Here is a 122,649-nt window from a genome sequence, read left to right as displayed (position 1 = left end):
CCCGTGGCTACAGTGACACCTCCAGGGGCTCCTCCAGGGCTGGGGGCTCCAGTAGCTCCTCCAGGGCCGCGGCTACAGTAACTCCTCCAGGGCCGTGTCTCCAGTGACTCCTCCAGGGCCGTGTCTACAGTAGCTCCTCCAGGGCCGTGGCTCCAGTAGCTCCTGCAGGGCCGTGGTTCCAATAGCTCCTCCAGGGACGTGGCTCCAGTAGCTCCTGCAGGGCCGTGGTTCCAGTAGTTCCTCCAGGGACGTGGCTCCAGTAGCTCCTGCAGGGCCGTGGTTCCAGTAGTTCCTCCAGGGCCGTGGCTCCAGTAGCTCCTGCAGGGCCGTGGTTCCAGTAGTTCCTCCAGGGCCGTGGCTCCAGTAGCTCCTCCATGGCCGTAGTTCCAGTAGCTCCTCTAAAGCCGTGGCTCCAGTAGCTCCTGCAGGGCCATGGCTCCAGTAGCTCCTGCAGGGCCGTGGTTACAGTAGCTCCTCCAGGGCCGTGTCTCCAGTAGCTCATCCAGGGCTGACGGCTCCAGTAGCTCCTCCAGGGACGTGGCTCCAGTAGCTCCTGCAGGGCCGTGGTTCCAGTAGTTCCTCCAGGGCCGTGGCTCCAGTAGCTCCTCCATGGCCGTAGTTCCAGTAGCTCCTCCAAAGCCGTGGCTCCAGTAGCTCCTGCAGGGCCATGGCTCCAGTAGCTCCTGCAGGGCCGTGGTTACAGTAGCTCCTCCAGGGCCGTGGCTCCCGTAGCTCCTTCATGGCCGTAGTTCCAGTAGATCCTCCAGGGCCGTGGCTCCAGTAGCTCCTGCAGGGCCGTGGTTCCAGTAGCTCCTCCAGGGCCATGACTCCAGTTGCTCCTGCAGGGCCGTGGCTCCAGTAGCTCCTCAAGGGCCGTGGCTCCAGTAGCTCCTGCAGGGCCGTGGCTCCAGTAGCTCCTGCAGGGCCGTGTCTCCAGTAGCTCCTCCAGGGCCGTGGCTCCAGTAGCTCCTGCAGGGCCGTGGTTCCAGTAGCTCCTCCAGGGCCATGACTCCAGTTGCTCCTGCAGGGCCGTGGCTCCAGTAGCTCCTCCAGGGCCGTGGCTCCAGTAGCTCCTGCAGGGCCGTGGTTCCAGTAGCTCCTCCAGGGCCATGACTCCAGTTGCTCCTGCAGGGCCGTGGCTCCAGTAGCTCCTCAAGGGCCGTGGCTCCAGTAGCTCCTCCAGGGCCGTGGCTCCAGTAGCTCCTGCAGGGCCGTAGTTCCAGTAGCTCCTGCAGGGCCGTGGCTCTAGTAGCTCCTGCAGGGCCGTGGCTCTAGTAGCTCCTGCAGGGCCGTGTCTCCAGTGACTCCTCCAGGGCCGTGTCTACAGTAGCTCCTCCAGGGCCGTGGCTCCAGTAGCTCCTGCAGGGCCGTGGTTCCAGTAGCTCCTCCAGGGCCGTGTCTCCAGTAGCTCATCCAGGGCTGACGGCTCCAGTAGCTCCTCCAGGGCCGTGGCTCCAGTAGCTCCTGCAGGGCCGTGGCTCTAGTAGCTCCTGCAGGGCCGTGGCTCTAGTAGCTCCTGCAGGGCCGTGTCTCCAGTGACTCCTCCAGGGCCGTGTCTACAGTAGCTCCTCCAGGGCCGTGGCTCCAGTAGCTCCTGCAGGGCCGTGGTTCCAATAGCTCCTCCAGGGCCATGACTCCAGTTGCTCCTGCAGGACCGTGGCTCCAGTAGCTCCTCCAGGGCCGTGGCTCCAGTAGCTCCTGCAGGGCCGTGGTTCCAGTAGCTCCTCCAGGGCCATGACTCCAGTTGCTCCTGCAGGGCCGTGGCTCCAGTAGCTCCTCAAGGGCCGTGGCTCCAGTAGCTCCTCCAGGGCCGTGGCTCCAGTAGCTCCTGCAGGGCCGTAGTTCCAGTAGCTCCTCCAGGGCCGTGGCTCCAGTAGCTCCTGCAGGGCCGTGGCTCCAGTAGCTCCTCCAGGGCCGTGTCTCTAGTAGCTCCTGCAGGGCCGTGTCTCCAGTGACTCCTCCAGGGCCGTGTCTACAGTAGCTCCTCCAGGGCCGTGGCTCCAGTAGCTCCTGCAGGGCCGTGGTTCCAGTAGCTCCTCCAGGGCCGTGTCTCCAGTAGCTCATCCAGGGCTGACGGTTCCAGTAGCTCCTCCAGGGACGTGGCTCCAGTAGCTCCTGCAGGGCCGTGGTTCCAGTAGTTCCTCCAGGGCCGTGGCTCCAGTAGCTCCTCCATGGCCGTAGTTCCAGTAGCTCCTGCAGGGCCGTGGCTCCAGTAGCTCCTGCAGGGCCGTGTCTCCAGTAGCTCCTGCAGGGCCGTGGTTCCAGTAGTTCCTCCAGGGCCGTGGCTCCAGTAGCTCCTCCATGGCCGTAGTTCCAGTAGCTCCTGCAGGGACGTGGTTCCAGTAGCTCCTGCAGGGCCGTGGTTCCAGTAGCTCCTCCATGGCCGTGGCTCCAGTAGCTCCTGCAGGGCCGTGGCTCCAGTAGCTCCTGCAGGGCCGTGGCTCTAGTAGCTCCTCCAGGGCCGTGGCTCCAGTAGCTCCTGCAGGGCCGTGGCTCCAGTAGCTCCTGCAGGGCCGTGGCTCCAGTAGCTCCTCCAGGGCCGTGGCTCCAGTAGCTCCTGCAGGGCCGTGGCTCCAGTAGCTCCTCCAGGGCCGTGGTTCCAGTAGCTCCTCCATGGCCGTGGCTCCAGTAGCTCCTGCAGGGCCGTGGTTCCAGTAGTTCCTCCAGGGCCGTAGCTCCAGTAGCTCCTCCAGGGCCGTGGCTCCAGTAGCTCCTGCAGGGCCGTGGCTCCAGTAGCTCCTCCAGGGCCGTGGCTCCAGTAGCTCCTGCAGGGCCGTGTCTCCAGTAGCTCCTCCAGGGCCGTGTCTCCAGTAGCTCCTCCAGTAGCTCCTGCAGGGCTGTGGCTCCAGTAGCTCCTCCAGGGCCGTGGCTCCAGTAGCTCCTGCAGGGCCGTGGCTCCAGTAGCTCCTGCAGGGCCGTGTCTCCAGTAGCTCCTTTAGGACCGTGTCTCCAGTAGCTCCTCCAGTAGCTCCTCCAGGACCGCGGCTCCAGTAGCTCCTCCAGGGCCGTGGCTCCAGTAGCTCCTCAAGGGCCGTGGCTCCAGTAGCTCCTCCAGGGCCGTGGCTCCAGTAGCTCCTCCAGGGCCGTGGCTCCAGTAGCTCCTCAAGGGCCGTGGCTCCAGTAGCTCCTGCAGGGCCGTGTCTCCAGTAGCTCCACCAGTAGCTCCTCCAGGACCGCGGCTCCAGTAGCTCCTCCAGGGCCGTGGCTCCAGTAGCTCCTCCAGGGCCGTGGCTCCAGTAGCTCCTCCAGGGCCGTGGTTCCAGTAGCTCCTCCAGGGCCGTGGCTCCAGTAGCTCCTCCAGGGCCGTGGCTCCAGTAGCTCCTCAAGGGCCGTGGCTCCAGTAGCTCCTCAAGGGCCGTGGCTCCAGTAGCTCCTCCAGGGCCGTGTCTCCAGTAGCTCCTCCAGGGCCGTGGCTCCAGTAGCTCCTCCAGGGCCGTGGCTCCAGTAGCTCCTCCAGGGCCGTGGCTCCAGTAGCTCCTCAAGGGCCGTGGCTCCAGTAGCTCCTCCAGGGCCGTGGCTCCAGTAGCTCCTCCAGGGCCGTGGCTCCAGTAGCTCCTCCAGGACCGCGGCTCCAGTAGCTCCTCCAGGGCCGTGGCTCCAGTAGCTCCTGCAGGGCCGTGGCTCCAGTAGCTCCTCCAGGGCCGTGGCTCCAGTAGCTCCTCCAGGGCCGTGGTTTCAGTAGCTCCTCCAGGGCCGTGGCTCCAGTAGCTCCTCAAGGGCCGTGGCTCCAGTAGCTCCTCCAGGGCCGTGGTTCCAGTAGCTCCTCCAGGGCCGTGGCTCCAGTAGCTCCTCCAGGGCCGTGGCTCCAGTAGCTCCTCAAGGGCCGTGGCTCCAGTAGCTCCTCCAGGGCCGTGGCTCCAGTAGCTCCTCAAGGGCCGTGGCTCCAGTAGCTCCTCCAGGGCCGTGGCTCCAGTAGCTCCTCCAGGGCCGTGGCTCCAGTAGCTCCTCCAGGGCCGTGGCTCCAGTAGCTCCTCCAGGGCCGTGGCTCCAGTATCTCCTCCCGGGCCGTGTCTCCAGTAGCTCCTCCAGGGCCGTGGCTCCAGTAGCTCCTCCAGGGCCGTGGCTCCAGTAGCTCCTCAAGGGCCGTGGCTCCAGTAGCTCCTCCAGGGCCGTGGTTCCAGTAGCTCCTCCAGGGCCGTGGCTCCAGTAGTTCCTCCAGGGCCGTGGCTCCAGTAGCTCCTCCAGGGCCGTGGCTCCAGTAGCTCCTCCAGGGCCGTGGTTCCAGTAGCTCCTCCAGGGCCGTGGCTCCAGTAGCTCCTCCAGGGCCGTGGCTCCAGTAGCTCCTCCAGGGCCGTGGCTCCAGTAGCTCCTCCAGGACCGCGGCTCCAGTAGCTCCTCCAAGGCCGTGGCTCCAGTAGCTCCTGCAGGGCCGTGGTTCCAGTAGCTCCTGCAGGGCCGTGGTTCCAGTAGCTCCTGCAGGGCCGTGGTTCCAGTAGCTCCTCCAGGGCCGTGGCTCCAGTAGCTCCTCAAGGGCCGTGGCTCCAGTAGCTCCTCAAGGGCCGTGGCTCCAGTAGCTCCTGCAGGGCCGTGGTTCCAGTAGCTCCTCAAGGGCCGTGGCTATAGTAGCTCCTGCAGGGCCGTGGCTCCAGTAGCTCGTGCAGGGCCGTGGCTCCAGAAGCTCCTCCAGGGCCGTGGATGCAGAAGCACCTCCAGGGCCGCGGCTCCAGAGACTACTCCAGGGCCGCGGCTCCAGTGGCTCCAGTGAATCCTCCAGTGCCAACGGCTCCAGTGGCTCCTCCATATGCGGCTCCAGTAGCTCCTGCAGGGCCGCGGCTCCAGTAGCTCCTCCAGGGCCATGGATCCAGTAGCTCCTCCAGTAGCTCCTCCATGGCCGTGGCTCCAGTAGCTCCTGCAGAGCCGTGGCTCCAGTAGCTCCTGCAGGGCCGTGGCTCTAGTAGCTCCTCCAGGGCCGTGGCTCCAGTAGCTCCTGCAGGGCCGTGGCTCCAGTAGCTCCTGCAGGGCCGTGGCTCCAGTAGCTCCTCCAGGGCCGTGGCTCCAGTAGCTCCTGCAGGGCCGTGGCTCCAGTAGCTCCTCCAGGGCCGTGGTTCCAGTAGCTCCTCCATGGCCGTGGCTTCAGTAGCTCCTGCAGGGCCGTGATTCCAGTAGTTCCTCCAGGGCCGTGGCTCCAGTAGCTCCTCCAGGGCCGTGGCTCTAGTAGCTCCTGCAGGGCCGTGGCTCCAGTAGCTCCTCCAGGGCCGTGGCTCCAGTAGCTCCTGCAGGGCCGTGGCTCCAGTAGCTCCTGCAGGGCCGTGTCTCCAGTAGCTCCTCCAGGGCCGTGGTTCCAGTAGCTCCTCCAGGGCCATGACTCCAGTTGCTCCTGCAGGGCCGTGGCTCCAGTAGCTCCTCAAGGGCCGTGGCTCCAGTAGCTCCTGCAGGGCCGTGTCTCCAGTAGCTCCTCCAGTAGCTCCTCCAGGACCGCGGCTCCAGTAGCTCCTCCAGGGCCGTGGATGCAGAAGCACCTCCAGGGCCGCGGCTCCAGAGACTACTCCAGGGCCGCGGCTCCAGTGGCTCCAGTGAATCCTCCAGTGCCAACGGCTCCAGTGGCTCCTCTATATGCGGCTCCAGTAGCTCCTGCAGGGCCGCGGCTCCAGTAGCTCCTCCAGGGCCATGACTCCAGTTGCTCCTGCAGGGCCGTGGCTCCAGTAGCTCCTCAAGGGCCGTGGCTCCAGTAGCTCCTGCAGGGCCGTGGTTCCAGTAGCTCCTCCAGGGCCGTGTCTCCAGTAGCTCATCCAGGGCTGACGGCTCCAGTAGCTCCTCCAGGGCCGTGGCTACAGTAGCTCCTGCAGGGCCGTGGCTCTAGTAGCTCCTGCAGGGCCGTGGCTCTAATAGCTCCTGCAGGGCCGTGTCTCCAGTGACTCCTCCAGGGCCGTGTCTACAGTAGCTCCTCCAGGGCCGTGGCTCCAGTAGCTCCTGCAGGGCCGTGGTTCCAATAGCTCCTCCAGGGCCATGACTCCAGTTGCTCCTGCAGGGCCGTGGCTCCAGTAGCTCCTCCAGGGCCGTGGCTCCAGTAGCTCCTGCAGGGCCATGGTTCCAGTAGCTCCTCCAGGGCCATGACTCCAGTTGCTCCTGCAGGGCCGTGGCTCCAGTAGCTCCTGCAGGGCCGTGGCTCCAGTAGCTCCTCCAGGGCCGTGGCTCTAGTAGCTCCTGCAGGGCCGTGTCTCCAGTGACTCCTCCAGGGCCGTGTCTACAGTAGCTCCTCCAGGGCCGTGGCTCCAGTAGCTCCTGCAGGGCCGTGGTTCCAGTAGCTCCTCCAGGGCCGTGTCTCCAGTAGCTCATCCAGGGCTGACGGTTCCAGTAGCTCCTCCAGGGACGTGGCTCCAGTAGCTCCTGCAGGGCCGTGGTTCCAGTAGTTCCTCCAGGGCCGTGGCTCCAGTAGCTCCTCCATGGCCGTAGTTCCAGTAGCTCCTGCAGGGCCGTGGCTCCAGTAGCTCCTGCAGGGCCGTGTCTCCAGTAGCTCCTCCAGGGCCGTGGTTCCAGTAGCTCCTCCAGGGCCATGACTCCAGTTGCTCCTGCAGGGCCGTGGCTCCAGTAGCTCCTCAAGGGCCGTGGCTCCAGTAGCTCCTCCAGGGCCGTGGCTCCAGTAGCTCCTCCAGGACCGTGTCTCCAGTAGCTCCTCCAGGGCCGTGGTTCCAGTAGCTCCTCCAGGGCCATGACTCCAGTTGCTCCTGCAGGGCCGTGGCTCCAGTAGCTCCTCCAGGGCCGTGACTCCAGTAGCTCCTCCAGGGCCGTGGTTCCAGTAGCTCCTCCAGGGCCATGACTCCAGTTGCTCCTGCAGGGCCGTGGCTCCAGTAGCTCCTCAAGGGCCGTGGCTCCAGTAGCTCCTCCAGGGCCGTGGCTCCAGTAGCTCCTCCAGGACCGTGTCTCCAGTAGCTCCTCCAGGGCCGTGGTTCCAGTAGCTCCTCCAGGGCCATGACTCCAGTTGCTCCTGCAGGGCCGTGGCTCCAGTAGCTCCTGCAGGGCCGTGGCTCCAGTAGCTCCTCAAGGGCCGTGGCTCCAGTAGCTCCTCCAGGACCGCGGCTCCAGTAGCTCCTCCAGGGCCGTGGCTCCAGTAGCTCCTCCAGGGCCGTGGCTCCAGTAGCTCCTCCAGGGCCGTGTCTCCAGTAGCTCCTCCAGGGCCGTGGCTCCAGTAGCTCCTCCAGGGCCGTGGCTCCAGTAGCTCCTCCAGGGCCGTGGCTCCAGTAGCTCCTCCAGGGCCGTGGCTCCAGTAGCTCCTCAAGGGCCGTGGCTCCAGTAGCTCCTCCAGGGCCGTGGCTCCAGTAGCTCCTCCAGGGCCGTGGCTCCAGTAGCTCCTCCAAGACCGCGGCTCCAGTAGCTCCTCCAGGGCCGTGGCTATAGTAGCTCCTGCAGGGCCGTGGCTCCAGTAGCTCGTGCAGGGCCGTGGCTCCAGAAGCTCCTCCAGGGCCGTGGATGCAGAAGCACCTCCAGGGCCGCGGCTCCAGAGACTACTCCAGGGCCGCGGCTCCAGTGGCTCCAGTGAATCCTCCAGTGCCAACGGCTCCAGTGGCTCCTCCATATGCGGCTCCAGTAGCTCCTGCAGGGCCGCGGCTCCAGTAGCTCCTGCAGGGCCGCGGCTCCAGTAGCTCCTCCAGGGCCATGGCTCCAGTAGCTCCTCCAGTAGCTCCTCCAGGACCGCGGCTCCAGTAGCTCCTCCAGGGCCGTGGCTCCAGTAGCTCCTGCAGGGCCGTGGTTCCAGTAGCTTTTCCAGGGCCACGGCTACAGTAGCTCCTCCAGGGCCGTGGCTCCAGTAGCTCCTCAAGGGCCGTGGCTCCAGTAGCTCCTTCAGGGCCGTGGTTCCAGTAGCTCCTCCATGGCCACGGCTACAGTAGCTCCTCCAGGGCCGTGGCTCCAGTGGCTCCTCCATATGCGGCTCCAGTAGCTCCTGCAGGGCCGTGTCTCCAGTAGCTCCTCCAGGGCCGTGGCTCCATTAGCTCCTGGAGGGCCGTGGTTACAGTAGCTCTTCCAGGGCCACGGCTACAGTAGCTCCTCCAGGGCCGTGGCTCCAGTAGCTCCTCAAGGGCCGTGGCTCCAGTAGCTCCAGCAGGGCCGTGGTTCCAGTAGCTCCTCCATGGCCACGGCTACAGTAGCTCCTCCAGGGCCGTGGCTCCAGTGGCTCCTCCATATGCGGCTCCAGTAGCTCCTACAGGGCCGTGTCTCCAGTAGCTCCTCCAGGGCCGTGTCTCCAGTAGCTCCTCCTGGACCGTGTCTCCAGTAGCTCCTCCAGGGCCGCGGCTCCAGTGACTCCTCCAGGGCCGTGTCTCCAGTAACTCCTCCAGGGCCGTGGCTCCATTAGCTCCTGCAGGGCCGTGGTTCCAGTAGCTCTTCCAGGGCCACGGCTACAGTAGCTCCTCCAGGGCCGTGGCTCCAGTAGCTCCTCAAGGGCCGTGGCTCCAGTAGCTCCTGCAGGGCCGTGGTTCCAGTAGCTCCTCCATGGCCACGGCTACAGTAGCTCCTCCAGGGCCGTGGCTCCAGTGGCTCCTCCATATGCGGCTCCAGTAGCTCCTGCAGGGCCGTGTCTCCAGTAGCTCCTCCAGGGCCGTGTCTCCAGTAGCTCCTCCTGGACCGTGTCTCCAGTAGCTTCTCCAGGGTCGGTGGCTCTAGTGACTCCTCCAGGGCCACAGCTCCAGTGGCTCCTCCAGGGCCACAGCTCCAGTGGCTTCTCCAGGACCGTGCCTCCAGTAGCTCCTCCAGGGCACGTGGCTCCAGTAGCTCCTCCAGGGCCGTGGCTCCAGTAGCTTCTCCAGGGCCGGTGGCTCTAGTGACTCCTCCAAGGCCACAGCTCCAGTGGCTCCTCCAGGGCCACAGCTCCAGTGGCTCCTCCAGGGCCGTGGCTCCAGTAGCTCCTGCAGGGCCGTGGCTCCAGTAGCTCCTCCAGGGCACGTGGCTCCAGTAGCTCCTCCAGGACCGTGTCTCCAGTAGCTTCTCCAGGGTCTGTGGCTCTAGTGACTCCTCCAGGGCCACAGCTCCAGTGGCTCCTCCAGGGCCACAGCTCCAGTGGCTCCTCCAGGGCCACCGCTCCAGTGGCTCCTTCAGGGCCACCGCTCCAGTGGCTCCTCCAGGGCCGTGGCTCTAGTAGCTCATGCAGGGCCGTGGCTCCAGTAGCTCCTCCAGGGCACGTGGCTCCAGTAGCTCCTCCAGGACCGTGTCTCCAGTAGCTTCTCCAGGGTCGGTGGCTCTAGTGACTCCTCCAGGGCCACAGCTCTAGTGGCTCCTCCAGGGCCGTGGCTAAAGTAGCTCCTCCAAAGCACGTGGCTCCAGTACCTCCTCCAGGACCGTGTCTCCAGTAGCTTCTCCAGGGTTGGTGGCTCTAGTGACTCCTCCAGGGCACAGCTCCAGTGGCTCCTCCAGGGCCACAGCTCCAGTGGCTTCTCCAGGGCCGTGGCTCCAGTAGCTCCTCCAGGGCACGTGGCTCCAGTAGCTCCTCCAGGGCCGTGGCTCCAGTAGCTTCTCCAGGGCCGGTGGCTCTAGTGACTCCTCCAGGGCCACAGCTCCAGTGGCTCCTCCAGGGCCACAGCTCCAGTGGCTCCTCCAAGGCCATGGCTCCAGCGGCTCCTCCAGGGCCGTGGCTCCAGTAGCTCATGCAGGGCCGTGGCTCTAGTAGCTCCTGCAGGGCCGTGTCTCCAGTAGCTTTTCCAGGGCCGGTGGCTCTAGTGACTCCTCCAGGGCCACAGCTCCAGTGGCCTTTTCAGGGCCACAGCTCCAGTGGCTAGTCCAGGGCCATGGCTCCAGTGGCTCCTCCAGGGCCGTGTCTCCAGTAGCTCCTGCAGGGCCGTGGCTCCAGTAGCTCCTCCAGGGCACGTGGCTCCAGTAGCTCATCAAGGGCCGTGGCTCCAGTAGCTCCTGCAGGGCCGTAGTTCCAGTAGCTCCTGCAGGGCCGTGGTTCCAGTAGCTCCTGCAGGGCCGTGTCTCCAGTAGCTCGTGCAGGGCCGTGGCTCCAGAAGCTTCTCCAGGGCCGTGGATGCAGAAGCACCTCCAGGGCCGCGGCTCCAGAGACTACTCCAGGGCCGCGGCTCCAGTGGCTCCAGTGAATCCTCCAGTGCCAACGGTTCCAGTGGCTCCTCCATATGCGGCTCCAGTAGCTCCTGCAGGGCCGCGGCTCCAGTAGCTCCTCCAGGGCCGTGGCTCCAGTAGCTCCTCCAGGACCGCGGCTCCAGTGACTCCTCCAGGGCCATGGCTCCATTAGCTCCTGCAGGGCCGTGGTTCCAGTAGCTCCTGCAGGGCCGTGGCTCCAGTAGCTCCTCCAGGGCACGTGGCTCCAGTAGCTCCTCCAGGACCGTGTCTCCAGTAGCTTCTCCAGGGTCGGTGGCTCTAGTGACTCCTCCAGGGCCACAGCTCCAGTGGCTCCTCCAGGGCCACAGCTCCAGTGTCTCCCCCAGGGCCGTGGCTCCAACAGCTCCTGCAGGGCCGTGGCTCCAGTAGCTCCTCCCGGGCACGTGGCTCCAGTAGCTCCTCCAGGACCGTGTCTCCAGTAGCTTCTCCAGGGTCGGTGGCTCTAGTGACTCCTCCAGGGCCACAGCTCCAGTGGCTCCTCCAGGGCCGTGGCTCCAGTAGCTCCTCCAAAGCACGTGGCTCCAGTACCTCCTCCAGGACCGTGTCTCCAGTAGCTTCTCCAGGGTCGGTGGCTCTAGTGACTCCTCCAGGGCCACAGCTCCAGTGGCTCCTCCAGGGCCACAGATCCAGTGGCTTCTCCAGGGCCGTGGCTCCAGTAGCTCCTCCAGGGCACGTGGCTCCAGTAGCTCCTCCAGGGCCGTGGCTCCAGTAGCTTCTCCAGGGCCGGTGCCTCTAGTGACTCCTCCAGGGCCACAGCTCCAGTGGCTCCTCCAGGGCCACAGCTCCAGTGCCTCCTCCAGGGCCATGGCTCCAGCGGCTCCTACAGGGCCGTGGCTCCAGTAGCCCATGCAGGGCCGTGTCTCTAGTAGCTCCTTCAGGGCCGTGTCTCCAGTAGCTCCTGCAGGGCCGTGGCTCTAGTAGCTCCTGCAGGGCCGTGACTCCAGTAGCTCCTCAGGGCCGTGTCTCCAGTAGCTCCTCCAGGACCGTGTCTCCAGTAGGTTCTCCAGCTTCGGTGGCTCTAGTGACTCCTCCAGGGCCACAGCTCCAGTGGCTCCTCCAGGGCCACAGCTCCAGTGGCTTCTCCAGGGCCGTGGCTCCAGTAGCTCCTCCAGGGTACGTGGCTACAGTAGCTCCTCGAGGGCCGTGGCTCCAGTAGCATTTCCAGGGCCGGTGGCTCTAGTGACTCCTCCAGGGCCACAGCTCCAGTGGCTCCTCCAGGGCCACAGCTCCAGTTGCTCCTCCAGGGCCATGGCTCCAGTGGCTCCTCCAGGGCCGTGGCTCCAGTAGCTCCTGCAGGGCCGTGGCTCCAGTAGCTCCTCCAGGGCACGTGGCTCCAGTAGCTCCTCCAGGACCGTGTCTCCAGTAGCTTCTCCAGGGTCGGTGGCTCTAGTGACTCCTCCAGGGCCACAGCTCCAGTAGCTCCACCAGGGCCATGGCTCCAGTGGCTCCTCCAGGGCCGTGGCCCCAGTAGCTCCTGCAGGGCCGTGGCTCCAGTAGCTCCTCCAGGGCACTCGGCTCAATAGCTCCTCCAGGACCGTGTCTCCAGTAGCTTCTCCAGGGTCGGGTGCTCTAGTGACTCCTCCAGGGCCACAGCTCCAGTGGCTCCTCCAGGGCTACAGCTCCTGTTGCTCCTCCAGGGCCGTGGCTCCAGTAGCTCCTGCAGGGCCGTGGCTCCAGTAGCTACTCCATGGCACGTGGCTCCAGTAGCTCCTCCAGGACCGTGTCTCCAGTAGCTTCTCCAGGGCCGGTGGCTCTAGTGACTCCTCCAGGGCCACAGCTCCAGTGGCTCCTCCAGGGCCGTGGCTCCAGTAGCTCCTGCAGGGCCGTGGCTCCAGTAGCTCCTGCAGGGCCGTGGCTCCAGTAGCTCCTGCAGGGCCGTGTCTCCAGTAGCTTCTCCAGGGCCGTGGCTCCATAAGCTCCTGCAGAGCCGTGGCTCCAATAGCCCCTGCAGGGCACGTGGCTCCAGTAGCTCCTCCAGGACCGTGTCTCCAGTAGCTTCTCCAGGGCCGGTGGCTTAAGTGACTCCTCCACCCACAGCTCCAGTGGCTCCTCCAGGGCCACAGCTCCAGTGGCTTCTCCAGGGCCGTGGCTCCAGTAGCTCCTCCAGGGCACGTGGCTCCAGTAGCTCCTCTAGGGCCGTGGCTCTAGTAGCTTCTCCAGGGCCGGTGGCTCTAGTGACTCCTCCAGGGCCACAGCTCCAGTGGCTCCTCCAGGGCCACAGCTCCAGTGGCTCCTCAAGGGCCGTGGCTCCAGTAGCTCCTGCAGGGCCGTGGCTCCAGTAGCTCCTCCAGGGCACGTGGCTCCGGTAGCTCCTCCAGGACCGTGTCTCTAGTAGCTTCTCCAGGGTCGGGCGCTGTAGTGACTCCTCCAGGGCCACAGCTCCAGTGGCTCCTCCAGGGCCACAGCTCCAGTGGCTCCTCCAGGTCCGTGGCTCCAGTAGCTCCTGCAGGGCCGTGGCTCCAGTAGCTCCTCCAGGGCACGTGGCTCCAGTAGCTCCTCCAGGACCGTGTCTCCAGTAGCTTCTCCAGGGTCGGTGGCTCTAGTGACTCCTCCAGGGCCACAGCTCCAGTGGCTCCTCCAGGGCCGTGGCTCCAGTAGCTCCTGCAGGGCCGTGGCTCCAGTAGCTCCTCCAGGGCACGTGGCTCCAGTAGCTCTTCCAGGACCGTGTCTCCAGTAGCTTCTCCAGGGTCGGTGGCTCTAGTGACTCCTCCAGATCCACAGCTCCAGTGGCTCCTCCAGGGCCACAGCTCCAGTGGCTTCTTCAGGGCAGTGTCTCCAGTAGCTCCTCCAGGGCACGTGGCTCCAGTAGCTCCTCCAAGGGCCGTGGCTCCAGTAGCTTCTCCAGGGCCGGTGGCTCTAGTGACTCCTCCAGGGCCACAGCTCCAGTGGCTCCTCCAGGGCCACAGCTCCAGTGGCTTCTTCAGGGCCGTGTCTCCAGTAGCTCCTCCAGGGCACGTGGCTCCAGTGGCTCCTCCAGGGCCGTAGCTCCAGTAGCTCCTGCAGGGCCGTGGCTCTAGTAGCTCCTGCAGGGCCGTGGCTCCAGTAGCTCCTCCAGGGCCGTGTCTCCAGTAGCTCCTGCAGGGCCGTGGTTCCAGTAGCTCCTCCAGGGCACGTGGCTCCAGTAGCTCCTCCAGGACCGTGTCTCCAGTAGCTTCTCCAGGGCCGGTGGCTCTAGTGACTCCTCCAGGGCCACAGCACCAGTGGCTCCTCCAGGGCCACAGCTCCAGTGGTTCCTCAAGGCCATGGCTCCAGTGGCTCCTCCAGGGCCGTGGCTCCAGTAGCTCCTGCAGGGCCGTGGCTCCAGTAGCTCCTCCAGGGCACGTGGCTCCAGTAGCTCCTCCAGGACCGTGTCTCCCGTAGCTTCTCCAGGGTCGGTGGCTCTAGTGACTCCTCCAGAGCCACAGCTCCAGTGGCTGTTCCAGGGCAATGGCTCCAGTGGCTCCTCCAGGGCCATGGCCCCAGTATCTCCTGCAGGGCCGTGGCTCCAGTAGCTCCTCCAGGGCACGTGGCACAATAGCTCCTCCAGGACCGTGTCTCCAGTAGCTTCTCCAGGGTCGGTGGCTCAAGTGACTCCTCCAGGGCTACAGCTCCAGTGGCTCCTTTAGGGCCACAGCTCCAGTGGCTCCTCCAGGGCCGTGGCTCCAGTAGCCCCAGCAGAGCCGTGGCTCCAGTAGCTCCCCAAGGGCACGTGGCTCCAGTAGCTCCTCCAGGACCGTGTCTCCAGTAGCTTCTCCAGGGCCGGTGGCTCTAGTGACTCCTCCAGGGCCACAGCTCCAGTGGCTCCTTCAGGTCCGGTGATCCAGTAGCTCCAGCAGGGCCGTGGCTCCAGTAGCTCCTCCAGGGCACGTGGCTCCAGTAGCTCCTCCAGGACCGTGTCTCCAGTAGCTTCTCCAGGGCCGTGGCTCCAGTAGCTCCTCCAGGGCCGTGTCTCCAGTAGCTCCTGCAGGGCCGTGGTTCCAGTAGCTCCTCCAGGGCACGTGGCTCCAGTAGCTCCTCCAGGACCGTGTCTCCAGTAGCTTCTCCAGGGCCGGTGGCTCTAGTGACTCCTCCAGGGCCACAGCACCAGTGGCTCCTCCAGGGCCACAGCTCCAGTGGTTCCTCAAGGCCATGGCTCCAGTGGCTCCTCCAGGGCCGTGGCTCCAGTAGCTCCTGCAGGGCCGTGGCTCCAGTAGCTCCTCCAGGGCACGTGGCTCCAGTAGCTCCTCCAGGACCGTGTCTCCCGTAGCTTCTCCAGGGTCGGTGGCTCTAGTGACTCCTCCAGAGCCACAGCTCCAGTGGCTGTTCCAGGGCAATGGCTCCAGTGGCTCCTCCAGGGCCATGGCCCCAGTATCTCCTGCAGGGCCGTGGCTCCAGTAGCTCCTCCAGGGCACGTGGCTCAATAGCTCCTCCAGGACCGTGTCTCCAGTAGCTTCTCCAGGGTCGGTGGCTCAAGTGACTCCTCCAGGGCTACAGCTCCAGTGGCTCCTTTAGGGCCACAGCTCCAGTGGCTCCTCCAGGGCCGTGGCTCCAGTAGCCCCAGCAGGGCCGTGGCTCCAGTAGCTCCCCAAGGGCACGTGGCTCCAGTAGCTCCTCCAGGACCGTGTCTCCAGTAGCTTCTCCAGGGCCGGTGGCTCTAGTGACTCCTCCAGGGCCACAGCTCCAGTGGCTCCTTCAGGTCCGGTGATCCAGTAGCTCCAGCAGGGCCGTGGCTCCAGTAGCTCCTCCAGGGCACGTGGCTCCAGTAGCTCCTCCAGGACCGTGTCTCCAGTAGCTTCTCCAGGGCCGTGGCTCCAGTAGCTCCTCCAGGGCCGTGGCTCCAGTAGCTCCTGCAGGGCCGTGGCTCCAGTAGCTCCTCCAGGGCCGTGTCTCCAGTAGCTCCTGCAGGGCCGTGGCTCCAGTAGCTCCTCCAGGGCACGTGGTTCCCGTAGCTCCTCCAGGACCGTGTCTCCAGTAGCTTCTCCAGGGTCGGTGGCTCTAGTGACTCCTCCAGGGCCACAGCTCCAGTGGCTCCTTCAGGTCCGGTGATCCAGTAGTTCCTGCAGGGCCGTGGCTCCAGTAGCTCCTCCAGGGCACGTGGCTCCAGTAGCTCCTCCAGGACCGTGTCTCCAGTAGCTTCTCCAGGGCCGGTGGCTCTAGTGACTCCTCCAGGGCCACAGCACCAGTGGCTCCTCCAGGGCCACAGCTCCAGTGGTTCCTCAAGGCCATGGCTCCAGTGGCTCCTCCAGGGCCGTGGCTCCAGTAGCTCCTGCAGGGCCGTGGCTCCAGTAGCTCCTCCAGGGCCGTGTCTCCAGTAGCTCCTGCAGGGCCGTGGCTCCAGTAGCTCCTCCAGGGCACGTGGCTCCAGTAGCTCCTCCAGGACCGTGTCTCCAGTAGCTTCTCCAGGGCCGGTGGCTCTAGTGACTCCTCCAGGGCCACAGCACCAGTGGCTCCTCCAGGGCCACAGCTCCAGTGGTTCCTCAAGGCCATGGCTCCAGTGGCTCCTCCAGGGCCGTGGCTCCAGTAGCTCCTGCAGGGCCGTGGCTCCAGTAGCTCCTCCAGGGCACGTGGCTCCAGTAGCTCCTCCAGGACCGTGTCTCCCGTAGCTTCTCCAGGGTCGGTGGCTCTAGTGACTCCTCCAGAGCCACAGCTCCAGTGGCTGTTCCAGGGCAATGGCTCCAGTGGCTCCTCCAGGGCCATGGCCCCAGTATCTCCTGCAGGGCCGTGGCTCCAGTAGCTCCTCCAGGGCACGTGGCTCAATAGCTCCTCCAGGACCGTGTCTCCAGTAGCTTCTCCAGGGTCGGTGGCTCAAGTGACTCCTCCAGGGCTACAGCTCCAGTGGCTCCTTTAGGGCCACAGCTCCAGTGGCTCCTCCAGGGCCGTGGCTCCAGTAGCCCCAGCAGGGCCGTGGCTCCAGTAGCTCCCCAAGGACACGTGGCTCCAGTAGCTCCTCCAGGACCGTGTCTCCAGTAGCTTCTCCAGGGCCGGTGGCTCTAGTGACTCCTCCAGAGCCACAGCTCCAGTGGCTCCTTCAGGTCCGGTGATCCAGTAGCTCCAGCAGGGCCGTGGCTCCAGTAGCTCCTCCAGGGCACGTGGCTCCAGTAGCTCCTCCAGGACCGTGTCTCCAGTAGCTTCTCCAGGGCCGTGGCTCCAGTAGCTCCTCCAGGGCCGTGGCTCCAGTAGCTCCTGCAGGGCCGTGGCTCCAGTAGCTCCTCCAGGGCCGTGTCTCCAGTAGCTCCTGCAGGGCCGTGGCTCCAGTAGCTCCTCCAGGGCACGTGGTTCCCGTAGCTCCTCCAGGACCGTGTCTCTAGTAGCTTCTCCAGGGTCGGTGGCTCTAGTGACTCCTCCAGGGCCACAGCTCCAGTGGCTCCTTCAGGTCCGGTGATCCAGTAGCTCCTGCAGGGCCGTGGCTCCAGTAGCTCCTCCAGGGCACGTGGCTCCAGTAGCTCCTCCAGGACCGTGTCTCCAGTAGCTTCTCCAGGGTCGGTGGCTCTAGTGACTTCTCCAGGGCCACAGCTCCAGTGGCTCCTCCAGGGCCGTGGCTCCAGTAGCTCCTGCAGGGCCGTGGCTCTAGTAGCTCCTGCAGGGCCGTGTCTCCAGTAGCTCCTCCAGGGCACGTGGCTCCAGTAGCTCCTCCAGGACCGTGTCTTCAGTAGCTTCTCCAGGGTCGGTGGCTCTAGTGACTTCTCCAGGGCCACAGCTCCAGTGACTCCACCAGGGCCGTGGCTCCAGTAGCTCCTGCAGGGCCGTGGCTCCAGTATCTCCTGCAGGGCCGTGTCTTCAGTTGCTCCTCCAGGGCACGTGGCTCCGGTAGCTCCTCCAGGACCGTGTCTCCAGTAGCTTCTCCAGGGTCGGTGGCTCTAGTGACTTCTCCAGGGCCACAGCTCCAGTGGCTCCTCCAGGGCCGTGGCTCCAGTAGCTCCTGCAGGGCCGTGGCTCCAGTAGCTCCTGCAGGGCCGTGTCTCCAGTAGCTCCTCCAGGGCACGTGGCTCCAGTAGCTCCTCCAGGACCGTGTCTCCAGTAGCTTCTCCAGGGTCGGTGGCTCTAGTGACTTCTCCAGGGCCACAGCTCCAGTGGCTCCTCCAGGGCCGTGGCTCCAGTAGCTCCTCCAGGGCCGTGGCTCCAGTAGCTCCTCCAGGGCCGTGGCTCCAGTAGCTCCTGCAGGACCGTGTCTTCAGTAGCTTCTCCAGGGTCGGTGGCTCTAGTGACTTCTCCAGGGCCACAGCTCCAGTGACTCCACCAGGGCCGTGGCTCCAGTAGCTCCTGCAGGGCCGTGGCTCCAGTATCTCCTGCAGGGCCGTGTCTTCAGTTGCTCCTCCAGGGCACGTGGCTCCGGTAGCTCCTCCAGGACCGTGTCTCCAGTAGCTTCTCCAGGGTCGGTGGCTCTAGTGACTTCTCCAGGGCCACAGCTCCAGTGGCTCCTCCAGGGCCGTGGCTCCAGTAGCTCCTGCAGGGCCGTGGCTCCAGTAGCTCCTGCAGGGCCGTGTCTCCAGTAGCTCCTCCAGGGCACGTGGCTCCAGTAGCTCCTCCAGGACCGTGTCTCCAGTAGCTTCTCCAGGGCCGGTGGCTCTAGTGACTCCTCCAGGGCCACAGCACCAGTGGCTCCTCCAGGGCCACAGCTCCAGTGGTTCCTCAAGGCCATGGCTCCAGTGGCTCCTCCAGGGCCGTGGCTCCAGTAGCTCCTGCAGGGCCGTGGCTCCAGTAGCTCCTCCAGGGCACGTGGCTCCAGTAGCTCCTCCAGGACCGTGTCTCCCGTAGCTTCTCCAGGGTCGGTGGCTCTAGTGACTCCTCCAGAGCCACAGCTCCAGTGGCTGTTCCAGGGCAATGGCTCCAGTGGCTCCTCCAGGGCCATTGCCCCAGTATCTCCTGCAGGGCCGTGGCTCCAGTAGCTCCTCCAGGGCACGTGGCTCAATAGCTCCTCCAGGACCGTGTCTCCAGTAGCTTCTCCAGGGTCGGTGGCTCAAGTGACTCCTCCAGGGCTACAGCTCCAGTGGCTCCTTTAGGGCCACAGCTCCAGTGGCTCCTCCAGGGCCGTGGCTCCAGTAGCCCCAGCAGAGCCGTGGCTCCAGTAGCTCCCCAAGGGCACGTGGCTCCAGTAGCTCCTCCAGGACCGTGTCTCCAGTAGCTTCTCCAGGGCCGGTGGCTCTAGTGACTCCTCCAGGGCCACAGCTCCAGTGGCTCCTTCAGGTCCGGTGATCCAGTAGCTCCAGCAGGGCCGTGGCTCCAGTAGCTCCTCCAGGGCACGTGGCTCCAGTAGCTCCTCCAGGACCGTGTCTCCAGTAGCTTCTCCAGGGCCGTGGCTCCAGTAGCTCCTCCAGGGCCGTGGCTCCAGTAGCTCCTGCAGGGCCGTGGCTCCAGTAGCTCCTCCAGGGCCGTGTCTCCAGTAGCTCCTGCAGGGCCGTGGCTCCAGTAGCTCCTCCAGGGCACGTGGTTCCCGTAGCTCCTCCAGGACCGTGTCTCCAGTAGCTTCTCCAGGGTCGGTGGCTCTAGTGACTCCTCCAGGGCCACAGCTCCAGTGGCTCCTTCAGGTCCGGTGATCCAGTAGCTCCTGCAGGGCCGTGGCTCCAGTAGCTCCTCCAGGGCACGTGGCTTCAGTAGCTCCTCCAGGACCGTGTCTCCAGTAGCTTCTCCAGGGTCGGTGGCTCTAGTGACTTCTCCAGGGCCACAGCTCCAGTGGCTCCTCCAGGGCCGTGGCTCCAGTAGCTCCTGCAGGGCCGTGGCTCTAGTAGCTCCTGCAGGGCCGTGTCTCCAGTAGCTCCTCCAGGGCACGTGGCTCCAGTAGCTCCTCCAGGACCGTGTCTTCAGTAGCTTCTCCAGGGTCGGTGGCTCTAGTGACTTCTCCAGGGCCACAGCTCCAGTGACTCCACCAGGGCCGTGGCTCCAGTAGCTCCTGCAGGGCCGTGGCTCCAGTATCTCCTGCAGGGCCGTGTCTTCAGTTGCTCCTCCAGGGCACGTGGCTCCGGTAGCTCCTCCAGGACCGTGTCTCCAGTAGCTTCTCCAGGGTCGGTGGCTCTAGTGACTTCTCCAGGGCCACAGCTCCAGTGGCTCCTCCAGGGCCGTGGCTCCAGTAGCTCCTGCAGGGCCGTGGCTCCAGTAGCTCCTGCAGGGCCGTGTCTCCAGTAGCTCCTCCAGGGCACGTGGCTCCAGTAGCTCCTCCAGGACCGTGTCTCCAGTAGCTTCTCCAGGGTCGGTGGCTCTAGTGACTTCTCCAGGGCCACAGCTCCAGTGGCTCCTCCTGGGCCGTGGCTCCAGTAGCTCCTCCAGGGCCGTGGCTCCAGTAGCTCCTCCAGGGCCGTGGCTCCAGTAGCTCCTGCAGGGCCGTGTCTCCAGTAGCTCCTCCAGGGCACGTGGCTCCAGTAGCTCCTCCAGGACCGTGTCTCCAGTAGCTTCTCCAGGGTCGGTGGCTCTAGTGACTCCTCCAGGGCCACAGCTCCAGTGGCTCCTCCAGGGCCACAGCTCCAGTGGCTTCTCCAGGGCCGTGGCTCCAGTAGCTCCTCCAGGGCACGTGGCTCCATAAGCTCCTCCAGGGCCGTGGCTCCAGTAGCTTCTCCAGGGCCGGTGGCTCTAGTGACTCCTCCAGGGCCACAGCTCCAGTGGGTTTTCCAGGGCCACAGCTCCAGTGGCTCCTCCAGGGCCATGGCTCCAGTGACTTCTCCAGGGCCGTGGCTCCATTAGCTCCTGCAGGGCCGTGGCTCTAGTAGCTCCTGCAGGGCCGTGTCTCCAGTAGCTCCTGCAGGGCCGTGGCTCTAGTAGCTCCTGCAGGGCCGTGGCTCCAGTAGCTCCTCCAGGGCCGTGTCTCCAGTAGCTCCTGCAGGGCCGTGGCTCTAGTAGCTCCTGCAGGGCCGTGTCTCCAGTAGCTCCTGCAGGGCCGTGGCTCTAGTAGCTCCTGCAGGGCCGTGGCTCTAGTAGCTCCTGCAGGGCCTTGGCTCTAGTAGCTCCTGCAGGGCCGTGTCTCCAGTAGCTCCTGCAGGGCCGTGGCTCTAGTAGCTCCTGCAGGGCCGTGGCTCCAGTAGCTCCTCCAGGGCCGTGTCTCCAGTAGCTCCTGCAGGGCCGTGGCTCTAGTAGCTCCTGCAGGGCCGTGGCTCTAGTAGCTCCTGCAGGGCCGTGGCTCTAGTAGCTCCTCCAGGGCCGTGGCTCCAGTAGCTCCTGCAGGGCCGTGGCTCTAGTAGCTCCTCCAGGGCACGTGGCTCCAGTAGCTCCTGCAGGGCCGTGTCTCCAGTAGCTCCTCCAGGGCCGTGGCTCTAGTAGCTCCTGCAGGGCCGTGGCTCTAGTAGCTCCTGCAGGGCCGTGGCTCCAGTAGCTCCTGCAGGGCCGTGGCTCTAGTAGCTCCTCCAGGGCACGTGGCTCCAGTAGCTCCTGCAGGGCCGTGGCTCCAGTAGCTCCTCCAGGGCCGTGGCTCCAGTAGCTCCTGCAGGGCCGTGGCTCTAGTAGCTCCTCCAGGGCACGTGGCTCCAGTAGCTCCTGCAGGGCCGTGGCTCCAGTAGCTCCTCCAGGGCCGTGGCTCCAGTAGCTCCTCCAGGGCCGTGGCTCTAGTAGCTCCTCCAGGGCCGTGGCTCTAGTAGCTCCTGCAGGGCCGTGGCTCTAGTAGCTCCTCCAGGGCACGTGGCTCCAGTAGCTCCTCCAGGGCCGTGGCTCCAGTAGCTCCTGCAGGGCCGTGGCTCCAGTAGCTCCTGCAGGGCCGTGTCTCCAGTAGCTCCTCCAGGGCCGTGTCTCCAGTAGCTTCTCCAGGGCCGGTGGCTCTAGTGACTCCTCCAGGGCCACAGATCCAGTGCCTCCTCCAGGGCCGTGTCTCCAGTAGCTCCTCCAGGGCCGTGTCTCCAGTAGCTCCTCCAGGGCCGTGTCTCCAGTAGCTCCTGCAGGGCCGTTGCTCTAGTAGCTCCTGCAGGGCCTAGGCTCTAGTAGCTCCTGCAGGGCCGTGGCTCAAGTAGCTCCTGCAGGGCCGTGTCTCCAGTAGCTCCACGAGGTCCGTGTCTCCAGTAGCTTCTCCAGGGCCGGTGGCTCTAGTGACTCCTCCAGGGCCACAGATCCAGTGCCTCCTCCAGGGCCGTGTCTCCAGTAGCTCCTTTAGGGCCGTGTCTCCAGTGGCTCCTCCAGGGCCGTGGCTCCAGTAGCTCCTGCAGGGCCGTGGCTCTAGTAGCTCCTGCAGGGCCGTGTCTCCAGTAGCTCCTCCAGGGCCGTGTCTCCAGTAGCTCCTGCAGGGCCGTGTCTCCAGTGGCTCCTCCAGGGCCGTGGCTCCAGTAGCTCCTGCAGGGCCGTGGCTCTAGTAGCTCCTGCAGGGCCGTGTCTCCAGTAGCTCCTCCAGGGCCGTGTCTCCAGTAGCTTCTCCAGGGCCGGTGGCTCTAGTGACTCCTCCAGGGCCACAGATCCAGGTCCTCCTAAAGGGCCGTGTCTCCAGTAGCTCCTCCAGGGCCGTGTCTCCAGTAGCTCCTCCAGGGCCGTGTCTCCAGTAGCTCCTGCAGGGCCGTGTCTCCAGTAGCTCCTCCAGGGCCGTGTCACCAGTAGCTTCTCCAGGGCCGGTGGGTCTAGTGACTCCTCCAGGGCCACAGCTCCAGTGGCTCATCCAGGGCCGTGTCTCCAGTAGCTCCTCCAGGGCCGTGTCTCCAGTAGCTCCTCCAGGGCCGTGTCTCCAGTAGCTCCTGCAGGGCCGTGTCTCCAGTAGCTCCTCCAGGGCCGTGTCTCCAGTAGCTCCTCCAGGGCCGTGTCACCAGTAGCTCCTCCAGGGCCGTGTCAACAGTAGCTTCTCCAGGGCCGGTGGTTCTAGTGACTCCTCCAGGGCCACAGCTCCAGTGGCTCCTCCAGGGCCGTGTCACCAGTAGCTTCTCCAGGGCCGGTGGTTCTAGTGACTCCTCCAGGGCGACAGCTCCAGTGGCTCATCCAGGGCCGTGTCTCCAGTAGCTCCTCCAGGGCCGTGTCTCCAGTAGCTCCTCCAGGGCCGTGTCTCCAGTAGCTCCTCCAGGGCCATGTCTCCAGTAGCTCCTCCAGGGCCGTGTCTCCAGTAGCTCCTGCAGGGCCGTGTCTCCAGTAGCTCCTCCAGGGCCGTGTCTCCAGTAGCTCCTCCAGGGCCGTGTCTCCAGTAGCTCCTCCAGGGCCGTGTCTCCAGTAGCTCCTCCAGGGCCGTGTCTCCAGTAGCTCCTCCAGGGCCGTGTCTCCAGTAGCTCCTCCAGGGCCGTGTCTCCAGTAGCTCCTCCAGGGCCGTGTCTCCAGTAGCTCCTGCAGGGCCGTGTCTCCAGTAGCTCCTCCAGGGCCGTGTCTCCAGTAGCTCCTCCAGTCCGTGTCACCAGTAGCTCCTCCAGGGCCGTGTCACCAGTAGCTTCTCCAGGGCCGTTGGTTCTAGTGACTCCTCCAGGGCCACAGCTCCAGTGGCTCATCCAGGGCCGTGTCTCCAGTAGCTCCTCCAGGGCCGTGTCTCCAGTAGCTCCTCCAGTGCCGTGTCTCCAGTAGCTCCTGCAGGGCCGTGTCTCTAGTAGCTCCTCCAGGGCCATGTCTCCAGTAGCTCCTGCAGGGCCGTGTCTCCAGTAGCTCCTGCAGGGCCGTGTCTCCAGTAGCTCCTCCAGGGCCATGTCTCCAGTAGCTCCTCCAGGGCCGTGTCTCCAGTAGCTCCTGCAGGGCCGTGTCACCAGTAGCTCCTCCAGGGCTATGTCTCCAGAAGCTCCTCCAGGGCCGTGTCTCCAGTAGCTCCTGCAGGGCCGTGTCTCCAGTAGCTCCTCCAGGGCCATGTCTCCAGTAGCTCCTCCAGGGCAGTGTCTCCAGTAGCTCCCGTAGGGCTGTGTCTCCAGTAGCTCCTCCAGGGCCGTGTCTCCAGTAGCTCCTCCAGGGCCATGTCTCCAGTAGCTCCTCCAGGGCCGTGTCTCCAGTAGCTCCTGCAGGGCCGTGTCTCCAGTAGCTCCTTAAGGGCCGTGTCTCCAGTAGCTCCTGCAGGGCCGTGTCTCCAGTAGCTCCTCCAGGGCCGTGTCTCCAGTAGCTCCTCCAGGGCCATGTCTCCAGTAGCTCATCCAGGGCCGTGTCTCCAGTAGCTCCTGCAGGGCCGTGTCTCCAGTAGCTCCTCCAGGGCCGTGTCTCCAGTGGCTTCTCCAGGGCCGTGGCTCCAGTAGCTCCTCCAGGGCACGTGGCTCCAGTAGCTCCTCTAGGGCCGTGGCTCCAGTAGCTTCTCCAGGGCCGGTGGCTCTAGTGACTCCTCCAGGGCCACAGCTCCAGTGGCTCCTTCAGGGCCACAGCTCCAGTGGCTCCTCAAGGGCCGTGGCTCTAGTAGCTCCTGCAGGGCCGTGGCTCCAGTAGCTCCTCCAGGGCACGTGGCTCCAGTAGCTCCTCCAGGACCGTGTCTCTAGTAGCTTCTCCAGGGTCGGTCGCTCTAGTGACTCCTCCAGGGCCACAGCTCCAGTGGCTCCTCCAGGGCCACAGCTCCAGTGGCTCCTCCAGGTCCGTGGCTCCAGTAGCTCCTGCAGGGCCGTGGCTCCAGTAGCTCCTCCAGGGCACGTGGCTCCAGTAGCTCCTCCAGGACCGTGTCTCCAGTAGCTTCTCCAGGGTCGGTGGCTCTAGTGACTTCTCCAGGGCCACAGCTCCAGTGGCTCCTCCAGGGCCGTGGCTCCAGTAGCTCCTGCAGGGCCGTGGCTCCAGTAGCTCCTCCAGGGCACGTGGCTCCAGTAGCTCTTCCAGGACCGTGTCTCCAGTAGCTTCTCCAGGGTCGGTGGCTCTAGTGACTCCTCCAGATCCACAGCTCCAGTGGCTCCTCCAGGGCCACAGCTCCAGTGGCTTCTTCAGGGCCGTGTCTCCAGTAGCTCCTCCAGGGCACGTGGCTCCAGTAGCTCCTCCAGGGCCGTGGCTCCAGTAGCTTCTCCAGGGCCGGTAGCTCTAGTGACTCCTCCAGGGCCACAGCTCCAGTGGCTCCTCCAGGGCCACAGCTCTAGTGGCTTCTTCAGGGCCGTGTCTCCAGTAGCTCCTCCAGGGCACGTGGCTCCAGTGGCTCCTCCAGGGCCGTAGCTCCAGTAGCTCCTGCAGGGCCGTGGCTCTAGTAGCTCCTGCAGGGCCGTGGCTCCAGTAGCTCCTCCAGGGCCGTGTCTCCAGTAGCTCCTGCAGGGCCGTGGCTCCAGTAGCTCCTCCAGGGCACGTGGCTCCAGTAGCTCCTCCAGGACCGTGTCTTCAGTAGCTTCTCCAGGGCCGGTGGCTCTAGTGACTCCTCCAGGGCCACAGCACCAGTGGCTCCTCCAGGGCCACAGCTCCAGTGGCTCCTCCAGGGCCATGGCTCCAGTGGCTCCGCAAGGGCCGTGGCTCTAGTAGCTCCTGCAGGGCCGTGGCTCCAGTAGCTCCTCCAGGGCACGTGGCTCCAGTAGCTCCTCCAGGACCGTGTCTCCCGTAGCTTCTCCAGGGTCGGTGGCTCTAGTGACTCCTCCAGAGCCACAGCTCCAGTGGCTCCTCCAGGGCAATGGCTCCAGTGGCTCCTCCAGGGCCATGGCCCCAGTATCTCCTGCAGGGCCGTGGCTCCAGTAGCTCCTCCAGGGCACGTGGCTCAATAGCTCCTCCAGGACCGTGTCTCCAGTAGCTTCTCCAGGGTCGGTGGCTCAAGTGACTCCTCCAGGGCTACAGCTCCAGTGGCTCCTTTACGGCCACAGCTCCAGTGGCTCCTCCAGGGCCGTGGCTCCAGTAGCCCCAGCAGGGCCGTGGCTCCAGTAGCTCCCCAAGGGCACGTGGCTCCAGTTGCTCCTCCAGGACCGTGTCTCCAGTAGCTTCTCCAGGGCCGGTGGCTCTAGTGACTCCTCCAGGGCCACAGCTCCAGTGGCTCCTCCAGGGCCGTGGCTCCAGTAGCTCCTGCAGGGCCGTGGCTCCAGTAGCTCCTTCAGGGCCGTGTATCCAGTAGCTCCTGCAGGGCCGTGGCTCCAGTAGCTCCTCCAGGGCACGTGGCTCCAGTAGCTCCTCCAGGACCGTGTCTCCAGTAGCTTCTCCAGGGTCGGTGGCTCTAGGGACACCTCCAGGGCCACAGCTCCAGTGGCTCCTTCAGGTCCGGTGATCCGGTAGCTCCTGCAGGGCCGTGGCTCCAGTAGCTCCTCCAGGGAACGTGGCTCCAGTAGCTCCTCCAGGACCGTGTCTCCAGTAGCTTCTCCAGGGTCGGTGGCTCTAGTGACTTCTCCAGGGCCACAGCTCCAGTGGCTCCTCCAGGGCCGTGGCTCCAGTAGCTCCTGCAGGGCCGTGGCTCTAGTAGCTCCTGCAGGGCCGTGTCTCCAGTAGCTCCTCCAGGGCACGTGGCTCCAGTAGCTCCTCCAGGACCGTGTCTTCAGTAGCTTCTCCAGGGTCGGTGGCTCTAGTGACTTCTCCAGGGCCACAGCTCCAGTGACTCCACCAGGGCCGTGGCTCCAGTAGCTCCTGCAGGGCCGTGGCTCCAGTAGCTCCTGCAGGGCCGTGTCTCCAGTTGCTCCTCCAGGGCACGTGGCTCCAGTAGCTCCTCCAGGACCGTGTCTCCAGTAGCTTCTCCAGGGTCGGTGGCTCTAGTGACTTCTCCAGGGCCACAGCTCCAGTGGCTCCTCCAGGGCCGTGGCTCCAGTAGCTCCTGCAGGGCCGTGGCTCCAGTAGCTCCTGCAGGGCCGTGTCTCCAGTAGCTTCTCCAGGGCACGTGGCTCCAGTAGCTCCTCCAGGACCGTGTCTCCAGTATCTTCTCCAGGGTCGGTGGCTCTAGTGACTTCTCCAGGGCCACAGCTCCAGTGGCTCCTCCAGGGCCGTGGTTCCAGTAGCTCCTCCAGGGCCGTGGCTCCAGTAGCTCCTCCAGGGCCGTGGCTCCAGTAGCTCCTGCAGGGCCGTGTCTCCAGTAGCTCCTCCAGGGCACGTGGCTCCAGTAGCTCCTCCAGGACCGTGTCTCCAGTAGCTTCTCCAGGGTCGGTGGCTCTAGTGACTCCTCCAGGGCCACAGCTCCAGTGGCTCCTCCAGGGCCACAGCTCCAGTGGCTTCTCCAGGGCCGTGGCTCCAGTAGCTCCTCCAGGGCACGTGGCTCCATAAGCTCCTCCAGGGCCGTGGCTCCAGTAGCTTCTCCAGGGCCGGTGGCTCTATTGACTCCTCCAGGGCCACAGCTCCAGTGGGTTTTCCAGGGCCACAGCTCCAGCGGCTCCTCCAGGGCCATGGCTCCATTGACTTCTCCAGGGCCGTGGCTCCATTAGCTCCTGCAGGGCCGTGGCTCTAGTAGCTCCTGCAGGGCCGTGTCTCCAGTAGCTCCTGCAGGGCCGTGGCTCTAGTAGCTCCTGCAGGGCCGTGGCTCCAGTAGCTCCTCCAGGGCCGTGTCTCCATTAGCTCCTGCAGGGCCGTGGCTCTAGTAGCTCCTGCAGGGCCGTGTCTCCAGTAGCTCCTGCAGGGCCGTGGCTCTAGTAGCTCCTGCAGGGCCGTGGCTCTAGTAGCTCCTGCAGGGCCTTGGCTCTAGTAGCTCCTGCAGGGCCGTGTCTCCAGTAGCTCCTGCAGGGCCGTGGCTCTAGTAGCTCCTGCAGGGCCGTGTCTCCAGTAGCTCCTGCAGGGCCGTGGCTCTAGTAGCTCCTGCAGGGCCGTGGCTCCAGTAGCTCGTCCAGGGCCGTGTCTCCAGTAGCTCCTGCAAAGCCGTGGCTCTAGTAGCTCCTGCAGGGCCGTGTCTCCAGTAGCTCCTGCAGGGCCGTGGCTCCAGTAGCTCCTGCAGGGCCGTGTCTCCAGTAGCTCTTGCAGGTCCGTGGCTCTAGTAGCTCCTGCAGGGCCGTGGCTCTAGTAGCTCCTCCAGGGCCGTGGCTCCAGTAGCTCCTGCAGGGCCGTGGCTCTAGTAGCTCCTCCAGGGCACGTGGCTCCAGTAGCTCCTGCAGAGCCGTAGCTCCAGTAGCTCCTCCAGGGCCGTGGCTCTAGTAGCTCCTGCAGGGCCGTGGCTCTAGTAGCTCCTCCAGGGCCGTGGCTCCAGTAGCTCCTGCAGGGCCGTGGCTCTAGTAGCTCCTCCAGGGCACGTGGCTCCAGTAGCTTCTGCAGGGCCGTGTCTCCAGTAGCTCCTCCAGGGCCGTGGCTCTAGTAGCTCCTGCAGGGCCGTGGCTCTAGTAGCTCCTGCAGGGCCGTGGCTCCAGTAGCTCCTGCAGGGCCGTGGCTCTAGTAGCTCCTCCAGGGCACGTGGCTCCAGTAGCTCCTGCAGGGCCGTGGCTCCAGTAGCTCCTCCAGGGCCGTGGCTCCAGTAGCTCCTGCAGGGCTGTGGCTCTAGTAGCTCCTCAAGGGCACGTGGCTCCAGTAGCTCCTGCAGGGCCGTGGCTCCAGTAGCTCCTCCAGGGCCGTGGCTCCAGTAGCTCCTCCAGGGCCGTGGCTCTAGTAGCTCCTCCAGGGCCGTGGCTCTAGTAGCTCCTGCAGGGCCGTGGCTCTAGTAGCTCCTCCAGGGCACGTGGCTCCAGTAGCTCCTCCAGGGCCGTGGCTCCAGTAGCTCCTGCAGGGCCGTGGCTCCAGTAGCTCCTGCAGGGCCGTGTCTCCAGTAGCTCCTCCAGGGCCGTGTCTCCAGTAGCTTCTCCAGGGCCGGTGGCTCTAGTGACTCCTCCAGGGCCACAGATCCAGTGCCTCCTCCAGGGCCGTGTCTCCAGTAGCTCCTCCAGGGCCGTGTCTCCAGTAGCTCCTCCAGGGCCGTGTCTCCAGTAGCTCCTGCAGGGCCGTTGCTCTAGTAGCTCCTGCAGGGCCTAGGCTCTAGTAGCTCCTGCAGGGCCGTGGCTCCAGTAGCTCCTGCAGGGCCGTGTCTCCAGTAGCTCCTCGAGGGCCGTGTCTCCAGTAGCTTCTCCAGGGCCGGTGGCTCTAGTGACTCCTCCAGGGCCACAGATCCAGTGCCTCCTCCAGGGCCGTGTCTCCAGTAGCTCCTTTAGGGCCGTGTCTCCAGTGGCTCCTCCAGGGCCGTGGCTCCAGTAGCTCCTGCAGGGCCGTGGCTCTAGTAGCTCCTGCAGGGCCGTGTCTCCAGTAGCTCCTCCAGGGCCGTGTCTCCAGTAGCTCCTGCAGGGCCGTGTCTCCAGTGGCTCCTCCAGGGCCGTGGCTCCAGTAGCTCCTGCAGGGCCGTGGCTCTAGTAGCTCCTGCAGGGCCGTGTTTCCAGTAGCTCCTCCAGGGCCGTGTCTCCAGTAGCTTCTCCAGGGCAGGTGGCTCTAGTGACTTCTCCAGGGCCACAGATCCAGGTCCTCCTCCAGGGCCGTGTCTCCAGTAGCTCCTCCAGGGCCGTGTCTCCAGTAGCTCCTCCAGGGCCGTGTCTCCAGTAGCTCCTGCAGGGCCGTGTCTCCAGTAGCTCCTCCAGGGCCGTGTCACCAGTAGCTTCTCCAGGGCGGGTGGTTCTAGTGACTCCTCCAGGGCCACAGCTCCAGTGGCTCATCCAGGGCCGTGTCTCCAGTAGCTCCTCCAGGGCCGTGTCTCCAGTAGCTCCTCCAGGGCCGTGTCTCCAGTAGCTCCTGCAGGGCCGTGTCTCCAGTAGCTCCTCCAGGGCCGTGTCTCCAGTAGCTCCTCCAGGGCCGTGTCACCAGTAGCTCCTCCAGGGCCGTGTCACCAGTAGCTTCTCCAGGGCCGGTGGTTCTAGTGACTCCTCCAGGGCCACAGCTCCAGTGGCTCATCCAGGGCCGTGTCTCCAGTAGCTCCTCCAGGGCCGTGTCTCCAGTAGCTCCTCCAGGGCCGTGTCTCCAGTAGCTCCTCCAGGGCCATGTCTCCAGTAGCTCCTCCATGGCCGTGTCTCCAGTAGCTCCTGCAGGGCCGTGTCTCCAGTAGCTCCTCCAGGGCCGTGTCTCCAGTAGCTCCTCCAGGGCCGTGTCACCAGTAGCTCCTCCAGGGCCGTGTCTCCAGTAGCTCCTCCAGGGCCGTGTCTCCAGTAGCTCCTCCAGGGCCGTGTCTCCAGTAGCTCCTCCAGGGCCGTGTCTCCAGTAGCTCCTCCAGGGCCGTGTCTCCAGTAGCTCCTCCAGGGCCGTGTCTCCAGTAGCTCCTCCAGGGCCGTGTCTCCAGTAGCTCCTCCAGGGCCGTGTCTCCAGTAGCTCCTGCAGGGCCATGTCTCCAGTAGCTCCTCCAGGGCCGTGTCTCAAGTAGCTCCTCCAGGGCCGTGTCACCAGTAGCTCCTCCAGGGCCGTGTCACCAGTAGCTTCTCCAGGGCCGGTGGTTCTAGTGACTCCTCCAGGGCCACAGCTCCAGTGGCTCATCTAAGGCCGTGTCTCCAGTAGCTCCTCCAGGGCCGTGTCTCCAGTAGCTCCTCCAGGGCCGTGTCTCCAGTAGCTCCTCCAGGGCCATGTCTCCAGTAGCTCCTCCAGGGCCGTGTAACCAGTAGCTTCTCCAGGGCCGGTGGTTCTAGTGACTCCTCCAGGGCCACAGCTCCAGTGGCTCATCCAGGGCCGTGTCTCCAGTAGCTCCTCCAGGGCCGTGTCTCCAGTAGCTCCTCCAGGGCCGTGTCTCCAGTAGCTCCTGCAGGGCCGTGTCTCCAGTAGCTCCTCCAGGGCCGTGTCTCCAGTAGCTCCTCCAGGGCCGTGTCACCAGTAGCTCCTCCAGGGCCGTGTCACCAGTAGCTTCTCCAGGGCCGGTGATTCTAGTGACTCCTCCAGGGCCACAGCTCCAGTGGCTCATCCAGGGCCGTGTCTCCAGTAGCTCCTCCAGGGCCGTGTCTCCAGTAGCTCCTCCAGGGCCGTGTCTCCAGTAGCTCCTCCAGGGCCATGTCTCCAGTAGCTCCTCCATGGCCGTGTCTCCAGTAGCTCCTGCAGGGCCGTGTCTCCAGTAGCTCCTCCAGGGCCGTGTCTCCAGTAGCTCCTCCAGGGCCGTGTCACCAGTAGCTCCTCCAGGGCCGTGTCTCCAGTAGCTCCTCCAGGGCCGTGTCTCCAGTAGCTCCTCCAGGGCCGTGTCTCCAGTAGCTCCTCCAGGGCCGTGTCTCCAGTAGCTCCTCCAGGGCCGTGTCTCCAGTAGCTCCTCCAGGGCCGTGTCTCCAGTAGCTCCTCCAGGGCCGTGTCTCCAGTAGCTCCTCCAGGGCCGTGTCTCCAGTAGCTCCTGCAGGGCCATGTCTCCAGTAGCTCCTCCAGGGCCGTGTCTCCAGTAGCTCCTCCAGGGCCGTGTCACCAGTAGCTCCTCCAGGGCCGTGTCACCAGTAGCTTCTCCAGGGCCGGTGGTTCTAGTGACTCCTCCAGGGCCACAGCTCCAGTGGCTCATCCAGGGCCGTGTCTCCAGTAGCTCCTCCAGGGCCGTGTCTCCAGTAGCTCCTCCAGGGCCGTGTCTCCAGTAGCTCCTCCAGGGCCATGTCTCCAGTAGCTCCTCCAGGGCCGTGTCTCCAGTAGCTCCTGCAGGGCCGTGTCTCCAGTAGCTCCTCCAGGGCCGTGTCTCCAGTAGCTCCTCCAGGGCCATGTCTCCAGTAGCTCCTCCAGGGCCGTGTCTCCAGTAGCTTTTGCAGGGCCGTGTCTCCAGTAGCTCCTCCAGCGCCGTGTCTCCAGTAGCTCCTCCAGGGCCGTGTCTCTAGTAGCTCCTCCAGGGCCGTGTCTCCAGTAGCTCCTCCAGGGCCGTGTCTCCAGTAGCTCCTGCAGGGCCGTGTCTCCAGTAGCTCCTCCAGGGCCGTGTCTCCAGTAGCTCCTCCAGGGCCGTGTCTCCAGTAGCTCCTGCAGGGCCGTGTCTCCAGTAGCTCCTCCAGGGCCGTGTCTCCAGTAGCTCCTCCAGGGCCGTGTCTCCAGTAGCTCCTCCAGGGCCGTGTCTCCAGTAGCTCCTCCAGGGCCATGTCTCCAGTAGCTCCTCCAGGGCCGTGTCTCCAGTAGCTCCTCCAGGGCCACAGCTCCAGTGGCTCATCCAGGGCCGTTTCTCCAGTAGCTCCTCCAGGGCCGTGTCTCCAGTAGCTCCTCCAGGGCCGTGTCTCCAGTAGCTCCTCCAGGGCCGTGTCTCCAGTAGCTCCTCCAGGGCCATGTCTCCAGTAGCTCCTCCAGGGCCGTGTCTCCAGTAGCTCCTGCAGGGCCGTGTCTCCAGTAGCTCCTGCAGGGCCGTGTCTCCAGTAGCTCCTCCAGGGCCGTGTCTCCAGTAGCTCCTCCAGGGCCGTGTCTCCAGTAGCTCCTCCAGGGCCGTGTCTCCAGTAGCTCCTGCAGGGCCGTGTCTCCAGTAGCTCCTCCAGGGCCATGTCTCCAGTAGCTCCTGCAGGGCCGTGTCTCCAGTAGCTCCTGCAGGGCCGTGTCTCCAGTAGCTCCTCCAGGGCCATGTCTCCAGTAGCTCCTCCAGGGCCGTGTCTCCAGTAGCTCCTGCAGGGCCGTGTCACCAGTAGCTCCTCCAGGGCCATGTCTCCAGTAGCTCCTCCAGGGCCGTGTCTCCAGTAGCTCCTGCAGGGCCGTGTCTCCAGTAGCTCCTCCAGGGCCATGTCTCCAGTAGCTCCTCCAGGGCCGTGTCTCCAGTAGCTCCTGCAGGGCCGTGTCTCCAGTAGCTCCTCCAGGGCCGTGTCTCCAGTAGCTCCTCCAGGGCCATGTCTCCAGTAGCTCCTCCAGGGCCGTGTCTCCAGTAGCTCCTGCAGGGCCGTGTCTCCAGTAGCTCCTCCAGGGCCGTGTCTCCAGTAGCTCCTGCAGGGCCGTGTCTCCAGTAGCTCCTCCAGGGCCGTGTCTCCAGTAGCTCCTCCAGGGCCATGTCTCCAGTAGCTCCTCCAGGGCCGTGTCTCCAGTAGCTCCTGCAGGGCCGTGTCTCCAGTAGCTCCTCCAGGGCCGTGTCTCCAGTAGCTCCTCCAGGGCCGTGTCACCAGTAGCTCCTCCAGGGCCGTGTCTCCAGTAGCTCCTCCAGGGCCGTGTCTCCAGTAGCTCCTCCAGGGCCGTGTCTCCAGTAGCTCCTCCAGGGCCGTGTCACCAGTAGCTCCTCCAGGGCCGTGTCACCAGTAGCTTCTCCAGGGCCGGTGGTTCTAGTGACTCCTCCAGGGCCACAGCTCCAGTGGCTCATCCAGGGCCGTGTCTCCAGTAGCTCCTCCAGGGCCGTGTCTCCAGTAGCTCCTCCAGGGCCGTGTCTCCAGTAGCTCCTCCAGGGCCATGTCTCCAGTAGCTCCTCCAGGGCCGTGTCTCCAGTAGCTCCTGCAGGGCCGTGTCTCCAGTAGCTCCTCCAGGGCCGTGTCTCCAGTAGCTCCTCCAGGGCCGTGTCACCAGTAACTCCTCCAGGGCCGTGTCTCCAGTAGCTCCTCCAGGGCCGTGTCTCCAGTAGCTCCTCCAGGGCCGTGTCTCCAGTAGCTCCTCCAGGGCCGTGTCTCCAGTAGCTCCTCCAGGGCCGTGTCTCCAGTAGCTCCTCCAGGGCCGTGTCTCCAGTAGCTCCTCCAGGGCCGTGTCTCCAGTAGCTCCTGCAGGGCCGTGTCTCCAGTAGCTCCTCCAGGGCCGTGTCTCCAGTAGCTCCTCCAGGCCGTGTCACCAGTAGCTCCTCCAGGGCCGTGTCACCAGTAGCTTCTCCAGGGCCGGTGGTTCTAGTGACTCCTCCAGGGCCACAGCTCCAGTGGCTCATCCAGGGCCGTGTCTCCAGTAGCTCCTCCAGGGCCGTGTCTCCAGTAGCTCCTCCAGGGCCGTGTCACCAGTAGCTCCTCCAGGGCCGTGTCTCCAGTAGCTCCTGCAGGGCCGTGTCTCCAGTAGCTCCTCCAGGGCCGTGTCACCAGTAGCTCCTCCAGGGCCGTGTCTCCAGTAGCTCCTCCAGGGCCATGTCTCCAGTAGCTCCTCCAGGGCCGTGTCTCCAGTAGCTCCTCCAGGGCCGTGTCTCCAGTAGCTCCTGCAGGGCCGTGTCTCCAGTAGCTCCTCCAGGGCCGTGTCTCCAGTAGCTCCTCCAGGGCCGTGTCTCCAGTAGCTCCTGCAGGGCCGTGTCACCAGTAGCTTCTCCAGGGCCGGTGATTCTAGTGACTCCTCCAGGGCCACAGCTCCAGTGGCTCATCCATGGCCGTGTCTCCAGTAGCTCCTCCAGGGCCGTGTCTCCAGTAGCTCCTCCAGGGCCGTGTCTCCATTAGCTCCAGGGCTATCTTATCTTGTGTACCGCTCCTTGCAGGAAATACATTAAGTTTGCACGAGTTGTCTACGATCAGAGCGGAGAAGTTAATAAGCCTTATAAATGGGACGTTTATTAGCAAAATATGTTTATCAATGACACTCATCCATAATGTATACTTTTTTAACTGGTTTGAATTATATTACTGTTTTTCAACAAAAAAAATCCACTGTTGTGGAGACATTTAAAACAAAACTTTCTTTGTGATAGTTGAAATTATTAATTATTATAATTAATTGTTTAAACTTAAATGTTTGTTCACGAAGAATTTTTTTTAATAAACATTCAAAACTAAAATGTACAAAAAAATTATACGTTTAAAGAAAGTGTTCAGTCATAATTTAAATAAATTATTGTTTGTCACAGATGAACATTGTTTTAAAGATTGTTTCTTGTACATACTTAAATAGCTTCAGAGAACATCAACATCCTAATGAGACTTAGTGTGGGATTTCCTACAATCCAAATAATATATTTTAAGACACCAATGTACGCGGTAAGCACCCTGAACCTTACCCCAAACACCTCGTTCATATTATTTTTAATATTCATATTGTTTTAATATAGAATCTTCCAAGCCAGTTCGTGAATACTTATACATTTAACGCAAACGTTCTTAAAAAGTCACTAAGATCCGTTCAAAAATGGCACGTAAACGAATACGGTTCTCCCGTCCGCTGCTTCCACAATGCACGTGAACATAACAAATGGCAACCTATGAGCTTACATTTCAAGGTTATAAAATATAAATTTCATTAAAAAATATATGATACTTAGAAATCATAGCACGGGCAGAATTTACATAAAAAAAAAATATGACAAAACGTTAACAATGTAATTAGACTGCGTGCTGTGGTAGAAATTATTTTCAGTGTGATCCGTCTTCGCTTACGTGATTCGTCTCCGTTTCTGTGTCATTCTAGGACGAGCCTAATAGCGAGAATTAACAATTAGCTACAGCAGGGCCGGTGCAAGGTAAATTGGCGCCCTAGGCGAAAAACCTTAATGCCCCCCCCCTCCCACCCCCCACACCGAGGCCGGACACCCCAAAAAAAATTTTCCTTGCCTCAAAATACATCACGTAAGCCTAAGATTTGGTCAACAATCAATGTAAGCAGGCTTGTGTTTTTTTTTAATTTTTTACTTATTACAAATCATAAACAGGTCACCGTGGACTTTAAATTATTACTTCTATCAATATAAACATTCCAGACTGTTACAAAATTCCATTTTCATCTAGTTTCAATAATCTTTAAACATATTATATCAGCTGTTATGTGTCGTGCTGCGCCGCCCCCAGCTACTTGGGCCCTAGGCGGTTGCCTAGTTCGCCTATATGGACGCGCCGGCCCTGAGCTACAGTTGTCTTGAAATAAATCTTTTGAATGAGCAGCTCCACATAAACCGTTAATTTTACTTATCGAACCATATTCAAATGAAATTCCTAAGAACGCAATTACAATTTCCTGGAATTTTCCCTAACTCATGCCAACGAAACTGAAGAAACAGGGTGTCCACAAGGAAAATATATTTCGTACCAATTTAGGCAAGAAAAAAGTACTAGATTTGAAAAAAAAAGTACTAAATTATAATTTTTTATGGTTTTAAAAATTTAGGAAGTTATTATGACATTGCAATGCTCTAGCTGAAATATCACACCACATACACATACATTCCATAGTTTTTAAAAATTATTACGCTTAATAATAAAACATATTGGAGTTACTGTAATATTATTATATTAAAGAAAGAAAAAAAGTACTAGATCTGAGCGTAAATGTACTAGACAACTATAAAACTTATAAAAGTACTAGATCTAGTACGAAAGTACTAACTGTGGACATCCTGTGAAGAAATCGCTTTGAGATTTGCGCGGCAACCGTTTGCTCGTCCCGAGAAGAACACGTAGTTGCCAGTATCGACACTAGGCGCGCCACACGCTGGGCCCAGGACAGTCCAGTGGCTACTTGGATTACTAATTAAAACTTACTATTTCCATACATAATTTTACTTTCATAAGATCAAATTTACCCTCTGGATAAGCTTTAAGTAAATCATTATTTTTTTGCTCATAATGATAAAATACAATTTTTGTTGCTGAAAAGTAAATAAATTTTAGAGATAAAGTTATTCAAAATGTACTAGACTGAATGTTATTTATTTGAAAGTAAAGCAAGTTTCTAAACACACAAAGATTTTTTGAAAATTTTTACAGTTAATTTTTGGATTGCAGTTTAAATCGGCGATAAGTGAATAATCCAAAAAATAATTTTACTATTACCTTCTTAAATTTACCGTCGTTCTTAATTATTAAAAAAAAAAAAATTCTACATTTCAAATTAAAAAAAAAAAACAATAGAAATCAATAACATGCTTGGCGCGCACTCCATCGAAAGCTTGGGAACTATAGATTCTATTCGTTTACCTATACTGCCGTGTAGATAGCGCGGTAGTCACTGTACGCACTGCCAATGGAAGCGCCTAAACCAAACAGAACTAAAACCAGGGCAATTTGTACAATAGGTATCTTTTAGCGGCACTTTAATTAGGCAAGTCTGTCACAATTTTTAAAAACTGACATAATGCTTATTATTTTTCCGTGGGATGTTTTGACGCAAGGATTAACATTAATCTAAGGATTATACTATTTAATCTTAGCTATGTCGCTTAGCCTACCTACTGGTGATACCTATATGAGACAAATGCTGTGATTGTTTTTGTTTATATAATTTCTTCTATTCTGCTGTGCAATTCAAACCAACAACTTTAAACCTCTGCAAATACGTTAGACACATGAAAAAAGAAAAAAATTGCTTGTCTGTAAAGTCGGTTTACTGACGATAGTTTAACGTGACGTCATAACAAAACATTGATGAAATGATTGCATACTTTTATGAATAAAATTGAATCATTTTTATTTTAATAATAAAAGAATAAATACTTGAAATTATACTAGTAATCAGATTTTTAAAATGCAAGAATAATTAACCTTTATTGCCGATATTGTTGTTGTAATAAGCAATGAAAACCACATTAACTTTTCACTTCGCTTTATAAACAGTCGAGTGGAAGAGAGATAGATGCGGCGTAAGCGTACAATGAGCGTAACGGGACACAGCGTAAAGGAACAATGTGCGTAACGGGACACGGCGTAACGGAACAATGTGCGTAACGGGACACTTTTTCGTGGGTGCAGCCGGCGTTCGTCGATTTATTAGACGTTGTCACGTCAAAAATGTTGCAAAAGTGAGCAAATTATGCAAAGCTAAGTAATACTGTAGATTTTCCCTGGCCTTTTGCATGCAAACGCTTCTTTATAACTTGACACATTCAAAATCACGCGCAAAAAAATAATAGATATAAAAATGGCGGCTGCTCATGTGGAATGAATTAATAAATGGTTGTAAATTGAATGTTTTAAAATGTTGGATTATTTATTGTTTATAATACTATTTGGACAGTTTACCGCTGTTATAGTTCCTTTTTTTGACGTGACAACGTCTAATAGATGGATGAACGCCGGCTGCACGCACGAAAAAGTGTCTCGTTACGCACATTGTCCCGTTACGCTCATTGTACGCTTGCGCCACATCTATCTCTCTTCCACTCGATTGGAACAACCATCGATTTGACTTTTTCGAGGCACATTAAACTTGAAACACTCCCATTCGTTTCCTACTTTTCCTATCATCGTCCTATCCTTAACAGAATAACACAGATTGGAAGAAGTTAAATAGAAAACAGGTATAAAAGTTATAGTTAAAATAATATCTTCGTTAAAGTAATAAACATATTTGAATTAATGCGTGCAAATAAAAGTAAATTTATCAATTAAATTGTAGATTTCATTTCACTCCTTCTTTGTATCCATACAAAGTAGTGATAATTCAATAAAAATGATTCAATTTTATTCATGAAAGTATGCAATCATTTAATCAATGTTTTGTTATGACGTTGTAACGTTCAACTATCGTCCGTAAACCGACTTTACAGACAATAATTTTTTTTTTTAATTTTGGTCTTCGTGACGTTTATAAAATGCCATTACGACGGTGACACAAATGTCAACTGTAAAGGCTGCTGCTTGAACAGAGACAACTCGCCACGACCAAGTTAAATAAGCAGCCACGGTCATCATACCTGTAAGTCTGCGTTAATTAAATGATTTAAAAATGCGGAATTATTGCGTGTTGAAATATTCAATTTAGTTCAACGCCAAATTGCTACATAAAAACTGCAGCGTGCATGTAAACAGAACTTATCTTTAAAAAAAAAAAAGGTAAGTGATTTGATTGAAACTAAAAGTTTTAAAAGTTTCCAGACAAGCATGAATTTTACAAAATGAAAATTAGCATGGTTATGTTTCCTACTGAGCTTATACTCGTTTATGTTACTACCAGCACCACAACTTATCAACACTTATTAAGATTTTTACTACTGAAAGTTACTTTTTTCCACTTGACTGTTACCATTTAAAATTCTAATTTAATATTATACTTCAGCAGAAAAGTTTTAAATGATACTGTAAGGAACAAGTATATACGCAATGAAATCTATGACCGGTTTTTGAAGTGAAAACTTCTATGGGAAGGTTTGTATAGGGAGTAAATTCATGTAAGTCGTCATCGACATGGTCACGTGACGTGTTAACGATAACACTATATCTGTTCAAGTTATGTTTTTGTTCAATTTTTATTTTAAATCTTAAGCATACGATTACTGTGCAGTAAAAAGTGAGTATAAAATATATTAATATTCTCATATAGATCTATAGTTTGAATAACGAAGAAAACGGAGTCTTTGTAGCAATATAACCTAAAAATTAAGAATATATTTTTTTAATACCTACAATTACTATGCAATGCGTATTTTATAGTAATTTAGGAGTTATTTTACTAACGCAATAAAATTAATTTGTTGTGTAATATATTTTTTCGTAAAAATTGCGAAAAAGTCTCTAATTTTTATCAAAAAAAATTTCTTATTTTACACAATTATATTTTACGAAGTTAGTATTTCTTATTTCAAATTATATTTGTATTTTCCTTCTTCCTATAGAAGTTTTCACTTCAATAAATAAAAACAATAAATAAGATACATATTGATACATACAAAAATATGAAGAAAAAAAACACATTACAATTACTTACTGTGATTCAATTACAAATAACACTTATTTTGTGACACTATTAAGCAATCAATAGTAAAAAAAAAACAAATATGCACAATATTTTTTACAACCATGATGATTTGCATGAATTATTATTTCAATAAAGTCATATTACTGCATCTTTATCACAGTTTTTTATTTTAATACAATTTACAATTTCCTTAAAAAAAATAAAAGAACATTTTTTGGGCAAGGTTGTGTAATTCTATTGCAAAACATTTTTTGTTGTTGATAGTTTTTAATTTACTGTGGTAGACTATTGTATAGGCATTAGGCCTACATAGCTGCAGTTTTTAGCATATTGGCTGGTGGATTGAGGGGGTATTCGGAGGTCCTGTGTGATTCTTGTTCTATATGGGTGTATGTCATTATTTGTTTTGTGGAGGTGAATATTTTCTTGAATCAATATCAGTAGTTAAATGAAGTATTGGCAGTAAAAAGGGGGGAAGCCTACGATTCACTCGTCCTTCTGGACATACCCGACTACTCACGTTGGCAAGCCTTCTTTCAACAGACGAGAGAGCCAAATGTCCGATCGTGCGATCGTGCATCTTCGGTTTTTTTGTTCATTGTAAATAAATATACAACTCATGATAACTAATGGTCAATTAGGTTAGGTTAGCTACATTATAAATACTTTAAAACATTGTGGACGGTTGATTTGGTTAGCATAGCTACATTAAAGATACTGTGAAATCATGTAAACGGTTTCCTAGCCCTGGATAGCTACATATTAAAAAGTTATTTGCTAAGCAACCATAAAATTATTTTACAGTATTTTTAATGTAGCTTTACTTACCTAATATAACCAACCATCCACAATGTTCTAAAGTATTTGTAATGTAGCTAACCTACACTAATCGACCGCAAAATGTAATGCCACACCGGTTTACACAATGAGATAGAACGGGGAAAAAAGCGAGCATGAACTTCGAGGAACTTCGGGTTTGGCTCTCTCGTCTGTGAAAAGAAGGCTTGCCAACGTGAGTATTCGGGTATGTCCAGAAGGACGAGTGAATCGTAGGCTTCCCGTAAAAAGGTAGGTTCCTTACCCAGCCATTCCACCAGTTCACATCGCTTCGTGCTCTATCAAGGATGGCACTGTCTCTCGGTGGACACAGAACACAGTGTCCATGAAATAATTTCTCAGTTTCAATGGTATATTATAGCAGTTTTAATACAGACTGTTTGCAACAAATCATACATCAAATTGAGGGCAAACTAACCTTGTTTTTCTCACAAATTTTCAATATGTGCATCTTGAGTTATACGACAGTCAAATTCTTCCCACACTTTGGTTAACACGTCCGGAGTAATAGAAGCAATAGCCTCTTAAATTCTGTGCCTCAACTCTGGCAGATCATTAGGTAGCGGCGGAACGTAGACACGATCTTTTATAAAGCCCCAAAGGATAAAATCTAATGGCGTTATGTCAGGTGAACGTGGAGGCAAGCGAAAAAGATCTCTGTCGTCTCGACCATTACGACGAATCCAACGGTCAGTGACTTCGACAGTTAAACTTTAAACGAATCGACCGTTAAACTGAAATTACATATTCACTCATAGCAAATTGCAGAACAGAGACAGCTTTTCGCTCAATAGTGCCATTTTGCGAATGTGGTGCTGCAAGCCAGAAAAAAAAACGCATGCGCTTATCTAAAACGGTTTGAGTTACTCTTTAATTGTGACCTAGAACCAACTATTAAAATTTATGACTGTGAAATTCTTTTGTGGACATACTGTAAATTTTAGTGTACAAGTATTGCAAACTAAATTTTGATACAGAAATATTTGCGGCAGCTATTTTTTCATAACTGTAATAGTTACTGAGGTAGGTATTTGAGATAGCCGTAGAGACCTGCAAAATTTGCGGATTCATTCGGTTATAGGCTAGAATTCAAATACATATACCTCTTAGATAATTTTGCTATTGGCTTACTGTTCATCTGGACGAATCTCAACCAGTTATAAACCCTCCACCAAAGAAGGATCGAATCACAGACAAACCAGCTGAGACGACTTACAAGTCGGCAGCCAATGAACTTGCGTTATTTGCTCGAGTGTACAGGGGTGTGTGCAGTCTATCCTGAAGGCCATCGAAACCGCGAATTTTGCAGGTCTCTAGAGATAGGTGACGTTCAAGATCTTGCTTGCGTAGCTTTGAGGTGAGTGCGTCTCGACGTATTGGAGCAGTAGAGCAGTGTATTTAAATAATGTGGCTCCTTTGGACGATCGTTGCCGCCATATTAGTTCCAGAGAATATCTATTCCCCCTCCTTGCCCCTCCCCCTCCCCTCCCTCCATGATTCGTCACCCCGCATGCGCCGAGTTTCCGGCAGGCTGCACGTGATGGTGTACAGCTTATTCTCGCCCGAGCGCAAACAAGTAGTCCCGGAAGTTAGTCTCGCGTTGTTGAAATAGTCCACAAGTGACCTCTTGGATTCCCTACGTCTCGTGCCTAATTTGTCACTGTGAACGATAACTTGAGAAGCACTTATACGCAGTTGATGGAAGACGACGCTCTACTTGCAGGGTAAGTGAGAAGAGCGAGTGATTATGTTGAATACCGCTCTTGAAACCTTTCAAGTTTTTTTTTACAAATTTATTAGGTGGTGTTCATAAATATGGACTTATAAATGAAGTATCGGAAGAAGACTTGTAGGGCCTCTAAATCTAAGCAATAAAGTCTACAATTTTTTCTATCGATGAACTGTTAATAATTCCCAAGATCACTACGTAAATTTACGGAAATAATTTTTGAAAATGTTCTATTATTTCACAAAAATATCCTGTCAAAAGTTGTAGTTTTCAGGAAATGTACTCATGTTTTATTGTAATGTCATGAAATTCAATTGTTTATGCAATTAGTTGTGCTGTTTGCAAGTCTGACATGCCACCTGTCCTTCTGTATGCAACGAGACTTGGAGACGCATGGTGAATATGATTGCTAATCACACAGTAAGTTTCTGTGGTTTGGGGATATTCGTCTCATATATTAAGTGTAATGGGTAGAGACCTGTAAAATTCGCGATATCAAATTCCTAAAGGATGGACTCCATGATCCTCTATGCACTCGTGCAAATTACATCTGCTGATTGGTCACCGACTCGTAACACCTGTTGACTGGAATGATCGTGATTCGCTAATTCTTTTGTTAAAGATTTTTCATTGGCCCAGAGTCCTTCAGATAATCTGTGGCCCAATCACTGAAGCAAAATAATGTCAAAAGTATTTGGACTCTATCCTATCGCGAAATGAATCCGCGAATTTTACAGGTCTCTAGTGATGGGCCTTACTATAGGGGTGTTAAATGTAGCCGAATGGAGGCTGAACGTTCCATTGTTCGGAGAGTCTTGGTACCATGCCGTTAGGTACGTCTGGTGGTTCGCTGTCCTGGACCACGTACTTGCCTGTGGTACTCTTAACAGGTGTCAAACACACCGGGGATTGGTAGACCAAGGTGCCGAGGTTCGGGACCTCTATAGCATCGTGGGTCGGAGAGTCCATGCCGTGAAGCATTGGAGAGATGCTTGAAACTAGAACTGTGATGCGCAGAGCGTTTGGCTCCATGGAAGGTGTAATGCACATCGAACATGGAACCATGGCATGCGCAAAGCGCACCGTTGTGGTCGCATGCTCACCGCATGTAGCCTTGCGATGCGCCTCATGGTTAGAGACCTGAGAAATTCGCGGATTCAATGACCTCTAGTATAGCCTCCATTATCCTCTGCATTTCTCAAGCAAACACGCGTGTTCATTGGGTGCTAACTTGTGAGGCAGCTCCACTGGGTAGCTTGTGATTCGACACTTCTTTGGTCAATAGTCTGTCATTGGCCCAGAGAGCTCCAGTTAAACTGCGAGCCAATAGCAGAACCAGCAGAATTGTTCACATGTTTGAATTTCAGCCTACCGCGAAATGAATCCGCGAATTTTTCCGGTCTGTACTCATGGTAGCGTCACTACCGGGTCAGGTAGTTGCCTTGCATAGGTCTTTCTTCACAGTTCTGGTGGTCAGTGTGCTAGATGATTTGGAACTGCGAGAATGCGCTAACTATTTTTAATTTGTGATCTCGACTAAAGTTGGCCTTAGGACCTCGGACTTACACACTAAGAGTAAATTTTCGTTAGCGAGACAATATTTATTAAATTACATTTTAAAAACAAAATTTTATAGATGTTTTTATTGATGCGAGATTGAACTAAGAGCCGCAATCAATACACAAGTTCAATAAATAATGTTTTAGTAATTTTGTAATTTATTACTAGAGACCCGTGAATTTCGCGAATTCAATGACCTCCAGGATAGACTCCAATATCCTCTGCACACTCGGGCAAATGCCAACTGTTCATTGGCTGCTGATTGTGAGTCGTCTCGACTGGGTGGCCTGTGATTCGACACTTCTATGAGTGAGGGTCTCTAATTGGCCCTCAGTCCTCCAGATTAACAGTTAACCAATGACAGAAGCAGCACTAAGGTATAATTATTTGAATTTTAGCATAACACGAAATGAACCCGCGAAATTCACGGGTCTCTGTTTATTACCATTTTTAATGGATTTTCAGATGGTTGCTGCTGCTGTTAAGAAATGAAGAAGCTGGTAAAGTGGCATAGTAAATTGATTGCTAGACTCTCTAAATTACTAAATAATATTTTTTTCTTTTTTCTGTGTTTTCATTTTGATTTTTAAAGATTTTTAATACAGCGGCCAAGATAGCCGACAATATTGCAGCCGTTTAGGTGTTTTGCGAATTGTTTATGTACACTAGTGCATTAAAGAGACTGATAAGTGAATCAAGATGGCGACCAAAGTCAGCACAATCTAATAGATTACGGAAATTTATATGGCGGCTTATATGGTCACCGTGACACCTTAAATAAAAAAAATCTTCTGTATCGGTGTTAGAGTAAATGTGCTGTATTCACCAAAGCAGGCTACTTTTTATAACTAAATCTCAATGACATAAGTGTTTTTAGTAGGTATTTTTATATTTTTGAAAACATTATGTACATGTATTTCTTGTAAAATGTTTGGTATTTTTATTTTTATTAATTTACATGAGCTCCAAGGCTGTAGACATCCAGGTGCGATGTAGTAGAAAAAAGTACATAACATAAACAAAATATGCTTTTATTACAAATTTTTAAAAGGGTTTTGGTAAACACATAATAGGAGTGTCAAATTTCGACCAATGTGTCATATTTCAGTCGAATTATCGCATTGCAAAATTACATTTCATTGTCGAAGTCATAGGTCGAGGTCAACGTCACCAAAATCCAAGATGGTCGCCGGAGTCAGTGATCTCCTCGCTCCTCAGCCTGAAGTCTGTGCCAGAACTCTCATAGTTATACTACTCTTGCTTGTTTTCAACTGGAGTCTGTAAATTTCGGGCTGATTTTAAATAAAATACTGTTCCTTTGTGGGCAGAAATGTTTCTAACATTTTTCATTAATTTTATTCAAGGTTAGTTGAATGTACTATAAACATATTTTAAACAAGAAAATATTCACCATGGTTAAGGCCAAATGTATATTTTAAAAATGTAAAATACTCAGTGAAAGTTATTGACGTGATAACGTCTTATAAATCGATGAACGCCGGCTGCACGCACGAAAAAGCATAACTCTTTGTCACGTTCCGTCTGAGCCGAGCGTGCAAGAACCGGCCAACCACCGTGCGAGAAAATCTTCTATAATATCAAACAGGTTAAGGCGGGCTTTTTAAAAGCAGCAATTTAAAAAATTTGATTTATTTGTCCAACTTCATCATTTAAAATTAACAATTTATTGACATTGATTTGATTTCAGTTTATTTCTATAACTAATTGTTCGTGATTATATTTAAACAAATTATTTAAATAAAATTTGCAAAAACTGTAAATAATATTTGAAAATTAAAAAGGATGCAATTTTTCATCACTGTTTTCTTATGACGTTATCACATAAAATTATCGTCGTAAAACGACTTTACAGACAACCTCCTTTTTTAGTTTATTTTCTGCAAACAAATTTCCATTCCCGCTGTATAATAATTATATAGAACTATAGACTAGTAAAAAAATATGTAAAGAGCTTGTACTGTCGAAGGTAAAGTATGTTGAAATAAATGTCAGATATTAAAAGAGTGTGTTTAGTTAAAATATGTGTGTGCTTACAAGCATACAATTATTGTAAACATTTTCTTTTTTCTGTGTGAATATATCGTGGATAAAATTATGGTTGTCGGTTGACATTCGTTTATTTTTATCATCTAAACAAAATCCAAAACCTTTCAAAATGTTACTTGTGTATTCACTTGAGGTTTAGAGCTCCCGCACTAAGTCCGCGTCTCCATCACGCCAAATGACAGTCCTTGTGGCGTCAAACCGGGACGTTGCACCCGCTGGGAGAAGAAAGCATTGTGTAACCTCGCCGCCGCCTCTGCAACGTCTCTGATTTCAAGTGTGCTTTTTTCCCTTGTTATTATTTTAAGCCACACCATTGTGAAATTGCTGAATACTCTTTCAAGCTCGTTCTTTTGTCCCAGCTTCCAACCCTTCCTTTCTGGCCGCGTCTTCTTATTCCTGCTCGCCCTCTTCTCCTGATCTTCTTTCCTCAAATGTGCCAGCAATTATTCTTATAGGCTACAAGTTTAAGCCCATCTCAGTCTTTCACTAAAGATGGTTTTTGATATTCTACCAAGTCGACGCGGTATTACGAATCCAAAAGGGAAAATATTAAGAATCTCAAAAGAAAACACAAAAGATTGGCTTTGTAATAATGAAGCAGGCTACGAAAGCCTTCTTAAATGTAGTCTAAAATAATGCACGACAGCGACGTTCAGCGTGTTATTCAAAAACTGAAGGGAAGAGCAGATGCTATCTGTTATGCAAAGTAGAGCGCCGCCAGACTTCAACATCAGTCGCCGGGATACGCCTCCAGAAACACAATTGTTCAAACTTGAACATTACTAAAATAATTACCAATTGTGTCGCTTTGAAATACTGTTCAACAACTAGTGATTGCCTATATACTACAGGCATTTGCCTATTAAAGAAAAAAAATGGGTGCGTGTGCTTACGTACGCGCGTGAGAAGTTATACTTCTTTGGCATCATTAAAAAATATTTTTTAATTGCATGCAAAAATAGTGCGTGGAGTCCCTCCGCGCGGAAGAAGTTAAACTTCGTAATGTGGAAATGAAAATAGGAAGGGGTAGAAATTGATTTTTAGTGAAATCATATTGTATCAAATCAAACTAAAAAATAAAGGAAATAAATTTGTAACGATTCATAGATTGATTTTCAAAGAGAGAGAGAGAGAGAGAGAGAGAGAGAGAGAGACCTATTGAATGTCTATAAAACTAATTTTTTTATGAGAGCAGATTTTCATGAAATAAATCATGAAATCATTCAACGATAAAAGCTGTTTATTTAACTAAGTGGACGGGTTCGCCCCAAGGAGAAAATTAACGCGGCGAGATCTCGTGGACATAGAGAAATGACACACACTCACTATTTATGTGTCTATGAAACATGATTTTTTTCTGTAATTTAAATTGTAAAATACAAAAAGGGTATTGAAAATTGAAAGAAATATGGCGACTCTGCAAACTGTCAGGATCTTTATTTTTTTCTTACTCTCTACTTAGTTCCTTACAATAGCGCGTTCGAGTGCCACGCATTCACTCTCGCTGTCTCTTTCTATTCCCCCTCCCCAGGAGCGTTAAACGTTTAACGCAACCTTGTTGGAAGTCGCATTAGAAGTATAACTTCAATAATAATTCATATAAAACATATGTTTGTGTTATTCATTCACTAATACATCTATATTATTGATTTAAATGAATAGTCAGCTAGCTCAAGTTTGGTTCTATGAAGTTAAAATTTGGTTAAACCAAACATTCCTGACAAATGAACTGACTCGTTCAAATTTTTTTAGAGTGCCTGGTAAATTACCTTGCACATATTATGCAATACCTTTTTTCATAGTATACGGTCGTGAATAAAATTGCAATAATTTAGGTAAAAATTTTATTTTATCTGGTTCACATTGGTTACCCAAACAATTTTTCATGAATTTATTTCATTCGAAAACGTTTAAAAGTTAAAAATACATATATACCGCACGGTTATTATCAAAAGAGTCGGAAAACATTTTAATTATGATATCGTCACTGTTTAGAATTTTTCAGCACCACCTTATTCAAATCGATGAGTGCCTTGTTCCGGACTGAGAGTGGCATTACAGCCACGTTGACGCAACTCGGTAGCGGCGGCGCGGCTGCGCGCTGGCCCGTTGTTGTGTAGCACGCCACAGCACTCGTGCTGTGTTGACACAGCTGCAGTCGAGTGCGGACTGCCACAGCTGCAGTCGTGTGCGCGCTGCCACTGCTGCAGTCGTGTGCGGGATGCCACAGCTGCAGTCGTGTGCGGGCTGCCACTGCTGCAGTCGTGTGCTCGCTGCCACAGCTGCAGTCGTGTGCTCGCTGCCACAGCTGCAGTCGTGTGCTCTCTGCCACAGCTGCAGTCGTGTGCACGCTGCCACAGCTGCAGTCGTGTGCTCGCTGCCACAGCTGCAGTCGTGTGCTCGCTGCCACAGCTGCAGTCGTGTGCACGCTGCCACAGCTGCAGTCGTGTGCTCGCTGCCACAGCTGCAGTCGTGTGCGGGCTGCCACTGCTGCAGTCGTGTGCTCGCTGCCACAGCTGCAGTCGTGTGCTCGCTGCCACAGCTGCAGTCGTGTGCTCGCTGCCACAGCTGCAGTGGTGTGCGGGCTGCCACAGCTGCAGTGGTGTGCGGGCTGCCACTGCTGCAGTCGTGTGCTCGCTGCCACAGCTGCAGTCGTGTGCTCGCTGCCACAGCTGCAGTCGTGTGCTCGCTGCCACAGCTGCAGTGGTGTGCGGGCTGCCACAGCTGCAGTCGTGTGCACGCTGCCACAGCTGCAGTCGTGTGCTCGCTGCCACAGCTGCAGTCGTGTGCTCGCTGCCACAGCTGCAGTCGTGTGCACGCTGCCACAGCTGCAGTCGTGTGCTCGCTGCCACAGCTGCAGTCGTGTGCGGGCTGCCACTGCTGCAGTCGTGTGCTCGCTGCCACAGCTGCAGTGGTGTGCGGGCTGCCACAGCTGCAGTGGTGTGCGGGCTGCCACAGCTGCAGTGGTGTGCGGGCTGCCACAGCTGCAGTGGTGTGCGGGCTGCCACAGCTGCAGACGTGGGTCAGCGAGCCCCTCTGCATACTCGGTGGCGGGGAGCGTCTTGCCAGATCAGGAGTGCGCATTAATAAATGTCTGCATTGCAGATGTCTTCACCGCGGGTCCCGTAACTCCCAGGCTCACGCCCTGTCAGCCGAACGAGCTGCCTACACCGACAGGGATGCGTCGCTCACACACTGCGCCTAGGCTTTTAAACTGGTAGTTGACATTGTGGTGTTCATACCACAACATTACAACTTCAATTTCTGTGTAATTTTGTTTTGTTTGATTTTGAAAATGCTTTAACAACGTGCAAATTATTACTGTTTCAATTTTTAATATTTTTTTACTAGATTATAATATGTTTTGTTTTAGAATATTTCGTACTGATCCTACATTAAGAAAAATATTTTGTGACAATTTTTTTGAAAAAATACACAAATACTGTAGACATAATGGTGGGACCATTGGGCAATATATTATTAATAATCCCAATAGTTTATAATTTTTTTTTGAATAATTGGTTTGTAAAATAAAATTTTTCTTTTCTTTAAGTTCTAAATTAATATCGTAATCGTTGTGTTAAATTTCACCGTCTAATGTGTAATTTCAATCCCTGAGTGTAATAGGTAATCTGTTTATCTACCTATCACTCATAGTTATGAGTCATACTGATGGTAAATTTTAAAAATCACTGTCCCTTCTTTCGCACTTTATGAGCACGACGCTCTATTGCATTCGACCACCAAGATTCTAAATTTGAATTTTTTTTCCCCACAGTGTATCAAAATGTTTTTATGACCACAATTAATCAGCAAACAATTCTCTGGGTGACATTTTGATACTACATTTACAGTTCAGGATAAAGTGTTTTATTGGCGTGTTGGATTACGTCTTATCTCTAAATCGTAATCAATTATTTAAATTATTCGAAAGCTAAAACCTCTGTTTACAAGCTGACAAACCAGCCAACTTCATGGAGAGTCGTTGGCTGGGATTAATATATCTTTTGCAAAATTATTGTAATTCGCTGAGATGCCTGTGTTTCAGTAATGTCGATGCAATCAGCCTCTTATTAAGTAGTGTTGAAATGATTTAGACACAGTGCTTTCAAATGGTTTGCTCACTAGTTTAACATATTGTCTTGAATTGCAGTAGTTTTCCTTATTTCAAACTAAGCGTACAATATCTACGGTCAATATATTATTCTGGCGAGTTTAAGTAGCTTGAACAAATTTTGGTTTTGACTGGTGTGATTATTTCATGTTGGGTCCAACGAACCTACTTGATGTGGTAGGCTGTTTACAAACCCAATTGGCTAAAACCTTATAGCTTTGGCAGTCATGTCTCACCGAATTTACAAAAATTGAGATATGGCACTTCGAACTGGGAATGGGTTCAAACTGTACAACTACAACTACAGAGTAAAGTCCGTCTTAACTTATTTTTATTGAAACATTTAAAGAAATACCTATATTTTATGTGGTATCTTAGGCTAAATTCACCCACTTCCATTGCTCAGTTCTACTATAAAACAAACGGTAATAGGCCTATATGTTTAAAACTTTAAACTATAAGTTTGAAAATTTTTTTGTACATTGTGTTTGGAATCTTTTAGACAATTTTTTTTGTGATTTTCGTATATTAGATCCGCTAAGTAACTAATATTCTCGCTATTTAATTTATATTTGGTTGTATTCCCAGCCGACGGGTTTACGCGTACCAGCTAAGCACACTAAGTAAGCTATAACACGATTTCTTAAAAATACAGACTGTTTGAAAGAAAATGAAAGACCATTTTTTAATACATCGAATTTAAGTCTTTTCAGCTTTTTCAGAAGCTTCACTTAAATTAAAAAGAAAGAAATTAGAATAGGTTCTGAATTCTCGTTATCATTTCACTGTCATAGTGACGGTAGTACTATGAAATTAACACGTCATTATAAGAGGAACACTTTTCCTTCTGTGGAGAAATGGAAAGGATCGTGCGCTTTTATACTATAATATTTGTCTGGAAATCTCATTCCGTTTTATTTATTCTTTGAACTTGACTCAAAGATCTTTTCACTTCCTCTGCAAAAGAATACGCTATTTTAATTCCTGGAAATTACAAAGCCATCTCATTGTAGCTTTTGCTTATTACTAGAAAAAAAAAACATATAAGTGCCAAGCACAACGAAGACATTTCTGCAGAAATAAGGATTTTCGTTAATGGCGCTCGCTGTCTTAGTTTTTAAAACCACCTCAGTTCACATCATCGTAAAATTATATATTACAGCTCAGATTATTCGCATGTTCTGAAATGGCGAAAGAAATTTTTATAATGAACTAAGGAACTTTAGAAACTACGCCCTTAAAGCTACCTCAGCCCCATCAAATTTGTGGAAATAGATTCATACAATCTATTTATAATTGTCTTGCGGCGTAAGTATGATGTGCTTCGTGATCAGATTACGAAATTAAATATCGGCCACTTTACCCAAAGCGGAATTAACTCGCCTGTGCTCGTCTGTGAGTTGGCACTGCTGGGAGACGGGTTCCTGTCGGACTGGACATTGCTGTCGGACCGGACATGCTTGCTGTCGGACTATAAATGCTTGCTGTCGGACTGGACATTCTTTCTTTCGGACCGGACATGCTTGCTGTCGGACTGGACATTCTTTCTTTCAGACCGGACATTCTTTCGGACCGGACATGCTTGCTGTCGGACTATAAATGCTTGCTGTCGGACTGGACATTCTTTCTTTCGGACCGGACATGCTTGCTGTCGGACTGGACATTCTTTCTTTCAGACCGGACATTCTTTCGGACCGGACATGCTTGCTGTCGGACTGGACATTCTTTCTTTCGGACCGGACATTCTTTCGGACCGGACATGCTTGCTGTCGGACCGGACATGCTTGCTGTCGGACCGGACATGCTTGCTGTCGGACCGGACATGCTTTCTGTCGGACCGGACATGCTTGCTGTCGGACCGGACATGCTTGCTGTCGGACCGGACATGCTTTCTGTCGGACCGGACATGCTTGCTGTCGGACCGGACATGCTTGCTGTCGGACCGGACATGCTTGCTGTCGGACCGGACATGCTTGCTGTCGGACAAGACATGCTTGCTGTCGGACCGGACATGCTTGCTGTCGGACCGGACATGCTTGCTGTCGGACCGGACATGCTTGCTGTCGGACCGGACATGCTTGCTGTCGGACCGGACATGCTTGCTGTCGGACCGGACATGCTTGCTGTCGGACCGGACATGCTTGCTGTCGGACCGGACATGCTTGCTGTCGGACCGGACATGCTTGCTGTCGGACCGGACATGCTTGCTGTCGGACCGGACATGCTTGCTGTCGGACCGGACATGCTTGCTGTCGGACCGGACATGCTTGCTGTCGGACCGGACATGCTTGCTGTCGGACCGGACATGCTTGCTGTCGGACCGGACATGCTTGCTGTCGGACCGGACATGCTTGCTGTCGGACTGGATATGCTTTCTGTCGGACCGGACATGCTTGCTGTCGGACCGGACATGCTTTCTGTCGGACCGGACATGCTTGCTGTCTACCTGACATGCTTGCTGTCGGACTGGATATGCTCGCTGTCGTACTGGACTTGCTTGCAGTACAATTTTTACTAAATAATGAAAGTAAACTAATAGATGAGTTACTGAAAGTTTCGTTTGTGTGAATTATAGTTGGCCATCAATTAACAAAAATGTATTTAAAGTAAAATGTCACTGATTTGCCATAGTTTTAATTGTTTCATATTCAGCGTGCAGTCGAACAGAACTTGCACAATTCTCCCTCCACATACCACTCATTGCCAGCATTTGCAAAGGCTCGCAATTCGTTTGATCCCACGCGAACTCGTACTAATTAAACCTCGGGGAGATGAATTACTGCCATTTATCCATAAAGAAATCTTCATTGATTTGGAGTTATTTCGGTGACAACACGGAAAACTAAAATTGAAAATCTGAACCTAGGTTTGAGCCAATTATCACTACACCGGGTGAAGCGAGGTTTCTGTAACAACTAGAGGGATCGGAGTTCGTATGATTTTACTGTTAGAGCAAACCAGTAAATACAGACTGTCTCGTCCTTGATAGTCCGCAGCGTTCATCGGTGCTGTGATATTGTTCTGACTATTTGCTTCCAAGCAATTCTCTGTGCTGTTTTTACGTTTAACTTTGGGCATCGGCTGATTTTGACTTGTTTTTGGTGTGTTTGTGCATTCATCTTTCTTTGACCATTCTTCGAGTTATCTCTATGACATAAAATTTAAAGTAGCAATGGCGAATATCCAAAATAATGGTTTAAAATTAAAGTTTCCCATTGCAAGAATCATTCAGAGAACTTAAGAAAATTTATAGTAACTAATTTTATCTATTACTTTATAAAAAAATAATTTTGTGCGTTAATTATAAAAAAAACTCCACAGTTAACTACGTTTTATATTACTTGTTTGTTAGGTTGTTGGTTACAACTGCAAATATTTGTTAGTACGTTGGCATTATTTTAGCTCGAACTTTTTCCAGGGTTTGTTTATCGGTATATTTTTTATTATATGTAACATTGTAGGGACTAAAATGAACGTATATAAATTTATAAATTTCCTCGGAATTGTTTTCTGATTTTATTTGAAAATGCTAGTTAGTAGGTTAGTAGTATTTTAATTCAAACTGATTCCGTGATTGGTTCTGATAGTAAGTAGGTACTAGCTTCGGTAAGAACTTACATACACTATACACGGGACATGGCGAGGTATCAGTTCGTGGGTGAACTACTGGTATATATGTTGTATAGACTAAAAGCATTATCCTAATTTTAGATAAGACTGATTTTTAACATTTATGCTTTTTTTAGGCGCGTTGAGGGCGGCATTTTTAGTAAGCAACGGGAATGCAACGAAAAGAACGCGTACCACACAACGAGAATTTAACAGACTGAAAGTCCAACGCGCATGCGCGTTTCTGCATTAGCCACGATCCAATATTTGATAAATAATTGAATTTAGAGGAATTAATAATAAATTGAGACAATACATTATGACCTCTATAAATTAAATGAAATACAATTTATTAAATTAATTCTAGTTAATTGGTAAAATTTATTATTTTTCTTCTGATTTTAATCTTTCGAACTGGAGATTTGCAAATTCAGAGGTTAAATAATAGTCAAAGAACGTAATAAATCGAAAATCGAGAATTGAAAAGGAGAGAAAATAAATGTCATCGTCATCTACGTGCGAAAACTGAACTCCAAGTTCAATTGTTGTATTCTCAGCAATGAAAAGCTATGAATAAGGAAACATTTTTAGATAAGATATAACTTTTCATTTATAATGTAGTAACAATTATAAAAATTAATACTTGGTTAGCTAAAATCTTCATTTTTTCAAATACGTAAGACGCTGATTGAAATCAAATGCTGATGAGTTTATTGACAAACAAAGAATTGTGGTTATGTTTTTTACAACGCTTATTCAATTTATTTAACAAAATAATATTTCTTTCAACATCAGCAATCTAAATTGAACCCGTATAGAATCCTACATATTAATTTTATTATTCATTATAGCCCGAACTGTAATTAATATTCTTTTTTTACTTTCAATTTAACGCCCCCGCAATCCCCTTCGTGGATGGAATTTCGTAAAATTCGTTTTCAGTTGAACTCAAGATGACAAAAATAATAATTTCGCCAAATTTAAAATCTATAGGAGCTATAGATTTAAAGTTAATTTTTTTTAACGCCTCCGCACGGGCCTTTGTGGGTGGAATTTCATAAAACTCGTTCTTGGTAAATTTTAAAATGCCAAAAATAATATGCTGGCAAAGTTTTATACCTATAAGAGCTAAAGTTTGAAAATGTGGATTTTATCATTAACGCATCCGCAACCCCTCTTGCGGGTGGAATTTCGTAAAATCCGATCATAGCTGACCTCTACTCGGCGAAAGGAATATTCCTACCAAATTTAAAGTCTCTAGGCCTTATGGTTCCAGAGATATCGTGATGAGTCAGTACATAGGTGGAAATCTCTTTTTTATATATATATCGCAATATTTTACTTAACCATCGGTTGTCAGGGAATGGTGATTTTCGGTCACTAGATTGCATTTCATTTCAACTAGTGACCTGGAGTTAAAACATTAACTAGAATTACAAGACTTTGTATGCTGCTTTTTATTCAAATTCTTTTTAAGATAATAGACATAATTTACTCATGTCGTTCGAGTATTTGGACTGTATGGTCACGTTTTAACTTATGGTAGTTTTCCGTCGACTCCAGACGGAATTCTTCGATTAAGGTAGTCTTCCAGTATGGCTGTCTTCCAGTATGGCAGTCTTCCAGTATGGCAGTCTTTCAGTATGGTAGTCTTCCAGTATGGCAGTCTTCCGCGCCGCCCACAACTCCTTCATGCTCCACAGCTGTACTCCGCAGCTCTCTGCGGCGGGCGGGTCAGCCTTGAGGAGAAGGGGGGGGGGGGGGGGTCCCCGCCCTTAAACTGATACCTGCTCACCTCAAATCTGCTAGCGACTCGCCTGATCTCTGGCGGCCGTGGCTCTCACTCACAACGACGAGGGGAGGGGTCGGAAAGAGGGGAAGGGGGGGGCACGGAGCCGCGCTAAGACGATTGTCTTACTGCGGGTCCCTCCCTCGGTCTTAGCGCGGTACAGTCGCAGGACGGAAACAGTGGCGCCCCCCACACTGCAGAGGTGAGTGACGTCACAGTTAACTGCCGTGTGTCGAGGAGTAGGCTGTCGACGAGTAGTTCAAATCGCTCGCACCTTCCGACCACGTGACCTACACGAATGTCAAAGGGATTACACCCCTTTTGTTTGTTGACCCAGCCCTATTAGCCGTTAGGCCCTGTCGGCCTGGGACCCCACGGGCGTGGACACGGATATGCCGTATTCGCGAAACAGGAGAGGTGTTAGAGATTGTGCCGTGTATTAAGTATTTAGGGCACGTTTTATTTAAAAATTTTGTAATCTGAAATATTTTGGAAATATTATTTTTTTTTTTCTCTCATCTTATTTTCTTTACGGCCAGGCCCTCAGCCTCTGTTCTCAGAGGCGAGCTGATTTTCTTTCCCAGCCTCATGCTAGGCTAGCATTCTGGCTAATATTTCCCCCGCCTTCAGTCACGCCTCAAGCCTGTAATATAATTTCCCTTCGTGACCCTAACTGCCTAAGCAAGCCTGTAGCTTGCAGGCGATCAGTTCGCAGAGACGAGCTGAGATTCGCCTTTTTCATCACGTCGTAGTGTTATATTCGCCCCTCTGTAGCCACGACGGGGCGTAGTTTCCCATCAGCGTTGCATTTTACCCCCACCTCCCCCCATTCTCAGTTCCAAGTAAGACCAATGACCGGTCGTAACCCCCTGGACACCGGTGACCGTTTCCAAGGTCTCTTCGCAAAACGAGTGCGCCAAAACTGATCACAAGCGCTTCCTAGCGGCCAATTCGCGAACTTCTCCGCTTGCCTACCCTCTAGGGCGCCAGAGAGCAGCACCTGCTTTGCCTTGAGTTATATGGACGCCGTGGTCGAGTCGATTGTTTTCAACTCAGACCTGCTTCGACTGAGTTCGCTACGGTCGCCCAGTGTGGCCAACTTCAAAACTCCTGCTAGAGTTTTTTTTTTCGCCCGCGTTCGGGCAAGTTCGGTATTTTTCGGCGGGCAAGACACCCCCCCCCCCTTCCACCTGTTAGATCCGGGGGGCACTTTTTAATTACGAGACGTCGTTTACCGCGAGACAGATCAACTCGCGTCGCGGCTGCAGACAGTCCTCCATCGAGTATTGGCAAATCGGGTAGATTTCATCCGACCGTTAACGAATATGTAGTCGCCTTGTATAAGGGATGCTATCCCTCAAGTCCATTTTAGTAGATTAGTCTGTCTGCATAGTTTAGTTATTTGCCTTAGAAATTTTTCTCTTTGAAATTTATTATTATGAAGAAATCATCCGCGTCCTGCCGCGCAATTCGCGAGCTCCCGAGCCTGGCTGACTCCACGACTGCAGCGTGCTGGGCAACTCCCCTGTTTTGGTGAGTGATAATTCGCGAACCCTCCTTTTTCCCTTTAAATTTTTTTTCCGGGCATTTTCTGCCCCATAGACTGCCTGTATACCAGTTCTAATCAGTTTTGATTTGGACTGTTGCAGACAGGGTTCGATGACCGGGAGAGATTGATGCTCTCATCTCGTGGCCTCCCCCCCTTCCCTGTTCCGTGGGAAGAAACATTAGAAGAAACTTTTCTACCACCCGACGTGATTGTTTGAAGACCCCGGGTGGTAATGTAATTTCAACATTTCCCCTTTACCTAGCGACGTACTATCTCAGCCGGATGACCAACCCACCAGCGACCAGTGTTTTTCTCAAGAAAATGTAAAACGAATAGAACTAATTATCAATTTAATCATGGGATCCATCCACTCATAATGCAAATGTTTATATTTCAAACTAAGAATGTAAATTAGTTTAAGTAAGCGCTGGCCAGCCCCAATTTCGTGTTCCTTTTGTTAATCTTGGAAAATTGCTAAATCTTTTGTATGTATGTTAAAATAATTGAAACATGATATTCATCAGGGCAAATAAAACAGGGAAACTATAGATCAAGTTAATCGTGTAGTTTTTATTTTATTGATTATAACGATCCCCCAACTTCCCCTTTGCTTGTTACAGGAAGTTCCTAAATTGTGTTTGTTCCCACCTCGTGTCGCCTCTGGTAAATCATTTCATTTAACGTATTTTTTTTCCAGCTTGTTTCCCAGGCTCTTTTAATTAATTCCAAATAATTCTATTTTGAGGCACGAGGGGTGTTACAAGATCCAGCTATGTCCAGAGGCTAGGGCTACCCATCCCAGCATAGACACCACCTTCACCCCCTGCCTCACTCAGCTGACCAGACAAGTGGCTGCGTCCTGAGCTCTTAGACGTTATCAGCACTGCTGGCGCCTACCCCGATCTCCCACATCTCACTGCGACCCTTCAGTCACCCAGTGAACCACCACGGGACCTACAGATTGCATACATCGCCAACTCCAAAGCGTAACACGTAGCACGTAGCACGTAGCATGTAGCACGTAGCACGTAGCATGTAGCACGTAGCACGTAGCACGTAGCATGTAGCACGTAGCATGTAGCACGTAGCATGTAGCACGTAGCATGTAGCATGTAGCACGTAGCACGTAGCATGTAGCACGTAGCATGTAGCACGTAGCACGTAGCACGTAGCATGTAGCACGTAGCACATAGCATGTAGCACGTAGCATGTAGCACGTAGCATGTAGCATGTAGCACGTAGCATGTAGCATGTAGCACGTAGCATGTAGCATGTAGCACGTAGCACGTAGCATGTAGCACGTAGCATGTAGCATGTAGCATGTAGCACGTAGCATGTAGCATTTAGCACGTAGCACGTAGCATGTAGCACGTAGCACGTAGCATGTAGCACGTAGCATGTAGCATGTAGCACGTAGCATGCAGCACGTAGCATGTAGCATGTAGCACGTAGCACGTAGCATGTAGCATGTAGCACGTAGCATGTAGCACGTAGCATGTAGCACGTAGCATGTAGCATGTAGCACGTAGCATGTAGCACGTAGCATGTAGCATGTAGCATGTAGCACGTAGCACGTAGCATGTAGCATGTAGCACGTAGCATGTAGCACGTAGCACGTAGCATGTAGCATGTAGCACGTAGCACGTAGCATGTAGCACGTAGCATTTAGCACGTAGCACGTAGCACGCAGCACGTAGCACGTAGCACGTAGCACGTAGCACGCAGCACGTAGCACGTAGCACGTAGCACGCAGCACGTAGCACGTAGCACGCAGTACGTTGCACGTCGATCCGAGCAAAGATGAAGACTGCGCACTCTCGCCTGTCTAAAGTATGTTCACACCTGCAATGCCTGCGAGCCGTTCTTACCGAGAGTTATTGCATTTTCCCACGCTATTCCACTGGAGTAGTTAGAAGCACGCGGGGAACGGCCGTGTCTGGCTGTGGTGGATTCCGACGGGGAGGGAAGCATTTATTCCCGTCAGATTTTGGGTTTTTTGACGTGACAACGTCTAATAAATCTATGAACGCCGGCTGCACGTACGAAAAAGTGTACCGTTACGCACATTTCTCCGTTACGCTGTGTTCCGTTACGCTGTCGGCGAGTGCAGTAATAATAGGTTATGTTACAATTGACTAAAAAATTATGGTGATTCATATAATTGATGATAGATATTTGATTTCAGTTTATTTATATGAAAACTTGTTCATAATTATATTTAATCTTTATAGCTAAACGCCAGTTTTTAAAATTAATTACAAGTCATCTACACGTGAACTGTTTCGTCGACTGTTTATAAAGTGAAGTGAAATGTTAATGTGGTTTTCATTGCTTATTACAACAACAATTTCGGCAATAAAGGTTAATTATTCTTGCATTTTAAAAATCTTATTACTAGTATAATTTCAAGTATTTATTCTTTTATTATTAAAATAAAAATGATTCAATTTTATTCATAAAGTATGCAATCATTTCATCAATGTTTTGTTATGACGTTGTCACCTTAAACTATCGTCAGTAAACCGACTTTACAGACAACCAAGTTTTTTTTGGTGAAAATCTAAACACACGTGCATCTTTATTTTAATTTATAGTTTGCGTAAGCCGAATTGCACATGACCAGATTTATTCGAATTGTTAATACCCTCAACCTTAGTAAAACAAAAACAAAAAAGTATTATTTTCGGAGCAGGAATTTCTATCAAAGGTTAATGATTCGCTTTTATTTTAGTAATGTAGTTTGAACACGCTGAATGACTACTTACCAGCAGCTTTAAAGCACTCGGTGATACGTTTTGCTAATTTAAAATCATAATCCCACCAGGGGTGGGAATTCTAGATAGACGTAATGAAGCTATTGGAAGTGATCGTGTGTTTCCATAAATAACGGTACAGGATGAATGCATTTAAATTTAAGTCGAGTAACGTTTTTAATTATTTGATAATATTTTTTTATTACTATAGGAGGTATTGTTGCCCAAAGTTTTCTAAAGAACGTTATTCTGTTGTTGAACATACAATAGCAGTTTAATAAAAAAAGTGATTTTAAATTAACTGATTACTGACTGTAAACTTCCTTTTTTGCCTCAAAAATGTGCATTACTATACAAATTAAAGTAATTTTTTTGAGGTTAGTAACCACGCAATTAACCATTGGTTACGTGAAAGAATGTAAATGTAATTCTGTTTCAACATCCGTTATTAATTAATTTTTCCAAGAAATCATAAATAAATGTTAGTAAGATCTACTTTTGTTGGTTTTCTGAACTAAAAAATTAGTTGTCTGTAAAGTCGGTTTACGGACGATAGTTTAAAGTGACGTCATAACAAAACATTGATGAAATGATTGCATACTTTTATGAATAAAATTGAATCATTTTTATTGAATTATAACTATTTTGTATGAATACAAAGGAGGAGTGAAATGAAATCTACAATTTAGTTGATATTTTACTTTTATTTGCACTCATTAATTCAAATATGTTTATTACTTTAACGAAGAGATTATTTTAACTATAACTTTTATGCATGTTTGCTATCTAACTTCTTCCAATGTGTGTTATTCTGTTAAGGATAGGACAATGATAGGAAAAGTAGGAAACGAATGGGAGTGTTTCAAGTTTAATGTGCCTCGAAAAAGTCAAACGATGATTGTTCCAATTGAGTGGAAGAGAGATAGATGCGGCGCAAGCGTACAATGAGCGTAACGGGACAAAGCGTTACGGGACAATGTGCGTAACGGGACACTTTTTCGTGCGTGCAGCCGGCTTTCATCGATTTATTAGACGTTGTCACGTCAAAAATGCACGAATCAAATACAAATCGAGTGATGATTGTAGTCGCGGTGACGTGGGCTGGGACCTATCACACAGGGAACCACACATAACTTAGAAAGTCACAACTTAGAACTTTCATAACTTAGAAAACTTGGAAAAATCCATGTAACTTAGAAACACACAACTTAGAAAGATCATAACCTAGAAACACACAACTTAGAAACACACAACGCAGAACCACACAACTTAGAAACGTCATAACGTAGAAAATAATAACTTAGAACTATCACAACTTAGAAACACACAACTTAGAACTGTCATAACTTAGAAACACGTAACTTAGAAACACTCAACGCAGAAGCACACAACTTAGAAACATCGTAACGTAGAAAGTAACAACTTAGAACTATCATAACTTAGAAACACGTAACTTAGAAACACGTAACGCAGAACCACACAACTAAGAAACGTCGTAACGTAGAAAGTAACATCTTAGAACTATCACAAGTTAGAAACACACAACTTAGAACGATCATAACTTAGAAACACGTAACTTAGAAACACGCAACGCAGAACCACAAAACTTAGAAACGTCGTAACGTAGAAAGTCACAACTCAGAACTATCACAAGTTAGAAACACACAACTTAGAACGATCATAACTTAGAAACACGTAACTTAGAAACACGCAACGCAGAACCACATAACTTAGAAACGTCATAACGTAGAAAGTCATAACTTAGAACCGTCATAACTTAGAAAATTCTAAGTTATGTGTTTCTAAATTGTGTGTTTCTAAGTTGTGTGTTTCTAAGTTATGACAGCACCCCTATCACACAGACTGTCACACAATTCAAGAGAGCAGTTGCGCCTGCACAGAAGTCGCTCGGCTCTTTGGCGAGCAGCCCATTGTTGCGGGTTGCCAACCATGCAAGCTGGCAGGCGTCAAGTAAAATATCCAGCGAGTTTAACAAATATATTAATCTCGTATTAATGGCAAACTTTCTTTTCAGCTGAAATATAGCTTAAGGTAATTTACACCGAGAATATATTTTCCAGCAAAAAAAAAACCATAAGCGTGGTAACATATATTTGCTAATATAATATACACAGAATTACTTATTTTATTTCTTCTCTTCGGACATATGTGAGGCTGTAGCGTGTGCTTTGCGTGTATGTATACGATAAAGTCTAAAGTTCGACTTAACAAAGCAATTGGGTTTTTATTCATTCATAAAAAGGGGGTTGTCTGTAAAGTCGGTATATGGACGATACATTTATGTGATAACGTCATAAGAAAACATTGATGAATAACTGCTTACTTTTTAATTTTCAAATATTATTTACAGTATTTGCAAATTTAATTTAAATAATTTGTTTAAATATAATCACGAACAATTAGTTTAAAAGCCCACCTTAACCTGTTTGATATCATAGAAGATTTTCTCGCACGGTGGTTGGCCGGTTCTTGCACGCTGGGCTCAGGCGGAACGTGACAATGAGTCATGCTTTTTCGTGCGTGCAGCCGGCGTTCATCGATTTATAAGACGTTATCACGTCAAAAATGGCTGTGTGGCTATTACTTGCGTTAGGAGTGATACTTCACACTTCAATAATCAGATTGAACGATAGAACTAATAAATACACCCATACCATTGGAAATGTCTATAAAATTGTCATACACACACACTGACACAAAGGCTGATGCACCCGTGCTTTGCTACGGCAGTATACAGACAGAACACATTCACTTTGCTCATTATACATGTCCTTCCTCGCGGGTGCGCCAATGCATTATAAAGCATTAACAATGTATAGTACGTTGCCTGGAGTTGAATGAAGCTCCAACAAAGCAATAGCCGTTGACATGAAGACGGAGAAAAGCATCAACAATGTAATAGCGAAATTTCATTAAGAATTATTAAAATTCTGCTTTAAGGTTTTAAACCTTCTTAGTAATTTCATAGATATCGCAGCAAAACTGTAGATTTGTATAAGAAACAAGACAAACAAACGAACAAAGTAGTATATAGTAGTGGTCCGATCCCAGGTTTGCAGGCGAAGAGCTGAGGTACCAACCACCATCTTGGACTGTGACGTCAAGTCGGCCATCTTGGATGACCCTGACCTTCAAATGGAACTTGACCTTCAAAATAAGCCAAAACATACTTACAATTCGTCAGAATGCCTAAAAATTACCCGCTTTTAGAAAAACATTGTCGCCAAAAGATTTCAACAATTTTACAATCGGAAAAATTAAATGTTCGAGGGGAAATTTCAAATAAATATTCAAAAATTCCATTTTTTTAAACTCCTCAAAGTGTTTTTGCTTTTCAAAGAATTAAATGTTCCCAAATAGGCTTAAATTCCTCATTTAGCAGCCTCCAGTAAGCCTCTGTAGGTGGGAGACCTTTCATCTTGATCCCGGCCGCCATGTTGTATTATGACGTTACGTTATCCATTTTGTTTTCTAGAAATTTCAGACATTTTAGATTCCACCATCTTGTAGTCGACAACTTTCATAAATTTTGTTTTCGGCCATTTTTAATTATGATGCCATGTTACCCACATTGAAAATTGAAAATTATTTTCCAAAAAAGTTAAAATTCATAAAAAAATGTTATTACATCTTTATAAAGCTTGGACTACTCGGTTCAATTCCCGACGAGGTCATTCGATTAAAAATTGCGATGGGTAATTCTTATATGTAGGCAAACAGCAGACTGAACCCCATCAATAAAACCAAGGAATATATATATATATATATATATATATATATATATATATATATATATATAACGCCAACCAGTATGACGTAATAACGGCCATCTTAGATCCCCCATATGTTTTCGTCTGCTAGAATGTGCTACCACCAATCTTGGTTTAGTTTATACCCGCTAGAGTGTAGTAGTGTCATCCACAAAATCATAAGCTGTCGTAGCATCCGCCATCTTGTCACCCATCTTGGTCACCATATTAAAAATATGTAATTATTAACCAAGAATACCGGAAAAAATTCCGAAAATCATCAAAAATCACCTAACTATATATTGATTCGCTCGATTCCTGTCCTCGGTTTAATCCTCGGTCGATTATTTTAAAAACCTTAATTTAAATAAATATGACAAAAGTTCCAAAGTGTCTTAAATTCTCCAGCCACCAGTATACCTCTGGTGTCATATTTCCCCCCATATTGAAAATCTTTAATTGTTAATCTTTTAAACTGGAAAATATTCTAAAAATAGTAAACAAAAACCTATTATATTAGTTAATTTATTCGATTTTCCCTCGTAGTTCGATCCTTTGTTAGTGCTGAAAGTAATTAAGCACAAAAATCATTACCTAAATTCATTTTCGCCAATACCTCTCGTCCAGTTTATTTATCTTCATCACCACGAACAAAGACTCCATACAAGACAAATGACAGACTAAGTAAATATGGTCCTCGATATCACGATGCGTACCATCAAAGCCAATTCGACGCCCCTTTTTAGTTACTAGAGTGCAAGCATATAGGTCAAGCATCTCCGAACCATGTCAATACTAAGCAAGCAATACGTCGTAGCAAAAACCAAAGACAAGCATAAAGAACGAGCTTCTCCAAACCACGAGGCCTTTTTTCATACTTGGAATGCATTTCGACTTAATCATGTCCAATCTCAGGCGTAAGGGCCAAGGGTATCCGAACCACGAGGCAATCTTTTTCGATACATTTCGTACATTCCAAACAAGCAATGACCCAATTAAATCAGAAAAAAATTGGTTGTCTGTAAAGTCGGTTTACGGACGATAGTTTAAAGTGACAACGTCATAACAAAACATTGATGAAATGATTGCATACTTTTATGAATAAAATTGAATCATTTTTATTGAATCATCACTATTTTGTATGGATACAAAGAAGGAGTGAAATAAAGCTACAATTTAATTGATAAATTTACTTTTATTTGAACTCATTAATTCATATATGTTTATTACTTTAACGAAGAGATTATTTTAACTATAACGTTTATACATGTTTGCTATTTAACTTCTTCCAATCTGTGTTATTCTGTTAAGGATAGGTCGATGATAGGAAAAGTAGGAAACGAATGGAAGTGTTTCAAGTTTAATGTGCCTCGAAAAAGTCAAATCGATGGTTGTTCCAATCGAGTGGAAGAGAGATAGATGCGGCGCAAGCGTACAATGAGCGTAACGGGACACAGCGTAACGGGACAATGAGTCATACTTTTTCGTGCGTGCAGCTGGCGTTCATCGATTTATTAGACGTTGTCACGTCAAAAAAACAAGTTTCTTCGAACTGCCAGACCTACAGTAGGTATCGATATAACCTATTTCAAGCATACGGACCAAGTAACTAAAGGTATTTTACGCTTAATATCAGACCAAGGATCCATGCAAAAGGTTTTACGCTTATCATAAAGCTCAGGAGGTTCTGAATCATTAAATATTTAGTTCTGTCTACAGACTTGACTACGCACATTAAAAAAATACGCAAATTTGGCATCTAGAACACACACTTGGACAAGCATTCAACTCGATAGGATACGATAGGATACGATAAATACGATATGTTCGGTAGGATACGATAGGATACGATAGATACGATATGTTCGGTAGGATACGATAGGATACAATAGATATGATATGTTCGGTAAGATACGATAGGATGCAATAGATACGATATGTTCGGTAGGATACGATTGGCAGGACACGGTCGGCAGGATACGATAGTATAAGATCGATGGATACGGCAGGATATGGCTCCATCTGGCTAAAGATTCCCCAACTGACTACAATACCTCCAATTGCTCTGATTGCATTTTGCTCCAACTAACTTCAATTGCTCCTATTGCAATTGGCTCCAATTAGCTACAATGGCTACATCTACTCCTACTGATTTCAAGTGAATTTTGTTCCAACTGGCTTTAATGGCTAGCATAGCTTTATTATTACTTTCCAATTTGTTAGTCATTGGCAACGGTGTTTTGCAGCCTTAAGCTTGAAGTTGAATTACTAGAAATGAGCCTTAAGCTAGAAGATAGATTAAGAGGAATAAAACAATCATTTCTAAATCCAAATAATTGATTTATTTTTCAATTTTATGCACATGCAGATTATACAAATCATCCATTGTATGTAGCCTTTGCCTTTTATTTCATGAAGTATACGCAATGTTTATTTGGTGATGGATACATTTTCGACATTCTGCGACGCAAGTAGAAGTCTTAACCTGTCAATCAATATGTTTGGTTCTTTCCACAACGTGAATAGCTTTTTGGCCAGTCATTGAATATATGCCTATTTAATTCATAACTTATTAAAAGTGGTTTTCCTTCCTTATTTTAGACATTTATCAGTGAATTTAATTTAAATGTATCTCTAAAATTCTAAATTCACAGCAATACTGCACTTAAAAAAATACTGATGTTTTAATAATAAATCAAATTAAATTAGTAACAATTTAAAATTATACAACAGTTAAAAAGATTTTTAATAAGCCAATCACACTCAAGTGATACTTAGCACCAAAATAGGAAAGTTTTTGTAATACAATTACTAACTTAATTTCATTTTGCACTGACTTTAATGGCATACTTTCTACTTCAAAATAAAATTTCTTTCTTCTTACTTTTGTATACATTAAGAAAACATGGTTTATTTCACTTCTCAACTGGCTTAACTTCAGTCAAGAACGGTTTTGAAAACGTACGCATGAAAAACTTGTTATTGTAATATTTAAACTATATGGGAAGAAATATTGTAATTACCCTGTAGTTTAAGAAATCAGACACGGTTTTCTACAGGAAATGGCTTTGAATTACCATATTTTTATGCTAACGCATCGCTTGCTTTTCAGCACGTGACAGTGCTAAGGTGGCTTAAATTGACTCAATGCTGGATTCTAGAAGCAAGTCTGGACGTCAGTTTTAACGCAAATAAATGGCAATGAAAGGATCTTTTTTTCCGACGATTAAATGATGCTTACATTTCACGAAACAAAATGAACCGTTGAACATTAACCTGATATGCGTCTTATTCACGAAACTCTACTTCAAACATCCCTTTTTACGAAGTAATCTTTCATCTTAAGTGTTATCAGGTAACTCCTTGTTGTATTTTTTTCCCCTTTTCATGCGCAAGGAATGATAAAGATCTACTTTTTTCTCCAGTAATAGGCTCTTCGTTAAGATGCCGGGCAAAGCCTCTTATGAATATTCATACACATATTCTGCTTACAAATCTGTTATTTTCAAAGAAGGGTTTTACTAATATTTTTATAGGCTGTTGAAGGCGGCAGGGCTTGTTGGGCGATGGGGGGGAGGGGTAGTGAGGAGGCGACTCGAAGAGGGGAGAGGGTCTGTCTCTTCTAAGGAAGACTGCTGTGATTGGAGTTGCAGGACAGCTTTGGTCGCGCCCACACGTTGTGGCGCGAGTGAGGCTGCCCGCCTGAAATATTTTACAAGTGCTTCCATCGGGATCGATTCCAGGACTTTCGAAATCCTTGACGGGGTTTCTTAAAAATATATATTTTTTTTGTTCAATATTTTTGTGCTGTCATCATTTGTGGTTTTTTTTTCTCGTTCTTTTAGTCCATTTTTCTTTGTTTTTCTTTGTTTGTTGACCATATTCCTGTTATGGAAGATTATGTGGTGTTTATATCATGTTGACAACAGCAATTTTTTGCTTAATTTGTGTTTTTGTCTTTTGAGTTTTTTGTAGTTTTCTTCTACAGACATACATGTGCTTAGCAATGGCGTATGTCCAAAAGCTTACATCAAGTTAAAAAAAATATCATTTAATATTTAGAATTTTAACTTATTTTCAGTAAATTTTCTTACCCACTTGCATTTGCAAGGTTCAAGGTAAAACTCCAAAGGCGACGACATAATTAGTTTTTATTTTTCGTATTTTTTTTATATTGTCGATATCCCATGGTCAAGAACAAGGCCCCTATCTTAAGGAAACGCTAGCCGTTGAGGAAAAATTATATTGCTAGATTTTTTGTTGGAAGTAATCCCTGAAAATTGGCAAAAATTCCCTAAGTTTAATGTCCCGCGAAGAAATCTTTAGTCTTCTTGAGTAAAATAAGTAATCTGCAAAGGTCAAAGGTCACCGAAGTCTAAGACGTTGGCCAGTCATTGACCTGAACTACGCAACACAGCTTAAAGCCTGGGCCAGGGTGACCCAGTTTATACCACTCATATCATTTCCAAGAAATAAAAAGAAACTGACGCATATATATATATATCGACATAATTAGGTGACAAATTATAAATTTTAACCTTCTGGCAGCATGCCTGAAAGCAGAGCTATGTAGATTATCGGATTACAATTTTCAATTTTAATATTGAACTTTACTTTCTACTTTATTACATAATTTATCTGTATCTGAAATGATTTATGTAATTTTATTTTAAGTCAGAATAAGTTTGGTGATTTATCAGAGATAAATAATAATTATGACGTAAAATATCCAGAAAAATTAACTTACATACTAGAATGGGATAGTACTTGAAAGAATTAAAATTTCTGATTTTTAAAGCTAATCATTGAATTTTATTTTAATTTTTTGAAAATAACATGTCACAATAAGTCTTTAATAAGAGCAATCTTACATAAAATATTAAGGTGCCTAACATCCTGAACAGCTAATCTTTTATGATGTCTTCCTAGGCAATAGGTAAGTCTAGCAAGGACCTTGTGTGTCTAGTAAGGACTTAGTGCTTCTAGCAAGGACCCAGCGCGTCTACAAAGGACTTTACGTACCACGCGAGACTTTACTGCAGTTTTCAAGAATCTGATGCATCTAGCAAGCACCTGACGAATCTAGCAAAGACCTGGTGCGTTAGCAGTACTTGGCGTTTATAGCAAGGACCCACCACGTCTAGCAAGGACTTGACATATCTAAGAAGGACTTGACACCTATAGATAGAAATTGATGGTTATAGCAAGGATCTGATGTGTCTAGTAAGGACTTAGCGCTTCTAGCAATGACCCGACGCGTATAACTAAGACTTGGCGCGTCTAGCAAGGACATAACACATATGTCAAATACCCAACGCGTCTGGCAAGGAACTGGTGCGTCTAGCAAGGACCTGGTGTATCTAGTAAGGACTTGGCGCTTCTATCAAGGACCCAAAGCTTCTAGAGAAGACTTGACGTATCAAGCAAGACCTTTACGCATATGGCAAGGACCTAACACATTTAGCCAGCACCCCGTGCGTCTAGCAAGGACTTGGCAGCAATACCATGGTCTTAGCGCGTCTATCATGAAACCGACGTTTAACAAAGATCTTAGGGGTCTAGCGTAGAGTTGGCGCGCCAAGCATATTTGACAAATGTCAATCAAAGATTCGGCGCGTCTAGCAAGGACTCAGTGCCTTAATCAAGGACTTGGCATGTCTAGAAAAGACCTCGCGCATCTAGCAAGGACCTAAAACATTTAGCAAAGACGTGACACGTATAGCAAGGACCCGGAACTTCTATCAAGGACTTGGTAGTCTATTAAGTACCATGTACGTCAAGTAAGGACATAGAACACCTAGCAAGGACCAGGTGGGTTTAGGAAAAGTCCTGGCGGATCTAGGAAGGACCCGGCGCATATAGCGAGGACTTTGAATGTCAAGCAAGGACCTGGTGGGTATAGCAAGAAGTTAGGGGACTAGCAAGGACAACGGGTCTTTCAAGGACCTGATGGGTCTACCCGGGACTTGGTGTGTCTAGCAAGGACTTATTGTGTCTAGCAAGCGCCCGACGCGTTTAGCGAAAACTTTGCACGTCTAGCAAGGACTTGGCACGTCTAGCAAGGATATAGTGGGTCTAGCAAGGACCTGGTGGGTCTAACAATGATCTAATCGCTCTAGCAAGGACTTGTTAAGTTTAGCAAGGATCTGGTTTGCCTAGCAAGGACCTGTTGGGCATAGCAAGAATCTGGTGGGTCAAGAAGGGACCTGTGGGTTTAGCAGGGACCTGTGGGTCTAGAATTACCTGGTGGGTCTAGCAAGAACCTGTTGAGTTTAACAAGGACCCGGCGCGTCTATCGAAGACTTGGCACGTCTAGCAAGAATATGATGGGTCTAGCAATAACCTGACGGCTCTAGCAAGAACCTGTTGAGTTTAGCAAGGACCCAGTGTGTCTATCGAAGACTTGGCACGTCTAGCAAGAATCTGGCGGGTCTAGCAGTAAACTGATGGCTCTAGCAAGGACCTGTTGAGTTGAGCAAGGACCAGGCGCGTGTAGCGAACCCTTGGCACATCTAGCAAGGACCCGGCGCGAGTAGCGAGGAGCTGGCGATAATCGCATTGCGGTGGCGCGCGAGCCCCGGGTCTTGAGCTGCCTCATCCAGTATTTATTGGTCGAGTACACTCGCTGTCGCGCTCTCTTCACTTAACTGCGTCAGCAGAACTGCATGCGGCCGAGCTGCGCAGCACACGTGTTTGACGGGGATTACATTTCGCACGGGAGGGCATGAAAGAATCTCGCCGACACTAAAATCGGTTGCTTTGAAACGCCAACTACGGCGAACTATACACTCATGGGCTAGAGACCTGCAAAATTCGCGTTTTCGATGGCCTTCAGGATAGACTGCACATACCCCTGTACACTCGGGAAAATAACGCAAGTTCATTGGCTGCCGACTTGTAAGTCGTCTCAGCTGGTTTGTTCTGTGATTCGATCCTTCTTTGGTTGAGGGTTTATAACTGGTTGAGATTCGTCCAGATGAACAGTAAGCCAATAGCAAAATTATCTAAGAGGTATATGTGTTTGAATTCTAGCCTATCACTTAATTAATCCGCGAGTTTTTCAGGTCCCTACTCATGGCTAATAGTTAGAGACCTGCAAAATTCGCGGTTTCGATGACCTTCAGGATAGACTGCACATACCCCTGAAACCTCGGGCAAATAACGCAAGTTCATTGGCTGCCGACTTGTAAGTCGTCTCAGCTGGTTTGTCTGTGATTCGATCCTTCTTTGGTGGAGGGTTTATAACTGGTTGAGATTCGTCCAGATGAACAGTAAGCCAATAGCAAAATCATCTAAGATGTATATGGGTTTGAATTCTAGCCTATCACCGAATGAAACCGCTAATTTTGCAGGTCTCTAATAGTAACTATGCCATCGTAAAGCCTGTTCTGACGGCAACGAGAAACGCCAACGCTACCTCCGCGTCTCCAGCTAAGACGTAATCGAACGGCAGCGAACGCTAAAATGCGTAGTGAGCGCGGTTAGCGTACAGTCACAACCGACCAAGCAATGAATGTACATGGTCGAATTTCTCCAAACAACTTTAATATTTACGTTAGAGGGTAGGCTACATTTTCTAAAAAAAAATGGGGGTTTTCTGTAAAGTCGGTTTACGGATGATAATTTTACGTTATAACGTCATAAGAAAACATTGTTGAAAAATTGCATATTTTTTAATTTTCAAATATTATTTATAGTTTTTCACAAGTTTAATTTAAATAATTTGTTTAAATATAATCAAGAAACAATTAGTTAAAAAGCCCGCCTTAACCTGTTTGATATTATAGAAGATTTTCTCGCACGGTGGTTGGCTGGTCTTGCACGCTCGGCTCAGGCGGAACGTGACAATGAGTCATGCTTTTTAGTGCGTGCAGCCGGCGTTCATCGATTGATAAGACGTTATCAAGTAAAAAAATACTTCAATATTTCGTGCAGAATACTTTTTTTTAACGCAAGCAGCAAGGAATAATATCCCAACCAAAAGTGAAGAAACCGAAGAAGCGAGTGACACCTATTTATAACCAGCCGTTTGGACTTTCCGATGCAGAGAGATGTCTGGTCTATTGAATAGGAAAGAGATAAGCTCTGAAAAATGCAATGGAACCGCCTCGAGCTGCAGCCGTCTGCATCGGCGATAACTAGGGACCTGCAAAATTCGCGGGTTCAATGACCTCTAGGATGAACTCCATAGTTCTACCTACACTCGGTCAACGTCCCAACGTAGCAGCCTGTGATAAAGCTTTGGTCGGGTGTTTCTCATTGGCCCAGAGTCATCGAGGTGATTTGTGAGCCAATAGCAGATGCGGCACTGAGGTATATCGATTTGTATCTTAGCCTATCGCGAAATGAATTCGCGAATTTTTCAGGTCTCTAGCGATAATGCATCGAATATAGGATCAATGGACGTGGACAACCCAGAGGAATCAGAAAATCACAACATCGCACTTAAGAACTTGAATCGAATTCAAGAAAAAAAACAAAAAAAAATATAGTGGTAGTCACCACGACTTCTACCCACCCCAATTATATTAAAGTCCGTTTGAACTCTTAACACTCGTTAGGTAAAGCCAAGCTGATGACTCATCAGGGCCCAACAAGTGATACGTTCAGGAGTGGGGCACTTGACGGCAAAAAGGAGTCGGTGTAGAAGGAATAACGAATAAGTTAGAGAGACAACTTGCTAAACTATTTGCAGGTTTTTCGACGATATATTTATTATAATTGTGAACCTGCACTGTGCAATTTATTTAGTTTAACTGTAAAAGTAAAATATATTATTAACTGAAAAGGCATTTCAATATATGTAAAGGACTCTATTTATTTCGTGGGTAGCAGATGCAGAAATCTAGAAATGCTCAAGACTTTAGTAATTTGCTTGTGTTTTTTTTTATTGTAGTAGTGTAGAATTTATATAATAAATTTTATGTTTGTAAAAGAACTGGTGATGTTTTAAATCTAAAAACGGTTACTTTTGTGATATTTTAATTAAATTACCTTTTTTTGCATTAATCAAGTATCGGACCAAGTATCAATTCAATCCGTAAATTAACGAGTGATTTTTTCGATGAATTTTGGAATTTTTCCCGAATTTATAGGTCAATAAATACAAATTTCCAAGGTGTCGTCCAAATGTCAAGATGGTGGGCGCCTCAGTAATAATAAATGAATACTGTACTCTACCAGGTAAAAATTAAACTAACATTGCGGTAGTGCACTCCAGCAGACGAAAATAAGATGGCGGCCTACAGCAAACGAAACAAGATGCAGCAGTAGCTGCGCTCAGTCGCCGTCAGTCGCGATGCAGCGCCACCTCCTATCATTTCCCCTACTCCCACTCTAGGTGTCTTGTTCCCCCTCCACCGCCTCTCATCCGTCCCCTTTTTTCCCTCTAGATTCAACACTAGCGACATCTGTGATTTTAGTTCTTTTTAGAGTATTTAAGCGGGCTCTCAGCTCTCTATATTTGCTGTCTGCCCAGTAGGTCTAAGGGGACAGTCCGCCGGTTAGCGCTAACGAGTTACGTCTACACTCAGCGTCGTCATGCTGCCCGAATACGTACTGATCGTCATGAACCTAGATTCGCGTTACGTAGATCTTGAAACCGTAAATCCGCGGCATAACATTTTGCAAAGTAAATGCTGGTAATAGTGACGGCGATCGCTGAGTGGTGGGCCCGCCATTATTTGTATGCAATTTATATTGTTAGTTCGGCTGTCTACAACTGCGTGTTGTGCGCCAGCACTATTTAATTTAGCTTGCTATTTCGTTATTACTCAGACGTTAGCGCATAGCCGGTGTAGGTAAAATATACGCTGCTTGTGTTTAAAGCCTCAAAAAAAAAAAAAAAAAAAAAAAAAAAAGGGGAAGGATGAGAGGCGGTGGAGGGGGAACAAGACACCTAGAATGGGAGTAGGGGAAATGATAGGAGGTGGCGCTGCATCGCGACTGACGGCGACTGAGCGCAGCTACTGCTGCAAAGATAGTGGACATGACGTCATACTTGCTGTCGATATATATTTACCTTGGAATTACGGTGGGAGGACAGTCTGCCGGCGGCTTTCATGGAAAAAGGATCTGTCACCATTTTTTTATTTTTGTCCTCACCGGGTTCTAACCGAGGACGTGTGTGCGTTTTTTAAATAATACTTAATTAGATTTTGATTAATTAAATTTTTTATAAATTTTAAATTTATTTCCGATTTTCTAGCAAAAAAATCACGGATTTTAAAGATGGTGGCGCATAACGCAAAATGCAACAATCTAGAATCCAAGATGGTATCTGTAACCAAACATTTATTTATTTTGTCATACACGTCCAAGATGGCGGGGCATTAGGAAATTTGCAACATTTTTATAATCCAAGATGGCAACCATAACGAAACGTGCAACGGAGTTTTAAAATAATATTTTATTAAATTTTGATTAAATATTTTTTATAAAGTTTAGAATTTTGTTATTAAAATCGGATAATAATTACAGATTTTCAAGATGGCGGACATGACGTCATACTAGCTGGCGATATATATACCTTGGCATACGTGGTGGGAGATCAGTCTGCCGGCGGCTACCGTGGAGGAAGGACCTGAAGTTTTTTTTTTATTTTTGCTCTCGCCGGGTTTGAACCGAGGACTCCATGATGTGCGTTTTTATAATGATATTTTAATAAAATTTGATTAATTAATTTGTTTATAAATTTGAGAATTTTTTTCATTAAAATCGAATAATAAATAAAGATTTTCAAGATGGCGGCCGTAACGAAAATGCAACTTTGACGTCATAATCCAATATGTCCTCAGAGGCTTATCGGTGGCTGTAGATGTGGAATTGGAGCTTTTTACAGACCTTTAAAGCCAATGGCATTTTTAAGGACAAAAACAGGAAAATCTTCCCTCAAAACGAGAATTTTTACCGCGAAAATGGGATTTTTTTTTTTTTTTAGCAAATTAAGTTATTTTAAGTATTTTCTGAGTCAATTTTGAGTCCTAAATGGCTTTCGTGACGTTACAATTCCAAGATGGCGGTCGGCACCACAGCACCACACCCAGAACCCAGCGCCAGGAGCCCAATTTACATACTACTATAATAGTTTATATTATATTACTATAATAATAAACAACATTCATCGTTCACTTCACCACTTTACTTTATACTTTATTTAAATACAACTGCTGAAACGATATATTTCCTTAAAAAACATTTTTCTGTAGGATAAATTATTGTTTTTCTATAAACATTGCAAATGTACTATATTGTTACGTAGGTTTTAGAATACTTAATAAAATTAATTTAAATAAAATAAATCAATCGGTTGGAATCAATAATGAGATGCCTTTTAACTTTATTGGGGGGAAACTGTAGCTCAGAGGACATTCGCTATGCCTTATTAATTAACAAGAGGTATTAGTATTATAGTTCATTTTAACAAAATAAAATTTTCATTATAGAATCGAACAGCTAGGATCTGCATCCCGTACGTGATGTTAGGTGAGGGATAAATTAATGGAGATACTTAGAAATAACTTAACATTAATTCAAAACCACATATATATTTTCTTTATTCAAAAGTTAAAAATCAGTATTTTTAAATTGATTGTATTTACAGATTACACATAAAACTACAATTATAATTAACAAAAAACTATCACTCAGCAATGACTAACGTAACTAACCTACTGAACGGCCATAAAAGAGAGAGACAGCTTCAACATACTCTATCCTTAATATACTTTCCGACGCGTTATTTCGAGCACACGTGGAAAAATTGATTTATCATAACAACCATAAGGTACGACAGCAAAGTACTTACGTTTCTAAGGACGCCACACATTTCACGATCCAATACTTGAAAACTGACCGTCGGGTATGTCCTGCCCTCGGAAACGTAACGAACCTTGCATCTTGAACTTGCGTACTTGGGTACTCGTTAACTCCAGAGTCAGCACAACCCTTACATATAGCCACTCGTTACCAGGTCGGGTAGCGTCCCGTCTAGCGAGCCCCGCACCGCCTTTCCCGGCCGCTTAAAAACCTTCCTTGCTCCTTCCAGAACTTTCATACCCCGCCCCGCCCAAACCTCGTGCCCCGGGCACGGGCGAGCTGTCGCAAGCCAGCACAGCCACTTCAGAGCGCCGCTGTGGTGACAAAGCACGAGGGATGTGGTGTGCTACACAACAACGGGCCAGCACAGCCACTCCAGGAGCGCCGCTGTGGTGACACAGCACGAGGGATGTGGCGTGCTACACAACAACGGGCCAAAACGAGCACTCCAAGAGCACCGCTGTTGTAACGCAGCACGAGGGATGTGGCGTGCTACACAACAACGGGCCAGCACAGCCACTCCAGGAGCGCCGCTGTGGTTAACACAGCACGAGGGATGTGGCGTGCTACACAACAACGGGCCAAAACGAGCACTCCAAGAGCGCCGCTGTTGTAACGCAGCACGAGGGATGTGGCGTGCTACACAACAACGGGCCAACACAACCACTCCAGGAAAGCCGCTGTGGTGACACAGCACGAGGGATGTGGCGTGCTACACAACAACGGGCCAGCACAACTACTCCAGGAGAGCCGCTGTGGTGACACAGCACGAGGGATGTGGCGTGCTACACAACAACGGGCCAGTACAGCCACTCCAGGAGAGCCGCTGTGGTGACACAGCACGAGGGATGTGGCGTGCTACACAACAACGAGCCAGCACAGCCACTCCAGGAGCGCCGCTGTGGTGACGCAGCACGATGGATGTGGCGTGCTACACAAAAACGGGCCAGCACAGCCACTCCAGGAGCGCCGCTGTGGTGACGCAGCACTATGGATGTGGCGTGCTACACAACAAAGGGCCAGCACAACCACTCCAGGAAAGCCGCTGTGGTGACACAGCTAGAGGGTTGTGGCGTACTATACAACAACGGGCCAAAACGAGCACTCCAAGAGCGCCGCTGTTGTAACGCAGCACGAGGGATGTGGCGTGCTACACAACAACGGGCCAGCACAGCCACTCCAGGAGCGCCGCTGTGGTGACACAGCACGAGGGATGTGGTGTGCTACACAACAACGGGCCAGCACAGCCACTCCAGGAGCGCCGCTGTGGTGACACAGCACGAGGGATGTGGCGTGCTACACAACAACGGGCCAAAACGAGCACTCCAAGAGCGCCGCTGTTGTAACGCAGCACGAGGGATGTGGCGTGCTACACAACAACGGGCCAGCACAGCCACTCCAGGAGCGCCGCTGTGGTTAACACAGCACGAGGGATGTGGCGTGCTACACAACAACGGGCCAAAACGAGCACTCCAAGAGCGCCGCTGTTGTAACGCAGCACGAGGGATGTGGCGTGCTACACAACAACGGGCCAAAACAACCACTCCAGGAAAGTCGCTGTGGTGACTCAGCACGAGGGATGTGGCGTGCTACACAACAACGGGCCAGCACAACCACTCCAGGAGAGCCGCTGTGGTGACACAGCACGAGGGATGTGGCGTGCTACACAAGAACGGGCCAACACAACCACTCCAGGAAAGCCGCTGTGGTGACACAGCACGAGGGATGTGGCGTGCTACACAACAACGGGCCAGCACAACTACTCCAGGAGAGCCGCTGTGGTGACACAGCACGAGGGATGTGGCGTGCTACACAACAACGGGCCAGTACAGCCACTCCAGGAGAGCCGCTGTGGTGACACAGCACGAGGGATGTGGCGTGCTACACAACAACGAGCCAGCACAGCCACTCCAGGAGCGCCGCTGTGGTGACGCAGCACGATGGATGTGGCGTGCTACACAACAACGGGCCAGCACAGCCACTCCAGGAGCGCCGCTGTGGTGACGCAGCACTATTGATGTGGCGTGCTACACAACAAAGGGCCAGCACAACCACTCCAGGAAAGCCGCTGTGGTGACACAGCACGAGGGTTGTGGCGTACTATACAACAACGGGCCAAAACGAGCACTCCAAGAGCGCCGCTGTTGTAACGCAGCACGAGGGTTGTGGCGTGCTACACAACAACGGGCCAGCACACCCACTCCAGGAAAGCCGCTGTGGTGACACAGCACGAGGGATGTGGCGTGCTACACAACAACAGGCCAGCTCAACCACTCCAGGAGATCCGCTGTGGTGACGCAGCACGAGGGATGTGGCGTGCTACACAACAACGGACCAGCACAGCCGCTCCAGGAGCGCCGCTGTGGTGACTCAGCACGATGGATGTGGCGTGCTACACAACAAAGGGCCAGCACAGCCACTCCAGGAGCGCCGCTGGTGACGCAGCACGATGGATGTGGCATGCTACACAACCAAGGTCCAGCACAGCCACTCCAGGACCGCCGCTGTGGTGACGCAGCACGATGGATGTGGCGTGCTACACAACAATGGGCCAGCACAACCACTCCAGGAAAGCCGCTGTGGTGACACAGCACGAGGGTTGTGGCGTGCTACACAACAACGGGCCGAAACGAGCACTCCAAGAGCACCGATGTTGTAACGCAGCACGAGGGATGTGGCGTGCTACACAACAACGGGCCAGAACAACCACTCCAGGAAAGCCGCTGTGATGACACAGCACGATGGATGTGGCGTGCTACACAACAACGGGGCCAGCACAGCCACTTCAGAGCGCCGTTGTGGTGACACAGCACGAGGGATGTGGTGTGCTACACAACAACGGGCCAGTACAGCCACTCCAGGAGAGCCGCTGTGGTGACACAGCACGAGGGATGTGGCGTGCTACACAACAACGAGCCAGCACAGCCACTCCAGGAGCGCCGCTGTGGTGACGCAGCACTATGGATGTGGCGTGCTACACAACAAAGGGCCAGCACAACCACTCCAGGAAAGCCGCTGTGGTGACACAGCACGAGGGTTGTGGCGTACTATACAACAACGGGCCAAAACGAGCACTCCAAGAGCGCCGCTGTTGTAACGCAGCACGAGGGATGTGGCGTGCTACACAACAACGGGCCAGCACACCCACTCCAGGAAAGCCGCTGTGGTGACACAGCACGAGGGATGTGGCGTGCTACACAACAACAGGCCAGCACAACCACTCCAGGAGATCCGCTGTGGTGACGCAGCACGAGGGATGTGGCGTGCTACACAACAACGGGCCAAAACGAGCACTCCAAGAGCGCCGCTGTTGTAACGCAGCACGAGGGATGTGGCGTGCTACACAACAACGGGCCAGCACAGCCACTCCAGGAGCGCCGCTGTGGTGACACAGCACGAGGGATGTGGTGTGCTACACAACAACGGGCCAGCACAGCCACTCCAGGAGCGCCGCTGTGGTGACACAGCACGAGGGATGTGGCGTGCTACACAACAACGGGCCAAAACGAGCACTCCAAGAGCGCCGCTGTTGTAACGCAGCACGAGGGATGTGGCGTGCTACACAACAACGGGCCAGCACAGCCACTCCAGGAGCGCCGCTGTGGTTAACACAGCACGAGGGATGTGGCGTGCTACACAACAACGGGCCAAAACGAGCACTCCAAGAGCGCCGCTGTTGTAACGCAGCACGAGGGATGTGGCGTGCTACACAACAACGGGCCAAAACAACCACTCCAGGAAAGTCCCTGTGGTGACACAGCTGGAGGGATGTGGCGTGCTACACAACAACGGGCCAGCACAACCACTCCAGGAGAGCCGCTGTGGTGACACAGCACGAGGGATGTGGCGTGCTACACAAGAACGGGCCAACACAACCACTCCAGGAAAGCCGCTGTGGTGACACAGCACGAGGGATGTGGCGTGCTACACAACAACGGGCCTGCACAACTACTCCAGGAGAGCCGCTGTGGTGACACAGCACGAGGGATGTGGCGTGCTACACAACAACGGGCCAGTACAGCCACTCCAGGAGAGCCGCTGTGGTGACACAGCACGAGGGATGTGGCGTGCTACACAACAACGAGCCAGCACAGCCACTCCAGGAGCGCCGCTGTGGTGACGCAGCACGATGGATGTGGCGTGCTACACAACAACGGGCCAGCACAGCCACTCCAGGAGCGCCGCTGTGGTGACGCAGCACTATGGATGTGGCGTGCTACACAACAAAGGGCCAGCACAACCACTCCAGGAAAGCCGCTGTGGTGACACAGCACGAGGGTTGTGGCGTACTATACAACAACGGGCCAAAACGAGCACTCCAAGAGCGCCGCTGTTGTAACGCAGCACGAGGGATGTGGCGTGCTACACAACAACGGGCCAGCACACCCACTCCAGGAAAGCCGCTGTGGTGACACAGCACGAGGGATGTGGCGTGCTACACAACAACAGGCCAGCACAACCACTCCAGGAGATCCGCTGTGGTGACGCAGCACGAGGGATGTGGCGTGCTACACAACAACGGACCAGCACAGCCGCTCCAGGAGCGCCGCTGTGGTGACTCAGCACGATGGATGTGGCGTGCTACACAACAAAGGGCCAGCACAGCCACTCCAGGAGCGCCGCTGGTGACGCAGCACGATGGATGTGGCGTGCTACACAACCAAGGTCCAGCACAGCCACTCCAGGACCGCCGCTGTGGTGACGCAGCACGATGGATGTGGCGTGCTACACAACAATGGGCCAGCACAACCACTCCAGGAAAGCCGCTGTGGTGACACAGCACGAGGGTTGTGGCGTGCTACACAACAACGGGCCGAAACGAGCACTTCAAGAGCACCGATGTTGTAACGCAGCACGAGGGATGTGGCGTGCTACACAACAACGGGCCAGAACAACCACTCCAGGAAAGCCGCTGTGATGACACAGCACGATGGATGTGGCGTGCTACACAACAACGGGGCCAGCACAGCCACTTCAGAGCGCCGTTGTGGTACACAGCACGAGGGATGTGGTGTGCTACACAACAACGGGCCAGCACAGCCACTCCAGGAGCGCCGCTGTGGTGACACAGCACGAGGGATTTGGCGTGCTACACAACAACGGGCCAAAACGAGCACTCCAAGAGCGCCGCTGTTGTAACGCAGCACGAGGGATGTGGCGTGCTACACAACAACGGGCCAGTACAGCCACTCCAGGAGCGCCGCTGTGGTGACACAGCACGAGGGATGTGGCGTGCTACACAACAACGGGCCAAAACGAGCACTCCAAGAGCGCAGCTGTTGTAACGCAGCACGAGGGATGTGGCGTGCTACACAACAACGGGCCAACACAACCACTCCAGGAAAGCCGCTGTGGTGACACAGCACGAGGGATGTGGCGTGCTACACAACAACGGGCCAGCACAACCACTCCAGGAGAGCCGCTGTGGTGACACAGCACGAGGGATGTGGCGTGCTACACAACAACGGGCCAGTACAGCCACTCCAGGAGAGCCGCTGTGGTGACACAGCACGAGGGATGTGGCGTGCTACACAACAACAAGCCAGCACAGCCACTTCAGGAGCGCCGCTGTGGTGACGCAGCACGATGGATGTGGCGTGCTACACAACAAAGGGCCAGCACAGCCACTCCAGGAGCGCCGCTGTGGTAACGCAGCACGATGGATGTGGCGTGCTACACAACAAAGGGCCAGCACAACCACTCCAGGAAAGCCGCTGTGGTGACACAGCACGAGGGTTGTGGCGTGCTACACAACAACGGGCCAAAACGAGCACTCCAAGAGCGCCGCTGTTGTAACGCAGCACGAGGGATGTGGCGTGCTACACAACAACGTGCCAGCACACCCACTCCAGGAAAGCCGCTGTGGTGACACAGCACGAGGGATGTGGCGTGAAACACAACAACGGGCCAGCACAACCACTCCAGGAGAGCCGCTGTGGTGACGCAGCACGAGGGATGTGGCGTGCTACACTACAACGGACCAGCACAGCCGCTCCAGGAGCGCCGCTGTGGTGACTCAGCACGATGGATGTGGCGTGTTACACAACAAAGGGCCAGCACAGCCACTCCAGGAGCGCCGCTGTGGTGACGCAGCACGAGGGATGTGGCGTGCTACACAACAAAGGGCCAGCACAGCCACTCCAGTATCGCCGCTGTGGTGACGCAGCACGATGGATGTGGCGTGCTACACAACAAAGGGCCAGCACAACCACTCCAGGAAAGCCGCTGTGGTGACACAGCACGAGGGTTGTGGCGTGCTACACAACAACGGGCCAAAACGAGCACTCAAAGAGCTCCGCTGTTGTAACGCAGCACGAGGGATGTGGCGTGCTACACAACAACGGGCCAGCACAACCACTCCAGGAAAGCCGCTGTGGTGACACAGCACGATGGATGTGGCGTGCTAAACAACAACGGGCCAAAACGAGCACTCAAAGAGCTCCGCTGTTGTAACGCAGCACGAGGGATGTGGCGTGCTACACAACAACGGGCCAGCACAACCACTCCAGGAAAGCCGCTGTGGTGACACAGCACGAGGGTTGTGGCGTGCTACACAACAACGGGCCAAAACGAGCACTCAAAGAGCTCCGCTGTGGTGACGCAGCACGAGGGATGTGGCGTGCTACACAACAAAGGGCCAGCACAGCCACTCCAGTATCGCCGCTGTGGTGACGCAGCACGATGGATGTGGCGTGCTACACAACAAAGGGCCAGCACAACCACTCCAGGAAAGCCGCTGTGGTGACACAGCACGAGGGTTGTGGCGTGCTACACAACAACGGGCCAAAACGAGCACTCAAAGAGCTCCGCTGTTGTAACGCAGCACGAGGGATGTGGCGTGCTACACAACAACGGGCCAGCACAACCACTCCAGGAAAGCCGCTGTGGTGACACAGCACGAGGGTTGTGGCGTGCTACACAACAACGGGCCAAAACGAGCACTCAAAGAGCTCCGCTGTTGTAACGCAGCACGAGGGATGTGGCGTGCTACACAACAACGGGCCAGCACAACCATTCCAGGAGAGCCGCTGTGGTGACTCAGCACGATGGATGGGGCGTGCTACACAACAACTGGCCAGCACAGTCACTCCAGGAGCGCCGCTGTGGTGACACAGCACGAGGGATGTGGCGTGCTACACAACAACGGGCCAGCACAACCACTCCAGGAAAGCCGCTGTGGTGACACAGCACGAGGGATGTGGCGTGCTACACAACAACGGGCCAGCACAGCCATTCCAGGAGCGCCGCTGTGGTGACGCAGCACGAAGGATGTGGCGTGCTACACAAAAACGGGCCAGCGCGCAGCCGCAACGCCGCTACCGAGTTGCGTTGCAGTGGTGACAACTCCCACCCACAGTCCGGAACAAGACTCACAACAATTTGAATAAGATGGTGCTGAAAAATGTTCAACCGTGACATTATTTCTAAGTTACACCCTATAATAATTAAATGTCAGCCTTTAGGTTGGAATTTTTCAAGTGAAACGTCTTTGCTGAGGGAGCTACAATTTTCGAGTGTTACGAAAATTCCGATCGCACGAGGGGAATAGTTGGTACTTTTTGGGGGAACCGTTAGAGGAGGAGAGTGGTCATCCGCGACGCCACTTCGAAGCATGTGCTAGCAGTTAAATGTGACGAACAGAGGGGAGGGGCAGAAATAAGGTAGCAGTGTTGCTACGGAATTATCGTAACGCTGCTTGTGTTTGTCAACTCTTTAGTATTTGTTTTGACGTGACAACGTCTAATAAATCGATGAACGCCGGCAGCACGCACGAAAAAGTGTCCCGTTACGCACATTGTTCTGTTACGCTGTGTCCCGTTACGCTCATTGTTTTGTTACGCTGTGTCCCGTTACGCTCATTGTTCCGTTACGCTGTGCTTTGTTACGCTGTCGGCAAGTGCATTAATAATAGGTTATGTTAAAATTGACTAAAAAATTATGGTAATTCATATAATTGATGATAGATATTTGATTACAGTTTATTTATATGAAAACTTATTCATAATTATATTTAAACTTTATAACTAAACGCCAGTTTTTAAAATTAATTACATGTCATCTACACGTGAACTGTTTCGTCGACAGTTCATAAAGTGAAGTGAAAAGTTAATGTGGTTTTCATTGGTTATTACAACAATTTTGGCAATAAAGGTTAATTATTCTTGCATTTTAAAAATCTGATTACTAGTATAATTTCAAGTATTTATTCTTTTATTATTAAAATAAAATTGATTCAATTTTATTAAAAAAAGTATGCAATCATTTCATCATTTTTTTGTTATGACGTTGTCATGTTAAACTATCGTCCGTAAACCGACTTTACAGACAACCAATTTTTTTTTCATTTTAAATCATTCCCGCACACTTACTATTCTCAATTATTACTATTAATTAAAAAATACTAATAATTTATCTAACTATACTTAATATGCTAGAAGTTTTACCTCTGTCACGTGTGGACTTCACGAACAGACTTTTATTTTAAGTTACGTTCCACGAAATTAATCTTTTACTTTATTGACAATCATGATTATTAAATGCAATTAATTTTTAATTTGTAAAAACTAGAGATTCTGGAACATATCTCAACAATAATTTAAGCAATGAAAAATTAAATATTATGTAAAACCATTCTTCTACGGACGGGATAATATAATTTATGAATGCTGGAATTCTGCAACGTACAAATGCTGCGCAAAAATATTTAAAATTGAAATAATCTTAAAAATAACTCTTTGTACAACACTATTTATTTAAATGGTATTTCCTGAGTTAAAATAAAACTCTTCATTAGAAGGAAGAGAGAAAAGCAATAAGACTATTTGTAAAAAGAATTATTCCGAAGAAAGTAATTTTTATAGTTAGCTAACCTAAATTACTTATAGTTTTCCCTTCTAATGTGTGGAGATAGTTTGTTAGTGGGATATTAACTTTGAACATCTGATTTACTTCAGTATTTTTCTTTATAGTAGCATAAAAATTCGAACTCAAAACACCAATCCTATTACTAAATAAATCCTTATAATCATTTAAATATTATATTTAATTTAAATGCTTGAATTAATTGGATTTTTATGCTGTTAATGACTCTATAATTTGACTGCCAATTAGAAACGAATAATTATAGATATATAGTAATATAAATGATTTATTTTAAGAATTTTCGATACTTTATATTTATATTGTATTACTAATTAAATTTTATATTTATAACTCAAACCAGAGACCTCAGCAAATCATTTTATAAATTATATATTTTGTTAATTTTAATTTTTGAGATTATGTATTTGTACGCTTTTTTTCATTTATTCATGCAATGGAGAAAATTGATTAAAATATATTTCATGGACACACACCATTTTTGCATCAACGGCGTATGTCGATTAAATGAATCATTAACTAAATATTTCGATGATTTAAAAAAAATATTACTAGTGATGAAAATGAATTGTAAAATTTTTCGTTACTATTTGTGGCTCACATTTTTTTACCGATACTTGCATTTGTATTTGAACACCAATTATCTAGGTAAAATATTTTTACATTGTGTAAAATATCTCTTAATATTTATAAGCTATTAAAAAAACCGCTATTGGTTTTAACGCAAGGTATATGCCAGTTAATTCAAATAACAGACACTATAATTGTGTAGTAACACGAACAAAAATGACAATGTCATTGTATGCGCATTTTAAAACAAATTATTTCACGACTAGCTTACAGCACATCAAATTAGTTTCACGAATTTAGTGGAGTACACAATTGGTTATTTGGTTTTTCATGAATTTTCGAATATTTTTTGAGTATGAAGTTCAAACAAAAAGAAGACTGGGACAAATCAGCTAACTTCAAAATGCCTCCCTCATAAGTAGAGACCTGAAAAATTATCGGTTTCGATGGCCTTCAGGATAGACTGCACATACCCCTGTACACTCGGGCAAATAACGCAAGTTCATTGGCTGCCGACTTGTTAGTCGTCTCAGCTGGTTTGTCTGTGATTCGATCCTTCTTTGGTTGAGGGTTTATAACTGGTCGAGATTCGTCCAGATGAACAGTAAGCCAATAGCAAAATTATCTAAGAGGTATATGAGTATGAATTCTAGCCTATCACCGAATGAATCCGCGAATTTTGCAAGTCTCTACTCATAAGGAACTTCGGAGAACAGAACCTCTCCCTTGAAAATCAATCCCGCTGTTTGCTTGACATTGATTCTTGCATGCAAGACTGTACATGAGGCATAACATGAAGACCTGCGGATGTCGTGCACCAACGGTCAAACATTTAGAACGCTCGGGAGTTTAAACTGGTCGCTATCGCCGCATTGCAAAGTCAGTGAGAGGAAAATTTTATTTGAAAAAAAAAAAAAAATTGGTTGTCTGTAAAGTCGGTTTACGGACGATAGTTTAACGTGACTACGTCATAACAAAACATTGATGAAATGATTGCATACTTTATGAAAAAAATTTAATCATTTTAATTTTAATAATAAAAGAATAAATACTTGAAATTATACTAGTAATCAGATTTTTAAAATGCAAGAATAATTAACATGTATTGCCGAAATTGTTGTTGTAATAAGCAATGAAAACCACATTAACTTTTCACTTCACTTTATAAACAGTCGACGAAACAGTTCACGTGTAGATGACTTGTAATTAATTTCAAAAACTGGCGTTTAGCTATAAAGTTTAAATATAATTATGAACAAGTTTTCATATAAATAAACTGTAATCAAATATCTATCATCAATTATATGAATCACCATAATTTTTTAGTCAATTGTAACATAACCTATTATTACTGCACTCGCCGACAACGTAACGGGATACAGCGTAACTGAACAATGTGCGTAACGGGACACTTTTTCGTGCGTGCATATGGCGTTCATCGATTTATTAGACGTTGTTACGTCAAAAAATTCAGGTTATTTTACGGAGAAATACGTTAATTTTCCCGAGCTGGACTTAGTCACGACTAATTTTCTTCATCCTCGAGTGCGAACAGAAACAGAGGAAACAAAAAATAAAAAATTCCGTTGTTCGTTTGAACCAGACACACCCGCACAGACTCCTTTGGCGATCTCTTCTTCTCTTGGTGTTCGACACGCGCTCTTCTTGCGCTCCCCTTGTCAAAATTAAAAAAAAAAAATTATATCTGGTCGCGTTCGCCGTACTATGAATCAAACCACTTGTTAAAAGGTTAAGGCCGGCCCATTTTTATGTTACGACAGGCTACTTAGGAGGGAAGTTTCCGCCCCCTGCCTTCCCCGCTACCGCCCCGTCTCTTGCTTCTAAGCCAGCCCCGCCCCCTTCTCACCCCTCTTTGTCCTTTGATAGAAGGGTGAAAAATGTTTTAATCCTCTCCTGTAGAACTATGATTAAAAGGGATTAAAGGAAGCAAAGTGCATGAAAAGTGAAGCGTGCGGAAAGAAAATGGCAAGGGAGAAAGAGGCGGCGGTGGTGGGGGATCCGACGTAAGGGAGGGAGACCCACAAGAGAGTTTAAAAAAAAGAAAAAAAAAAAGAGAGACCGGAGACAAAGGAAGACACAAAAAAAGAAAAGTTTGCCAAGAACTCGTTGCGAAGAAACAAGACGGCTTAACGCGCCGCGCGTTTGAAATCGATATTTATAATTGAACGCCCGGCGGACGACATCGCGGCAGATTGCTTGCATAGCCTCGGTCACTAGCCTCGGTCACTAGCCTCGGTCACTAGCCTCGGTCACTAGCCGAGGTCTCTAGCCGAGGTCTCTAGCCGAGGTCTCTAGCCGAGGTCACTAGCCGAGGTCACTATCCGAGGTCACTAGCCGAGGTCTCTATCTGAGGTCACTAGCCGAGGTCTCTAGCCGAGGTCTCTAGCCGAGGTCTCTAGCCGAGGTCACTAGCCGAGGTCACTATCCGAGGTCACTAGCCGAGGTCTCTATCTGAGGTCACTAGCCGAGGTCTCTAGCCGAGGTCTCTAGCCGAGGTCTCTAGCCGAGGTCTCTAGCCGAGGTCACTAGCCGAGGTCACTAGCCAAGGTCACTAGCCGAGGTCACTATCCGAGGTCACTAGCCGAGGTCTCTAGCCGAGGTCTCTAGCCGAGGTCTCTAGACGAGGTCACTAGCCGAGGTCACCGAGGTCACTAGCCGAGGTCACTAGCCGAGGTCACTAGCCGAGGTCACTAGCCAAGGTCACTAGCCGAGGTCACTATCTGAGGTCACTAGCCGAGGTCTTTAGCCGAGGTCTCTAGCCGAGGTCTCTAGCCGAGGTCTCTAGCCGAGGTCACTAGCCGAGGTCACTAGCCGAGGTCACTAGCCGAGGTCACTAGCCGAGGTCACTAGCCGAGGTCACTATCCGAGGTCACTAGCCGAGGTCACTATCCGAGGTCACTAGCCGAGGTCTCTATCTGAGGTCACTAGCCGAGGTCTCTAGCCGAGGTCTCTAGCCGAGGTCTCTAGCCGAGGTCTCTAGCCGAGGTCACTAGCCGAGGTCACTAGCCGAGGTCACTAGCCGAGGTCACTAGCCGAGGTCTCTAGCCGAGGTCTCTAGCCGAGGTCACTAGCCGAGGTCACTAGCCGAGGTCGCCGAGGTCACTAGCCGAGGTCTCTAGACGAGGTTACTAGCCGAGGTCTCTAGCCGAGGTCTCTAGCCGAGGTCTCTAGCCGAGGTCTCTAGCCGAGGTCTCTAGCCGAGGTCACTAGCCGAGGTCACTATCCGAGGTCACTAGCCGAGGTCTCTATCTGAGGTCACTAGCCGAGGTCTCTAGCCGAGGTCTCTAGCCGAGGTCTCTAGCCGAGGTCTCTAGCCGAGGTCACTAGCCGAGGTCACTAGCCGAGGTCGCCGAGGTCACTAGCCGAGGTCTCTAGACGAGGTTACTAGCCGAGGTCTCTAGCCGAGGTCTCTAGCCGAGGTCTCTAGCCGAGGTCTCTAGCCGAGGTCTCTAGCCGAGGTCACTAGCCGAGGTCACTATCCGAGGTCACTAGCCGAGGTCTCTATCTGAGGTCACTAGCCGAGGTCTCTAGCCGAGGTCTCTAGCCGAGGTCTCTAGCCGAGGTCTCTAGCCGAGGTCACTAGCCGAGGTCACTAGCCGAGGTCACTATCCGAGGTCACTAGCCGAGGTCTCTAGCCGAGGTCTCTAGCCGAGGTCTCTAGCCGAGGTCTCTAGCCGAGGTCTCTAGCCGAGGTCACTAGCCGAGGTCACTATCCGAGGTCACTAGCCGAGGTCTCTAGACGAGGTTACTAGCCGAGGTCTCTAGCCGAGGTCTCTAGCCGAGGTCTCTAGCCGAGGTCTCTAGCCGAGGTCTCTAGCCGAGGTCACTAGCCGAGGTCACTATCCGAGGTCACTAGCCGAGGTCTCTATCTGAGGTCACTAGCCGAGGTCTCTAGCCGAGGTCTCTAGCCGAGGTCTCTAGCCGAGGTCTCTAGCCGAGGTCACTAGCCGAGGTCACTAGCCAAGGTCACTAGCCGAGGTCACTATCCGAGGTCACTAGCCGAGGTCTCTAGCCGAGGTCTCTAGCCGAGGTCTCTAGACGAGGTCACTAGCCGAGGTCACCGAGGTCACTAGCCGAGGTCACTAGCCGAGGTCACTAGCCGAGGTCACTAGCCAAGGTCACTAGCCGAGGTCACTATCTGAGGTCACTAGCCGAGGTCTTTAGCCGAGGTCTCTAGCCGAGGTCTCTAGCCGAGGTCTCTAGCCGAGGTCACTAGCCGAGGTCACTAGCCAAGGTCACTAGCCGAGGTCACTATCTGAGGTCACTAGCCGAGGTCTCTAGCCGAGGTCTCTAGCCGAGGTCTCTAGACGAGGTCACTAGCCGAGGTCACCGAGGTCACTAGCCGAGGTCACTAGCCGAGGTCACTAGCCGAGGTCGCCGAGGTCACTAGCCGAGGTCTCTAGACGAGGTTACTAGCCGAGGTCGCCGAGGTCACTAGCCGAGGTCACTAGCCGAGGTCACTAGCCAAGGTCACTAGCCGAGGTCACTAGCCGAGGTCACTAGCCGAGGTCACTATCTGAGGTCACTAGCCGAGGTCACTAGCCAAGGTCACTAGCCGAGGTCACTAGCCGAGGTCACTAGCCGAGGTCACTAGCCGAGGTCACTAGCCGAGGTCACTAGCGGAGGTCACTATCTGAGGTCACTAGCCGAGGTCACTATCTGAGGTCACTAGCCGAGGTCTCTAGCCGAGGTCACTAGCCGAGGTCACTAGCCGAGGTCTCTAGCCGAGGTCACTAGCCGAGGTCTCTAGCCAAGGTCACTAGCCGAGGTCACTAGCCGAGGTCACTAGCTGAGGCCACTAGCCGAGGTCAAGCTCAGAGCGGGGTTTGAAACACTGCCTGCTGCCTTTCACATTTCATTTGGAAAACAAAAATTAAAAGCAAAATTTTCTGTATAAAGAATTATACTTATTTTTGTTCAATCCTTCATTTGACTACAAGATAATATATTCATCTTTATTAGATTCTTCTTTTATTGATTTTCCAATAAAAATGAAGATACAGATAAAGACTCTATTGATTTGAACAAAAATGTATTTCTGCAATAACTTGGCTTAAGAAAATTTTTTAAAACTAAATCAACACAATATTTATTTTATTTTTTATTAAATAGAAGTTCATTTTGTTTAGTTAAAATATATTAATTTATCTCAATGATCCCAGCAAGTATGGCAAGTTTTCTTGCATTATTTAATCTAGTGAACTGTAGGAACGTATACGATTACTAACACGTGTTTCTAATATACGAATATGTTAACTAGTTTCACTCGTACGGCGAAAGTCGTGGTTTCGACCCAACAACCCGGCAACACTGAAACTTATGAGCACTTAACAAGTCGTTCGGAGCTTACTTCCATCTTGGATGCCCTGCGAACTTAAGCCCGTGTGCGCAGCAATCTAAAGGTAAGACGATAATCATGGCCATGTTTTGCAATTTGACAAGCAGGGATACTTATTTAATTGGCGGATTAATAAATTGGTCAACATTAACACAATGGACACAATGAAATGTTCTTTGTACGCAAATGCTAAAGAAATACATATTAAAAATATATATTTAATTCTTCAATTTATCTTGAATTAAGTAAGGAGTGTGCGGTAAATTAAGGTTTATAAAATTGGTTTCAGCTGGTGAAATATTTTATTTACTGATAACAGTGTTAAAAAGATTCATTCAATATTAAATACTGCATTTTCAAGATGTATATATATTTTTTTCAAATAGTTAAAAATGCCACTATTTTTATTGTTTAGAGAATAACTGAAAGAAAACCACGCTACGTGACTGCTTTCCCCTTTCGCTGTTTGCTTCATTACTTTGCAGTTTTCCCTGAAAAAAGTTACGGTGCAGTGAACTCAGTTACGTTCAAAAAGCGTGTGGGTGAAGCAAGGAACAGTTAATACCATATCGCTCTGGAAATGCAAAGATGTATAAAGCTATTCGTTTATTTTATTTATTGAAAATATTTGGTAGGGTTCGTGGGCAATTAAAAAAAAAGAATAATGTTTCGTACCAGTCGGTAAAAGTAATTAATACTTTTCTTCCCGCTATTGATTTTTCTCCAGCCTGGATACAAACATTCATCTGTGCTTCGCGAATAATTTACGCAAAACCAGGCGCTTCCATGAATAATCTAAAGAAAATAATGAACTGTTACACTCAATTTTTACGATATAACACGCTCGCTAAACGGGTGGCTCAAGAATAGTAAAAGTTGTTGCAGAGTTTCCTTTTTTAAAAAGGAAATAGTACTAAAAGTATCATTAAAATGCTTTTAAAAAACTTGCAAAGTAGAATAATTAATAGACGTGATCTTTAAACCAAATGAACCTTCAATTTAAATATGATTACAATTTATACGAAAAGAAACACCCCTTTAGGGTACACATAGAGTAGTTGACCACGAATCTAAATATACTACACAGTTACCTTCAGTCTGTAAAAATGTGGAATAAAGCCACGTGAAACTAACAAAGCAGACCGAAACATAAGAATGACTTACGTACAGTTGTTCTCGCTGACGCGCTATTACAACACTACAGGAATAGGAATGTTGGTCTGAGGTCGGGAGCCAACAAGATTACCCTAAATGCCGACTTTGTCAACTGCGGGAAATGCCCTCCCACATTTAGCTCCACTGTCATTTGTAAGACATTGATCCTTAGCAGTCTTCATGAGCAGTCTCTGCCTTGACGGTAGAAAATTACGGGCTTCCAACTGCCTGGAGTCGACCTTACAACTGCAACCTTGCACGCTGTGCTCGTTGAGGCCACGAAGCGTGTGAAGTGCCTGCCAAAGTCACCCTTAACGCTCCGGCCCTTCTAGACCTCGACCGTTCAAGGCAACTACTGTAGCGAAGCAACGCACTTAAAACACAGTTGTTTGTCCAGTTGCTCAGCGAGACGGTAACTACGCCAGTTGAAGGACAATTTCTTAATGTTCCATGTCTGTGAAATGCGTTTGAAATTAAAAACCTAGCGTGAGTGGCATTGTACTGAAAAACAAATTTTAAAAGGGCTTATTTACCGCATTAAGATGCAGACACGTTTTCTATGCAAATTGGCCATCGTGACAATGCACAAATAAGTTCTCTCGCAAACTCAAAAATGCAGGGTAGTAAATATAATGAATTAAAAACTAGATGCCACACAGACCTTCAGACGTACCAACTGCGTTATTTATTCAAACTAAAATACTTAAACAAGGACATAAAACAACGATTGCGTGTTGCTTTACGGCAGAAGTCTTCGTTTTCCTTTCATTGTAGGAAACAACAACTGTCATACCTCCAAAGTTACTTCAAACACACGTATATAAATTACATTGCCCAGTTTGACTGCCAAGATTAGAGGCTTGCATAAGAAAACTCATGATTAGAAAATTCACAAATGTTAATATCCCACTTTATGGAAATCATTTAAAAATTATTAACTTATTATATCCTTCCATCTTGTGTATTAATAATTTTGTATTTTATTTAAAGGAAAAAGTTTTAGTCAGTGCTGTCAAAATAAGGTGCTACGGGCTCTTAAAATTTTACCAAAGCCTTCTACGCGTGAATTTATTTCTTGGAAAATAATTTTTCTTTGTGTTCACCATATTTTACACATGTAATAGGCATTTTAGTATATTACAGTAACATTAAATGAATTAAGAAAATCAAATTTTAAGATATTGAAAGTAACATGCTGTGTTTTAAGTTGTAAACACAATTTATAGAGTTCGGTTGGATATATCTTAATGTTAAAGGATTTTATTTTATTTAAAAGAGTTGTTTATTAAATTTTAAACTGTCCACTTTTTACTAAACTGTAAAAAACGCTGATAACTTTGGTCACTGGCAACATCCTCCAAATAAAATCCCATTTGCACACTCTAAAACTCTAAGAGATTGTGCCTTGCTAAGGAAATGGACTCACACGAAGGAAGACCAGTCTGACAGCACTGATTTATGCTTTTGCTTGTTTCTCTAAATCTTTCAGGTTTGCTTCCTCAGTAGGCCCGGTTTGTGTTGTTTTAATTCTTTGTCGATTAGACACAAATAAAAATAAATTAAAAAATTCTAGACAATAGTCGAAGTAAACTAGTTGAAAATAAAACGGTCAGAACCTTCAGACGTAGACTCAGATTGATGAATTAAATTTAGTGTTCAGTCAATTTCCTGTTTTTTTTTAAAATCCTTAAGTGTTTTGATTTATAATTCTCGCCAATTTCTTTTTGAATGTAAAATTCCCGGATCATTCACCAACATCCCCAGAGTATTTCAAGTTGTTCCCTAGTCACCATAACAACTGCTGAGGAATCCTTTCGCACTTAATTACAATTCAAACACTCTTCAAGCTGGTAGTAGCTTCCCAGCTAAAGAAAACAGATGTGGTCATTCACACCTGGGAGTTGGCAACGTTAAAATTTGTTAAAAAAGGTGTTAAATTTCATAGTGCCAAGAACTTAACTATGTATTATAGACTACAAAACCTTATGCAAAAACCGTAGTTAATATGTTATTAACGAATTGATATTATTTTGTAGTTGTGAAACAGTGCACGCGGCAGATTATCCACCGGCAGATTAAATTGAAAACCTGACTGGGGCTCAGTGGACGCTTAGGCGATGAAGCGACCGAGCCTGAGTCTGGGCGTGTGGATGTGTCCACGGCCCAGGCAAGTAAAGATCATTCTAGTACACTCGAGCAGCAATGGAACAGCCCGCGCAAGGAGGTGTATATTAAGTCCGCGGCGCGAATTCCCGAGTGTGTCCAGATGCACCAACTCACCGTTAAGCATTTTAAAATTAATTAACTCGTAGCTTCTGAAGCGTAGGTGCTGAGGCTAAGGTTTTGCAGTGATAGAATGGATAATTTCGCTTAGTGCCGAGAGCCTTTTGCTGGCGACAGGCGAACTGCCTCTCTATCCCTTCTGGAGTGAGATCCGATGCGCCAGATTGCGATTAATTAACGTAATTAACTCAATAAAATGGTTTTCATATGCGTTCAACACCAACAACTTTCCTGGTTTTTAGAACACATACCAACTAGCAGCCTGCACTGTACAGACGAGTACTGTTGTCCGCCGCCAGGGACGCATGCGTTGCTGGACCCAAACCAGACGCGTTCAAAATCATTGCGGACAGATGTTTACCAGTTCCCAAAAATGCTTAGGCCTAGTAGTTCTTTCTACCCCGACCAACTCATCTTCCCAAACCATTCCTCCTGTTTCCTGTACCTAACCAACCAGCCTGCACAATGCAAGACTTCATTACCCGCATGAAAGAGCCGAGGGTTTTCCCTGTGCCTATGCAGGTTTTTAACTGGGCCGAACTTTTCTAGTTTTAGTCTGGAGTTAAGAATAAGGAGAGTTGGCCATGGAGATAATCGCTGATGTGACAGGCCAATCCCATACTAATTATAATGCATGCTACCCCTCCTAGGACCGGTGGAGCACACAAGTAATGCCGTGATGCACTTGCTGGTCACGGATATCACCACGGACACAAGAACGAAAATACTTTTGAAAACATACAATTTTTTTGACACAAAATAACAAATTATGCCGAAGCTGCAGTTGGCACAAGGAGAAAGGTAGTCTTCATAACGAGGGAAAGGGTGGTGCAGTTGATAGTGTGGGAGGAAGGGATTGTACCCTGCGAGGGAAGGGATAATGTGGCGCAGAGGGGGGTGAGGGGATTGTATCTCATGTGGGAAGGGATGGGGTAGTGCAGAGGAGTGGATGGGTAATGTATATGGCGAGGGAAGCGATAAGGGGGTGCCAATGAGGGGTCGGGAACTGTAACCTGCGAGGGAAGTGATTAGATGTTGCAGAGGAGTGGTTGGGTAATGTATATGGTGAGGGAAGTGGTGAGGAGGTGCCAATGAGAGGGGAGGAGATTGTATCGTGTATGGGAAGTGATGAGTTGGTGCAGAGGAGGGGATAGGTAGTGTATATGGTGAGGGAAGCGATAACGAGGTGCTAATAAGAGGGGAGTGAATTGCATCGTGTATAGGAAGTGATGAGTTGGTGCAGAGGAGGGGATAGGTAGTGTATATGGTGAGGGAAGCGATAACGAGGTGCTAATGAGAGGGGAGTGAATTGCATCGTGTATAGGAAGTGATGAGTTGGTGCAGAGGAGGGGATAGGTAGTGTATATGGCGAGGGAAGCGATTTGTGGGTGACGCAGGTAGCATCTGACCGTCCCCCTCCTCCTCCTATAACTACAAGGACCTTCCAATATCGGTGGCTTTTTGACAACCAAATCCTCTACTTTCCACCAGCGTCTTTCAATAGAGTTGGGACACCTCTTTGTTCCTCTAGAGTCTAGAGGATTCGGCAGGTTTTCAGTGTCCCGTAATTTGAAGGATGTCATTCTTCCGGTATCTTCGATTGTTAAGTTGGAGAGATTTTGATGATGCGACACTTCTAAGAACTACGAGACTTTTTTGACGTGACAACGTCTAATAAATCGATGAATGCCGGCTGCACGCACAAAAAAGGATGACTCATTGTCCCGTTACGCTTTGTCCCGTTACGCTCATTGTACGCTTACGCCGCATCTATCTCTCTTCCACTCGATTGGAACAACCATCGATTTGACATTTTCGAGGCACATTAAACTTGAAACACTCCCATTCGTTTCCTACTTTTCCTATCATCGTCCTATCCTTAACAGAATAACACAGATCGGAAGAAGTTAAATAGCAAACATGTATAAACGTAATAGTTAAAATAATCTGTTCGTTAAAGTAATAAATATATTTGAATTAATGAGTGCAAATAAAAGTAAATTTATCAATTTAATTATAGATTTCATTTCACTCCTTCTTTGTATAAAAGTTATAGTTAAAATAATCTCTTCGTTAAAGTAATAAACATATTTGAATTAATGAGTGCAAATAAAAGTAAGTTTATCAATTAAATTGTAGATTTCATTTCACTCCTTTGTATCCATACAAAGTAGTGATAATTCAATAAAAATGATTCATTTTTATTCATGAAAGTATGCAATCATTTCATCAATGTTTTGTTATGAAGTTGTCACGTTAAACTATCGTCCGTAATCCGACTTTACAGACAACCAATTTTTATGTGTATATAAGTGTGACGCCGTCCCGCTACTTGTGCGACAGCAGTGGGCGAGGGACACTGCCGGCGATACCGGCGAATACTCGGAGCGATGCAGTAGTGCAGTGAATTGGCGAGCTATAGCGGGCGACGAGCGAAGGGCTTTCAGAGCATCGAGGACAGTGTCGCGACGCGACGGATGTGGGAGAAATGAGGAAGCAGTGTGTTGGGACCGAGGTGCGTGGTAAGAGACGAACACAGCCCCTTACGGGGAGAGTAATTGTTTGTCTCAATGAAGTGTTATTAATTTATTGAAAGTCTTTAGATTGTTTTAATTTAGGGAAAAAAGTGTACATAGTAGTTAAAAAAAAATTAAAATCGAGTTGATCTATTGGTATATCATTTCAGAGTTGTATTCCCACACTTTTCGACATTCATTAAATTTAGCTATACATTGACTGATGCCCAGAGATGGTTTAGCTTGGAAATAAGCAATAATACACACACACACATGAAACAAACCGGCTTCGGTATGAACAAGTTCATTTGCCAAGCTGGTCAGTGTACTCTTGCAATGAAGCTCGTAGCACAGCAGCTGGAGGGACAGTGGCACCCAGCAGTGTATGCCCTGCGCGGGGATGAACCACGACCCTGGCTCGCCACTCCAAGTGACGCCCTAGCCGACACGACCCCGGGGGCGTCTGTTCGCTCAGCAGAGCACAGCGGCTTTCAAAGGGCGAGAGAGAGAGAGAGAGAGAGAAAGGGAAGGAAAAGAAATTGAAGACTAAACGCGAAAAGGGAGGAAGGAAGAAAAAAAATGGTTTGTTTGGTATCGTCTTCGCAACTAAGACACGTACCGCCGGAAGAAAACTTTAATCCTATCACGTAATGAAAAATTATACCCGCCTCCCCCCCCCCCCCCAGCGATCTGTGTCACTTTGATAAAGAGAAAAATAACAGGGTCCCTGCCCCTTCTGCCCCCCCTCCCCGCAGAACGAGGCCCGTCCTTTTTCCAGTCGGGTTCTTTGCCCGTTATGTTAAAAAGACTAAGGAAGTGAAGGATTTTCTTGTAATATCGCGAGGAAGCCCTTCGCTGCCCGAACCACCCCATCCAACCCCCTCCACTTCCCGGTACAAGCCCGGGCCCAACTGGATCTTTGTTTTCTCACACCCCCGAACCCCCCCCCCCTCCCCTTCCCAACCCAAACGGGGGAAATTTAAAATGAAACCGCGCGGCGGGCTCTGGCGGACGAAAGTCATCGTCGGACCGTGCAGCGGCTGCAAGCTCATCGGCGCGCCCAGTGTAACTTCGCCTCACTTGCTGACTCAACACAGGATGGTTACGTGACGGTGCTACTCAGATCCCACAGAGGGGGCTAGCTCTGTAGGTGGTCTGGGGGTACACGGCGGAGCTGGGGCCGAAGTTGGGATGGGTCTCCTCAACCTCTTGACCTAGCCGGGCGCTCTCCAGTAACATGCCGCGATTGGAAATGGCGAATCTATTTCCCGGTTCTCGGTACCCATTTTTGGCACTGGTAACAGTGTCAGGCATGTAAAAGACCCATCTTTCTCCTAACCAGGACAACACCCTAACGGGATCACATGCCTGGGGGAGTATTGATGAATTATGAGGTGTGAACCTAAGTTACATGACTCAACACAGGACGGGTCTACTGGTCTGCCGCGGTTTCCCTGTGTAGCTTTGTCTTCCCTCTGTTGGCACCTGCCTGTCGACAATACGTCCAGCCACAGTCAAACAGACGGACCCTTGCCGCTCTAGCAACACATACGAGCTATTGCCGCTCTAGCAACAAATACGAGCCCACGCCTAGCCGGGCACACGCACGCTGTGCAGAGACAGCTTCAGAAGGAACACCGCGAATCCAAAACTGCTCGAGCGCTGAGGACAGATGGGTGGTTCTGCTTCCGAATTTCGTTTTTGAACTCTATCTCTAGGAGAGTGAAAATGGCTGAAACGCGTCTTTCCAGAATATTTGCTAAGCATGAAACATCCAGTACAGATTCCCGAAATCACTCAAATGGACTTGCAATACAACTTTATCTTAACGTCTCCTACATATAATGTTGGGACGGTATTCCAAGACACCAAAAATAAGGGCTTAGTTGTTGAATATGCCACACCTGTACCCTATCCATATTCCTAGCGCACGATAGGACACGGCCAGTCCCTTGTTTTTAGGGAACGGACTTCGGTGGTCTTTCCGTTGCCGATCTGTTGCCCAAATTACGCGCATGAGCAGAGCTCACGTATTCATTGATTTCGTCCAGATGACGGACATGCGTCTGGCGTCATTAGCGCGTATATTTTTAATTTCATGAAAATCGAGGGACATACCAAAAGTATTGGTGTACCAAATAAAACTTTTTGATAGCGAAACTATCCTGGAATACATTTTGTACACTTCAATGATCATAACAATAAATAATGAGTTTTGTAAACTAACTCTTCGCTCTGAGCCTTAGACTTGAGTTTATACCATTTCTTATGTAGTTACCCATGTTTTTTTTCCTTCTCTCTTTCTTACTTTTGAAATGTAAAAGTACTCTGTAGTATTTAGTTTTTGTGGTTGTGCAGTATGTTTGTATATATAATATATGTATATATTTGTATTAATTGACTTCTTCTATATCCCGGAGTCCTTACCTCCATATGGGATCTACAGATCAAAAACTGAATAAATAAATAAATAAATCACAATTTTAAAAGTAATTGAGTATATTTTGTGTGATGGTACTTCTATCATAAGAATTTTGGCCGAAACTTCCGCTAGAATGAGTTAAAACCAGTTTATAGCCTCGTGCAGGGCACAGTTTATTCAAACTGTTGCCGACTGTTCCCTTGCTGGGATTCGATTTGGACATGTTCTGGAATACGGTCAACGAGTTAAGTTACAGTTGTATCCCAAAAAGACCGTGCTTTATTCGCTACAATACTCCAACATGTTAGAATACCACCCTTAGAGTTGATAAGAAAGCATGTTTTAAATGTTAATTCCATATTTAATTCAAGAATTTTCTTTTGCTGTGTATATTTTAACATTCAAGATAGTGTCGTTATTTTAAATGTGATTTTTAATCCAGTAATTCTTATTAATATAAGTAAGATTTTAACTCTTAATTTTCCTGGCATTTTTGTTTTAACTGGGTTGTTAGGTAAGTAAAAATATGAAGAAAAAAATGACGGTTTTAATTGGTAACCTTCATTACAACCAGGCACAGTATAATAGCGAGGCGTTCTCTCTCACCACTTCAACTTAATTGTCAAATGCGGAAAAAATTTAAGGGATTGATACAGATTAGGCATTTAACAAGCACCCAAACGAATGAAAACATAGTAAGTAGTATAGTTTGGTATTTCCGAAGACAGGAGTAGGAGTGAGAAGAGAGAAAACTATGTCCGCCATCTTGGATTGTGACGTCAAAGCGGCCATATCTCATAATCTTGATCTTGACCTTTTACCTTAACCAACAAAATTTGCCAAAAATTACCAAACAATTACCCAAAATTTGCCAAAATTCGACAAGTTTTCATTCTTTATGAAAAAAATTCCGCCAAAAAATCTCAAGAAATAAAAAAAATTCATTTTCCCTTTTAGTGAGGGGGGGGGGGGGACCGCTGCTTAAATTCCCCTTCGTCTAGTCGCCCTAAGCCACCAAGGTAATGTCTGCCATCTTGTCATCTGCTGGAGACCACCATTTAGAACTGTGATGACGTCGTTGCCATTTTCGTTACGGTCGCCATATTGAAAATCCGTAAATATTAAGCTATAAATACGAGAAAAATTTTAAAATAAATAAAAATTTATTTAAGAAAATTTTAATAAAAAGTTACAATATTTTTGAAATAGTAATTTCATGTTCGCCATATTGAAAATTCGTATTTATCATCATGAAATTTCGGAAAAATGCCTGCCCCTACACATTGCACCAGAATCGGCCCAGTTATGCATTCAAATTATATGTTTGCGAAGAAATCAAAAGTATAAGTCTTTCAAATCATGAGGTAAGGCATTTCTGGAATGTTTTTTTTTTTAAGTATGACGCTAGATTACATCACATTATCCGTACATACGCTATCGATGGGGGCAGGCAATTTGCGCGAAAAGATCTGAACACTTTTTAGACTGCAACAAGGTATACCCGCACCAGCGGTTTCTTCCTTGTGATTGGTGGCCGTCTGCGAGAGAAGTCGTCGCCTTGTTTCACCGAGCCACTCAGGACGCGTTTACTTCCGCACTGAATCACTGTGATTTTTGTTGTTACAATCGATATGTACCTGGCAGAAACTCTCCCAGTCACGAAACACAGACGATGCTACAGCGTTTTAACTTTCATCTAGTCCCGAAATCGTTTTTCGAAATCTGCATGCCCCTAGCTATCGATACAAGTACCTGTGTGTACGAACACAGCTATAATTGAGTTGATCGTCATCACTATGATAGTTGCCAGTAATATCACAACCAGTATTGTTGCAAGCACTTTAATACTGAGCTCGCACTGGGATTCGAACTCAGATTTTTCGCACGCGGAAAATGTGGCGGACGTTGCCTAGGGCCAGTGGGTTTTCTCGGAGTACTCCTTTTTCTCCAACCCATTCCTTCCGCTCCATCAGCATCTTATCACCATCCATCTTCTCTATTGACCCCAGTATCGGCGAGACTTTAGGCTCAAAACATAATATATACTTCTTTTGAAATTGATTCTCTTTGTTGTCTCCAATATTGTCAACTGCCTTATTTATTAATTAATTTATACAACCCTTGAGCCTTGAGTTTGGTTGATACCATAAGGCTATGGAACACATCATTTACGTATTTACAGTTTACATATCCAAAACATGCTGCAATCTAAATTGCAACATTGATACATTCAAATCTACATTTATAAAGAAATAATACGTAGCTTTGAAAGAAAAAAAAACAGTATATTTTACATTTAGTTTGTAAGATTAACACACACACATATATATATTTATATTTCTGTATTCACATATCTGTAATAAGTTTACAAGATATTTACAGTATGAACAAAAACAAATGATACATTTAATATTTTTATATACTTTATAAAACGGAGCAGGAATTAGGTTATTGCTATTATTGCCTTAGAAGACAGTGTTACCGTTACCAATATTTTCTTGTTTCTTGAAGTTCAGTAGTGTAAATTTTCTTTATGTATGAAACACTAGCTGTATGTCGAAAATTGGATGTGGTTTACTTACCACTTGCATACTAGCCGCTGCTAATAATTGTCGAATGTCGTACAGATAATATATTCAGACATTAATCAACTATGAGTTACACAAATGTTTTCTTAAAATTTTGTATCTATTGATTCTGATTTTTTTTTACAAACAGCCAATTTTAAACGTTTCGCAAGGAAGATGTATTTTCTGCTTACCACCAATAGACGTCTTAATATGTGAGAGGGCGTAAGTTATTAAAAAATATAAGTATTTCCAAAGTTGTTCGAATAAGACCTAGAAAATGTTTGTCCGCACACAATGCATGATAACAAAAATATATCGGTATTTAGTACTTTGTTTACATTATTATTGTTTAGCATGTTATGAAAAACACCCTATCAAAGCTATTAAAAGTAGTAGGTTATGCTATGTCATAAGGTAATGTAAATTTAACTGTAATACATTATTTTTTAGCTTTTTTTGGCTAGGAATATATTTTCGTAAAATATTTTTATTCTTTGCTCTCAACTATTTCGTTAGAACGATGCTAAACAGATTCGGTAACGAGTAAAGATTTTGATTTTAACTAAGTCTTCCTCAGGTATATTTCTATTAAATTATTCATTATGATTTTGATCGTGACAACTAAGCAAGTTGCGTAAAATACTCAAGGATTTTATAGTTGAGGAGTACCGAAAGCAATTGCAAAAATACATTCACATGCCGAATTGTAATTGTAATTGTAAGCGCAGTCGTACAATACAGCAGCAAGCAAATACTAGGTCAATGGTTACTTCCCTACCACTGAGCACTAGTAGGTACATAGCATAGAGCAAGGTTGAGCAATGATTCTGGTTCGAAACCCGGGAGCCGCCTACCGGTTTTCGGTTTCCCCACAGCTTCCCGAAATGTTTCCAGGTAATCGAATCAATGCATACACGCTACAAGCAATGGCCCATTTCTATATTGATATCTTCTTAAAATGATCCACGCAACTGAACGATACAAGTGGTTTTAATTCATTTCGATTAATATGGTTGTATTTCACACGCATTTGATTCGTTTCAGATTATTTCTATTGTTTCAAATTGATATCTAGAGTTAGCCAACATTTGAATACATTTCCGTTCTTTTCTTGTATTTATTTAGTTACAATTAAAATATTTACTTGATTTAAATTCGTTTGCACTAAAATAGCTTTATTTCATGTCGGACAAACTGAACCAACGATGAAGCTAAACAACACAACGACCACAGCACGGATAAAAAAAAATCAACCTCTAAATATCAGACAGCTCAAGAATTCCATTGTAGCAACTTAGTCATGGAAAACATAATATAACAACACAGACGAACACCGTGGGCTAACAACGACGAGAAGGATTAAATGCAGGCAGACATAAAACCTGGATAAAAACAACGATGAAGATAAACAAGTACTATGGACAACACATCGACGATAAAACTGACGAACACAGAAGGTTTCCAATGACAACAGTTTATCTTACTATTTTTATTTTTTTTTTTGTTTTAGGAATTTTTCCATGACAAACAATGAAAAACTGCAATGGCATATGTAAAAAAAACTGCATTTAATTAGTTGATATCGTTAAACTGTCACTGTAAGCACACCCTCTTCAGTGGCATAATGAATATTTTTGTAGTTGTATGGACAATAGCTAAATCTTTAAATCGGAAACACTCTATTAATAGAGACCGGAAAAATTCGCGGGTTCAATGACCTTCAGGGAAGACTCCAATATCCTCTAGACACTCGGGCTAATGCCAACTGTTCATTGGCTGCTGACTTGTGAGTCGTCTCGACTGGGTGGTCTGTGATTCGACACTTCTATGAGTGAAGGTCGCTAATTGGCCCTCAGTCCTCGAGATTAACAGTAAACCAATTGTTAGAGACCTGCGAAATTCGCGGTTTCGATGGCCTTCAGGATAGACTGCACATACCCCTGTACACTCGGGCAAATAACGCAAGTTCATTGGCTGCCGACTTGTAAGTCGTCTCACGGTGATTCGATCCTTCTTTGGTTGAGGATTTATAACTGGTTGAGATTCGTCCAGATGAACAGTTAGCCAATAGCAAAATTATCTAAGAGGTATATGTGTTTGAATTCTTGCCTATCACCGAATGAATCTGTGAATTTTGCAGGTCTCTACCAATTGCAGACGCAGTACTAAGGTATAATTATTTGAATTTTAGCAAAACACGAAATGAACCCGCGAATTTTTTCAGGTCTTTATCTATTAACCACGATAACTTCTTTCAAATTTCCTCAGTTGCCCTGGCCGGGACTCGAACCGGGAAGTCGGCTGCGCGCAGAGAAACGGACCAGCTCGCCCCAAGTCGGAGGGAAGCGTGAAAAGGCTCCCCCCCCCCCCCCTCCAAGGTCATACTCGCGTGGACGACCGTCTGACCGCGGTCTCCCGTCCGGCGCGCGCCAATATGGCGGAGTGTTTTTATTAAATGAAACGAACGAAAAGAGATTAATTACGTAATGGTCGGCGAGGCGGGGGGAGGCAGGGGCCACTTTGATGTCGCGGTAAACACACAGCACGCGGTGGGGGCCGGCAGAGGCAGATAAAGCTGTGCGGCAGCGAGGCGGGAGGAAGGGCAGCGCTCCCCGCGTCTTTCCTAGGAACTACCTGCCCCCTCCCTTCCTTAGTCCCGCGGGTCGCCGCAGACGGGCGCCACTTTAGCGTCGCTCCGCGCGCTACCTGCCGCCAGCTTACATTAATTTGTGCGCCGCAATCACGATATTAATTCCCGCCCGCGCTTCCACAGCCTTCTCCCACCCCCCCCCCCCCCTCTTAGAGCCGCCACAAAGAATCTCCTTCGGTCGGCTGGCCGACTGATTACATCAGTCACGGGCGCTTTCGATAACATATAAAGTTGCTTGGCTACTGGGTTGTGGCGGCGTCCTTGGCGAATAATTCACCGACGTTTCGGTCGAAATTGCATTCGCCATCATCAGGAAGCAGTTACCTACTGAGCAGTAGGTCATTCACCGACGTTTCGGTCGACATTGCAGTCGCCATCATCAGGAGGCAGTTACCTACTGAGCAGTCAAATTTCAAGTTCAAGGTCAAAGTTCAAGTTCAAGGTCAAAATTCAAGGTCAATGTCAAGTTCTAGTTTCAAGGTCAAGGTAAAATGTCAAGGTCAAGTCCAAATTTCAAGATCAAGGTAAAATTTCAAGGTCAAGGTCAAATTTCAAGGTCAAGGTCAAATATCTAGGTCAAAGTCAAATATCTAGGTCAAGGTCAAAGTTCAATGCCAACCGTTGAGGACAATGGTATGGTGGACAGAAAATTATACTAACATGGCGCTAGCATACTCTTGTAGACGAAGACAAGGTGGCGGACATGACGTCATACCAGTTGCTGGTGTGAATTTTTTTTTTATTATTTTAAAATGTATTCCAAATTTTTTCGTTAATAAATAAAATAGTTAAAGATGGCGGACAAATTCAAGATGACGGACTTTTGTTTTTATTATAATTTTATTTTATAAGTTTTTTTTTAATTAAAAAAAAAATCAGGATCAATCGTCATTTTTTTTGCCCTCACCGGGTTCGAACCGAGGACTCCGAGTTCCATGCAGTAAATGTATGTTTTTTTAAAAAAAAATTATCAAAATGTTATAAATGAATTCATTTTATGAAGTTTATAATTTTTGACGTTTCAACGTCTAATATATCGATGAACGCCGTCTGCACGCACGAAAAAGTGTCCCGTAACTCACATTGTCCCACTACGGATGTGCCCCGTTACGCTCATTGTACGCATGCGCCGTATCTCTCTTCCACTCGATTGGAACAACAATCGATTTGACTTTTCAATCATGTTTTCGTCGTTTGAGTTATTACTATTATATAATTTAACGATCGTCCACCGATTTTCAGTACAATCGGTACAGTTATTTAAAAGTAATGTTGAATTTTCAAATACGTTTTTAACGAACAATGGTGTTTTACAGTTACTCATAATAATTCAAATTACACCCGGGATCATTTGCACAATGTTTTAAAAAATATTGTAACATTATTATTAGAGACAGGAAATATTCGGGATTTCAATGACCTGTAGGATATACTGCATGATCCTCTATGCACACGGGAAAATTACATTTGCTCATTGGCTACTGACTCGTGACACCTGTTAACTAGGACGCTAGTGATTCGATAATTCTTTTGTTAAAGGTTTTTCATTGGCCGGGTATCATTCAGATTAACTGTGGCCCAATCACTGATGCAGCTAAAGGGCAAACGTTTTTGGATTCTAGACTATCACGAAATGAATCCGCGAATTTTTCCGGTCTCTAATTATTATTAAGTTTGGTGTATTTGGGATGCGTATTTGTTATAAATTCGTATTATAAAAACGAAATAATATTATTCCCCTATGGTGCTGCAATCTACGGTGACGGACGTGAACCGAACGAATCGTGCTCTCTATTAGCTGCCGCGGGAACCAGGCACTCGTTAATACATATTTTCCTTTGTTTATCGCGATGGGCGTTATTATTAATGAATTATAAATAAAATTTCGTGCCCAGGGCCACAATTGCATATCATTTTGAGCACTGGAAGACATAAAAATGTAAAATATTCTCGACGAATTTTAATATGTGGTTTTGATTGCTTATTACAACAACAATTTCGGCAATAAAGGTTAATTATTCTTGCATTTTAAAAATCTGATTACTAGTATAATTTCAAGTATTTATTATTTTATTATTAAAAAAAGTAGCATCTGTCGGCGAGTGCAGTAATAATAGGTTATTTTAGATATTTGATTATAGTTTATTTATATGAAAACGTGTTCGTAATTATATTTAAACGAAAAGTTAATGTGGTTTTCATTGCTTATTACAACAACAATTTCGGCAGTAAAGGTTAATTATTCTTGCATTTTAAAAATCTGATTCCTAGTATTATTTCAAGTATTTATTCTTTTATTATTAAAAAAAGTAGCATCTGTCGGCGAGTGCAGTAATAATAAGTTATGTTATAATTGACTAAAAAATTATGGTGATTCATATAATTGATGATAGATATTTGATTACATTTTATTTATATGAAAACTTGTTCATAATTATATTTAAACTTTATAGCTAAACGCTAGTTTTTGAAATTAATTACAAGTCATCTACACGTGAACTGTTTCGTCGACTGTTTATAAAGTGAAGTGAAAAGTTAATGTGGTTTTCATTGCTTATTACAACAACAATTTCGGCAATAAAGGTTAATTATTCCTGCATTTTAAAAATCTGATTACTAGTATAATTTCAATTATTTATTCTTTTATTATTAAAATAATAATGATTCAATTTTATTCATAAAAGTATGCAATCATTTCATTAATGTTTTGTTATGACGTTGTCACGTTAAACTATCGTCCGTAAACCGACTTTACAGGCAACCATTTTTTTCCATTAAAATTTGATAATGAATAAAGATTTACAAGATGGCGGCCGTAACAAAAATTGCAACGGTGACGTCGTACTCCTAGATGACGTCCGCGGCTTAGAGCGGCTAGCTCTTAGGACTTTTTACCCCATTTTAGGAAGTTGTGTTATTTCTAAGGCAAAATGACTTTTGAGGTTTTTCCAAATCTTAATTTTGAATTTTTGAGGAAGAAAACGAGAAATTTTTCCTCAAAACGGTAATTTTTGAATCAATTTGAGTCATTTTGAGGAATTTTTGAGTCCAATATGGCCGCCATGACGTCACAATCCAAGATGGCGGACCATCTCCAGCTCCACAGCCAGAAGCCAGGGCTCGGTACCCCTTTTACATACTACTGCCGGACCCTTCAGTTTTTCCCTTGGGGTCCCGGGAAGAAAGGGCATTCTTAATTGGATCAGCGGGTAACTGTGGCGGTTGCGCACTTGTTCAACCCCGCGCCGCAACTTAATAATCGTGTTTTAGTTTTCAATCAGGGCACTTGAGTTCGGCCCAAACCGTCAGAACCACTTCCTTCCGGTCTGGACGCCACTCCATGGCCCTTCCCCCTCACCCCCCGTCGCTTTATTAATCACAGTCGGCGCGGGTAGCTTTAGCCCCGGCCAAACCACTTACCTCCAGGACGACAAATATTGACTTAGTTAGCAACATAGTAAATTAACTGGCCGGGCTGATGACGAGGTAGGTACCCGAACACAGGCTATCGTCTTGCCTCTGTTTGCCCGCCCCGAACGGACACTCCAATCCTACTGTTACTTTATCCTCTCAAGGAACAATTTTTTTTCTTCTTTTCATTTTACAAATAAATAGGGACCTGAAAAATTCGCGGTTTCGATGACCTTCAGGATAGTCTACGCAGTCCTCTGTATACTCGGGCAAATAACGCCAGTTCGTTGGCTGCTGACTTGTGAGTCGTCTCAACTGGTTTGCCCATGATTCGTTACTTCTTTGGTTGAGGGTTTCTCATTGGCCCAGAGTCGCCCAGACGAACAGTGAGGCAATAGCAAAAGCAGCTTAAAGGTATATTTGTATGAATTTCAAACTATCGTGAAATGAATCTGCGAATTTAAACGGTCTTTACAAATAAATCTCTCTCGCGTATTGTCATAAGCTCATAACTAGGGGCATGCATGTTTCGCGAAAAGATTCCGAGACAAGCTGAAAGTCAAAACAATGTAGCACCGTCTGTGTTCCGTGATTGGGCGAGTTTCATTCAGGTTCATGTCGATTGTGACAACATCAATCACATGAAGTCAGTGCGGAATCAAACACGTCATGAGTGGCTCGGTGAAACAAGGCGACGACTTCTCTCGCAGACGGCCGCCAATCACATGGAATAAACCGCTGGTGCGGGTATACCTTTTTGCAGTCTAGTGGACGTTCAGGTTTTTACGCGAAATATGCCTGTCCCTAGTCATAGGTAGATACAAGAATAATTCTCGTTTTCATCTCGCGATAGGCTACAATTTATTTTCTTATACTGTTGCGCTGCTTCTGCTATTGGCGTTCAGTTCATCTGGATGTCACTGGGCCAGTTAGAAACATTCATGCAAAGAAGCAGCCATTCACAGGCAACCCCGTCGAGACGTCTCACAAGTCAGCAGCCAATGAGCAGGTGGCATTTTCCCGGGTATACCGAGAACTTCAGAGTCTACCCTAGAGGTTATCGAACCCGCGAATTTTTCCTGTCCCTTTTTGTTGGCTTTCAAAAACCTCTTTCTTTACGGAGAAAAATGCCACATGGATATTAGTTGCTGACTTATGATATGTCTGGACTGGGTAGCCCGTGATTCGATGCTTTTTTGGTTGATTGTCTCTCATTGTCCCAGAGTCCTCCAGTACTGAACCAATTGTTGGCTCAGCTTAAAGGTACAAGTATTTGAATTGTAAGCCCAATCTTAAAATGAATACGCAAAATTTCCAGTTTCTATCGAACACCAGCTTTGAATACAGGACTCCTAGTCCAAGTCAATGACCTGCCCCGACAGCACTCGAGATAAAAGTTAATATATATTTGTATATATATATATATATATATATATATATATATAATTTATGATACATATCTAAATCTGACAAACTATTTTTTTTGCCATGACATGATAAAAAGCGTAGCATTAAAAATGCCTTTAAAATTTTAGAATATATTAGTTATTAATATCGCATTTTATACCATATTAATTTACTATAAAACATTTTAAAATTCATAATCACGATGCTCTTCCCTTCACATGGTGATGTGCGACAAATAAAGTAAAAACACATATAATGATTAGAGTCCCGGAAATTTCGTGGATTCCTCTGGCCTCAGGATAGAATTCAAAGTTATAGGTGTGCTCGACACATGTTTACTTTCCCATTGGTTGATTTCTTTTTTATCCTTGTTATTTGGCACTACCTGATTCGCTTACTTCACTCCTAGCTGGACATCGTTGGCTCAAGGTCGTAGAGGGGTGTGTCCAGATAACTGCGGTCCAATCATGAACACAGTGCGACAGTGTGGAGGTTTGCAATCTAGCTTGCGACTAAATGAATACGCGAAATTTCCGTGGCTCTAATTATGATAATATATTAGTACAAAAAATTCGCAATAACTTTAAATGTATGTGCTGCTAAGGTACGCTGGGTGTGCGGTATATGCTGCTGTGGCACATTGTGACACACTTGGTGTGCTGTGTGTTCTAATGTGGCACACTGGGCGTGCTGAGTGTGCTGCTGTGGCACACTGTGACACACTTGGTGTGCTGTGTGTTCTACTGTAGCCCACTGGGCGTGCTGAGTGTGCTGCTGTGACACACTGAGTGTGCTGTGTGTGCTGCAGTGGCACACTGTGGCACACTGTGCTGTGTGTGCTGATGTGACACACTGAGTGTGCTGTGTGTGCTTCTGTGGCACACTGTGGCACACTGTTTATGCTGTGTGTGCTGATGTGGCACACTGAGTGTGCTGTGTGTGCTGATGTGACACTGAGTGTGCTGTGTGTGCTGCAGTGGCACACTGTGGCACACTGTGCTGTGTGTGCTGATGTGACACACTGAGTGTGCTGTGTGTGCTTCTGTGGCACACTGTGGCACACTGTTTATGCTGTGTGTGCTGATGTGGCACACTGAGGTTGCTGTGTGTGCTGATGTGACACTGAGTGTGCTGTGTGTGCTGCAGTGGCACACTGTGGCACACTGTTTGTGCTGTGTGTGCTGATGTGGCACACTGTGTGTACTGTGAGTTTGCTGTATCACACTGGATGTGCTGTATTTGTTGCTGTGACACATTGGGGTTGCTGTGTGTGCTGCTTTGTTACACTGGGTGTGGCGTGTGTTTTTTTCCTCTACTGGTTGAATGTCCGCTGCGTGTGATCGAGTAAGTTGCGTCGACCTTTTAAAACTAACCGCCGCTGAAGAATTTATTTCAAGTATAGTTCCCACTGTCGTTTTTAAACCATTGTGGATCGTCATGAAATTCATTCGCTTAAGTGAAGTACTCTATATTACCGTAAAAGTGTAGAACAACTTTTTATATCCTGCCAATGCTTGGAGGAAATGACGTGTACAATATTAAATATGCCTTTTTTTTAAACACAATAAAATTTCAATCAAAAGTAACGACAGCTGACTCAACTGTATGTTATACGTCGCAATAAGCTCTATAAATGAGATACATGCGCCTTATCGAACATTTATATTTTTACCTTACATTTTAGTTATTCCGAAGAAGTACTTGAGCGCATAAATGGAACTTCTTTTTAAATTTTACTAAGAACTTTCTTTGAGAGGCATACCCGTCTCATTAGCTTTGAATTTAGCTTTCTGTATTATTTTTAATATACACATTTGTGTATTATTAATAACATAGTAAGTAATTATTATGGACGTTAAAAATTTTATGGTCTGTAATTGTTTCAGTTTAATAGCATGTTTAGTAGGTTTCATCATCGTTTTAGCTTAAATGATTATAAAGTTATTCTAAAAATATGTGTTCAATTTAAAGCTTGCTTAATATGTGCAAATAAATTGTTAGTAGTATTTACTGCGAACCCATATTTAATACTTCGTCATCTTTATATTTGTTTACTTAACATTTTTACTTTTTGAAATCTTTACTTTTTAATAGGAGAGTTAAATAATAATTAATTGCATGGTTTTGAGTAATTTGGTACAGTTATTTAATCTGAACACGTAACTGCTGCTTCCAATGATGTGTTGAAGTTATGGTTTCTGACCCGTAAAGCAAGTAGATTCCACTCTTTTACTAAGTTTTTTCTGAGACCCAATGTATTTGTCACTAAATAAATAGCTAACTATAACGTTAAAATATTTATGTTCTTTTTGTTATTACGTGTAAATATAATTCATACAAATTTAGGGATAATATTTTTTTTTGAAATGTGTTATTTAATGATCCAACACACATTGCGAATGAAAATGGCCGTTTTGTTTGAGATACGTCGTCACTACAAGTTACTTTCATAAACACGTCACTTTGTAGGAGTCGGCACGCTTGTAGCTAAGCAACTGCGAAGATAACGACTAATTGCACCACTCCGGGCAGGCGCAATAGAAAACGAACGCCGAACAGGTATCGCCTACATCAAAGCAAGCTTCTTTTCTTTTCGCTTTTGAATATTCGCGTACTTATCGTTACGTGTCTGCGGGCAAAAAAAAAAATATATTCAATCTCCGTGTTTCTCACTAGCGAGATTCTTCTTCTTTTTACGTTTCGTAGACTTTGAAAAATCAACAAACTGCGTTTGGGATCGCCGTTTCACTGCGTCTTTTTCTTAAGCAAAGCGTAAGAGCAAAGTCCCCTGGTTTTTTTTTCCCGCTTTCCTCTGATTGCGGTTTCCATCAAAGACCGAAAAATCCAAAAAAGACACGAACTCTTTTAAAAAGTTTCAAAATGTTCAAAGTTCCTCATTGTGGATGCGTCTTCGACAGCTTGGAAGTAGAGTGATTCAAGTTTAAATAATCGCGTGATTTATTTTTCCTCTCTCATGCAACTATTTTTGTATGCTCCCATACTAACGTAATATATGTATGAATATCGGAATAGTGATATGGATGTTTTATGTTCTCATCATTTTTAAATGTATTGATAGAGACCGGAAAAATTCGCGAATTCATTTCGCGATAGGCTAAAATACAAATAGTTATACCTCAGTGCTGCCTCTGCTATTGGCTCACAACTCACCTTTATGACTCTGGGCCAATGAGAAACACCTGACCAAAGCTTTATCGAATCACAGGCTGCTACGATGGGACGCCTCACAAGACAGCAGCCAATGAGTGGGTGACATTTAACCGAGTGTACGTAGAAATATGGAGTTCTTCCTGGAGGTCATTGAACCCGCGAATTTTTCCGGTCCCTATGTATTGATGTACAAGGCTAGCCAGTGTTCAGCCAACAGCTTACTTCGTGATTCAGGGAACGAGGTGCTCGCTTCAACGAGGTCACGTTGAAAGCTTTGCAATGTCGCCCGCTCAGACTACACTGATTGAAACCACCCGCAGTGTAGAGCCTTCACGACTTCACGACTTCGCGAGGAAAAGAGGACTAGACCAACTACCCCCTGGTGGTTGGTGCGGGTAGCCTGACAAGCACTCTGAACAGACCGAGTCTAGTTTCAGACCTGCGCCCCAGAGCAATTGCAGTAGCTTGTGAGCCCGTTTAAATCGACGCCAAAACAAGTTCTTTATAAATTTCTAGGTGTGTTAGGAAAAAAAATATTTTCATGGTTGTGGCTACGAAGACCTTGCATCTAAACCCAAAAGTATTTTTATTTATAGAGGAAAAAAAATTAGAACATAAAATATCGTTTCATAAATAATTGATTGGTAAATTTAAACACATTATATATGATTATTATAAAATTATTCATGCTTTTCATTAGAAAAAATATGAATGTTTTTTTTTTTAAGTCTCAATAAACTTATATTCGGTTGGTTTTCCGGGGACTGGAGGAGTGTGTTGGTGGATCTCCGCTGCTAATGCTTGTTCACAGCTGACGGACTCTCGGACAACTCGCTGGCCGAGTTCGGCGACTGTTCTCTCGATGCAGTCACTCAGGCTCTGCGCTACCCTTCAGTACCACGGTCACTCACCTCTCTCGACTGACGGGAAGCGTGGCGGACGTGGCCGTAAGCGGCGGTGTTCTGCCGTTTTCCCGGCCGTAAGCGGCGGTGTTCTCCCGTTTTCCCTGCCGTAAGCGGCGGTGTTCTCCCGTTTTCCCGGCCGTAAGCGGCGGTGTTCTCCCGTTTTCCCGGCCGTAAGCGGCGGTGTTCTCCCGTTTTCCCGGCCGTAAGCGGCGGTGTTCTCCCGTTTTCCCGGCCGTAAGCGGCGGTGTTCTGCCGTTTTCCCTGCCGTAAGCGGCGGTGTTCTCCCGTTTTCCCTGCCGTAAGCGGCGGTGTTCTCCCGTTTTCCCGGCCGTAAGCGGCGGTGTTCTCCCGTTTTCCCGGCCGTAAGCGGCGGTGTTCTCCCGTTTTCCCGGCCGTAAGCGGCGGTGTTCTCCCGTTTTCCCGGCCGTAAGCGGCGGTGTTCTGCCGTTTTCCCGGCCGTAAGCGGCGGTGTTCTGCCGTTTTCCCGGCCGTAAGCGGCGGTGTTCTCCCGTTTTCCCTGCCGCCGCTTTCCGTTGCCTCTCCGTCTCGCCGCTTCACCCCAATTTAGTTTCTAACGACCTCAGTGCCAACCCCAATTCGTTAGTTATCTCCGATACCTTAGAAATGCAGTCCCCTAATACGCCCATCAACTCCAACAACTCAGTATGCAGCCCTTATCGCTTATTAACTCCAGTATATTAGTATGCAGTCCCCTAATTCGTTAATTACTTCAATAACTCAGTATACAGTCCCCTAACTCGTTCATTTACTTCAATGCCTCGGCAGCAGTCTTCTTATTCGTTTATAATTTCCAATACTTGGGTAAGCAGTCCCTTAATATTACTCTTGGTTGCAGTCTAAATCGAAATTTTTAGTAAACAGTGTTTCATGAAATGAAAAAAACTGTTACGCTTTAAAATTATTTGCATTTTTAATTTACTAAAAAATAAGTGGTTACATGTGGTCTATATTTTGCGATATAGGCCTCGCCACAGGCACATGTTGTGAAGTAACTAAAAGCCAAGCTTTTCCACAAAATTCCTGCAAGTCCGTTGTTAGTAGTACACTTTAATATTGCATGCCTCATTGTCTAATAAATTAATTCGCATATTCGTTTGACGCAAAACTATATACATATAACACCGAAAAATTTGTTTTAAAAGCTTTGAAGTTACATGTGACATTTTTCCGCTGTCACAGGAGATCGAGTCGTCTCCGGAAAACCCCTTTTTAATTTTTTTTTGCAAACCTTTTCGTGACTTGCATAAACGAACGCAAGAGAATCAATTAATTCGAAACGCTGAAGGACATCCGTCCTGATTGGTCGTTTCGTGTTCCTCTGCAAACACGCCGCCCGTCTCTCGGAAGCTGCGTCGCGAGTTCTCAGTCTACAGATTAACGAGCCTCCGCCGAGCAACGAGTACGAATGTCTCCCAAACAAACAAGTAAATAAAGTATCGCGCGGTTATTTTCCAGAATACGTTATTCGGTGCCGACATGGTCACTGAACGTAACTTTCCCGGGGGGACTGACATTTCTACAGGCGCATGCGAGCGGTAATAAAAATAAATGAATTATTAGTAGAGACGTGCAAAATTCGCTGATATTTCGCGATAGGCTAGCATCAAAACAACTATACCTTCGTACCACTTCTGCGATTGGCCCACATTTTATCTGGGGAACTGTGAGCCAATTGGAAACACGAAACCAAGAAAGTGCCGAATTACGAACAGCCTAGTTGAGACGTCTCACGCGTCAGTAGCCAATGAACAGGTGTCATTTCCGCGAGTATTTAAAGGACTTTGGAGTCTATCCTAGAGGTCAATGAATCCGCGAATTTTGTAGGTCTCTAATTATTAGGGACAGGAAAAATTCGCGGATTCATTTCGCGATAGGCTGAAATTCAAACATGTGAACAATTTTGCTGGTTCTGCTATTGGCTCGCAGTTTAACTGGAGCTTTCTGGGCCAATGACAGACTATTGACCAAAGAAGTGTCGAATCACAAGCTACCCAGTCGAGCTGCCTCACAAGTTAGCACCCAATTTAACACGCGTGTTTGCTTGAGAAATGCAGAGGATAATGGAGGCTATACTAGAGGTCATTGAATCCGCGAATTTCTCAGGTCTCTATGAATTATGCATTAACGTCTCGCTGATGAGATATAGCAGAACGGAATGCATTAGTGGGGGAAACGAGAGTACCACGAGAAAAACCACGGGCCTGTGGCCACGTATTTCCTACACGCAACAATCCCGGGTCTGCCCTGGCCAGGGTTTGAACGGGAATCTTTTTGGTGCGATGCGAACCCCTTGCACGCTCGAGCTTACAGAGAAGTGTGTATAGTGTAGCAACACGTGTCTCAGGGAAATACAAAACAAAGATGAGACTGGTCCTAAATCCATACCTCATTTGCACAAATCTTCGATTTTTGACGTGACAACGTACATTTACTTTTATTTGCACTAATTCAAATATATTTATTACTTTAACGAAGAGATTATTTTCACTATAACTTTTATACATGTTTGCTATTTAACTTCTTCCAATCTGTGTTATTCTGTTAAGGATAGGATGATAGGAAAAGTAGGAAACGAATGGGAGTGTTTCAACATTTATGTGCCTCGAAAAAGTCAAATCGATGGTTGTTCCAATCGAGTGGAAGAGAGATAGATGGGGCGCAAGCGTGCAATAAGCGTAACGGGACACAGCGTAATGGGACAATATGCGTAACGGGACAATGAGTCATCCTTTTTCGTGCGTGCGGCCGGCGTTCATCGATTTATTAGACGTTGTCACGTCAAAAATATTTTCATTCATTTCATTTATTACCTTATTTTAAGTGGCGAAGTTAAGGCGTACTGCCTTATGTTACACTTAACCACATGCATATTTACTAACTAGGTACATACAAAGTATACTATTTTTCTATTATTGACGCTAAAATTATTATAAACAAGCGCAAAATGTAAACCTTTTCGAGAGACGTCCATATTTGCCGTGTTCTTAAAGACAGCCAGCTCAATTGACATACCAAATGCAAGAAATTTTAGCGCAATTTTAAGCATGACGAAAGTAATAACTCAGCACCCAGTGGGTCTTGTGGTCTGTGGCAAACAAATCTTCTACACAGATAATTTCTCACAAATTGATTTTCCCCCGGCACCAAAACGTTCAGAGACCACAAGCCCACTATCATCTCATTTTAACCGTTCTCATAAACATTCATGTGCGCAACATTAGGGTGAAAAATCTCAACCTTGCCTTCTTGAGAAATACTGTTGTTTAGACGTGACGTCTAATAAATCCATGAAAGCCGGCTGCACGCACGAAAAAGTGTCCCGTAACGCACATGGTCCCGTTACGCTGTGTCCTGTAACGCACATTGTCCCGTTACGCTGTGTCCCGTTAAGCTCATTGTACGCTTGCGCCGCATTTATCTCTCTTCCACTCGATTGGAACAACCATCGATTCGAGGCACATTAAACTTGAAACACTCCCATTCGTTTCCTACTTTTCCTATCATCGTCCTATCCTTAACAGAATAACACAGATTGAAAGAAGTTAAATAGCAAACATGTATAAAAGTTATAGTTAAAATAATCTCTTCGTTAAAGTAATAAACATATTTGAATTAATGAGTGCAAATAAAAGTAAATTTATAAATTAAATTGTAGATTTCATTTCACTCCTTCTTTGTATCCATACAAAATAGTGATAGTTCATTAAAAATTATTCAATTTTATTCATAAAAGTATACAATCATTTCATCAATGTTTTTTACGACGTTGTCACGTTAAACTATCGTCCGTAAACCGACTTTACAGACAACCAATTTTTTTTTAAATCCTAGATGACCAAAAAGCCGGGGCAATGGTGAGACATTAGACTTCCAGCCAACAATTCTGATTTTCATCCTCCAATACTTTCCTCATTCACTCCGAGATAAGTCCTGTGGTCGTTTCTTAACCGCAGGCCCTGGGAGAATCTCATTGCAGTTCTCGGCGCACGGCAAACTTTTCTTCTTGGCCTTGTCGCAGCTAGCGGCTAAGAGCCAGCGGTCTGTCAGCTCTGGCAGGCAACTCGAGGACATGGTTGGGAGGGGCAGGAGGCTTGTGTTGCTGCTGGCAGAGGTATTTACAAGAGCTGCGGTAGCGAGTTCCCAGGGATAAGAAACGGCGGTCAAAGTTGGGTCGACTCCGCCGACTATACCCAATTCAACTAACCCCCTCCCCTTCCGCCCTCACGAGATACCAACCTTCCGCCTCCCCCCTTTCCCACTGAGGGCCGGGCCACCCTCATCAAACGAAAGGGACTATATTCCCACAGGTATTCATCCGCGCCGCTTTGAGAGGATTATTTTGCCAACAGCCATTGGGAGCCTTAAAGCCGTGCAGCGCGGCTAGATATGATCGTTAAGTTAACATCATCTGCGGGAGGAGACGTCTCCTGTGACGTAGAGACACATCCCGGCCAGCTGCCGGCGCCGGTGCTTCACAGAGATTGTCTGTGTGCGGCGCTGCTCTCGTGAGCGAGTCCTGAATGGCACAGACAGCCGGCGGACCATCGAGTACCACACACTGGACACCAATCTACTTAGATGTATACCTGTGTGCGAGGAGTCTCAATCAGACAAACTTCTGCAGGCTCATCGCGCGTGTGTGCACGTATATATGTCTATACTTATGCATACGTTTATGTATGTGTCTATGCATATTAGTTAGAGACCGGAAAAATTCGCGGATTCATTTCGTGATAGGCAGAAATTCAAACGTGTATAATTCTGCTGGTTCTGCTATTGTCTCGCGGTTTAACCGGAGCGCTCTGGGCCAATGAGAGACTATCGACCAAAGAAGCGTCGAATCACAAGCTACTCAGTGGAGACGACTCACAATTTAGTAACCAATGAACACGGGTGTTTATTTGAGAAGTGCAGAGGATAATGGAGGCTATCCTAGAGGTCATTGAATCCGCGAATTTTTCCGGTCCCTAATATTAGGGTATCCCTTGAATTTTGAATTTCAAATTTTTTTGACACGTACCCCCTTAAAACTTTCATAATCACCCAATATATTATAGAAAAAAATATAAGCCCTTGAAAATATCATTAACCCGTGCCGACTTGCAATATAAACTTGTTCGTACAAGTCACGCGAATACTTCGCTGTGACCTGTAACGAAATATCGTAATACCAATACGACAATATGGGAAACTTGGGCCAATTATCGTTGGCGAAGCGCGAGACAATTTACTGCATTGCTTTCAAGCTGTTTTCACTCCACGTCGCTAGATGCCACTAATCTCAAGCACTTAAAACACGTTGTGAAAAGAAATGCAGTTACACTCCACGCCGTCAGGTTCGTTTACATAACTTGTCTCACGTATTTCTTACAAGTTTCCTATATTGTTCCTATTACAATATTTGCTGTAACTACGTGTTTAATTTGTCACTCCATGCGTGATTTTTGAATTATAATTACTCTGTTGTTCTTTGCATAAAGATGTCGGTTGAATTACGCAGTGATAAACGTGGTGTTTTTCTTATCGGACTGCTTAGCTATCAAATTTAAATAATGCATAATAACTGTCTAATTTTACAAGTACTCGCTGCCTTGTTTTATAATTTTCGCGAAGTCAAACTGACTGTCAATGAAAATGCTAATCTTGTGATTAGGGAGTGGGTTATATTTTGGGAAAAAGCAAGAATTCCCACAAAGTCATTTTCTAACTGCGTGAAGGAACTCGTTGAGTTATATCATGTTTGGAGAGACCTGCAAAAAAAATTGTAAGTAAACTCAGGAGACTTTTAAGAAACGTGAAAATAATTTTAAAAAATTCTGGTTAACTTATTTGATATTGCACATGCTGATGTTTTTGAAGGAAAGAGAATAGAAGAAGACAAAGCATTTTTGAAGAAACTGAGAGAACTGCATGACCGGGTAGCTTGGCAGGTGTAGACAAAAGGTTGGCGGACAAGGAAGAGAGTGATAGGCAAAGACGATTACACAAAGAAGAAAGAAATATAAGACAAAGAGAGTTTTTGGCTGTTGCATCTACTTCTACTGTACATAACTTGGAACATCAGCAAAATTCAGATGAAGAAGAGATTCTAAGCTCTGAAGTCAGCTTGCCGGGAGATCTCTGGCCTGAAACAAGTTGAAAGGAGTTGGAAAGAATATGGTATCACCTAAGCTTGTCGCAGCTTTATATCGATGCTAACTAAGCATAAGTGACTCCGTTCACATTCTTCGTGCGTTAGTTAGTAGAAGCGCTCGGTCTAAGCAGCGATGTTTCCCCCATTAACAAATACTCGATCCAGCGAATTCGTATTCGGACGATAAAATCCAGGGCTGAAACTATAAAAACTGACGTGCCTGATGCAGTTACCGTTCATTGGAATGGAAAACTACCACCAGGCTTGGATGTGCGAAGTTCAAAAGAAGAACGTTTCCAAATTATCGCTTCGTTCGACGACAGGGAACAGTTTCTTGCAGTACCAAAACTCTAGAGTTCTTCTGGAAACATCAAGCCAAAGCTGTCTCAGCTGCCCTCTATGACTGGAAGCTTAATGAAAAGGTACAAATAATGTGCTGCGACACAACATCATCGAATACTGGCCACTTCAATGGGGCCCGTGCTCTTTTGGAACAGACTTGTTACTTTTCGCTTGTCGCCATCACGTTTATGAGTTGGTAACGAAAATTGTATTCGAAACCAATATAAAGCAAGTCACTAACAGCCCAGACATTCCGCTCTTCAAAAACATAAGAGTTAATCGGAAAAAAATGTCGATTCAAATGACGCTGAGCTGTGTCTTGATTTCGTAAAAGAACATGTTGCTGAGACAAAAATTACATCTTTGTTAATGTTTAATAAGGCAGAACTGGACAAAAAATTTGTAAGAGACGATTTCTACTAATTGGTGGAACTATGTGTGGTGTTTTTAGGAGGATGTTCAGAGAATAATATAAAATTCAAGCCCCCCTGGAGCTATGCATTAGGCACGATGGATGGCGAGAGAGATTTACTAGTTAAAAATATGTTTGCTTTAGTCTCAACTCAGAATGTCTGTGAAGGATAGAAAGGCCCTACAAGATGTTTGCTTGGTTATCGTCAGACTTTATGTAAAACCTTGGCTCGAATGCACAGTGGTGATTAAAGCACCTAACCAAGATTTGTGCTTCTTTAAGGCGGTAAAAGACTACGAAATATTTGACACAACGATTTATATAGCTGCTATAAGCAAGTTTAGCCACCACCTGTAGTATTCATGTGAAAAGAGAGTCTTTATCACTCTGACAATGAAGTTGTTAACCAAACTAAATTGAAAATATTTGCCAACTAAACGAGAGAAAAAAATCTCAGATTTTGACAAAAGCTATATCCCATCGAAGAAAGAAATGTCCCAAACGTTGTACGGTTTGCTGAACTTTTTTGTGCTCTTGTTTTTTATTATCTTTTTTAAAACTAACCCGGTTTTGTTTCAGGTAAAACGCTGGATGATTTTGTATCGGAAAAGAGCAAACAATTTCTTTCTCGACTTAAAATCGACGACAGTTTTCTTCATGAAGATGTATCTTCTTGGGATTATAATGCCGCTTTTATGGACTAAAAGAACTGTAAGTCTTTTGAAGGTTATAAATGACACTGCTGAAAGGGCTGTCAAATTAATGCAAAATTTTTACGGACTTACCACAGCTGACGAAGAACAGAAGCAGTTCCTTATGTGGTGTGTCCAGAAACATAAAAATTTATATCCGGAAAGTAAAAAACGCAACCTTAAGAAAAGTTACCCTGCCTGATTGATGTTATTTAATGGTTTTATTAGTAAAAAAATATTTTTATTAATTTTTAATTAGGTATTTTGTTTAATCTATAAAATACATTTTTAATAATTTTATAGGAGAACGTACCACGATATCTGCACATTTTTGGGGCTTAGTCGGTACGATTGAAATCTAAGTATGGTTTAAAATTTACAAAAGAAATAGAGGGTATGCATTTTTAATTTTAAAAATTCCTTATATAAGGGACACACGAATGTATATAGATAATTGGAATTCGTACCATTTTACTCATCATTTATCTTAATATATAAAATTGTTCGATTTCAAAAAGATAATAAATATTTTTTAAGATATGAATATGTAAATAATATTGTATACATTTCCCATCCGTTACACAAAACAATAAGTTCCGTTGCTGTTCCATCTGATGTATTCACCTTGAAACTTCTGTAGCGACATCAGCATGAAACAGTCGTTGACCCTGGAGCTGGAACGATTAACCCCTGAAAGACAGGCAGCCAGCTATAAGTGAGCGCACAGCCCTACGTGCTGCATACCTGCCAGGCGTGTGCGTACAGCGCTGCCAAACTTCCACTTCCGTCACCTTCCAGTAAAGTTGGTCGAATAATGCCGGAGGGCTCTGTCGACGCCTAAAGTATCACTAGCACAGCCTTTTTTTTTCCAAATTGGATGACTTAAGTTGATCAGAATTTTGAAGTAAAACGTTTTTGTTGAGGAAGGTATAATTTTCGAGCGTTACGAAAATTTCGATCGCATGAGGGCAATAGTAAGGTACGTGGTGGGGGAAATGGTAGAGGACCCGGTATGGGGTGGTAGAAATAACGCAATATACTTGCACACTTGTGTGCTTGCTCATTTGCACACTTGCACAATTTCATACTAGCACACTTTCATAATTGCACACTCGCATAATTCTAAACTTGAATACCTGCACACTTGCATACATTCACACTTGCGTACTTGCAAACTAGCAAACATGCATACAACTGCATACTTGCATATATGCACTTTCGCATATTTGCACACTTGCATAACTATCATACTGGCACACTTGTACACGTGCACACTTTCTTGCACACTTGCATACTTGTAAACTTGCACACTTGGATACTTGCATATATGCATGTTTTCCAACTTGTGTACTTTCATACTCGCATATATATATATATATATATATATACGACCTCTGACAAAGAGAATTAGTTTTCCTGTACATAATAATATATGATACACAATGAGTTTCACTTGTGTCGCGCGTGAAATCCACGCATACACTTTTTTGTATATAAATGTAATACTAAACTATCTTGGATATTTGACGGAATCAACCAGAATCTTTCCCAACAAAAATAGAATGACTTAAATTTCCATCTTAACGATTTTTCAAATTTTGTAAATAATATGGGCGATTACAAGTGTCATGAAGGTAAAATATTGAAATAATTACGTTATAAGGGGTGTCGCAATTTGAAGAAACTGTCTGTAAAAAATAAAAGACGTGTCTCTAAACTCTAAATATCGTAAAAATGTCATATTATTATTCAAAGAGTGTAAATGTGATTTAAATTTACAAATCTTTTGAAAGTAACGTAAACCACAATAAATAACAATTTAAATATTTATTCCAGCACTGTGACATTATTTAATTTTAATTATGATTAATTATGATTCCTTCATGTTGAAATAATGTCGAGGGGCCTTGACCTAGACCTTTGACCTTGAACTTGAAAAATTGCCAAAAATGACCCAAAATTGGCTCAAAAGTCGCCAAACAATCGCAAAAATCCGCCAAAATTTATATTTGTTAGGGAAAAAAATCTGCCAAAAAATTTGGAAAATGAAAAAATTTCTTTACTTCGAGGGATGCCATGGCAGCCATATTAAATTTTGACGTAACCGCTGCAATTATCGTTACTGTCACCATTTTGAAAATCCGCAAATATTAAGCTATAAAATCGAGAAAACTTTAAAATAAAATAAAAAATTTAATAAAAAATTAGTTTATCTTGAATGAAGAAATCACCTTTGCATATTTTGCTACGGTCACCATATGGGATTCTAGAAACGTTGCACAATTCGTTACGCCCGCCATATTAGATGTGTATGATGTCATCGTTGCATTATTAGTTACTGCCGCCATCTTGGATTCTATATCGTTGCCTTTATCGTTACGGCCAGCCATCTTGGATATCTGTATTTTTATGCTAGAAAATCAGGAAAATTTTTAAAGTTTAAAAAAATTAATTACTTAAATTATAATAATAACACTACGCCATCTTGGATTATGTCACGAAAACCATAAACATATTCTACCAGATTTTGATCTACTCCTTTGTTGAACAAGAACAGAGTATAGTACAAGCCAGAATTTTTTGAAGTCTTTTATTTATTTTTTATATTGTTTATTATTTTTATTATTTTTTAATTAATTTGTATTTTCTAGTTTTTTCTGTGATTTTCTGGTATTAAGAAAAACGTGCATTAGTTTACTCCATGCGCTCCTGATTATTCCTGTCAATATTCTGATGGTATTCTTCGTGTGCCAATTATTTTCACTGTTGAGACTTCTGCTGATATTCTGCGAGTGCTTTTGGTTGTTTCTGAGAAATCAATCTCTGCACGAAAAACCTTTTTACTTAATGAGTCACGCAATTTTATTTAGAGTTAATTTTCATTTGTGAAATTTTGCTACCAAAGTATAACTAAAACATTTTTTTTCAGGTGGAGGAATGATATCCTATCGTAAAATTGGCGATCACATCCTACTGAGTTGAATGTTCGTGAAAATGTACGCCCTTTTTTTAAATGTGTGAAGTGAAGCCTGTATTATAGTAACTTACTGATGAGGACGTATCTTTTTTTGATTTTGTTTCCTGCTCGTTGATTGTGCTTCCTTATTTCAATGATTGAGGTTCCAATTGTGCTTTCTTTTTGTTGATTGTGCTTTCTCTTTGTCGAATGTGCTTCCTTATCTTTGATTGAGCTTCCTCTTTGTCCAATGTGCTTACAATTGTGCTTCCTTTTCGATGATTGTGCATCCACTTGAATTTTGTTAATTGTGCTTCCTTTTAGTTTATTGTTTTGCCTTTTCGTTTACTGTGCTTCCTTTTAGTCAAATGCGTGTTTGTGTCTGTTTTCAGTGTGTTAATTTCAGAAAATGTAATTTAAATTAACCTCTCCTTTTAAAGTTCTAAAATTTGTGAGGAATTTGATAGACAAGTAAAATAATATATTTTTTTTCATAGAAATGCAAACCACATCATAAAGTATCAAGTAACATTGCCTTTAAATGGAAAAATGTCAGTTTTGTAATCTATTTAAGTCTTTTTAATTGAACTCACCAAAAAATATGAAAATGTAACTGAACTGCTAATTTCCTAAGCAATAAGTATGTGATGTTTATATTTTTTATTTTGTGCAAATAAGCTACTAGAAAAATTATATAATTTAAACTGAGATTAACGTAGATACAAAATTAATAGTACCCGAAAAGGGCCGCATCGTCTTAAGGAACGCACCTAGCCAGTGGTGCACCTGTGTTGTTGATGCGGGCTGATAAGTGCGATGCTAGCTGGTGCTTGTAGCGCGCTATCACCTCTAAGAGCAAAGCCGTGTACTGGCGCGCTGTCTTCTTGTCGTGCATGAGGCAACTATGAGAATTGAGTGGCGACGATAACATTGTATGCCGTCGCGTGAGTACTTTCAAGAATCTGTAATCGCGTTTAAGACATTTCAGTCTTCTGACGCTCTGCACCCCGGCGCGCGGGTTCGAGTCCCGACTTCAGGGCGCTCGTCTCGAAAGAAGACGGCGGGATTCGCCGGGCCGTGATGCGAGAAGGCGGCGTTATTAGATTGTTCTCCCTTCCTCCGGAGCCGCG

The 122,649-nt window shown here is 47.5% G+C and overlaps 2 protein-coding genes across 2 annotated transcripts; both read right to left on the bottom strand.

Moving 5' to 3' along the window:
- Window positions 1-46,318: 46,318 nt before the first annotated feature.
- Window positions 46,319-47,305, bottom strand: LOC134529944 (putative protein CRIPAK). The gene has a single exon (XM_063364490.1). The coding sequence runs from the start codon at window positions 47,303-47,305 to the stop codon at window positions 46,319-46,321; it is 987 nt and encodes a 328-aa protein (XP_063220560.1).
- Window positions 47,306-50,049: 2,744 nt separating this feature from the next.
- Window positions 50,050-122,414, bottom strand: LOC134529943 (melatonin-related receptor-like). The gene is made up of 2 exons (XM_063364489.1): window positions 122,290-122,414; window positions 50,050-50,752 (listed from the first exon to the last, which is right to left on the bottom strand). The coding sequence occupies exons 1-2, from the start codon at window positions 122,412-122,414 to the stop codon at window positions 50,050-50,052; spliced, it is 828 nt and encodes a 275-aa protein (XP_063220559.1).
- Window positions 122,415-122,649: the final 235 nt, after the last annotated feature.

This window comes from Bacillus rossius, chromosome 2, assembly GCF_032445375.1.
Source record: "Bacillus rossius redtenbacheri isolate Brsri chromosome 2, Brsri_v3, whole genome shotgun sequence".
Classification (NCBI taxonomy): Eukaryota; Metazoa; Arthropoda; class Insecta; order Phasmatodea; family Bacillidae; genus Bacillus; species Bacillus rossius.
This window is presented reverse-complemented; position numbering and strand designations above follow the sequence as displayed.

Bases quoted from the DNA above. Each gene is read 5' to 3' on its own strand.
- LOC134529944 (XM_063364490.1), bottom strand. From the start codon at position 47,305: ATGCAGAGGGGCTCGCTGACCCACGTCTGCAGCTGTGGCAGCCCGCAC.
- LOC134529943 (XM_063364489.1), bottom strand. From the start codon at position 122,414: ATGCACGACAAGAAGACAGCGCGCCAGTACACGGCTTTGCTCTTAGAG. The intron at 50,753-122,289 runs GTGCGTTCCTTA...CCGGTCCGACAG, and splicing joins ACAGGTGCACCACTGGCTAG to AAAGCATATCCAGTCCGACA.